General features: G+C 49.2%; 2 protein-coding genes and 1 pseudogene across 2 annotated transcripts; 2 read left to right on the top strand and 1 right to left on the bottom strand.

The window, feature by feature from the left end:
- Positions 1-13,793: 13,793 nt before the first annotated feature.
- Ascl1 (achaete-scute family bHLH transcription factor 1) lies at positions 13,794-14,918 on the bottom strand. Its single transcript, XM_004623849.2, has 2 exons — positions 14,230-14,918; positions 13,794-13,868 (listed from the first exon to the last, which is right to left on the bottom strand). Exon 1 carries the CDS (start codon positions 14,916-14,918, stop codon positions 14,277-14,279), a length of 642 nt encoding a protein of 213 aa, XP_004623906.1. The 3' UTR covers positions 13,794-13,868; positions 14,230-14,276.
- Positions 14,919-35,262: 20,344 nt separating this feature from the next.
- Positions 35,263-36,817, top strand: LOC101591567 (annotated as a pseudogene).
- A 2,135-nt stretch (positions 36,818-38,952) lies between these two features.
- Pah (phenylalanine hydroxylase) lies at positions 38,953-96,031 on the top strand. Its single transcript, XM_004623848.2, has 13 exons — positions 38,953-39,087; positions 44,952-45,059; positions 60,074-60,257; positions 74,244-74,332; positions 80,348-80,415; positions 82,776-82,972; positions 84,630-84,765; positions 85,554-85,623; positions 89,169-89,225; positions 90,947-91,042; positions 91,527-91,660; positions 93,435-93,550; positions 95,546-96,031. The coding sequence occupies exons 1-13, from the start codon at positions 39,028-39,030 to the stop codon at positions 95,587-95,589; spliced, it is 1,359 nt and encodes a 452-aa protein (XP_004623905.1). The 5' UTR covers positions 38,953-39,027; the 3' UTR covers positions 95,590-96,031.
- Positions 96,032-108,752: the final 12,721 nt, after the last annotated feature.

Below are 108,752 nucleotides of genomic sequence, written 5' to 3'. Positions count from 1 at the left end.
AGAAGAAGAAGAAGAAGAAGAAGAAGAAGAAGAAGAAGAAGAAGAAGAAGAAGAAGAAGAAGAAGAAGAAGAAGAAGAAGAAGAAGCTTGTTTCTAGACATTACGAAAACTAAGTGCAGGCCCTCCAGGAAGTGGGAGACCATGCCCACCACCCTACCACCCAGCACAGACGAACACAGAATTCCCATGTGTCAGATGAATGCTGGGAAGAAGGAAGCAGTCCTTGCCATCTAAGAATGACTATACGTGTGTGCACCTGGCGATTCACCATCCAGCCCACTGGACCGCTGCCCTCTTCTTCCAGTCAGCTAAGCCCATATGCTGAAACGCCACGCAACTTGCTGTGTAATTCTGTGAAGGTGGCTGACAAGATGCTTGGAAGATGCTAAGACCCAGACTTTGGTGTGGACTAAGCTCCACTGTGTTACCACCCACGGTGAAATCTCCCCAAAAGATTCGACGATGCTGTAAGTCTGAGGAGACGAGCCAGACTACACACTGACAAAGATAATTCCCATATTAGGAGCCCCTCACCGGGGGACCTAGGTTACCAGGGACAAGGAGGATGCGAGAAGGTGTCTTAGCCATAGGCGCACCAGCAAAGGAAAGGCTACCAGCGCCCCCTGCATCCAGTTCCAGCCAAGCGTCCAAGTACAGTTTGGGCCATGACTTTCTTGTTATCGTTATCCCCATTCTCGAGCAGCGCTTGGCACAGAATGGCTAAAGACTAAACCCTACTGTTGGAAATAAAATTGGCCACACGCATGTGCATAATGCCCCCAGCTGCGCACGGGGGGTGAACTAACGGTCAGTGTGTCACTCCGAGCTGCACTGAGCCAGCGTGGGGCCGGCTGTGGAAGACCCACCTGAGGACTGCTGCTGGCAGAATAAAAGGAGAGCTACAGGGGAAGATGGTGCTGCTGAATCTCCTGGAGAAAATCATGCTGATTTTCTTGATATGAACACAGCTGTTCTGGCCAGAGGTGCTCAGGACGCCATTGTCCTTGAGGGTCTCTACAGTTCTCTTCCGAGGAGCTCTGGCTCTTACCTTGAGTGTCACTTCCTGGCTCCAGGGCAGGTCCCTCCGCCTGCTTGCACAGATCCTTCATCCCGCTGGTGCAGACTTTCTAGCTTTCACCACTGAGTGCCCTTTGGGCCTTCCCAGCACAGATCCTTGGTGCAGACTTGCATGAGACACTCATGGGCTCTAGGTCTCCAGCTGGATTTGTGCAGGACACTGTCGTGGGCTCCAGGCCCTCAGCTGGGCTCTTTGGGTCTCTAGTGACTTGGACTTTTTGGGCGAATGTTATAAAATAATCCTGTAAATTATGTGTCCCGCATTAAGTCTAATCCCTCCCAAGCCCTGACGACACCACTGCTCTTGCACTGTAATTGCAGAAATGAAGAACTGAGCATCTGCCTAAAAGGTAGACGCATTTCCTAAGTCACTCTTAAGAGACAGGTTTGCAGACCTCTGATCTAACAGAGGTCAGGGCTGGGAAGATGGCTCAGTAGAACATGCACTTACCTGGCAAGTGCAGGGTCCTGAGTTCAATCCCTGGTACAGCAAAAAAAAAAAAAAAAAAGCATAAAAGATATTTGTCTTTCTTCTTTCCCTCCTTCTTCCTCCTCTTCCTTCTCTTCTTTTCCTTCCTCTCCTTCTTCTCTCTTTCCTCCTCCTCTCCTACTGGGCACTAAACCTAGGGGCTTCACATTGAACTACATCCCTGGCCCTTATTAAATTTTTTGTCAAGAGAAGGTAAAAATTGGCTTCCTAAGTCACTAAATCACACAAGCTGGAGTCAAACTTGTGACGCTCCTGCCTCAGCCTCCCACACTGGTCATCTTCTGTTGCTTTGTTTTGTTTTTAGCTGTCAAGCTTCTGGGTTCACTTCCTTGTGAGACTGTTAAGTGTCTGGGTGGAGACTTTCTAGCTTTCACCACTGAGGTGGAAGCAGAAAGCTGACAACAGCCTCTCTGAGGATCAAAGCAGACAACAGCCCGGTTCCCCTACACCTCTGCTCTTGATGCCTCAACCATTCCCAAGCTCCCACCACGGACATGGTGACAAGCAACACAAAGCAACAGAGACAGTGGCGAATCCACTGCGGTCCTAATGGCAGCTGGGCCAGTCCCAGACGGAGACACTGTAGCATCTGCAGGACCTCCAGTGCCCTGTTCTGCAGGCAGGCCTGGAGGAGGTCACCACTGTGTCCAGCGACGCTGGGGGATGTTTGGGCTGCTTCTCAGCCTCATTTATGTCACCTCACTTTCTGACCCAGGGATGAGTCTTTCCAGTAATTCTACATACTACCCAGTCCTCTTCCTGTCTCTTTTTATCGAAATTGCCAGATTTTATTTCATTCTCTTGTATCTGATAAAAATCTGCTTTCCCACCTTTACCTCAGTTAGCAGTTCACAGGTCACCTTCACACAGCCTCCTGTTCTTCTGTCAGCTCCTTAGAGCTTGCTTTTATGCCCAGGTAGCAGGTGAAGAGACCAAGGCTAGCTGAGGTTAAACAGTCCCTCGGAGGCAGCACTGGAACCCTTCAGATAAAAACAGGGCTCGTGTTCTACTTTGCCAGGCAGGCAGAAGTCTTTGTAACACTGTGCTTAGTCATTGTACTTATAAATTAAGCAAACTGCCGCCTCCCTTCAAAACCCACAGAAAGTCAAGGGCTCTGCTAATGCTTACCAGCATCTTGTTTTGTTTTGCTGGGTTTTTTGGCCTCTTCTCTTCACATCCAGGTGGCTTTATTTTTCATTTGAAAATGTCATTCGCAATGCACTGTTACCTGAAGAAGCATCCCCGGGCCATATGGCTGAGTTTAATCTACATGGTCATGGTGTAATCCCATTGCAATGGCTTCCCTTTGCAATCAAAACTGAATTTCACACTTTACCAAAATGGGGACAGCTCCTGTCTTCCCGGGAGTAATATAGATCTCCCCAGGCAGCCGCGGCCAATGGAAATGGCTTTCTTCTCCAATCCAGCAGCAGGTGGGGGGCAGGGCTGGGAGAGGTCAACATGAATGGAAAGAGGCTGGGGAGGAGCGGAAGGCACAGGAGCAACACGGGGAATCTGGGTCTGAGATTCACCTCTTCCAGATGGACCACTGGGGATGGCCAGGCCCTGCAACTCTGGAAGAGTGAATTGAAAGCATAAGCCCCATCGGGGATTGGTGATCTAGGGTAGCCACAGTTGTCATTTCTGAAGTTAACTTCCTTGTGTGTCTCCTCCAAGAGCCAAAAATGAATGACCCTTGCCCATACATGGGCATCATGTCAGAGCCGCCAGCTTCACCAGAACTCACCGTCACATAGATCGTGAGCAAGCCGATCCCCACTTATCCTACCTCAGTCCAGTGCTTAAAAATCACTGGAGTCGATATGAAAAAGCAAACAACCGAATGGCACTAGTTAGGTAAGATAAGACAAATAAAAGAATGAGGTACTGCTCTTAAAAGAGATAGAACAACTGGTAACACTGTCTAAAATGAGAATAGTCAGGCTGCGTCAATGAGCGTACATGCACTCTTGCTGATGAAATTAGATCACATACAACCTCCCTGAATTCAGTTCAGAAACATGAATCCAGAAGACCATTAAAAACACATTTGTTGACAAAGCACTTCTAATAGCTCTGTCTCAAGACAAGGATATGTATATAATTTTGTATATACATGTATATAATTATATATATATATATATATATATATATATATATATATATATATAATTTTGCATTCAAGGCTGGTGAAATAGCTCAGCAGACTAAGCACCTGCTTAAGCAAGCACAGGGCCCAGGGTTTGATCCTGGGCACCTGGAGCCGGCAACTGAGTTGGGTCCAGGCATGGTGGTGCATGCCTGCAATCCCAGTGCTGGGGAGGCTGAAAACCGGAGGATCACTATGAGTCCAAGCTGCATAGTGAGACCCTGTACACACACACACACACACACACACACACACTTTTCATTCATTTATTCACAAATAGTAAAAAAATTCACAAGGAAATCCATCTGTGTAAATGTACACAAATCAGTTAAGATGTCATTATTGTACATTTAAGAAAGTATTTAAAATTGTGGAAGAGTAAAGATTCACAGATGCGTCATTACTAGGTTTCCGAGTTTGTGTCTGACCTCATAAACTATGACAGGACATGATAGCCTTCTTACCTATTGTGCCCTGAGGGACCAGCAAAGGACACGGGAAAATAGTTGTTAATTTAGTAAGAGAATTAATACACATGCTTGTTATGAGTAGAAAATTGAAAGATATTAGGGAGGCATACATACATGTCCATATAATTAGATACTGGCTTTCTCTCTGCTTGCCTGCTCACTCTCATTCTCTCTCTCTCTCTCTCTCTCTCTCTCTCTCTCTCTCTCTCTCTTTCTCTCTCTCTCTCCCCCTCTCTCTCTATATATATATATGTATTATCTGACATCACAGATATATTGATATGTTAACAAATATAAATCTGCATTGCCATTTAAAATTCTTCATGATATGCCATTATATTAACTTCAAAAATTATTTGGAACCAATATTCAACATTAAAGTTTCAAGTTGTTTCAGATCTTTTTAAACTTATGAAGAAGGTAATATAACACATGCTTTTGGGTGCTTGGCTTTTGAATTTATCTGGGTTTTTTTTCTTTATTAAAAAATCTAGGATTAACATTAGCAGGTTCGGGAACAAATTAGCTGTTCTTTGAAATATATGTTTTATTCAGATGCCATACAATCAGTGCTCATTTGTATGTCCCAGTGAAGGTGGGTGACGTTCCTGAGAGTGGGGAGGTGGATGGAATCACATGGCTGCCTCAAGAAGAGTTGTCTGGAGATGACATTCTTCCTGTGTACAATGTACTTTCTATGTACAATGTACTTCCTGTGTGTGACATCCCCTTCCACACCTTTCTTCCTCCTTCACAGGAAATGAGACCTTAAGAAAGGTGAGGCTGGACTGATCCATGTGACTCCCCTACCATGGCTAACATAGATGCTCATTCTGTTTTATCACAGATTTATAAGAGCAAAGATCCACCTGGACCACCACTAGCCGCATCGCTGTGGTCCCAGGTCAGCAGTTCTATGTGACATGCCTGTGTGGTGAGGAGAGGCACTGCTCATAAGGGCAGCCTATATTTTTTAAGTACTACAGCATTTGAACACATTCAGCCGATGAGTATTTTCATTTGCTAAAAAAATAGCCTCAATTTAACTTTGTCTCCCCAGCCCTCCATCATCTTGGCTAGCAATCCTATGGCGCAGGACAGGATCTGTCTCTGGACAGTGAAGAAGTTAGTGCAGGGAAGGATGCAAAAGAGCAAATGAAGGAGAAAACAAGGACTTGCTAAAGACCTCTGTGCTCTCCAGAACCCAGGACCGCAAATAAGAATGTGAAAGATGATGACAAGAGCTGATCAGGTTTTGCAGAATTATCAGACACTCCTGACATATACAATAGCAGCTTTCCTTTCTTCCTTTTACTTTTGTTTATTGGTGTTCTGAAGTCACCCGGGGAAGGACCACAGGGGTGGTGATGCCAACCCTGGAGCTTATGGCCGCAAGGCAAACTTGAGCAATCTCACCACTGGAAGGAGGCCCAGTGAGAATAACGGCTGTGCTCAAAATTGCTGCCAGGGATTTCCTCAAGTTTCCTTTCAAGGCTGGTGGGAGAGAGCAAAGTTCTAACACAATGTGGAAGAAGAAGAGGGTGACATCCTAGAAGATAATAAGCAAAGTGGCTGGAGTCTAACTCCCAGTGCTGGCTCTTCCTGGCAAAGTGCTCACTTTGTGGGGTTTAATCTTTCTCTTCCATAAAATGGGCTGACAATTTCTTGCCTAGGCAAAAATAAGTAACAGCCAAGTAATCCTGCTCTTCCCAATGACAGCTGGTTTCTTGGTGGTCCCCAAACTCTCCACACTAGTAGAGAGTCCCTCTAAGGTGCACAAAAACTACCTCCCAGCACTGTGGCAGTGTGGACCCCACAGAACAATGACTTAGCTACCACCCACCATTTCTGCCCCACTTGCCTGCATGGAATACATTTTCTTTACACACAAAACTCAAAGATTAATTCCTCCTTCATTTTCAGTTGTGTTCTCTGGGGCATCTCATATGTGCTGCAAACCACGCTAAGCGCTTTCACATAGTTGTCTTCTTGTACCCTCACTACTAACCTGGCAGGTAGTGATGCTGTTTCCTCTTACGTAGTGGCAGAGACAAAGGTTCAACTCGCCAGCTTGCTTACATGATAGCGCATCCAGAATCTGGATCTTACCTCTAGGCGCGAAATCAAGTGTCTTCCGGAGCAGAATAATCAAAGCAAAGCAAAGGACCTCGTTCGTAAGGAGTTTCGCCCTTCCTGCCTTCAGTCCCTTCATAAGTATATGAATACCAAGTACGTGCCAGATACTGTTCAGAAAGGAACAGTGATCTTGGTGATGCAGTGACTGAAGCAAAGAACGCGCTAACCGAACTGAAATGCACGCTGACGTCATGCTTTATGAAGGAAAGGAGCATGCAGTTGACCTCTAGATCTCACCGGGGAAACTAAGTACTGCGCTGTGTCCGAAAGGGCAGAGAATCAGGAGTCAGGCAAACCTGAGTTCAAATCTTGTCTCTGTCACTACCAAGCTAGGAAGAACCAGAGAAAGAGCCTCAGGGCCCCTTCAGAGTCGAGGGTCACTTTCTTTACCTGAGGTAGATATAACCGCTTACCACCTTAGACAATTGTTCTTATCGCCAGCAAAATCAGACTTTTGGCCCTCGAGCAGGGCTTCCTAACCAGTGTGTAAGGGCAAGTCATTTCTCTCATAGGCAGAGTTCTGCTGCTTTTATACAGGGAGACCCGTCCATCGTCCATCGTTTATCTGCAGGGCCCTCTCTAGAGGACCCACTTCCCCCGCCGGCATCAGAAGTCGAAGTCGGGGCATGACCAAGTATCAGGGCCCTGCAGAGCCTGCGTGGAGGCTGAGGCGGCTCTGTCTCCTTTGCTTGCAGACCCCTGCTCCCTGGCCGGCTCCCTTCATGGGTGGAGGGTCAATTCGCCATGGCCGTCCTATCTGCAGCGGGCCTGACAGGCCGGGAGAGGAAGGCGTTAATGTTTTCTGACAGGCGACCCCTAATTGTGGGAGCTTTTCTTCTGGGCCTCTCTGTGAAATTCTGACTTAGGCAGCAGCATAGCATAACAAAGTGGTTGGGCTTTGAGGGAAGCTCGCCCTACGCGGGCTGGGGGCCTCGGCGGGGAGTGGCTGGCCCGGCATTATTCATGAAGACTTTCAGCTGTTTTCGTCTTTTAACTAACCTTTGAGTTGGATCAGAGGGCCAGCCGGCCTCCCTTTCGCCAAAGGCCCTGCTGGCACCTGCACAATGGAGACAGACTGTTTTCCTAGTAAAGAGGGGTGGCGGGGAGACTAGAGCTGTGCTGCTGGGGGTGGGGCGCGGCCAACTCTGCTAGTCCTGGTCTTCGGGAAGGACCGGGTGACTCTCCCAGCCCAAGTCACCACCCCTGGCTGTGCCTCACTGGCCTCGACACACCTTCGTCCCCAGAGCTGCGCCTGCAGGAAGAGCTCTTCCCCAAGTGCAAATGCTGCTGTCCCACTCTGTTCCTCCTTCTCAGCCACCCTTCTAAGGCCGTGGGCGGGCCAGGGCGCTGACCTGCATGATTTTGCTTTTCTTTCATTTTCTTTCTTTCTTTCTTTCTTTCTTTCTTTCTTTCTTTCTTTCTTTCTTTCTTTCTTTCCTCCCTCCCTTCCTTCTTTCCTGTTTTCTTCCTTCCTACTTTCTTTTTCACTAAACTTTCGCAATAATAGTGAAAAAAAGGGGGCGAATGAATAAGGAGACGAAAAGAAAAGGAAGATGGAAATTAAAAAAAGACGAGGTAGAAAGGACAGTTCCAGAAGGCGGCAAGGCAGTGGGGTCCATGACTGAGCGGGGCAGGGTCGGGCAGGGAGGGGAGGGGAGGGGAGGAGCCCTGGCTTCGGGCAGGTGCAGAGCTTTGTCCCCAAGTCCACTTCCGGGCCCCACCGCCAGACCCCGGCCGCCCTCGGCATCCCACTCGGCAGAAAGCGCTCCCTGCGCGGAGCGTGGCTTGGCGACTTCCCCGTCTCGTCCCCAAAGGAGCCCCGGCCCGCGTCAAAGGCGGCTTTGTGCGCTGCGCGCGACTCAGAGCCCAGCTTCTCCGCTCTCCCTCCCGCCTCCCTTCGCCTCCCTTCTCGCCTCCCCTCGGTTTCCTCCTCTTTCTCCCCTTCCGCTCTCGCCCCGCCTACCCACCTGGAAGTCCCCGCTCCTCCTCTGCATCCTCCCAGTCCTAGTCCTCCTCCTCCCCTTTCTCTTCTCCCTTCCCCTCCTTCCTTCTCCCTCGCCCCTCTGTCCTGATTCACTCCCTCCCCGCAGCAGCTCTCTTCCTCGCCTCCTACCTGTCGTCCTCAGTCGGGATCCCCTGTTCCCCATCAGGTGGCTGCGGCCTGGGCGCTGCTGACAGCGGACGCGCGCCCGCAGCCAATCAGCGCCCGGAGGCGCCGCAGCCGGTTGAATCATTAAGCCCGACACGCGCTCGGCGCGCCCGCCGCAAGGCGCTCCCTGCCATTAACCTACACACCCTCTTTTGTAACAACCTAATCTTGCATACAAAGGAAAAAGGAATATAACTTCGACCTGACCTGATCTCCAGCCGAGCCTGTTGCTTCGCAGCTGGAAAAGAACGTGAAATGTCTAGGAATCCTCTTCCCTCCCCACCTTGGACTCCGGGTAACCTGGAGTTTCGGGGGAAATCCCAGAAAACCTTTCTTGGGTCAGGCTGGAGAGAAGTGGAGAGTCTTCCCCACTGGGAAATGGAAGGGAAATGGGTTACTGATGTTTACTGCCCCACAGAAGCATCCATAGTGTTTTGTTTTGTTTTTTTAAGTTGCAATAAAACGTTTGTGCTTCTCCGAGAGCGCTCTGCGGAAGGCACACGTCAGGCCAATTAAGCCCTGAAAGTGTAGACAGTCTTTGCAGTAAACATTGCAGTAAACAAAAGGAGATGTGTCCATCCTCCTTTTCATGAGCGTGTAAGTGGCCCAGTGAGTGAGTGGGGCAATGGCCCTCCGCTGACTGCCCATGAGCAGCGCATCTTCGTTTCTCCCATCACAGAAGTTCAGGAGAAGCCCTGGTACACAGTCCACCCACCGACAGGCCGCAGCCCTTTTCTTCTGTTGAGGAGGTGATCTGGGCAAGAAAGCTCTTACTGGCCTCTTTTCCCAGAAGAGGAAACTGAGAGTCACTTCTTTTGCAGACTTGCCTGTACAATGCAAAGCGACACGGTGAGACTCTGGTATTAGATGTCCCATGGTTGGGTTCACCCCTACCCTAGGAATGTTGTACCCAGAGCCCTGGGAGTCTTTAGAAATCTCACTCAGGACTAGTGTGACCCTAAAGGGGGGGGGCGTGGCTGAAGACCAGGAAGCAAGGGGACTTAGTGAAAGGGTAAATAAAAGGAAGTCACGGAAAGAGATGCGGGTGAGACTGAGGCCACCAATTTGTGGCTGCACGAGAGCTAAAACTGGGGACTCTGGGCTGGAAGCAGGGAGGGAGGAAGCTGTCCCTGGATCTCAGTAACAACTGTTTATATGGGATGGAAGTATCTTCAGAGCTGTGATTCGCAGATCAGGGGGGAGCCACTGCCAAAGCCACTGAGTCAAGAGGTAGTAGAGATTTGCCAGCCTCCCCCCCGCCCCCCACCTTGCCAGCTCCTGAGGGTGCCACCCGCTGGCAGAACCCTGCAGGAAGCCAGAGAGCCTGGAGCCATAGCAAGGGAAGCCAAGAAGATCCGCAGCCTGGGGGGGGGGGGACGGCAGGAAGGGTAGAGAGCAGACGTGGAGGGGAAAGGAAGGATCATGACACAGGCCATCCATGCCCCAGAGCAAGGGAGCTAGGTCAGTTCCTCCAAACACTGTCTTTCAGACAGATGGCATGGAGCCGTGAGCAAGACAAGGTCCCTGGCCTCGAGGAGTTCGCCGTATCCTGTCAACAATTATATATCTTTTTAAAGCAAAGACACAGAATGTTTCAGTGAACACCAGGAAGGACAATCAGGATACAGACAGGATGGGGTTTGGGCCGGTGGTGGAGGGTTGCCGTTTTGGGTAGGACAGGGCAGGTAGGGTTAGGCAAAGCTTGCCTGGAGGTAGGCATTTAGGAAGGCAGCTAGACTTCACCTCCATTCTCCCTCTGCTCTGGGACTGCTGCCTGATGGGTTAGAATCCAGCGTGGACAGTGACTTAGCTGTATCAAGCAGTCCTCACGGAAAATGAGAGACAGGACTGGCAGAAGGGACCCCAACATGCACCAACATCTGCACACATCTGGTAATTTCCTCCGTAAGGGCATTTGTAAACCTTTGCTCTTTCTCATCTAGCTGCCTGCAGGAGCCTGGAGGAGCAGGCTCTTCAGTTTGTGTGTTAACACTCCTGCAAGATCAACAGCGTGGAAAGTCAGGTTCTAGCCTCCCTCCCTCGTCTCAGCCCTCCTCTTGCTATCGGCCAAAGACTCCAAGCCAACAGCAGAATGTTTTTTTCTCTTCCTTGGTGGAGCTATCTGCTGTGACCATCCAATGGACTTTTTTCTCTCCATCTATTCCCTCTTACTCTCGCTTTTAAAAGAAAATATTAAGCACCAAAAAGAAAAAGGAAGAAGAAATCTGTGCCAGGGAAGTGAAACTTGCTCAGTAGTTCTAGCCCGGGCTCTTTATGATAATGCATTCAACAGCCTGTGGCCAGGCTGGGGTTTCTTTTTGCCCCTCTTTTTCCTTGTTCCTTCTCGTCCGTTTCAGGCTAGCCTACAGTCTACACTTGGTGGTCTCCGGGCCATTTTTGAATAGGCAAGATATCTCAGTCAATAAAGTCAACTGCAGGAGTTTTCTTTCCCTGCCCACAGAGAATGCGGTTGGGGCCAGGCAGAGGCTGCGGTCGCGGGCCGAGGGGGCGGGGCGGACCCTTCGCTTGCGCTGACAGCCCCGGGCCCGAGCCTGCCGCGCAGCCAATGGGCAGCGGTGATTTATGGCGCTGGCTACCGCCGGCTGAATGCAGCTTGTCAGCCTCACAGTGAAGGGCTTCCCTTCCCGCACAAGCCCCGGCTTTGTGTTGCTTAGCGATTAGAGCAGATGTAATGAGATTTTGCCCAATCCTGGCATTGTCCTTTCCTAGCTTCAGAAAAATTGCGTGTGTGTGTGTGTGTGTGTGTGCGCGCGCGCGCGCTCACGTTTCTGTGAATTTTTTTGAGTTTGCCTTTGCACTGTGGCAAACAACGGCTAACTTTGCCTCGAGTTTAAGGAGATTGGATGTTTTCCAACGACAAGTGTGTAAAGGAACACCTGTCCTGACCGAGAGAAGGAGAAAAAAATCCCCTTTGCAGGAATGAAACTTTATCCCAATGTCAGATTCAAAACCCTAAGCCACCAGTCACACTTTCTTTGCACACCTTATTTGGAAGCTTGCAAAGGGAGTTAAATTAAATAAAAGAGAAATGGGAGGCAGTTTTGGTCCTCCAAATAAGATTTTTTTAAAAATGCCTCGCAAAAGCGTTACTCAAGTAAGGTCTAAATTGGCCCACTGCTGGCAGAAAGTCCGATTATTTATGGCGATGAGGAATTTACTGATTTTTTTTCTCCCCTTAATTACGCTCATCTCTTTGAAAGGAACTAAAGCCCCAACATGCATTCTATAGCGGGTCATTTAGCAAAATGACATCAGGCTCTGTGTCGTGCTCAGCGCATTTGGGGCTTTAAAAAATGATTATTCCGTGCCACTAAATGGTATAGATGTACCAACACAGACTAGATTTTTAACTCTGGAAGACGTGCTGGCTCCTTGCTCTTTGTTGGGTTTTGTAAGATGCGTTTTTGCGCTCGGCTTTCCGCTTGGCTGGAGACACGCACGCTGAATCGCCAAGTGATGCCGGCGGCCAGCGAGGAGCCGCGGAGGCCCAGTAGGATTCTGATCACGTCCTTGCTAACTGACAAGAAGCAAGCCAGCCAAAAACCCACCAATTTCTTTTTGAATCTTGGTAATTGGGTACTTTTACACACAGCTCACGCCATTCGGATAGAGTCCACAGGCTCACATAGCCAGTGTCTCAAAAAGACCACACATTTCTAACGCTTATATTTATTTAAATCTAACTCCTTCTGCAAGGAGGAATCCACACCTTTTACTTAAAAGCAATATGACAAGTGTGTGTATTGGGGAAAGGGACGGAAGATGTATGCTGGGAGTGGAAGAAAAATGCACCCTACTCAAGCCTGCCCTAGAGGGGGACCTGCACAGTCACCAACCTTCAGCTTCTGCCCTTTGCCTGTCCTCTACTTCACCAGGTCTTCTGCTTTCCCTAGGTTCATGCTGAGGAGCTTGGGATGGGGGTGCGGGTCCAAAGTGGGGCGCAGCATCTTCTCAAGAGTTCACAGTTTGGAGATTTTTCAACTGTAATTTATTGAACAAAGATGCAACCACTAACCACCACTTACTCTCCTGGGTGTGTGCACACATTTGCAGAAAAAAGAGAGAAGAAAGTAAAATGCCATACTCTTTTCCCCTTCATCACATAGTGCCACTGGGGCAGGCCTGGAAAAGCACTCTGTCATTTCTCCCACTCTGTGTGTTTTGAATCAGCTTCTCTCTCTGACCCACCCCTTCCCCTGATGACAACTTTGCCAGGGGCATCCTTGGTTGTCAAAGAAAGCTTAGAAGCAGCTGATTATTTTCACTTTTTAAAAAAGGAAAAAAGTTTTATTATGAAACTAGTTTGTATAAAACAGGGTTATACACATTTTTGTAAGTTTGTAATAAAACAGTAAGGAAAAAAAAGGCAGTGATAGAAATTTCCAAAAGGCAACCTATCAAAGCCATCTGGCTGCCACTTTTCGTTTGGACAGTAGCTGAATAAACTTTGTTCTTCATGAACAGGATTTAATAACATCATTAATACATTAACAACGTTGCTCTAAAGTAAGACACATCGGTGCTGAAGGACATCCGGCGCTTTTAGAACTCACCTGTGAGGAGAGTTCTTTACAAAACCACATAGGGGAAATGGCAGTTGTCAGGTAAACTACACAGCTAAAGTACGAAGAGGTCAGAGCATTACATGTTAAAGTATCAAGATATACACATTTTAAACCATTTGTACAAAACTTCTATAAATTTTTTCTCTCTCTTTCTCTCTTATGTACAAAAATATCTTAATATATCCCCAAACTGGTTAGGATAGATACAAATAGATTTTTCTTATAATAAAAAAAAAATTCACAAAAGATTGGAAGCATTCTATGATGAAAACAGTAGAAAAGACGGTGGGAGAGGCGGGGAGGGGGGTTCGGGGCACTGAGTAGCGCATAGTTTCACTGCAGACCTGTGTCCAGGGCTGGACCCAGCCGCTTACAGAGATGAAAAGACGCAGCAGGTTGGCAGAGGGCAGAGAGCTGCGCTCCCTCAGAGAGAGGCCGCGAGGTGAAGGCACCAGGCTGGCGGGCCCAGCCCTGCCTAGGGGCGGTGGGTGGGAGTTCTGAGGAGCTAGGGCAGCTCCTGTCGCAGAGACCACCGCTTCACCAGCGAGGCACCTCTGGCGCACACGCAGGTAGCAGTGGCTGCTTCTGATTCCAGTGAACGCTTGAACTGCAAGACAGGATTTTGAGCGCATCCTTGTTTTCTGAGGGCCTGCCTCTCAGGCGTGTGTGGATGAGTGGGCGCTGGGGTTGGTTGCCTGTTTTTGCTTTTGTGTATGTGTGTTTTCTTCCTTGATTGATTGATTGCTTGATTTGCTCCCTCCCAAGGTCGCCGACAAGAAGAGCACTAGAGACGCAGGTTGTGCGGTTCACCCTGTAAAAGAAACAGAAGCGAGAAGTTTAGCGTGAATGTGAACTTGGAAGGCCAAGGTAGAGGAGAGGACGTCCCAAGGAGAGCACCCTCCTTGACTGGTCCCGCATTAGGCAGGGAGCACCTCGGCCGCTCGCCCCTACGCTGCCCTCCTTGGAGACCTGGGCAAAGCCACTTTCAGATGCCAGAGGAACACTGGCTTTGGAATTGGCAGATCTTAACAAATTCTTTAAATTAAAAAAGAAAGAAAAATCCTCCATCTCCGTGAAGATGGCTCGCTTCCCTGTCTGGGTCGCTCAAAGGGAGGTAAAAGCAAGGAGACGAGAAGACCTCCCTTCCCCCGCGCACCCTGAGGGCCACCTACCTGCTTCCAAGATCCATTTGCCCCAGGCCCCGAGCAGGCCGAGCCCCTCAGAACCAGTTGGTGAAATCCAGCAGCTCTTGCTCCTCTGGGCTGAGTGGATCGTAGGAGCCCTCGTCAGACGAGTAGGACGAGACCGGGGAGCCGGCCATGGAGTTCATGTCGTTGGAGTAGCTGGGGGAGATGGTGGGCGACAGGACCCCCGCCTGGAAGGCGGCGCTTACGGCGTCGTGCTCGTCCAGTAGCTGCTGCAGCGCACGGATATACTCGACCGCCGAGCGCAGCGTCTCCACCTTGCTCATCTTCTTGTTGGCCGCGCCGTTGGGGACGTGCTCCCGCAGCGTGGCGAAGCCCAGGTTCACCAGCTTGACGCGGTTGCGCTCGCGCTCGTTGCGGCGCGCCACGGCGGCCGGCTGCTGCTGCGGCAGGCTGTAGCCGAAGCCGCTGAAGTTGAGCCGGCGTTTGCAGCGCATCAGCTCGGGCGAGGACGAGCGCTGCCGCTTGACTTGCTTGGGCGCCGACTTGTGACCGCCCCCTGAGGGCTGGCCGTCGGCCGCGGGGCTCAGCGGCGGGGGCTGCGCGCTCTGGGCGGCGGCGGCCGAGGCGAAGAAGCAGGCTGCGGGCGGCAGGAAAGGCTGCGGCTGGGGCTGCGCGCCGGCGCCGCCGCTCTCCATCTGAGCCGAGCTCTCCATGCGCGCACAGGAGCGGGGCGCGTGCGGGGAGACGCGGGCAGGGCTCGGGGGCGCGATCGCAGGGGCAAGGACGGGGAGAGGTGCACAGGGCGCCTCGGGAGAAGTTTTCAGAAAATGCCAAATCCCCGGGAGAGTCCGCTGAGCGGAGCGGAGCAGGTGCCAGCGCGCGTCCTCCTCCCTCCGCGCCGCCTCCTCCCGCCCCTCCGCCCTCCGCGGCTGGCTTCCGAGCCTCGCGTGGCGCTCGCGTGTGAGGCCGCAGCTCGCGCCTTCTTGGAATTAAAAAAAAAAAAAAAAAAAAGCGGAAGAAGCCGCGAAAGTAAGCGGAGAGCGCGCCCTGTGGAGTCTCTAGGCCCCGGCCCTCGCTCAGCTGCGCCCGGATCTCCGGCAGCGGCCCGGGCTGTGTTTATTATTTTGTGAACCCCCTTTCCTTCTCAGTTCTCCTCGCTCTCGCCCTCCCCGCCTGGCTCCCTGTCGGGGCACCTTCTGCGTTCCTGGGCCAGAAGTGCGAGTGTGGGGCGCCGGAGCGCGGCCGCCTTTTCAACGGGACACCCAGCCCCACGCGCAGCCCTGGCCCCGCCTCGCCTCGCTCCCCGCGGCTGCAGCGTGCGGCGGCCGCCGCTCCCCTCCTCCTGCCGCCTCCGCCCCCCGAGTCCCCTCCGCCCCTCCCTCCCGCGGTCCCCGCGCCGGGCCGTGCAAACTCCATTCAGCTGGGTTTGTTGTCGCAGTGCGTGCGCCTGGCGCGTGCCGGGCTCCCGGCTGAATAAACAGGCGGTGCGCTCGGGGCGGGCTGCGGCCGGGGGTTGGTTAGGGAAGGGGGGGTGGTTGGCCTCTCAGGAGGGGTGGACGGCCCTAAGGATTGGGGTGTGTGGGTGGAAGTTTGGGGGGGGGGCAAGCGCTCTCCGAGTCCCCTAAGAACTTAGAGCAAAGTGCAGGGGAGGTTTGGACAGAAACAGTAGCCTCCCCCCATGGGGGGCCCACCGGGAGCTGAGGAAGAAGGGGGCTGGGCTCTACTTTTGTTATTGCTGTTGTTTTTTTCTGCCCGCTTTTATTCTTTTGGGGTTCTGCAGAGGTGAATCTAATTTGTAGCTGGAGTTTAGGAAGACGAGATGACTCTCGTCTCCCTGTTTCCGGAGAGTGGAAAAAGCGTGGTCTGTGTGTCTACTTGAGTTCTAGTCCTGGTCTGGGCTCTAGGCACCCCTGAGGCTCGAGGCCATGGTTAGCTTCTCTGTGCCTCCGTTTCCCCTTCTGTGCCCACGTTCAGTTGCATTAAATGTCCTCTGCTGTGCCACCCAGCTCTAAAAATTAGGCTGTGTGCCGCACCTCCGAGCAAGGGCCTGGAGGGATGGATGTGATCCACGCGGTAGAGTGCACTAGCCCTCCGGGGTGACCTCGGGTTCCCCCCTGTGCCGCCTCCACATCCCTGGGCAATTTCCGGACTGCCTGGAGCAGCCACGCTCTGAACCCCCCTCCCCCCCAGCCTGGGAGAAGAAAGCTGCGGCTGCGAGGAGCGCGCTGCAAGCTTCCTGGGTTGGTCCTCCCGCGGCCTGGCCGCCTTGGCGCAGCCTCCATCCCGCCCCAGGCGTGTGCCCGGCGGGCCGGTGGCAGGCGACTGGGAGCCGAGCCCGGGGCGGCCGTGTGCTGGCGGCGCCAGGGAGGGGGAGGCGCCCTCGCTGGGCCCGGGGCCTTGGCGCACTCCAGCCAGACCCGGTCCAGCTCCGGATCGCCTGGGGACACGGTGCTGAGGGCAACGCGCCTGAATCAGCGCCCCCAGTGAGCAGATTTGCCCAGGAGGAAACTTTCGGTGTGGTCAGAGATCCAGAGCTGGGACGAGCGTGGTGAATTATGCAGATAATTGCTTCTAATTGAACTTAGCCTGGTGGAAATGGGTCTTCCTGAAGGGTCCAGGAAGCTCGCTGCCTGTTTGAAGCGGTCTCAAAGACACGGTGGTCCTGGAGAACAGTGAGAACGTCTGACCCCGTGCGTAAGAGAATACAGTTCCTCTCTGCCTCAGTTTCCTTTGTAGAGGATGAAGTGTGGGAGGCACAGGATCTCTTTTGCTAGAAGAAGTCAGTTCTGCCCACCTCTGGACCCGAAGCCCCCTTGGGCCCTGCAGGGGCTTTGAATTTACAGGAAAGACAAGCCCACTCTAGCGAAGGAAGGAACCAAGGGGTCTCCCAAGTCACGTCCTCTTCTCAGCAGTCAGCAGGGTGACCACACCTGTAGAGTCACACCCCTGCAACCTCCCACCTGAGGAAACAGCTTATTCAGGAACTGCCACCCCCTCCTGCCACATGTGTGTGCCCAGGAAAGCCTCAGGTGCTCTTGAGGAGTCAATGTTTCAGTGGGGTGGGAGCGTGGTTAATGTTCATCCCTTTGAATCCCCTGTTCCTTCATATGGAGCTGGACCATGCAAAAGCCCTAAGCACTCTTCCAGCTTCAGGTCCATTGTTCTACCTTCAGAGACTGCCCAGGGTCCCTTGTTGTGAACTGTGACCGTCATTAAGCCCTCTTCCTCCACCTACCTCAGTTTCCTCCTCCTCACAGGAAGGGCCTACATAAACTAATTTCAAAAACCATACCTCAAAGTGCACAACATTCCTTGCTGGCCAACATTCATAGCCTCTGGACCCCCACCAGAGCCCTGATGACTGGGAATGCACCGGTAGGCCACGTATGAGCTCTGCGTGGAAGCCCCTGATCCAGTCAGGCTGGTTCTGCAGTGCACTTGTACTTAGGCTCAGACCTGGAGAAATGACAGCAGGAATAAGGATCTTCCCAAACAGCCAGTAGAAGGTCTGCCCCTGAATTCTGTCCCACCCACTCCTGCCCTGCTGTCTTCATCTTCACTAAGTCTGCTTCTTCAGAGGTTCTGCAAAGCTTTCAGAGCTGTTCCTCTTCCAGAGGCCCAGAGGGCAAGTCCTCACTCTGTCCTCCCTGCCTTCTAAGGCAGAGATGTCTGCCTTGCCTTAGGACTTTGTGTCTCTGCCCTTGGGAGTCGTGTCCTTCCAAGGGGTGGTGCCAGGTGTTTCTCCTTTCAGCCTGGTCCACCCTGCCCCTCCACCCCACACCCCATACTTCTGGGAAGAGAAGCCAAAGGTGATTTCAGTTTGGAGCAAAGGACAGTGGCTCAAGAACCAAGATCTGAATCCTGTCTCCGACCCTGTGGCCTAGATTGTGATCCAGGGATGCCCTTCCTGAGAGACTGGCTTGGTGCTACCCAAGGTACGGGGAAGTCCAGACTGTGGGACTTCAAGCATGATGCATATTGTGCATATCGTACTGTGGGAGTGTGTTTCCCTGCCTGCCACAGGCCACAGGTGCAGAATGTGGCTGCCAGTTTGTGAGCCCACTCCCATGGGGTGTGTGCAAGGCACTCTGGCCTGGTCAGGAAGTCACAGGCAAAGCCCACCTGGGAAAGGTTTTGTGGGAGGGTATGTTGGGCTGCTGCTGTTGCTGCTACTAAATACCTGAGGTAATCTGTTTATTAAAAAGTTCATTTGGGCTTACAATTTTGGAAGTTTCAATCCATAATCCATTGGCTCTGTGGTTTGAGACCTGTGGTGAAGGCACCCATCATGGTGGAAGTCCGTGGTAGAAGTCCATGGTGGAAGGGCATGGCAGAGCAGAATCATGCATCTTAGGGTCCCAAAGTAAAAGAGCAAGAGGAAGGGACTGGGCTTCCATAGTTGCTTCCTGTGCATGTCCCCAGTGAACTAGGGACCTCCCACTAGCATTACCTGGGGAAAGAGACTACAACACCTGAGCCCTTGGAACACATCCAAGATCTGAATTATAGTGAAAGGGGCAACTCAACTCTTGGATTCCTGAAACCGCACCGCAACACTCGTTCCACCCAGTGGGAATCCAGGGCTAGCCTGGCTTCCTCTCTGGGCACCCAAAGGTAAAGATCCCCTTTGTTTTTGAAGAATGGCAGTGATCCTGGTAAATCAAGGTGGTGGAGGTAAGAAGCACATTTCTGTCCCACAAACAGCAGGACAAGATGGAATATAGAAATGCCCTGTGGACGCTCACGTGGGAAGCAGCTGAAACAGCCACGGGCCCTGGCTTCCAGGTCAGCTCTCTGAGGCTGCCTGTGCCCTGTGTTCTGGGCCTGAAGCAAGTCTGGCCTGGACCCTTGAACATGGTCTCACTGATCTGGATATGATGAAGAAAAGAGTTCAGGAAAGAAGAGTTCAATACCATCACCCAAAAATGGGACAGTGGCCCGCCATCTGCTCATCTGTGAAGTCAGGTGCTGTTGGCCTGGCTTTGAGTTGCTTTGCCACACTCTCCCTGAAGGCCAGCAACCAGCTTTCCATCCTTTGGACTTGCAGCAGGGCCTTGGTGCTGTCTTGTGTCTGTTGGAGAAAGGTCAGACACTGCTTTCAGTGTCACTCAGAATAGAGCAATTCCAGGAAAGGGGGACCTGTTTTCTTTCTCTTGCAGTACAAGAAAGGACCTCATATCTGTGCGACTGGCCACTGCTGGAACTTCAGGAGCCCTGGCCGGACTTGTGCCCTTTTCTGCATTGAGCACCAAGATCTACTGGGAAGATGGCCTCCCAGGTGGTCCATCGGGGTCTTCCACCCCACGGATTCGAGGCCCTGGCTCCCTGCCTCTGTCTTGCCATGCTAATTGCCCCTCACAGCCCAAGGCCAGATTGGCACCCTCCTCAGGGGCACGCCATCTCCTAGCTCCCAAAGTATGTGACTTCCCTTTGTGGCAGTGAAGTAGTTTTCAGCTCTCTCACCCTCATGCTTTTTATGTGGGGAGCGGGGTGGACGGTAGTGATGAAGCCGGATGCCCTACAATAAGAGTCACTCCATGCAGTTCTATTCTTACTGGATGGCTGTCAGAGAACGTGAAGGCTCCTTGGATTCTGGATTCAGAATTCACAAGGCTTTGGGTATGATCCACAGTTGAGGTTGGCCTGAGTCACAGAAACTTTGGATGCTTTGAAGAGACTGAATAAGCTTAGAGTTATTACAAATGTCACAGGCTCTTCTGGTGGCCTCAACACAGGGCTTCTGTCCAGCAGGGTGTGCTGCTAGAGACCATTCTAGGGCACCTATGACAGCCTGGGGTGCTGTCTCCTATCCCTAGCATTCCCTTCCCTTCTGGGGTGCCCTCAGGAGAGACTGCTGCCTGGTGAGTTGGGTCTCCTCAGCTCTGGGAGGAGGGCACAGTGCCATCACCCCCAGTGCCTGTGGCTTGCCCAGCCGGCACACTCGGGCACCGCAGCCAGGCCTGCACCTGCATTGTGGAATCCAGACTCCTAGGGGCTCCATTCACTTTTTCAATATGCCTTGAAAAGCAAAAAAAAAAAAAAAGTTAGCAAAACGAAACAAAAACAGCACGAACTATATTTTATTGTGGCTTTTTGGTTAGGGAGGAAAGGTTGGGGGAGGAGGGAGGAATCTGTAGCCACCCTCCCAAGACCTTTTGAAGTTCTCCAAATAAGGAGCAGTAACGCTAAGTCTTTCTTTTTTTCAAAAGCCCCATTTACATTATGATAAAATACCTTCCTTGGATAAGCATAAAGAAAGTCGTTAATCTATATAACTCTCCAAAGAATCAATACATTCTGAACTTTTGTAGGATTTGTTACACTCTGTTTTGTTACAGTAGGCCAGCTCCGCCGTCTAGGCACACGGCTGTCCTTGTTGCCTGCGCTCCACCTCCTCCGAGAATGAAAATAAAGTAAAGGTCTTTCATGGTAAACAAAACCAGCTGATTCTTCACAGAGAACCCTGAATAGCTGGAGAAGAAAAAAAAAAACTTACAATAAATGATGCATTTTTTTCTCTGCTGGGTATAGTATTCAAGGATCAGGGCAGTATTCAAACAGAGGTCCTTTTTTTTTTCTCAGCAAGAGAGTTTAGAAAAGAAGCGTGGGGTCCATTCATGGCGTCCCCCTCTTTACAATCACACAGCTCTATGAAACCTATCTTCCATGCCCTGTCAGAGTGTTTCTGGAGACCAATTAGTGCTTTGTTGCTGGGCTTCTTTGCTGAATCTTTCAGCAGCAAGAAAAAGCACTCTTGAGTCTCTCCTTATTTTGACCATTTCAGTCATTACTCAGTGTAATAATTAATATGACAACTGGACGCTGGAGTTTGTATAGAAACACCTCAGCAACAGGAGCGCGCTTAGCGTGGGTGGCAAGGATCCCCACACGGACCCCAGAAGCCACACACAAAAAGGCATGAATGGCGATGGAGAAAGAGAAGGAATAAAGATAAAATAGTTGACACAACGCAGAGGGACATAAAACAGCTTCCAGTGGGGCCAGGGAAGGGGGAGGGGACAATTAGGCAAGAGGAGAAAGCAGCCCACAGAAGTTAACTTACTTGGAAACTGTTTGGTGAATAGAGCCACAGCTGGGAGTGGCCACATTTGGTTCATCCCGTTTCCTCCCCATTTGTGGATCCCCTTGGACTCAGGTGCAGGGTTCATTGGGGAGGGGGCTTAAGCAGCAACCTTCCGATTTGGCCCCCAGTTTCTCCTAAAAGATGCACTCTTGGTGTCCCCCAGCCCAAGTTCCAGTCCCAGTCCCTAGTTGTGTGCTGTGCTTGCTTCGGTCCTCGCCAACAGCTCCGACCTCAGTCTGGTCTTTCGAGCTGGCCACGGAGAAGCACACTCCAGTGCAGGTGTCAGGGAGTGTTGTGCTACCTCAAGGGTGATTTTGGAGAAAAGATATTCCAGAGATGCCACTGTGGCAGCCGCACCAACCAGGCGACTTCCTCCTAGACTAACCACTCTGAGCCCAGGGGTCCAGGTCCCTCCAATGCTCCCTGGGGTTGCTGCCCGCTCAGGGCAAGGGCATGATAAGTAATTAGAAGGCTTAAGCTCCTTAGCTGAGTCTCATGCTAATGAGCCAGATGAGGGCTTCGAGAAAACCTGAAGTGACAGTTTGCAGACCAGCAGGAAGGAGAAAAGCCCAGTGGCTTTCCTTCTCCAAATGCGCTGGTCCTCAGCCATGGGTCCTCAGCCATGGGTCCTCGCATGCACCCTTCCCTTCCTCCTCCTGATCTCCCCCTCTCCTCAGTGTCCCCCTTCAGCTGCACACTCCTTCTGGACCTTTCTGGGGTTCACAGGCGATTGACCTTGGTGGAAATCTCAGCCCAGGTGCTCCCTGGCAGCCTCAGCCCTAGCAGTGCAGGACTGCAGCAGGGACCTCTGCGCTCTCCCCTGCACCTCTGGGTGCTCTGCAGCCCCGCAGGATGAGGGTGAGGGCACCCTGGGTTGGAGCCCTGGAATCCCTCAGATGCCTGGATGCCTCCTGAAAGCAGGAGCAGTTTACCCAAGGAACTGAGGTCAGTCGTGTGTCCCCATTGTGTGGCCACGTGTCCCGTGTCCATCATCATCTCCCCAAAATCCTGGCTCAGCCCGCCTCCTTGTGGTTTGACCCGGGAGTGCTTGCACCTAACCCCCAGGGGCCGCTGCACCTCAGAACCTGGACTGGGGTGCTCTTGGGGCCCAGGCTATGCAGGAAACCCTAATCCCTGCAGTTAACTCTTTCTTCCCTCCCACCGCTCTCCCAGGCCTACTCTACAGTCCAAGCAGGAAAGGTAACTGGTCTGGTTTTTCAGTCTTTCTGAGAGGAAGGAGGAGGAAGAGTATCTCACATGCGCTGCTTAGTGAAGTAAACCAGAAAGAAGCAGAGACAAAGACCAGCGGAGCTGCATCTGTAAATGCCGAGAGCATTTGATTTACCAGAAAAATATGACCTGGACCATAACCAGCGGTGAGACACTGTCATTCCTTCAAAGCCGGGGACTGAGGCACACGCCTGTTACCCCAGCACTCTGGGAGGCTGAGGCAGGAAGATCACCTGGCCTGGCCCAGCAATTAGTGACTTAAAGGACCCTGTCTCAAGATAAAATAGGGAGTGTAGTAGATAGAAAATGGAGGCCTGAAAGGAAGAAAACCCACTAAGGCCCACAGCGAACCCACGTAACCATGGAGACGACGCATGCCTCCTCCACCCTCTCTGTCATTGGCTTCCACCCTCACCCATCTGCCTGCGTAAACGTAAAATCTAGGTAAAAGTCACGGATCACAGATGCACTGTAAAATACCTGGGCTCTCCCTTCAGCAGGACGGCTGCCGAGCGCCCCGGCAGGCACACAGCGACACACACTCTCAGGCCACTTTAACACCAGGCAGTGTGCGATGCCCAGAAGGGGAGTCTCCGGAAGACTCTGGGAGGTTCTGGAAATTTCTAGGCTGGAAAGGCCGGCAGGTTGCTCACCCTCTCATGAGCTGTTCTCCAGCTACGATGCGTGAGCACTGACTACTGCGCCTGCCACCTGGGCAGCCCGTACAGGCGCTGCCCGCACTCCGGAGCCAGCCACATCGCCCTTGCTGCTCTTTTCCAGCCCAAACCTAGGGGTCAGGGTGTGTGTGGTCTTGGCCCCAGGATGCCAGGCGCTGCTGCTTCCGGCAGTTCAGGCTCCTGGCTTCTGGCAGCCAGAGGACAGAGACGTGGAATCTGTCCACGTCTGGGTAACAGGGCAACAACTCTGCTTGGGAAGCAGGATGCCCCTGGAGGCTTCTCATCGTGGATTTGGGGACCTGGGAAGAGTAAATCCTCCCTTGAGGGTTGTGTGGGTCGCTTGCCACCTGCCGGCCATTTGTCGAACTGCAGCGAGAACTGTGAAAACGAATTTGGAGCCATGCAGCGCACAAAATCTGTTCCACAAAATTCAGTCCATCCGTAGAACACCATGACGCCCTTGTCGTGTTCCAGACGATGCTATTGTGAGAAGCACGCTGAGGTGCTTTGAAAATTGAGGTCCGGAAGCTTTGCTCTAGACTCACCGAATCAGACTGCAGAACCGTTTTCTTTACCAAGCTCCACAGTAGTCTTCCGCGTTGTCGTGGTGCCCGAGCCTGGGGCCAGCATCCTAAGCTGTGAGACACTTTCCGGACCAGCACGGAGGAGTGCATCCCTGCTGATAACCAGGCTGCACTTGTCCTAGAAGGACGTGGTGAGGAGGGGAACGAATGGGGTATTGCGGCGGTGGCCCTGAGAATCAGCAACTAGCGGAGGGGAGAAAGCGGCCTCGTGAACACCTATCTTGCAAGAAGGGTCTTTTGCTTTCTTTCTTCTTCTTCTTCTTCTTCTTCTTCTTCTTCTTCTTCTTCTTCTTCTTCTTCTTCTTCTTCTTCTTCTTCTTCTTCTTCTTCTTCTTTTTTAAAAAATGCATTTAGTACGGGGTCTACAGGGTCTCACCACACAGATCATCCTCCTGTTTGCAGCCTTTGTCTGCCGAGCTATCTGGGCCGCCCTTCTTGTGCTTTCCTGGGTCTCTCGATGCTAGGCCTTGATCTTCATTCCAGAGCCCCACCAGGCAGCGCAGGCTGACGTCCGTTCCCAGAAGCCCTCCCGCCTCAGCCTGGACCCCTCACCCTGGCCTCTACTCTGCCTCTCTGAACCTCCTCTGTTTCTTCTCAGTCTAGTTTCTCCCCAGCTCAGTGCAGAAGCTTCGTTTGATGAACTGACAACCCATAATACGTAAAATATCTGTGCATCTTTTTAGAAAGGCAACCTTGAACTTATAAGTGCCTGCAGCTTCTCCCTGCCCGCTGGCAGTCGCTGCCTGAGATTCCCGGCATCTCCCAGCCCTCTGGAGCCCACTCCTCCACTGAGTCCTCAGGGGCTGGTTAAGGCCCGGATCATCTTGCCTGGGGCTCAGAGCACTCAGATATGCGGTTACTTTACCTGTGCGTGTCTCTGAAGACGTTTCTGGCTAAGACCGAAGCTTGACTCTGTGCGGGGCAGAGCAGGTGGCCTTTCTCTCTGTGGGTGGACAACGTCACCCGCTCTGTTTTAGGACTGCACACAACAAAAGAGGTTGAGTGAGGAAGAACTGTTACCGCTTGGCTTGACCGGCTTCCTGCTGGAGCACCAGGAGTCCCTCCCTGGGACTCAGACTTGGCCTCGACACACACCCAGGCAAGGTCACCTTTCCACCCAGTTCCTCCAGGCCAAAGCTTCCCCAGAGCCTCCCTGGCCTTTGGGTGAGCACCCTGTGCCTTGCGAGCTCTGTAGTGAGGACTCTGCTTTCGTACACCCAGTACGCCACAGGGTGTCTGGGGCAAGGTAAGTGCTCAGTTAATGCTTGTGGAATGAATTAATCCCGAAGTGTGTAAAACTCTGGGACTTTCTTTAGGAAAGGGAGTAAAATGTACTTAAATGGGAAATCAAGAAGAAAAATTGAACGTGTCTCTGAAATAGAAATCTGAGGAAATTATCCATTATTAAAGTATGACAAGATATCTCAAATTCCAGATGAAGGACCACAGCACAGTCAGGCCTTGGATTGGGGGTAACCCACTCTGCAAGGGCTCCACAAGGTGAGCCAACATCCCTAATACACTTCACCTCGACCAATGAGCGATGTCTTGCAATGCAAATGGCATGTGAAGCCCAAAGTCATGTGATCACACCTGAGCCGGTGGCTCTTTTCTTTCACCTCAGAATTTCATCTCCTAATAACAAGAGATTATAGAGAAGATCTAATCAGCAGAGGAGGACAAGACAGAGGCGGAGGAGCCCCTCACTTTGAATGAGATTGGGGAGACTGTGAAATGGGGGACATAGTGAAAAATTTTGTAGAAATGTGCCACCCGAATAAGGCTGTCACGGTGCAATGGATGGATGTGTTCAAGGACAATGCAACGTCACGTTCTTTAAGAAAAGTGTCAAGAAGGCAAAAGCAAGCGTTCCTGGATAGGTCCCTTGCTAACACCGCAATGATTCCCGCCTAGGCATCCCTCGGCAGCCCGCCCATGCGGTCGCCGGGGGAAGCTTTTGGCTGAATTTAGGGTGTATGCAGCTGGGATCAAGACTACGATGCTGGCGTTGGTTCGCGATGCGATGCTGGGGGCTGGGTTGCCCCACCCTGAGTGTGAGGACTCCTGACCAAGGGTGGGAGCCCAGAGAGGATGTGCAGGACTGACCGAGGCTCTTTTGTGCTTACCCTGCCACGGACTGCTTCCCCTCTGTAATGCCCCTCGGCCACGCCACCCTTCAAGCCAGCCAGTTATGAATCCTCTACAAACTGTCAGCTCAATAAATCTTTCCTCCTTTAACTTTGGGTGTTGGGTATTTTGTCTCACTAAGGAGAACAGGAAGTAAGATGACATAGCTGCATGATTCTGCTAAACCCACAGGCAGTAGTGACACCGCTGATACAAATCAGCTCTTCCACCAGCCCCAAAGCTGTTTAAAGGTGAGGGCAGGTTCATTCATTTATTTGTCTTTATATTTTCTTTCTTTGTATTTTTCTTTTAATTTTATGCATTTGGTACAGGGTCTCACTACGCAGCTCAGACTCATGTGGTCCCCCTGTCTCAGCCTCCCCAGCGCTGGTATAACAGGTGTGCATCACCACACCCAATCTCAGTGGCCAGCTCGGTGCACCCAGGGTCCAGGAGCCTGCATGGCAAATGGTACCGGAGATTGAACCCTGGTCCTTGTGCTTGCCAGGCAGGCACTTAGACTGCCAATCTATCTCCCAGGCAACTGTACTTTCTTAATTATTTTTTATTGTATTACAATATCTTAATCATTTTTATATGAATATTTTTAGGTTGTGGAATGCATCATTTGAGCTTCCGTTATTTCTTATGAAAAAATTTTGTTTTGATGTGCAAATATCTTGGCTAACAAGCATGTTTAAGGAAAAAGAATGCCTGCAAACTGAGGTCTCACCATGTTTGTGTTAGTATGTTCTCTCATGAACTACTGGAACCTCTTCTATATTTTTAGTGTCTACTCTTTGGTCATCTTATAACTGCAACTTGTACTATCTGTAGACAATGAAGATGTAATGCCTCCTTTCTGTAAGGTAAGACTGAAATTTATTTTTATTATTGAGGGTGTGGGTGCCTTTGAAGCATCATTTGCCCCCAGATATGTTGGTGATTAGTAGAAGAGCTATGGATTGGTGCCCTGCAAATCTGGGATTTCTGATAAACTGATTTCGCACAAGCTTCAGCACAAAAGGAAAAAAAAAAAAACAGTGCGTTTCTGCTTTGTTGTGGTTTCTCATCAAGTGCAGTCCTGACGCGGGAAGGGCATGGGGCAAGGTCTGAGGACAGCAGACCTGTCCACCGTGCCCTTCAGACTTCTCTAGGTGGCATAGCGACGACCCCGTGGGCCCTACAGTGTCTAACATCTAGATGACCAGTGGCCATTACACTGCCCCCAAAAGTGTCTTAAGAGACAGAGTCCCATCCATGACATGCACATAAGATGCAGCCTCATCCTCCTTTTCCTGGGTCTTGACGTTGTCTGTGGCCCATCGGTTGTGAGATGTAAGATGAAATGCTGGTGTTACCCGGCTGCAGCTCGCCCGCCTGACTTCGGCAACTGTTGCAAGACAGATGGCGAGCCACAAGCAGGTCATCCCTTTCCACAAGCAGGTCATCCCTTTCCACAAGCAGGTCATCCCTTTCCACAAGCAGGTCACCCCTTTCCACAAGCAGGTCATCCCTTCCCACAAGCAGGTCACCCCTTTCCACAAGCAGGTCATCCCTTTCCGGGCCCCTCTGAGCCTTGGAGCCTTGGCACTCAGGTGTCTGGCCCTGAAGGGTTAGCTTCATTTGCTCCTCTGTGATGGATCTGCCTCTGCTGCCAGTGAGTAGGCCACAAACAAATACCAGTGAGTGAACGGACAAATGAATGACAGGAACAAAGTAAAGAGACGGCTGGATTTAAATGAAGATGGCCTGTGTGACTTTCGGTAAATGGCTTCTCTCTCAAGAGGGTAAGTCCTCATTTTCAGAATAAGAATATTCATCTCTATCTTAGAGATGATGCATGTAAAAATACTCGACAAATCCAAATGTTACATATTAATAGCAAATCATTTTAGAAATGCAGCGTATAAAGGAAGGTCTGTGTTCACTTCTTTAACTTCCTCGTCCTGGTGAGGTGGAGGTCCAGAGGCGCCTCCCCGTGGCTGGCCCCGGGACTGCTCCAGTCCTCCAGAGCTGCGATGGCGCTCTCTCCCGGGTGCCATTGTCTCTCCCTACTGAGGAGCCTAGGAAGCATCTTCGGCCTGTTTCCTAAGCTTGCCCACTATATCTAAGTTGACTTTTTTTTCAGTCTCTAAAATTTTTCTGCATCTCTGTTTTCTTCATCTCCACTATCAGCACCAGTTTCGTCGGGATGACATGGCCGTTTCCCACCTGGGGAGCTCGAGTCCCTCATAAGTACTCTTGCTGTCCCTCCACTCTCCCTACTCTAGTCACTGTGGTCTTGCCTAAGTGCAGCTTCCCCACAGCCACCCTTTGATTACATACTTTGGTGGTTACCAGCTCTTCCAGGATAAAAGCAGATCCCCTCACAAGGGTCTGCAAAGCCCCGCGTAGTCTTGCATTTTCAGTCAGGTTCTCCATTGTTTCTACCATATGAGATTTGCTCATGCTTTTTTTCTGCCTGGAAGTTTCCAGAAAGTTCCAGATTCTTCCTTTCCTGTTTCAACCAAATATTTGCTACTTTATACCATAAGATGGAGAACACTTCCAGGAAGACTTACTGTAGCTTCATATATATTTCCTTTGTGGCCCTTGTTACAAGTGTCCATTTAAATGTATTCCTGTGATTCAGTTACTGTTCATTTCCTCAACAGAACATGAACTCAGGGAAGCACTTGCATCCGTGGAATCTAGGACAATGCCTGTTTGCCACAAGGACGGAATAAGTTTTAGATTAGATAGATGCATCTCAATTTTATTCCCTCGACTATCTCCTGAATTTTGGACTCCAACCTGCTTCTTCCTCTAATGAGAACGACACAGAAGCATTAGGGGGAGAACCCATACCCAGGCTCAAGTCTGTGTCTTCCCAAGGGACTGACAGCCCACGGTCTGGACAGCTGCGCTCCCGTGTGCTCTCCCAGAGCTCTAGCTAGCGGGGGATCACTGCAGCCACCAAGATCCAGGCTCCTGAAAGGTCCAACCTGATGTCTCATGGGAGCAGGGTCATCTGAGTGGACTGGGACCTTCATGTCACCTTCCCTTTCTACTGGGCACTTTGATTTCCTTCAAGGGCCAAAGGGAAAGGATAATGGAGATGTTCCCTGGCCCTAACGTCTTTGTGCTGGCTCATTTGCTGTTTGTCTCACAAGACCACAATAGCTCCGATGGTTCATTCATATAAGAGGAAACCTAAAAATGCGTCTCACTGAATATGTAAAGAATTAAGAACATGTGTGGGGCCAGAGACATAGCTCAGCAGCACAGCACCTGCCTGGCAAGAGCAAGGTCCTCAGTTTGATTCCTGGTATCAAAAAGAAAAAAGAAAAGAAAAGAAAAGAAAAGAAAAGAAAAGAAAAGAAAAGAAAAGAAAAGAAGGGAAAGAAGGAAAGGAAAGGAAAGGAAAGAAGGAAAGAAGGAAGGAAGGAAGGAAGGAAGGAAAGAAGAAAGAAAGAAAGAAAGAAAGAAAGAAAGAAAGAAAGAAAGAAAGAAAGAAAGAAAGAAAGAGGAAAGTGTATAGTATGGCTAGCATAGAATACATATCTAAGTGCTAGATAAATGTTGGTTTCTTTCTCTTTCCAGCAGGAATGCAATAGAAACAATAAAGCTGCAGGATATATTATTTATCTCCAACTAAAAATTCAATGTGTCATTGGCAAATTCTCTAAAATAATTTTTTCATTGCCACTTTCTTTCATATTTTAAGTGACAAAGTATGAATACAGCAAATATCACTCTTACTCTCACAATTTAGAAAGAATTTATCTTCCTAGCTTCATTTTATTCTGTGGGTATGTACTCCTTGACACATCCACCTAATGGCGAATACAAGGCTTTATATCTTTTGTCAGCAGATGCTCCACTTTGTGTATTTTAAGGACTTATCCTCCTGTGATCTTAAAAAAAAGGTTTCTGCATTTAGAATGTGAATGAACTACAATGAATGTAATGATTCTCCTCTTGCTCAGGATTTCATTTCATTTCATTCCTTAATTTGGAATGGTCTTTCTTTCCTTGAACATTGCTGTTCACATTGTGCTACATTTCTGATTACATTACTGAGACTCAAGCACTTCGTAGTTATCCGGCACTGTGCTTAGTCTTGGGAATTTGGAAATAGTAATAATTGTCCAGTTAGAGAGCTGATAATTTGGGAGAGGACACAGAAGGGTGAAAACAAGTCCAGTTGTGAGCCCGTGAGTTTACAGAGGACATTTCTGGGCGCGGTCTGGGCCAAGGGGAAGGGGCTGTTTTAGATGCGGTGCTATGAGTCAGAGGAAGCTTCTTAGAGGAGAGGGCGGGTGGGTTGGCCACTTGAGTAGCATGTGAGTCAGGTTTTCTTCACTGTGGCAAAGTCTCTGAAATAATCCAGTTAAAAAGAGGAAAGTTTCATTTGGGCTCATGGTCTTAGAGGTTTCAGTTCATGGTTGGTTCTTCCCATTATTTTTGGACCTTTTCGGAGGCAACACAGCATAGCAGGGGAACACAGCAGAGGATATGGCTGACCTTGTGGTGGCCCAGGTCGGATGAGAGGAAAAGGAGAAGGAGGCTCAGGAACCTATATCCCCCTCACGTCTCCAATGACCCACTTTCCTTCGCCTGGCTCCACTCCCTGAAGATTCTGCCACCTTGCCATAGCACTGCAGATTGGGGATCAAGGCTTCAACCCACGAGCTTTTGGGGGAACGCTGATCCAAATTATCCCAAGCACCACCCCTTGCTCTCCAGCCTCGCCATTATGCACAGCAGCATCTCCTAGCTTGTACTGAAGCTCCCTTGAAACAACACTTAGCCTGCTCTGCTTGTCGTTAGTGCCCCTGCCCTGCTAGTTGGTGGCTGAGCCCGCTGTGTCCCTAAGGATCTTTGGTTGCTGAACGATATTGTTCTCCTGCCCACTGAGGAATCTGAGTACCCTGCTTGTGGTAACCCTGCTTGTGGCAGCCCTGCTTGTGACTTGGATACCGCCGTTTATAAGCAGGAGGCTGGGGGCAAATATTCAGCCACCTGCCCACTCTGCTCCATCAAAGCAAACAGACACTCCTGACTTAACAGTGTGTGCCAATGGGCACAGGATGCACACTCCCGTTCCCACTGTCACGACGTCAAGCGGCCCGTAAGAAGCCGCTGAAGCCACAGCTGGAAAGAGCTTGCTGCAGTGCGCTGTTCTGTGATCTTTCTACCATTTAATTCAGTGAATGTAAATAACTGTAAGAGCACAGGTAGTAAGAGAATGCAGTACAATGACTAGGAGGTAATGGGTTTTTTTGAGTATTTGTTACATTTGTTTTTAATATAATTTATTCAATAGCAAGTTTACATAGTTAAGCTTAACCATGCTATGTTTAGTGGTAAGTCTACAAAAATTCTTTTTTTTTTCTTTCTTTTTTCAGTACTGGGGATCAAACTTGGTACCTTGAGCATGCCAGGCAAGAGCTAATGCAGCTGAGCTGTCTTCCTAGCCCCACAAAAATTCTTTAAAAAATCAGCTCTTGAGAGTGCATCAACTGCCTTTATAGAGAATGGGATTCGCAAACTCGCCTTGCTCATTTCTCCAAATGCAGCTTGCAGTTCTCTGCCATCCGCGAGGCACCACCAGCCCAGCCTGACACTTACTTTCATGTTAGCTATCTTGTACAGGTGACCCGTCTCTGGAGATCTACTTTCCCCAGATCTTTGCATCTGAAGCTCTCTCAAAATTCAGTTCTCAGTTCAAGCGTTACCTTGTCCTCAAAGGGGAAGAGGATTGAGAGATGGAGAGAGCGAAGGGATGAGAGATGAAAGAAAGAAATTGGGGCGTGTCCAATACACGCACCAACTCCTCACAAGGAATGTAAATATCATACACGGTAAGCATGTACAAAGAAAGGAAGAGGGTGAGGGGGAGGAGGTAGGGAGGGGGAAGGGCTGAACCAGGGGAACTGGGGTATGCTACGAGCTTCTCGCCAGAATGTAAACTTGGGGTGCTGCACCATGAGCTAACGAACTGAACACCATTACCATGTTGATCAGGCCTCCCCTCCATCCAACTGACACCAGCTTCCTGCCTCGTGAAACCTTTATTTCTTCTCGGCTGTTATCAATGTTTTAATTTTGCAGCTGTTTTGTTTTGGTCACTGTGTTTACAGCTGCTGTTTCCTAATAGGTTGTGGAATCAGTGGCAGGAGTGGCCTTGACTTCCTTGGTCACAGAGGTCCAGGTCAGTGCCTGGAAAACAGAAAGGCAACAAGTACTTGTTGAATGAATACAGTCATGGAGGACAGGGCTCGGTGATCTCATGCTGATGCTGCCAAGAAGAGATGCTACGCAATAATTCCAGGAGGTTCAGATCATACATGCATATCATTTTCATTTAATAAAGCTTAGATCAAATGCACTCAATTTACTAATTGATTTTATTATGAGTCAATGTAATGCTAAGTTCCACTAAGAATTCCTGGAATAGGCAGCCCTAAATCTTATTTTCTAATAACCATGACTTCATACCTTAATTCCATTTGCTTTGCATGGGCTCTGGTAGATAGGAGTCTTCAGATTTCTGGATCATCTGTCTAGGAAAGAAAACTAAAAAGAAGATGCAGTGGAAAGGAGGTTCCGAAGAAGTTCACGGGCAAGGTTGGTCTTGCATAAGGGGCATTTCCTGGGGTTCTGCAGCAAGACATTGTACTGTCCTCTAAATTTTAACAAGAGTGGTTTTCAGACAGATAATATCAGTTGTCATTCATTTGTACCTTATAGCGATATGGTTATATTTGTCTGTGAGTGACAGAAACTTCAAAGTCACAGGTGTAAGCAAAATAACAGTCCATTTCTCTTTTATTTCAAAGCCCAAGTCAGCAGCCCAAGGTGACTGGAGGGAAGCTCCACCATGTCAGGAACCCTAGTCTTTCAATCTTGAACTTTTCCTCTCTTTGCTCTGCAAGGTGTGACTTCTGTTCCTAAATTTCTCAGCATCCAATATGGCTTCCCATGCACCAACCAATATTTCTGCATTCCAACCTGCTGGAAGGATAAAATGGAAGAAGTGTATGCCTCTCCTACGGCTTATATCTGGATGTCCCCCAAAAGCCTCACCCAGTCAGAGCCAGGTACTATATACTGGATCCAGACACTAGAGCTGATTAGTTGTTAGGAAGTGGAGCCTGGTCAGAAGAGGTAAGTTACGGTGATGTGACCTGAAGGAGCACATCTCCCGCCCTGGTCCCACCTCTCGCTCTGGCTTCCTAACTGCCATGAGGTGGCAGGTATTCCATGGTCTTTCCTCTCTCCATGCTGCTTCTTCTCTGGAGCTGGCAGATCATGGCCTAAAATATGAGGTCAAGTCAACCTCTCCCCCTTAAATTGCAGGCTTCTGCTACTGCGTTCCCGCACCCAGGAACGTGACTAGGACAAGGTTGGTGCCAGAGGACTGAGGCTGCAACTGTCACCTGAGCATGCAGCTCAGAAGATTTCAGAAGTAGTTCACAGAAGGAGCTTGGAAAGATTTGGAGATGATGGCTGGGGAGGCCCCGGAATGCTGTAAGCCACGTTTGGTGGAAGATTCTGATCAGAGCTTAGAGCACCAGGATGCTGACAGAAATGCAGACAATAAAGGCCAGGCACAGGAGATTTCAGTTGGAAACAAACACACCATTGCCAATTAAATTCCAGGCCATGTGTGGTATGCTTCCTTAACTAGTTTAAATCCTAAGTATTTAATTCTTCTTGGTTCTATTGTGAATGGTCTTTCCCCCATGATTTATTAGTTCCTTACTTGTGCACAAGAACACCACTGACTTTTGCAGTTGACTGTGTATTTTGCTACATTGTGGAATATGGTACTTAATTCTATGGGTCTTTTGGCAGATTTTTGAGTCTTCTGTGTAAAGGATCATGTCATCTGCAAGAAAAGATAGTTTGACTTCTTCCTTTCTGCACGCATCTTTTCTTTATTTTTTTCTTGCTTAACTGCTTTTACTAGTTTGTGTGTGTGTCTGTGTATATGTGTGTGTGTGTGTGTCTAGTGTGTTCAATAGTGCAAGTAGTCATCCTTCTATTTTCCTGATTTTATTTTATTTTATTTTATTTTTTTAATTAATTAATTAATTTATTTATTTAGTGTGTATGTGTGTGTGGCCAGCTCAGCCCACCAGGGGGCGGGGCTGGCTGGCATGTGGTGCTGGGGATTGAACTGCGGTCGCTGCGTTTTTGCTTAGCTTGTTCTAAGTAGGTGCTTTAGACCACTGAGCCATCTCACCAGCCCCTATTTTCCTGATTTTAAAGGGCAAGCTGTCAAATTTTCCCACCTTAACATGATGTTGGCAGTATGTTTGTCACAAATGACTTTAATCAAGTTGAGAAAAGGTCCTTCTAGACCTATTTTATTCATTGTCTTGATCATGACAGGATTTAGATTTTGTCAAAAGCTTTCTCTGCATATTCGATTTCATTGTTTATTATTCAGAGTTTTATACCTTCTTGGTTCAGTTTTGAAATTATGCATCTAGGAATCCATCCATTTTTCCTGAATTTTCCATTTTATTGGTATACAGGTTTGCAAGGGAGTTATTAAAAATCTTTTTATTTCAGCATGACATTGTGATTCGACCTTTCTATTTTTTATCTTTCCTTTTTTAACTTTTAAAGGCCCTTGTTTTCTAAGAGTCTCTTGCTGTCTACAGAGAGACACCTGCAGACAAAGTTTGATTCTTCATGGAGGCAGTTAATCCTCATTGCCCTTCCTTGTCCTCTTCCACAGCTAAACAAACAGCTGCCCCCTCTGAGGTGGCTGCAGTCCTGTGGGCCAGGGGACCAGCACAGGCTGGGGGCTTCTGGCCCTGAGTCAGTCAGTCGTCCTCCCCCTCTGACTCTGGTTCTTCCGAAGACTCGGGTGCGCTCTCTGGCATGTCATCTTCTCCCATCTGCTGGAAGCTTCCTGACTGGGCATCCCGTGCATACTGGATGGTCACCTTGAATTTTTTTTCTAGGACCTTGAGGTGCATCATTAGACTTTTTTTAACTGGGTCATGCTTCATTTCTGTGATGTTAGCACTAATAACCAGAATCTTGTCCCTTAGGACTGCTTTTATTGTGTCCTGGTATATTTTACTGGCACTAGTGTTTACTTCTAGAAACTCTTATTTCTTCTGCAACCCACTGTTTATTTAACGACGCACTGTTTTGTTTGCCTGCCTTTGCATAATTTGTTTTATTTTTGTTGTTGTTCTTGTTTTCTAGTTTCATTGTATTATGACCTGACAATATGCATTGAACAAATTCAGTTATTTTTCATTTACTTATGCTTGCTTTATTGGCTAATATGTGGTCTATTTTGAAGAAAGTGTCACGTGCTAGAAGAATATGAATTCTGAGAAGAATGAGTGTATCTTTGTTGTTTGATAGAGCAGCCCGTAGACGTGTACGAAGTCAACCTACTCGAGGCCTGACTTGCGCCGCCGCCAAGGAGCTATGGCAGTATTCCCATGGGGAGAAGGCGCGGCTCATGGGCGTAACTGCTGAAGAGACGCTCACTAAGAAGTTCACACTCCAGGACCAGATCAGTTCTGCCAACACACTTGGGCCGTGCACAGTAGTACATGGAGGTCAGTGGGGACCTGAGGGATCGGTCTGATGACCAGGATGGGCTACGAAAGGGGGAGCTCAGTGCTACCTCAGGATCCAATGAACTTGCTGAATTCTGTAACAGACTCAAACAAATAAAGGAATTCTACCAGAAGTGCCCAAATGAGATTCGTGTGTTAACGTCAGTGGCGTTTGAGGAGCCCCTGAAAGCGCGAGAGAACTCAAGTGCGGAGGCACAGGACTTGGTGGAGCTAACAGATGAACAGGGATATGGCCGTTCCCTTGATCTCCATGACTGTTACTTCAAGTCCACTAACCTGAAGGCATCAGAGAACCTACCTGTCAATCTTCGACCAGTAGTTTGACATTCCTAAAGACAGGAAGGATGCACAGTACAAGCGATACCTTCCTATGCTGCTCAAGCGTCTTCAGGATTGCACGGACAGAGGGAAGCCCCTTCAAGATCAGAATGAGCTCTTGGAGAAGGTACAGACCAAATTTCAGAAGAAATAGGAGAACGGCACCTTTCCTGGATGGCCGAAAGAGACAAGCAGTGCCCTGGCCCACGCTGGAGCCCATCTCAACCTGTCTGCATTTTCCTCCTGGGAGGAGCTGGCCTCTGGGGTCTAGACAGATTGAAGTCTACCCTCTTTGCTTTGGGACTGAAATGCGGTGGCACCTGAAGAGCCAAGAGCGAGCGCAGAGGCTATTTAGCCCCAAAGGGAGGTCCTTGGGATCACTGGACAGCTCCCTCTTTGCCACAGGCCCCAAATCAAAGGGCACCGAGCAAGACACTGAGAGGAACAAAGACACTGCTTTCCTAGGAGCCCAGATGTACGAATCCGTCGAGATTCTTGGGGAACGGCGGCAGCTCGCTCATGAAAATGAACAAGGCAAGCGAGCCAGGACAGGAGAAGAGCGAGCAGAGGACGAGGCGTAGATCAGTGAGAGCCAAAGTAAAGATGAGGAGAACAAGATTGTTTACAACCCCCAAACCCGCCCCTGGACTGGGATGGCAAACCTGTCCCCTGCTGGCTATATAAGCCACACGGCCTACATATCAGCTACAACGGTGAGATCTGTGAAAACTGCACCTACCGAGGGGTCATGCTCCGCCCGCTCATGGCCTGAGGTAGCTGGGCATACCAAATACTGCTCACCTTGGTCATGTAACCCAGATTGAAGATGCTGCCCCCTTGTGGGCCACGCTGAAACTGCAGGAGGCTTCAGGGCAATCGCGGTCTGAGAAGGCAGAAGAAGAGCAGGAAGACTCTAGGGGGAATGTTGTAAATAAGAAAACATACGAGGATCTGAAAAGACGAGGACTGCTGCAGCGCTCGTGGATGTAACTCAACTTCGGGACTTGCCCGGTCTTCCCGGGATCTGCTTCTTCTATTTCTCCCAAACAAATGCTCTTTAAGAGTCTTTGCTATGCAGTCCTGTAGTCTGGCCTGCATCTTGTAGAAACAAGGCATGCTGGCGGATCGCAGGGTTGAAATGTGTTTTCTCTTTGTTTTATATTAAGAAGGATTCTGTGGGAAATTTTTTAAAAACTCTATTTGTTAGAAGTTGTGAAACAACTCTGATCTTTGTGGATTTTTCATTTAGTCTATCTACTTGTGAGAGTGAGGTACCGACGTCCCCCCATAATTGTGTTTATGTCTACCTATCTGTTATGTCCAGTTGCTTGCATGACTTAAGCCTCCCGGGCTTCCATTTCTTCATCTATGCCAAGGATTCAGATAGCATTTCTACAACTGCAGCATCCCTTTATGCCTTGCTCACCGGGGGTGTCAGGAGAGGACATCTCGCACGTGGAAAGCCTGCGGCCACGTCCAACACAGTGAGCACTCAGGTGGCGGTCACTGCCTGCTGTCACTTGCTGCACCCCTGCTCTGTGCCAGGTGTGCTTACAGTCGAGGCCTGGGGCTTCCTCAGTCAGCAGCCTTGAAGTCTGTGGTGACATGGGGAACACTGGCCGGACACCCACGTGTGTCTGGGGACGGACGCTGAGCTTTCTGCATCTGCATTCCTGGCAGCCAGTAGAAAGCCTGGTGCACAAAGCCCCATCCTAGACAGCAAGGCAGACTTGAGCCAAGATGCAGCTCTGCGGTGGTAAGGCCGGGGCTGAACCCACTTGTTTTTAATCCAAAGCTTGAGGCTTTATTTTTTCTGTTTTCGGCAGATGTTTGGATTTTAGGTCAAAGAATTGTGGGAGGGGCGGGGATGGGCTTCCAGCGGCCTCTGTAATTGGCCTGCTGTCTCACAGCCCATTTACCCCACCTGGGTAAATATTAAGCAGGTGCTGGACGCCAAGGGCATGTTGCATCGCTCCTAAAAGTAACTTTCCAGCGTTCTTAGTGTATTTCATTTCTCCGGCTGGTGACGAGTGTCAGAGCCATTCCATAGCTGAGAAACGTGGCGTTGGCCTGGCTCCCTGAGAGCACTCTGGAGGAGGCCTCCTCTGGCTGCCTCCCTGCTCCCAGCCCAGCCTGCTTCACTTGCTGCAGGAGCCTGAGCCCTGCTGTTTGTCTGCCTGGCAGCACTTAAACGAGGCAGGGGAGGCTGCTGGCACCCTGTCTCCCGTGTGTACTCACCGAGGCTGGAAGGCCAGCCGGCACGTGGCAGGAAGGCCAGCCGGCACGTGGCACGGTCCTGTTTGTTATCAAGTTTCCAAGCCTCACTGAGTGCTGGTCTCTCTGGGGAGCAGAGCTGGATGTCAACGCATCGCCTGGTCTCTCACCCAGCGCAGCCAGGTGGCTCTGCTGGCCTCCTCTGAGTGGCCCCAGGGCTCTGTAAGTGACTGTGAAATCTGTGATTGACTTCAACCCAGGCGACCCCTACCTTTGCTTTTTAGCTGTGGCACTCAGTGACCATGACATCATCAATGCATAGATTTCCCTAGACAAAGCACAGCAAGGGTCAATAAAAGGGACTGGGGGCTGGTGAGATGGCTCAGTGGTCTAAAGCACCTACTTAGAACAAGCTAAGCTAAGCAGAGCACAGGGACCGCGGTTCAATCCCCCAGCACCACATGCCAGCCAGCCCCGCCCCCTGGTGGGCTGAGCTGGCCACACACACATAAATAAATAAATAAATAAATAAATTTAAAAAAATAAAAAAAAATAAAAGGGACTGAACAAAAATCTAAGTTAGGATCTTGGCTGCATTTGTACAAGGAATGAGGAGGGAATTTGTTCGCATGATTATTAGCACCGGGCTGATGTAGGTTCATCCGGGTGCCGGCAGCCTGTGGTCCAGGAGCCTGAGAATACGTTTCGTGACAAACTGTCTGATTGCTGGGCAAAGCTGACCCTGGGGTCTCTGGCCTCTGCCTCTGTCCAGGCCAGGCTTCCAAGTGCCCTGCCAACTTGCTGGGCCCTCCCGGCCCCTCCTCTCACCCTGTTGCGTCAGGACAACTCCCACCAGGACTGTGACCCTGCAGGTGACACAGCACGACACGCCCTTAGCCAGGTTTTAAAATGCTCAACCTCACTCTGGTTGCAGACCTGCTGGGACTGACTCCTGGTGCTAGAGAGCAAGCTCACCAGCAGCTAGCATGTCAGCTACGGTCCTGGAGAACAGAGGCTTGGGCCGAAAATTCTCCGACTTTGGACAGGTGAGCCAGGGGAGCCTCAGCTGCTCGGGGGCTGGGGGGAGGTTTGGCTACCTGGAGAGAAAGCAGTCTTAGCTGAGTGTGGTGGTACACACCTGTAATCCCAGCATTCTGGGAGGTTGAGGCAGGAGGGTCCCGAGTTCAAGTCTAGTCCAGGCAAGTGTGTGACTTCAAGACCTTGTTTCAAAATAAAAATTGAAAAGTTGGAAAAATAACTCAGTGTTTAGTCTCCCATACAAGTTGTGCATTTGTGGGGGAGAGGTCTGAGAAGTAAAATACTGGTTTCCTGCTTTCATGAGTTCACCAAGAAGTCTCACTTCATTTGCAGAGGATGAGAATGGCCAGGAAGTCATCAGATAGGACTGCCCCTAATGACTGTCCCCAAGGGGAAGGGCCTCTGTGCCTGTGGTTTTCAGGGATGAAGAGCACTGTGCTGGGAGTTGGGGTTCTCATGTCCAGAGCTGTGTGTCCTCGGACAAATCACTGCCACTCTCTGCTTCTGTTTTCTCTCTCTCTCAATGGCAAAGGTCAGATCCTTCTAGGTCTCTTCCAGGGGGGAAAATTGTGGGAAACCACACCTTTCCTTAGCCTGGGGAGAAGAGAAAGCACAAAGAAGATTTGGAACTTACTCTGACTTGGGAACGAGGGTCCCAGCAGAGAGGACGCTGTGCAGCTCCCTCACCCAGGCGTAGAGTGTCTCAGAGTGACTTGGGGACAATGACAGGGTGGGATTCACTCCCCAGGTTGGTTGTCAGTCTCTTGAGGTGTACAGTCACAGAGTTCACTTTGACACGTGACTTCCGTACATCCTCACCCCAGGCAGGAAGTCACTCTGGACTCTGAGGTACAGATTACAGCCAGCATCTGGGCCCAAAGGGTCAGGAAGGACCAGCGGAGGGGGAGGGGAAAGCAGGGTCCGCTCCAAAAGGAGCCTCACTGGGCAGACTGTGGAGATTCACACCAGCTCCTTGGGCATCCCGGGAGAGAGGCCTCCGCACGACCACCGGAAGGGTTAGGGCCACCATCAGGCCAGGGAACCAGAGGGGCTTAAAATCTTATTTCTATAGCACTTAAATATCACGAGCCTATAGGTGGTCACTGCCAACGACAGGGCCGTAGTATGGAGGCGGGAGTGGAGCAGGCCCGATTTAACCTCGGCATTGACATGTGTATTTGGTTTTGCAGAGCTTCAGATTTGTTTATTTGAAAATTAAAAATAAAAATAGCCATGTCTTAGGGCCAGTATGAGAATTAAATGAAATAAGGCCTGGAAATCTTTTGCACATTTCCTGGAGCACAGGACAGTGCTGCCGGGTGTCTGATCTGAACCGACGGGTTTGTTCCACACAATGTCCTGAGCTCCAGCGTGGAGGGCAGGAGAGGAGTCAGGCGCTGGGGCCTGGTAGCCCCATCCTGGGAGAGGTGCTGGGGTACAGTCGGGAGTCCTGGGTGCACCTGGGGCCACTGAGGCTGTGTACTGGGAAAGCCACATGTTTGGAGTAAGGAGGCTCAGGGTGCTATCTGGACGGCCCGGCAGACAGTCTCTAGGATGCCTTCCAGCTCCGAATCTACAGAGAGATGATGGGAGGCCCCGAGGGGCTGCAGGCCTGGGGTCTGTCCAAACTCTATTCAGGTGACAAGTCCCGCTGTCCTGCAGAGTGACTCAGCTCCTTTGTGCACGCATGCAAGACTTCCTGAGCTCTTGAGTACGCCAGGTGGAGCAGGTTCCGCCCTGGAGAAACTTACCCTCATGCAAGTGGCAAGTGATTAAAAAATTAGTGAAAGAGCCATGTGATACGATTTTGTGTAGGGATAAAGGCCATGAAGAACAGAGTATTGGGATTGGAGGCCAGCAGCTCAGAAATCGTATTGGGAAGTGAAGCTGGCGTTTGAATCTTGAGCTAAATCCAGCAGCTTTGTACGCTTCTTTACCTAAGGCCTGCCCGGCAGGAAGAAGCTGGGATGCAGAGGCCTACGGGGAGTTAGTACTTTGCTGCAGAAAGGTGAACCAAGGCAGGAGATCTGCAGCTTGCTTTTAGTCATCTTACAGTGTGTATAGTGTGTGTGTGTGTGTGTGTGTGTGTGTGTGTGTGTGTGCGTGATCACACTGGCAAATACATCCCTCCCCATAACCCTGAAAAGACCAAGACTGAAAGTTAACCCTTCTGGCATATCCTTACTAAAATGTGTGGCTTATAAATTTGAAATCTGTTCTTTTCTTTCTTTTTTCTTTTCTTTTTGGCAGAACCAGGGATTGAACTCGGGTCCTTGCGCTTGCTAGGGAAGCGCTTATTCTAATGAGCCATCTCCCCGGCCCTTGAAATCTGTTCTTTTCTAAAGATAACAGAATGCATATTTTATATATAACCAAAAGAATATCCTGTGTTTCTATGATGTGTTCATTTTTCCATCAATGAAATTCTTTGATTTTTGGTTCCTAACAAAACTCTTTCCTCCTGCCCTATTTCTTCTATTGTGTTTCTGTGTTACTTTTCTCTACCTCATATGTCTCCTCAATATACAGTATGTGTGCATGTTACCTCACAAATCGGTTGGAAATAAGCTAGGTACAGTTTAGGAAACGATGGAAAAAATGCTTTGGAAGAGCTTTGCTGAAGGCCCAGGCTTGCCTGGTCAGCCCAGCAGGGTCAGCTTCCTGAATCCAAACCCACGAGGGGCCAGCCCATCTGAGAAACTTCCATAAGCTTCGTTTCCTTTCAAGTCCTCCATGCTGTGACAAGGAGAATCTGCCACCAGGGGCAGGTTCAGAGCGCTGTTGTTGTGGGGCCTGGGTTCGAGTCCCGCTCTGCTGCTCACTAGCCAGGGGCTCTTGGACAAGCCCCGGAGACTTGGGGATTCAAAGGTCTGCCCTTGATTCCCAAAGGAAGGGCGCCAACCTGGTCGGACCGGTGCATGTCCCACGCAAACCCTCCAGGAAGAGCTGGTTGGTGCAAGAGATGACGCCCGTTAACTGCTGAAGTGCTCAGCGCGGCTCCTGGCAGCAGGATGTCCCCAGTCTGCGGCAGTAGTGGCATCAGGGACCATGCTATGCTGTAGTGCCTCAGCACCGGGTAAATGTAAACGTGCTCACACGCCTGAGGAAAACCATACTTTTTGCACAGTCTGTGTGTTCATCAGTGATTTTGAAATTTTCTACAATTAAAACCGTCCAGAGTGGTTTAGCACGCGTACGAAGAATCACGCCACAGCGCTATCCGTGCAGCCATGTCTACAGCAGCGCGACTTGTCATAGCTAAATCTTGGAAGCCACCCAGATGCCCAGCAACTGAGGGATGGAAAAAGAAGATGTGGTATTTTAACACAATGGAGTATTTTTCAATTATAAAAAAGTTAAATTTGAGACTTTTGTAGATAAATGGATGTAGCTAGACTGTACAGTTAGGTGGAATGAAACAGACCCACATGTGCAAACATCGTGTTTTCTCAATAGTGTGCAAGCCTGAAAGAATAATTAAAATCTAAAAGGTACAACAGATACTGGGAAAAGGAAAGAAGCTGTTCAGTAGGAAGGGAAAGCTGGGATGAGGAGAAGGACGAAGGAAAGGAGAAAGAAAGATATGTTCATGTATATATGCAGGATAGTTTGGATAATTGTGTTGCTGATTTCGGCTGGTCATTTTTTTTAAAAAATTTTGTCTTATTTTGAATTTCTTATAACTTCTTTATTATTGTTTTGTTTTCTTTAAACGAATCTTACCTGTTTATATCTGGCAATCTTAACAACTAATTTGAAGATAGCATCATGTAATACAGCAACCATTGTTGAATTTTACTACTTTGTTTAATGAAAACTTGTATCATTTATGCTTTTTTTTCTATTGCTATTTTGTATTTAAAAAATAAATAAATAAAGTGCAGGAGGACAGGCCATAGTTGTTTTCAGTTGGGGTCCATGTAGACCCCCAAGCTGGTTCGCACAATGGCAATGGAAACAAAGAAAAGGCTGGGACATGAAGAGTCATTTCTGGAGAAGGGGGAGCTGGGCTTGGTGACCGGCTGGACGTGTGCAAGAGTGGGGTGGGGGCTTCGGGGACGGGTTCGGTGCTCATTGGCGCGTGTGTATCCAGCTGCCCCCGCTGGCACCTGTTGATCAAGGTGGGGCATTAGCTTCCTTTCCCTGTAGGTGTGCTGGAGAAAGGAAAGAGGCCAAGTGAAGCAGAGGCAGAGAAGTCCTTGCCTTTTTGAGGCAAGCAGGAAGCACTAGGGATTCAGAGCTCTGTGGCAGGAGGAGGAGGCCAAGGTCAGAGACTCCTGCGCAGCTGAGGGAGCCAGGCTCCAATTCGGGCGCAGGAGGCAGGCATCCAAGACTCTGCTTCTGCCCTGTGACCCTCAAGGCCACTTGCCCGAACTCTCTGAGTCTTACTCCTGTCATCATCAAAAAGGCCGAGCTGGATGACAGCACCTGCCTTTTAGACTGTCTTCAAAGTGAAGTGAGGCAACCCAGCTCAAGTGCCTGTTTTAACATTAGCCTGGGACACGATCGGCTCCTGTTAGCTGGTACATTCGGTTGCTTTTACAAAGATAGAATCATGCTCTAAATAGGGATTTATTAGTTTGTTGGGCCTTCTTATTTATTTATGTATTTATTTATTTATTCATACTGGGGATTGAACTCAGGACCTTGTGCTTGCGAAGCATGCACTTATGCCTCTGAGCTACCTGCCCAGTCCGGGTCTTCTAATCTGTTTGAAGCACAGCCTGACTCCACTGCTGATACACTGGGTTTGTCTGCACATTCCTGCTTCACATGAGGGTCTACGAAAATCTGAATTTTCAGAATTAGAAAAGAAAAACGCTTTCCCGAGGGGCCTCAGCACAGATGCGGCATTTATTATCCCAGTCACTAATAGGAATCTGCCCCTACGGCACCCTCCTTTGAGGTGATGTCACATCCACTCTGTTAATTCATTAACTTGCTTACAAAAGGGTGATTGTCACGCACATTTTTCCTTCCTAGTTTTTAGGAACATTGTGTACGTTGGTGGCACCCACATCCTTTTTGGAAAAAGACTTTATGTTTAACATGCGGGCAAGTGCTTTGCCAACTTCGGCGCATGAGCGGCTGTCACCCGCGCGCAGGGTGAGGTGATGCTGGGCATTCTTGGCTGTGTGCTTACAGGCACCAGCTTCTGACAGGTCGTTGGTGACCTCCAAGTGACTCACGGCTCCTTTTCAGCAAATGGCTGTCTTACATTCTTCCATATTCTTTCGAAACTTTTTTCTTTTTCATCACCTGAATTTGTTTTGATAAAAGTTATGATCAGTGTGATTTTATATCCAAGGGGCCAGGAAGGCTGGAAGATTTGCCCTTTCCTGGGGAACTAGAAGAGAAAAGGTTCCTGCTCAAGTCTCGGGATTCCAAAGCCTGTAAATGTGCTACGTGCCTTCCACACACACTTCCGGTGTTTTCTGGGGCCCTCTCAGGGCTACACTATGTTGGCTCAACGTGTGTTTGGGTTCACTGCAAATGCGTCCATGAAGTTAGGATTTTAGCTCCTGCAGGGTAGGAGCGTTGCCTTGTCCACCTTTGCATCTCTCAAAGGGACAGAGTGAATAGTGCCTGACACTTAGTAAGTGCTCATTAAGAGTATTAAGTTCCTGGGTTTGGCTGGGGACATCTGTAAATAATCAAAGCCTTCTAAATTGAGAGTGGATGCAAGAGTACCACTGAGCGTTCCCTCTCCTTGACTCCCTTCTCTTCTACACATTATATACTTTCACGTAGAATACACGGAGTTTACTGAATTCCAAGGCTTTGCTAGGAAAAAGTCCTGTTTGCTGCTTCCTTGGAGGTTTCGTGGGAAGAATTTTGAAAAGGTTTTAATCAAGTGCATCTAATTCTACAGGAAACAAGCTATATCGAGGACAACTCCAGCCCAAACAGCGCCATCTCGCTGATCTTCTCCCTCAAAGAAGAAGTGGGTGCGTTGGCCAAAGTCTTGCGCTTATTCGAGGTGAGTGCTTTGTCCCACCTGTCTTGGATGCCACCTGGCCAGATGGTGAAAGCAGCAGAGAACCTAGACTTGGTGCCTCGGCTTTCCCTCTGCCCCTTGGTGAGCCCACTGTGTGAATTTAGTAATCCTGGTCTCTTAAAGCTCTACCACACTCCGGTGCTGTTATTTCCCGCCTGCTTAACTTCAACAGGGACCCTATGACAAATCATGTTTGTGAATTGCCAGGTACGTGCAGCCCAGGGTCGCAGCGGAAGCCTGCACGAAATGAAGTGACAGAAGCATTAATTGTTTGTTTGCTAAATTGAGATTATCTTCTATGTCTAGGCATAAGACAATAAATAAGATACCATCCCTTCCTTCCAGCAGATTAACCCCAAACTATGCTCCAGGGAGCAGCTAATATTTTTCAAGGTACCGATAGGTATAATTAAAGAGATTCTATGGCCGATATGTACAGGAAGCTTGGGGCTGTGGACTCAGTTTTAAGTACATTTACTGAGATCTGGGAACAGAATTCAGCGAACGCGGGCTTGGGCTCCAGGTAGGCGCGGTTTCCTAGCATATAGGTAGGCACGGTTTCCTAGTGTAGACTTCTCCCAAGTGCTTTGCCATTGCTTCCGCTGGGCCTTTCCTACACTACCTTGGTTTGCTTTCGAACATTTCTAGCGCTTTCTCCAGCTGAGGGGCAGGCTGGGTGTCGGGACGCTGCGCATCGGTACGCGTCTGCTCGTGTCAGAGCTCTACACGCGGTGCTCAGTAGGCATCTGCTCCTGCCCACCCACCCCTTCTAAGACCCGGCAGAATGTGATGAGGTCGCTGTGGAAACCTCGACATTCTCGGTCCTTGGCGGAAGTTGGGGGGACACAGACAGGGTAAGGAGGAGGCGCTGTCTCGAGGAGCCATGGAACAGAGGTGAGAGGGGCAGTCTCTCCCTGAAGGCAGCTTTAAGGACACCCTTCTCACTCATAAAAGTAGCCTGAGGCAGGGGCTTCTGGTCCCTATTTTTCAGGGAAGGAATCAAAAGGTTGGAGAGGTTCATTAAGGTGCCCGAGGGTGCCCAGCTGTAAACGCTGGAGATTTTGTTGGAATGCAGGCATTCAACTCAAGAGTCCGACCTCGGTACTGCTACTCAGCCCTGCCCTGGACAAGACTGGCTTTATAATTTTCAGGGCTCACTGCACCACGAAAATGCACACCAAAAACACAACAAAACAGTAGAAAGCAAGTGCTTTCGAGACAATAAAACCAAAAAGCCAGTTTCACCCACAGCCTCTTCCTCCTCTTGGCATTCTGTGTGTTTGTCTCCCTAACCCTGGAGCTGGAGCTCACAGCCTGTGCACTGGTTTCCAGCCTGAGCCCGTCCCCCTTAGGATTTTCTTTTGAGAGGGTCTTACTCCATTGCTAACTCGCACTGGCCACCGTGACCCTTTTGCCTTAGCCGTCCAGAGGCCTCGGTTTATCAGAGCTGTGGGCCACCAGGCTTCCTTGGTATGGTGTCTTTGATTGGCTGTTTTGTTGTCCCCTCCTTTCTTGGTCACTGTGGGCCCCTTTGCTGGTGACTAACAGCCACGTGTCTGCTGGCAGTGAGCAAGTCCATCTCCCCTGCCCCCAGCTTCTGCACCACCCCACGGTGACCTGTGAGCCCGCAGGCAGTTACAGTCCCAGAGCAGGAGTCAAGGAAAGGCCCAAGCACCTTAAGGTGGAGAAAACATACAGAACAGGAGCCTCCCCGCCAGCACCATGCCACTGGGCACCTCCTTGGGCAGAGGGAGCCCAGCTGGCAGGGTGAGATCAGGGCATCCATGGTGCCAGACAGCTGGGAGGCCGGGAAGGCATCGCAGGGCAGGGGAGGTCGATGCCATGTGACCGAGGCAGCAGGTGTGTGGCAGTGCCCTGTTGCCCGCTGGGACTTTGCTCACCAAACACAAACCCAGGTACATTGCTGAGAATTTCCGAGGGCTGTAGAGAGCTTCAGTGCCCAGGGCAAGCTCTGCAGGGCTGCCCGTGTTGCCCACTTAGCCCTGGCCTGGTCAGTCCCTTCCTCCCTGGTGTCCCTGGGTTGGGTCACACCCTTCTGTGTGTGTGTCCCCAAAGCAGGCTCCCTTTCCCTTACATGATGAACTCGTGGTGCTCCGTGTACTCCTTCCTGTCGAGCCCGAGCATGGTTTCTCCAGGCAGGGGACTTTTATCTCTGCCTTCTTTATATCCTTAGTAGAATTTTATATACACTAATTGTTCGAGTGAGAATGAAATTACACTTAAATATGAGCAAAGGAAAGTAGAATTCTTTCCCTCTTTGCCACAGATTCGAAAAGAAATCTTTCACCTTGCATTCTTTAATAAGGTCCAGTCTAGGGATGAATATCTAAGTGGGTGGAGAATCAACAGAAGAAACCCAAGTAATTTAAGTAGATACTACATCTGCAAGCGAGGAGAACGCAGCTCCTGCTCCTACGGGGCAGGCTTCACTTGGAGTTCCTTCCAAAGACTCCGGTGGGGAAGGGGACAAAGGAATCACTTTTCTGTGAAGGAAAAAAGTAAAAGAAAAGTTTTTGAAAATAATTGAACCTGGCTTTCCAAAGCCACAGGGTGGGTGAGTGCCTGACTGGAAGTGAGCAGCATGCTTAAGGCAGACAGAGGACTGGCTGGCTGGCAAAGTATTGCATTGTTAAGCAGCTAGTCACATTTTCTTCTATAGATGAAATAGGGGCCAGAGAGTTGGCTCAGTAGAATAAGTGTTTGCCTGGTAAGCGCAAGGGCCTGAGTTCAATCCCCAGTTCCACCAAAAATAAAAAATAATAGTAAATGGACCAGATGTTTGCTATCTAATAAATAAACAATCAGTACTGTAACTCAGTCTCTAGAACTGGATGAAATGCCCCTAAGAGGTGTGTGGGTGTGCACATGGGCACATGCATGTGTGTGTGTGTGTGTGTGTGTGTGTGTGTGTGTGTGTGTGGCATTCGGTGAATTCCTTGGAGCATCACCTAAGACCTCACCTGCCCGAGTCACTGAAGTGACCCTGTACCCACTCTATGGAGGAGAAAGCAGAGCGCTGTCCTGGCTGGTTAACAAAACATGGTTTTTAGTGTGTATAGATTTTTCCCCAGATGCATTTCAAGAGTTGCTTGTGAAGTTGCACAGGCCTGCAGATCTCTTACACACTGATTAACATCCTGGTAAAACTAGGAGTTAAAATATAAGCAGTAGAAGTGCTGAGTTCAGGGAGAGAACCAGATTCCAGCATTTGTGGAACCGTGCTACATGGTAAGTCACGCACACAATATTCAGTTTATCAAGAATCTTGATTCTTTTCCGCATTTTTTTTTTATGAGCACAAAATGACCATACAGACTGAGGGTTTCCTTTTGGTGGATTTGTTGAGCCTCGTTGAACTGGAGGGTCTCATTTCCTGGATGAGAAACGTCAAGTTCTAGGCGGCTGGATGACTGCGTAAGGCGGCACAGCTCACGTGCAGCGGGGATGCATTTGAAGCCCGGATCTCGGATTCCAGGGCCCACCCTGTGTACTCGTGCCCAACACAGTGGCCCCAGTCTTCCATCTGTGTGTGTGTGTGTGTGTGTGTGTGTGCGTGTGTGTATCTCCAGGTATTCTTTTTCTTTCTCTTTCATTCCCTGTATGTATAGATTAAAAAATGACACATTAACATGTTGTTTCTTAAGATAAAAAAAAAGAACACTGTAGCTAAAGCTGGAGTTTTTTCTGATCTCCTCCAGCCCCAGGTGTCTGCCAACTCTCTGGCTCTGGCCACCCTATGACAAGCTCAGCATAGCTCCCTCTGTTCCCTTAGGACACTGCGATGACAAGCATCCTACCCTGCACATCCTCTGGTGGCCCGTGCCTCACTCAAGATCACAGACTCAGGGAAGCCAGGACTTGGCTTCGACCTCTCAGTGTTCCAGAGAAGTAAAATGGGAATAAAATAGTGTCTGCTCCACAGAGAAGTTCAAGGGGATTAAACACTCAATCCACATTGAAAGAAACAACTCTGAACAGTTACTTATTAGCTACTTGGTAGGAATTGCTATATGTTTTTATGAATGCAGTATTTTGAGATAAATGCATGCAGATAAGTATAGGGCAAGTGTGTAACTCTTAACTTCAAAAGTATAGGTCTCAATATGAGTGTTTCATATTTTATTGTCCGCCCCATTATTTGGGATATCTAGGGGCATTCCTGTGTTGTGAAGTCACAGATAATTCTACAGTATTTTTCTGCTGTTTTTCAGTGTGTCATATGCAAATGTTTTCCTGGGTTATTTATCAGGGAATAGAATTGTTGAAGCTAAGGTGTAGAGATTTTTAGTTTTAATAGAAATTTCCATGTTTCTTTAAATATCATCTAACAATTTATAATGCCAGTAGTTCAGTATAGGAATACTCATTCGTTTGTACTTTTAAGAACATGTATCATTAATTTTAATCTTGAACAATCTATTGGGTTAGATGTGATTTGTTTTAATTTTTAACTTTCTTATTAGGGCTTCACATCACATTTCATGGCATTAGATTTTTTTCTTTCATAAACTGTGAATTTTTCACATATTATCATTTTTGCAAATTTATATTTTGACATTCTGTATAATCTGCATTCTATTATGTATATGGAGCTTTATTTTTTCTTGAATTTTTCAATAATGTTCTTGGCTGAGTGTGGCAGAGCACGCCTATAATTCCAGCGCTTGGGAGGCTGAGGCAGGAGGATCGCTGCAAGTATGAGGCCAGCCTGGACTGGGCTACATGATGAGTTTAAAGCCAGCCTGGTCTACAGTGTGAGAGCCCATCTTAACTAGATAAACTAATGCTCTGCTGGTGTCTCTGGTGTCCCATCAAGAATGAGAACCGCTGTGCCGGGCTCGTGCCGACACAGGTCTGCTCTCTGATCGAGGACTCTGCTCAGCAGTCTGCTGAGCCACGCACGGCGAGCTGTGAAGGTTGTAGGCAATGCCACCCTGCTTGGACGGGGAAGCTGAAGCCCAGCACGTTCAGAAGCCTGGGCAGGATACACAATCACTGTGCGAGGACCGCAGAAGTGGACCTGGGTGTGTGGTTTTCAAACTCCCAGGCTGATTATTTTTATCTGAAAAAAAAAGTCAGTTGCCTTTGAGAAAGAGAACCACACAGCAAGTGCTGTGTGTGCGTCATTGTGCAGGGGCGATCCTCATGCTGGATGTGTGGGAACAAGGCGCTGGGACCCGTCAGGGGTCTGTGAGTGTGTACAGACGTGAACGACGTCAGAGGCAAAGGACATTCAGGGTCTCGCTTTGAAGCACGTCCCCCCGGTGTTTGTGAACACATAGTACTGGCAGATGCAGAGACTGGGAGTCGAGTGGAGCCACCAGCCCCAGCCAAACCCCTGGAGGCCACGACACTCTGGTGTGGTCACGTCCCTCATTGTAGCTCCCAGAGTCACCTGAGAATGCACTGGGCAAAAATGACAAAACCTTTCAATAGTGGGACTTCATTTGGTTTTCTTTCTGCAGCACTAAGCCTGGAGTCTTTATGCTCCGTAGCATCCCAATGCTTTGTCTAGTTTTTACATTTTGAGACCAGGTCTTGTTAGGTCACTAAACTGCACAGCTTAGGCTCAGTCTCTCCTCCTGCCTCAGCCTCCTGGTAAGTTATGTGACAGACACTAAATTTCTGGTCCTTATACAATGAAATTAGGGAAATTAATGACAAAATGACAAATTCAAACTACTCTTTAGGGCAATGTTTCCTAAGCAATATTTAACCAACTGTATATTGTTTGGATGTGTGTTATCTGAAAAGAATTCCAAGAGTGAACTCCATATGGAGAGAGTCAAAATCCCATGAACATATCCCAGAAATCCTGCAGGGAAGAAACTCAAATGCCTCGACCACGAAGCGTCAGGAAGGACCCTAGCACCTCCACGCGTCTCTGTCCCATTACACTTCCATTGGCTTAGAGTTATGAACCCCAAACGACCAGTTATGGCCTCTCTTTGGCAAAGAACATTCCTGAGCTTGAGAATTTACTGTTTAGAACCAAACCTCTGGACCCAAACTCCAGTTGCTCCACCTAGTAGCTGGATGCCCCTAGGAAAGCTGTCTCACATCCTAGTGGCCTGGTTTCATTTTTTTTAAAGTAAGGGTAATATGAAGCCCATATTTAATGTTACTGTGAATATTAAATGAGTTCATTCACAAAAAATAGTTAATCAAGGCAGTGTTTGGTACACAGTTAGGACCCAATACATGTTTGTGCTGGCTCCTTCTGTGTACTGGATCGCAGAAGGTCACAGGGAAAGAGAGATTCTTTAAATTGGCCATATGGAGTTGGGGGCTCAGATATGCTGGTGTTTCAAGGTCAGTGATTAAGAATATGCCCAAGCCCCAACCTGCGAGGCTATAAGCAGATTATTCTCTCTATTGTATTTCATTTTGTTTCTCTTCGTTTTCCATTCTAGGGATTGAACCCAGGGGTATTTTACCACAGGGCTGCATCCCTAGCCTTTGTTTGGTTTTAAAATTTATTATTATTATTATTATTTTGCAGTACCAGGTATTGAACTCAGGCCCTTGCACTTGCCAGGCAAGCACTTATTCTACTGAGCTATCTCCCCAGCCCCTGGTTTTTAAATGTTGAGACATGGTCTCAGTAAATGTCTCAGACTGGCCTTGAACTTGCAATCTTCCTGCCTCAGCCTCCTGAATAGCTGTGATTGGAGATGTGAGCCACAGTACCTGACCAGACTCAATTTCTATGGATTTATTTAAATATCTTCTGTAGCTCCTTCTATTGTTTTAGTCTCCACTAGCTCATGCCTCATGCCTTCTTAGGAAAATCATATCCTGAGAGTTCTGGAAGCATGCAGCCTAGTCATGACCTATAAAATTAGAAGCGGCTCCTGAAGGAAGACACTGGGAGGATGTCCTCCCCCCTCTGCAGCGCTCCACCAATTATCTGCGCCTGCGTCCTCCATGGGAGGGAACAAGCAAGGAGGTAGCCCTCCGAGCTCTGGGCTCCGAGTCCATCTCAGGTGTGCGGGCGCCCTCAATAGCGTGACAGATGCAGAACTTCGGGTTAAGCAAGCCGCCCAGGGCTGGACGGGTACAGCTCAAAATCCCTCCAGAGTCTGCCCCCCATTTTTACACAAGAATGGTCTCTTAGAAAAGAACAGAAAAGCCACAATCCTTAGTAGCAAAGTCTACTTCCAGTGTCCTTTTCTTGCCCTTGTCAGATCCTATGTAGGAGAGGGAGGCGGTGGAGAGAGATAGACAGCCACCCCCTGCCCCGGCCAACTTTACATTAAAGGGCGGTTACAATGAGTATTACAAGGGCGTAAAGCTGCCCTGTCCAACTTTACATTAAAGGGTGGTTACAATGAGTATTTGTGAACAACTGCTAAGAGGATCCCGGAGTCCTCTGAGCATCCTTAACCTGGACCTGTGGTGCTGGAGGTCGGGGGAAGTTTCTTGGACACGTAACCCCTCAGCTGAAAGCTGCAGGGGTGAGCAGTGGGAGACACAGAAAGCCCGCTCTAGAGTAGATTAGGGCAGGAGAGAATAAACAGGCATCAGATTAGAAATCCCTGGCTCTTCGGCTTTGCTGGGGGCAGAGGGGTCATCCAGGCAGATACACAGCATGTGCAACAGCAAGGCTTGGACCTGGGGGACCCACCTGTGACCCAGAACTTGGCAGGCAGGACTGGACAGAGATTCAGTCATGAGGACTGCTTCCGTCCCCTGGTCTCAGGTCCTGAACAGCCACAAGCGGGAAGCTATTTACCAAGAACCTGTCTTCTGGGAACAACAGTGTTTTCTAACCTGAATAGAATTTTCATTTTATTTAAACACCAGCATTAAATGCCATGATATAAAGAACACCATGTAACTTACTTGCTTAAAAAATCACCCATCACAGAGCAGACTAAAGTCCCTGGGTCCCCACCGGCAGCTGCGGATCTGGATTGGATCGATGTTGCTCTCCTCTGTCCACTTATACTTTTCTTTTATAGCCATATCCATCACTGTTACAAAGCCAGAGATTGCAACCTCTTAATCTTCGTCATGCTAGAGTCCTAGAGCAGCCCTTCTGGAGGCTTTGGTTGTTCTGGAGATTTCTCTGTACTACTTGAGGGCTCTCTGTCCCCTCCTCCCGCTCTGCTGCTCTGTGTGGTCCTCCATTTCCGGTTGGTGGACACTGAGGTTGCTTCTGTTGTTTGTCTGCACAAGCAGTGCTGTGCTGATCGCTTCGCAGGAGGCCGATGACCTCTTCAGGAGCAGGAGCTGCTCCGGGGAAGCTAGCGCAGCTTTCAGCTGCTGACGCGTTCACACCCAGGTACTGGGAGCTCGCAGAACCTGCAGCTTTCCCTTGAAAATGTGGTCCCAGGTTGCCGCAGAGAGGCCTGCAGCCACAGAGCATGTGGGCAGACCGGGAGCACGCTGGGTGGGCCCGTTCCTTGGAGCCCAGCCCAGAACAGTCCTTAGCAAGGCCCTGGTGATCCTCCATGTGTTGTGACTGTGCTGGCAAGAAAAGTCATAGAAGGAGGAGCCGAGGAAATCGAAGCTCTTGTGTGCCGGGCTTCGAGCACAACCTGGAGATGAGCTGCTGCCCCGGCTGTCCCGAGGACAGGGTCTTGGCTGAGCTGGAGGGGATCCAACCACCCGAAAGAGAGGCTGGGGAACAGCGATCCGAGGCAGAGGGGAAGAGAGAGCGAAGACCCCGGCCAAGGGGTGTGGGGTGAGCAAAGGCCGAGAAGGCAGCTGCAGTCTCCAGTGGCTCCTCCTCCAGCGTAGAGGGAGCCTCTGGGGGTCCCTGTAGAACTTAACTGTGCTACTCAGGCCCACTCTTTAATTCCGACTAAGCTGCCATAGTGTTAGCCTTATTTTAAACAAAGAAAAGCAAAAGCCCAGAACGGCTAAAGAATCCTGGGAAAGGAGCGCAGGATCGCTCCCCTGGAGGTCAGCGCAACGGAAGAGGTGACTGTCCTTAATAATGTGGTGACTATCGAGTCCGCCGCACGTAGGCGTACCGGCTCTCATGGGGCCGCACAAGTGTGCCCCGCGCTTGTGGAGCAGCCCCGAGACCGACGGGGGAATCCGGGCAGACACGCCCATGGTCCACGGGGTAAATGCTATAATTTCACCCACGTGTTCCAATCCCTCTTTAACAAGATTTTTCTCGCGGGTGGGAAGAAGAGAGAAGATTCATCCTCAGTGAAATAAATGAATCCTCTCGCCTGGCTCCACCTTTACTGCTCCAGGGTCCTGATTTAACAAGGTTTTACACTGATTATTTTCTGTATCTGTCAACTTTAGACAAACCATGAAATCGTTTTTTTTGACAAAGCTTACCCCTTACCTTACCTTAACTCTAAATCTTTCCTGACTTTTCTCCGATGTCCCCTGGAAGTAATATAAAAAATTATCTTTTTGTTATTTGTCATCAAAGACGTGGAAGTGGGTCTAGGTAGCCTTGCAAATCTGCACCCAGGTCTTGTTTGCAATGTAAATTCATTATTACAACCCTGGTTCCAACCAGGCTTAGAAACTAACTCGTAAAGCTTCTCTTAGCACTAAGTGACTGGCATTTAAGGATCTACACAATAAGCTGGAAAACCTTTAATAAGGAAATTGCATGTCATATTTGAGGGTTAATGACTGACAAACTGAGTCAAACAGGAAAAAAGTAAAGAATCCTGCCAATCATTTAGTGCATAATTTACCAAAAACTTCTGTCATGTAAGTAAGAGTTTCATCAAGTAAGTGGTCGTTTTGTATGTTCTTATCATAACCCATCTTGATGCATTTAACCATAGTCCTTTTGAGGGGGAGGGAGTTCTGGACATAACTTTTAAACTTGTTTTGATTATCACATACCTATATCTATCATATTTTATCAAGTGGACACCATTATAGACATTTAAAAGATAAAGTCAAATGTTCATAAGAATAGATGCTGTTAGGAAAGGTGAACCCTGATGTAAAAAGAGAAAGGAAACAAAATCACCGCCCGTTGGTCATCCAGACGCTGCCCTAGCTAGCGTGCCCTGGAAGCCATGCTAGCGGGGATTTTGCGTGGCGTGCTGCCACTTGGTTGCTAATGGTCACATAATCTTCCACGAAAATTACACTGCAGTTCACTCGAACCTTCCCCTACTGTGGGGGTCGAGCCAGTGAGAAGCTGTGGTGGGCAGCTTCGTGAGCTTTTCTCTGTAATGTACATGTCTAGCATGAGAGAAACAGGGCCACAGCGCACAGCTCGTTCACGGCAGTCCCCAAAGCGTGGCTCTTCCTGGGAAGCGGCTGCCTCCAGGGGTGGAGCGCGCGCAGCCAGCGCTCCGGACCTATGATCGGCCTGCCAGCGCCCCTCCCGCCACAGCCCACCTCCTGCCCTCCCCGGCACCTGTTCACCTCCTCAAGTTGGCACAAATAAACAAGGGTGCCAGAGGTGTGGCCAACCCAGGTCTTCATTTTGCTGTGGTCTCTGCTCTGCCCACAGCAGGGATTGGTTGTCTCTTCCTCTGAGATTTCAACACAGGCAAACAGTGGGCACAGCGTGCCCACACTCCCTCAGCAAGAGCCAAGGAGGATGACGCTGCTGTGTGCTTGCTCAGAGCATAACCGCTGTTCACAGAGAACACTTCAAAGCAGCCGCCGTCTCCCCAGCCTCCCCTGCTCCGGCTCCTCTCCCTCCCCCCGGGGTGCTGCAGCTTGAGCTTGTGTGAAGTTAAGTCTCCTTGTTTGTCCTCTATCCTGTGCCTAGGAATTTTTATTTCCTGTGTTTGACATGATATTAATAGCAAAGATCAAAGTGGACCTTTGTGAAATGCTCACTGTGGCATAAGATGACAAAAAGGTTGACGTCAGAAAAATGCGCCTTGGCCACAGAGATAGCTCAGTGGACTGAGTGCCTGCAAGGACCCAGGTTCGATCCCCAGTATTGCTTGCCGTGCTGGCCCTGCCCTAAGCACACTGTGCCGACCACCAAGACCAGGTGGGGTGGTGCACACCTGTAATCCCTGTGCTGGGGAGGCCGAGACAGGAAGATCACTATGAGCTGTGTAGTGAGATCCTGTACCAAATACATGCAATTTTTAAAAGAGAAGAAAGATATACCTTCTTCCTCTGACCTCTTATAGCAGAGCTTCTTCTTACATCGTCTTTAACCTCCTCAATATATTATGGGATGGCCACAGTTAATCAAAACTAGAAAGGGCCACATGCATGCCAAAGGCATTGTCACAGTCCTCACACATTGTCCTCCATCACCCTGTTCACAACCAAGGCGAAAGGTCCACTTCTTCAACGGAAAGGTCAATGCATTTCATTCTTTATCACTTTAGAAAATTTCAGGTAATCCGTCTTCAGGGAATTGTCTGTTCATTTCAATGTTGGAGCAACCCTGATCACGTATTTTAATACCATGTAGGTGGCCCTGCTTGGGCTTCCCCAGAATGAATGGAATTGCTAGAAAATCAATGACTTTCTGAATAAGAAGCAGAGAATTAGCCAAGCATTTAGATTTGAGAAGCAAGCCACATCCATTACATTTGTTTAGTAAAAGCCATAAGAGTTCAAATAGTAACACAAAGACAGGAGAGCAGAGAATCGGCAGCAAATGACCCCTCTCCCTGCCTTGCGTGGCAGTTAGCAAAGCGGCTCCAAATCTCCGCGAGGGCAGCGGCCTGAGGGTTGCGATGCTCCAGGCGAGCCTCCCCCCAGGGAGCCTCTTAAGACTGCGGACTGAGCTTGCGACACTGGGGCTTCTGCACTGTTTCCCAAGATCCCCCCGAATTATTCTACATGGCAACATTTGTTTTCTGGTCCTTTTCTGTTTGTGAACCAACTTCAAGTGTCCAGATCTTGCAAGAAAGCCTTGACATCCCGGTATTAGAAATCAGTCCCAGACTCCATCCCCTTCTTATTCTCAGACAGACAACCCACAGGTCGAGAGACACTTCTGAACCACCTAGTGACACTGTCACTCTCAGGAGTAATATTTTAGGGAATGCATTTGGGTAAACTATTATGCAACCGGCCTTGAGCTTGCTGCCCACTTTCTGGTGACTTTGTACCTTGCGCTCAGCAGATTCGCAAACAGTGAGGTCAGAGGACCTTGTTTCTAAAATCAAGAAACTTCTTGGCCTTGCTGGGAAAGATCAGTTGCTCAGGAAGTAATGAAGAAAAGTTACCTTTTCCTGGGAATGCACTGCAGGTGCATGCCTTAAAAAGCATGAGACTATTTATGCTAGTTATTTTCCTACAGTTTTTGAGAGTGTTTCAAAAAATTTGTGTAGGAAAGAAATTGTGAAATTATTTAAAATAGCCAAGAGTAACATTAGCTTAAGAAAAAATGTACACAATAGCATTAACATCAACATATAAACAATGATCACAAAATAGTCAAAATAGGTTTGTAATTGGAGCAGAGATAGATCAGTGGTCTAAGCGCCTGCTTGGCAAGCTCAAAGACCCAAGTTCGGGGGCCTGCCCCTTAGTTCAGTTCTTTAAGTGGCTGCTTCAACAAAGCAGTCAGGCTCAGGTTGCTGTGGTTCGATCCCCACAACTCAAGACAGCCAAACCTGCCCTGAAGGCATTAGGAGTAAAAAAAAAAAAAAAATCCTTATTCCATTTTGACAGCCAGAGAGATAGCTCAGTAGAATAAGTGCCTGCCTTGCAAGCGAAGGGTCCTGAGTTCAATCCCTGGTACCGTAAATAAATAAATAAATAAATAAAGATAATCAAGTATCTATGACTAAATAAATGAACAAAATGAGTTATGTACATATAATATAATATTCAACCATAAAAAAAAGAATGAGTTCTGACCAAAGTTCGATCCCTGATACGACATACCATGCTGGCCCTGTGGCAGGGCAAAACCTTGTACCAAATAAATAAATATGTAATTGGAGAAGCCACCTGAATCAATAATTCACAAAGGAAGAAATACAGAGAGCAAAGAACCACAGCAAAAATGTTTAGCCTCATCAACAATTACACAACAAACTAAGTAATCAGTTAGGGACTTTTTACACCTATCAAAGAATATTGAAAATTCCTGAAAAATGAGAAGGCTGAGTAGTTTGAAGAAAGGTAGGAATAGATGTGCACAGAATTTCTGGAGGAAAATGGGGACATACGTAAAAGAACCCTTAAAAGGTAAATATATTTCAGACCTCAGACATTTATCCTGGGGAGCACTGGGAGGTCAGTTAGGCAGGAAGAGGTGAATGTGTGTGTGTGTGTGTGTGTGTGTGTGTGTGTGTGTGTGTGGAGAGAGACAGACAGACAGACAGACAGACAGACAGACAGACAGAAACAGAGACTGAGACTGAGACTGAGAGTCTGTGTATGTATATATGATGAATGATGCTAGCTTATTCAGTGGCAAAAATACAAAACAACACATATGCCCGTCACTAGGACATCTGTGAAGTAATTCAGACAGAGCCAGACAATGGGCCATCAAGCAACCATTAAGAAATGGTTTGACTGAGTGAAGGGTAGCTCGTGCCAAGTTGGGCACGTCCTGCACGTGTTTGCATTCTGTACACCTAGCTCAATCTAGTACACGCGATTTGAGACTCTCCTGGGAGATAGGAGGGTTTGATTGGTTTCTCCACCTTTCCCCAGGGTTCCTGAACTCCCCCTCTCTTGGGCACAGGATGAATCACCTGAGGCGTGGTTAAAGCTGAGGTTGCTATGAAGCATGATGGGCCTTTTCCCATTGCTTTACCCACAGATTTTTCTTAGGTTTCTGGGTAATCTTGGTCCCTTCATAAAAGAGCTCTCCGTACCCTCTGTGTCCTTACCCCACGTAGGTCCCGCTTCCTTACTTCCCGATGTGTGTGGCTGTGGCTGTCAGCTCTCCAAAGCCCATTCCCCGTGTGGAAGTCAGGCTAATCCATTTGAGGCTGGGCGATCACCGCATTTCTCTGCTCTAAACCTTATGAAAATCCCAATTTCCTTCAAAATAAAATTCCCACTCTGAGATAACCTGTGTGCCTGGCCTGCTCCGGTATGATGACTCTGATTGCACCCATGGCTTCCTCCCCTACCGCTCTGCTCTGGTCATGCTGGCCACACAGTGTCCCCTCCACCCTCTCTGAGGTCGTCTGTGTCACTCCTGACGAACATGGAATTACAGTGTCATCCCACCTCAGGACCTTGCGTCTCCTTAGCCACCTCAGAACTGCGTGACCCCTTTGCCCTGGGCACCTCTGTGTTCCTTCATCATTACGAAAGAATGCACATGTGACTTGTCTGTGTGTTTGTTCCTTGTGCTCCTCAGTTTGCACATCAAGTTTATAGACCAAAGAGCATTTTTGTCTTTTTGTTCACTTCCAGGCCCCAAGCAACTTGAAAGCCAATTGGCCCCTGCTGGGTCTTCTGTGGTTGGATAACTAGCGTGAAAAGTGACTAATAAACATATGAATAGTAGTCGTAGTGCTTTTGCTGAGCGCTGCCCAGGTGGCCAACACCTCCATCAGTGTCCCTGGGGAAGTCATGAAGACACCCAGTTTCAGAAGGGGACACCAAGGTTCAGAAACCCAGGAGTAGATGAAGCCCAACAGCCAATGTTACTCAAAAGCTAGGAGTGAAGCCAGTAAGTCTGAGTGCTGAGGACTATCTTCAAGTGAAAAAATGTTGCTTCTATATTACTTATATATTGACATCGTGTTGGATTTAATTTGGAAAAGAGCTTTTCTGATATCAGTGTTCTCCGAAACTACTCTCCTGGATATTTGAACTAAATCCAAGTTTTGTTGTGGTAGTTCTAGCCTGTTGGCAGATTTCCATGGGTTATTATTTTGAAATCTGAATTATTCCACCTTTGACCAGTTGATCCTTGGCTTTGCTAAATGTAAAATAAGCACTTTTAGAAAATTTCGGGAGCTTCTTCTACTCTATTGGAGAATAAAATTCTGCCCTTGGATTGTCCAAGTTCTTGTGCTTGTGGTTTTCTCTGCCTTTGTGTCTTCAGCCTATCTCAACCTATGGCCTGTGCTTCTCTGTCCCAGGAAAATGACATCAACCTGACGCACATCGAATCCAGACCGTCTCGCGTAAACAAAGATGAGTACGAGTTCTTCACTCACCTGGACAAGCGCAGTGTGCCCGCCTTGGCCAGCATTATCCAGATCCTGAGGCATGACATTGGTGCCACCGTCCATGAGCTCTCTCGTGATAAGAAGAAGGATACTGGTAAGAAGGAGTGGCATCCTGGAACGTGGGTGCCTGACACTGTCTTTGTAAAGCATGACATTGGTGACATGAACCCTGGACTATTGCTCGAAGATGAAGAGGGAAGATGTAGGTCAGGGACCTAGACAAGACCTCAGGGTGTTGTGTCTGTCATAGGCGTAGTAAATTAGTGCTTTTTCCGCTTCCTCCAGAGAGGTGTTTCTTATCTTAGCAGTTTTATTCTGTTGTTGAAATGCCTAGGTATCCTTTGAGGCCTGTGTTAGCATCTTGTAAATCTTCTATGTCCAGAGGGGTGATGTCCAAGTGCTTTCTCCTTAGCTGCCAATTCAGGGAAGCTGCCTAGTTATCTCCATTCCAAGCCCAGGGCTGGCCACAAGCATTTCTTGTCCGGTGCCAGGGCTGTAGCCAGACCACCTGGTTCCTTGACCTGAGACTTCCATCGCCACGATCTCTGTAGCTGCCTCTTCCACTGAACTGCAGGCTTCCTGTGCGTGGGGGGCTGCTCATGTATCCCTATAGCCTCAGAGTTCAGCATGGTCTCGGTACACAGCAACTATCTGTGGGTGAAGGACTAAACGTAGGCGTTGTCAAGACTGGCAGTGTTTGGTTACTACAGCGCTGCCTGCTGCTGTCCGTATGGAGGGGAGGACTCGTAAGCCTGGCCTTGCGTTGCACAGACGTGGGTTCAGGTCCTCCTTCCACTGCTTAGTGCCTCGCAGTCCCCAGCTGAGCCCCTTAATTGAGTTAGTCCCAGAGCTTTTGTGAGGATTAACTGAGGCCTCATATAAACGGCCCTTGCAGCAGCACCTGGCCTGTCCCACAGCTGCCTGAAGGACAGTATGGCGTTCTTACAGTTAGGATCAGCCCCAAGAGGCTAGAGAGAAACAGGCGACTGCTTTTAAGGCCCAGAGCATGTTCAGGTGGACAAGGTTGAGTAGACTATTTTTAGAACAGCATTAGCTCTCAGGAAATTTGCCCAGAAAGTGCAGAGAAACCCTGTATCCTTTTCTCTTCAGCAGTCATTTTTCCTAGTAACAACTTCAGTGAGTGCCAAGCACTTTTATAGGTGGTGAGCCAACATTGAATGACATAAGCTTGTGATGCACCTGTAGGGTCATGCTTTGTGCCATACGTGGTCCCTGTAGGTGCATCACAGGTTTATTTAGGGTGCATGAGGTCACACGTCTGCATCACAGCCTCTGAGGGTGTTTTCATTATCTCTAAGTATCCTGCCGCCTACTCAGTTATCCCACCTTTGGGCAACTGTTGAGTTTTTACTGTATTTGTAGTTTCTCCTCTTCCAGAAAGTCATGAAGTTGGAATTACACTGCATGCGATCTCAGCGTAGGCACTCGTATGTAGTATACAAGTCTACAGCTCTAAGACTGGCTCCTTTCGCTTAGCGACACACACATCCTCCCTCTCCCTGGTAGCTCATGTCTTTCTGTTGCTGGGTAGTATCCCATAGTACGGACTTCAGTACAGTCCTCCACCTATCTGAGGAGCATCTTGGTTCCTTCTAACTTGGGCTCTCTATGAAGGAAACTACCCTAAACTTTCATGGCTAGGTTCTGGTGTGGACATAAGCTCACTGGGATAAATGTCTAAAAGTGTGGTTACTGAGCTTTCTTTTTAATTAAAAGTTTCCCTGCTGTAAAATCAAAACTTTCTGGCCCAAATACTGAAAACCTTAAGTCAAGAGAATTTCAGCCATCGTGGCTGAGTTGGTTAATGGACAGTAAGTCATCGGCTGACATGAGGAGTAAGTCCTGGAGTTCTGTCGCCTAGCAGGGTGATAATGATGTGGTACCGTAGTTTCGAGGCAAGAAAAGTGTTTCACTATTTCCACCACGAGAAAGCGATTGATGCTGAAGAAGACAGAGATGCTTACTTTTATTCGAACACTGCAGAATTTATATGTGTACGGAAACACTGCAGTAGACCCTATGAGCACATGTTTTCTTTCCTCTTGCTTCTTTTCTCTTTCCTTTTCCTTTTGTTCTTTTCATTCATTCACTACTTTATGCATTCTTTCTTTCCTCTTTGGAAAACCAGGACCTTGAGCATGCTAAGAATATGTCTAGCACTCACATACCAGTTTACAAAATAATCTAAAAATGGCATTTTAATAGAAATGTTTTAAGATGATCCAAACCCACTTTGTAGCACAGAGCACTGAGATATCTCCTGGAAAGCCTCCCTGGGAAACCACTTCTGCCCTGGCTGTCCTGAGGGCTGACTCCCACTGGAACCTGCAGCATGCTTTGACCCAGAGACAGCGTAGTTGCAGATGGGCACAGGTCACAGGATTTCCCTTCTCCCTTTAGCCTCCCCAGTGGCCTCCTTGATGATCACCCTCTCTTCTTTTTCCGGCCACCTGCTCCCCACGGGACCTGCAGGGTCTCCAGACAAAGGGCTGCCAGATCCTGGGGCAACTCTGCCTCTGGTTGGAGCAGGTGGAGGCTGGGCCAGCTGGGGCTCTGGGGTCAGAAATCAAAGCAATTGACAGGCAGGCAGGCGCCCCTGGAGCCAGGAAGATGTACGTGGGACCAGCTGGAGGGCTGCAGCCTGGACTGGACACTTGGAAGGAGGAGCTTCATGGGGATGTGGCAGGATAGTTAGGGGCCAGGCTCCAGGGCCAAGGTGTGCCATGCTTAGGGTGATGGGGAGAGGATTCTTCATCCACTGTTTGCAGGGAAGTGAGCATCATGCTGGCCCTGCGGGTTCACGAACTCACACTGTGGGCCCCTGGGAACATGCACTTAGGGGGTCAGGAGATGTCTGCTGTCCTTGTCACCACCTTCGCTGTCGCTGCAAATAATCAGAGGACTGTGGGGGTCACAGAAGCCAGGCTGGACACAGTGCTTCTTCAGCGACTGCCAGTACTGGAACTGACTCAGGGATCGCAGAGCCTGAGCACCTCCGCCAGCCTTCAGTGTAAGAACAGAGGCTGTGACGTGTGCCTCGGGGCATAGAGCGAATTCCTCCTCCTGTCCCTAAGGGGACGTGACACCCAGGGCTACGCAGGACACAGGGCCGATGCACTTGGCTCCTTCTCCACAGGGCACCATGAGCGCCCAGCGCTGTGAAAGCACATGGGGGCTCCTGTTTTCAGAGAGCCTTGGGGTGGGAGGCACACACGCAAAGCACCCTCTGCTCCTCACTCACTGTGCAGCAGATAGGGCCTGGAGCCAGAGCTGGGGGCAAAGAACATGTCACCTGGTGAAGGCAAAGCCCGCTAAGACCAAGCCTTCAAGGCACATGCACTTTCTGCCACTTGCTTTTAGAATGCCAGGCCAACCATCCCATAATAGCTGTCCCCACCCAACCGACCTTAACCTGCTGCTGCTGGCCCCGAGGTGGGGAGCCCCATGGGTGTAAGTGTTTTGTGAGCCGGCTTTGGGCTCAAAACAGAGCTTTATATGGGAAACATCCGCCCATTTGCGCAGTCCCTCTTTCTGCAGGCTGAGGGGGAAGACGGTGACAGGAAGAACAGCTGGAGTAGGGCAGAACTTTTGAATCTTTCTCCAAACAAAATGGCCTTTTTAATGAAGGGCTCAGATCTTAGGGAGGCTGACAGCAGGTTCGAGCAGGAGACATGAACCCCTCAAATCAATTACACTAAACCACTTTTCACTCTAGATTTCAGACCATTCAAAAAGCCATGTGGGTGACAGAAAATGAAAGTTTTTCAGTTGCTTAATTGCTAAAGTTCCCCACCCAAAACAGCTTAAAGGAAGGTTAATTATGGTGACATGTTAAAGAAACCCCAACCTTCTCAATTGCCTCCTGGAGAAGCTGGTGGGAGTTTAATAGGATTTTAATCCAGAGAGGCTTTTGAATCCTTGAAATCTCTTCTCCAGCTCCCCCCTCTCTTGGGGACCTCAAATCCTTCTTCAACCCAACATGAAAGAGCATTAATATTGGCCATCGATCGATCTGCTAATCCTTTTACCTTTCCCTTTGAGTCTTCTGCATGACATTGCATTTCAGGGGGCAGCAAATGCCTACACGGAGACAGGCTGCAGCCAAGGGAGGCAGCCCGAGGGAACGTCTGCGCGACATGAGGTCTGGGGCGTCACTTGTTGAGGAATGTATCTCTGCGAGGTTATTTTACAAGGCCAGAAGGGAGCCTTAGTACATTTGTTCACATTGTGGTTCAAATCTGAGAGTCCTGCTACAGAGGCAAAGTGAGTCCAGGTTTCTGGTACAACTGTATTCTATGCAGAGAGAGGGGCTTCCTGGATGTCTATTTATCATTTGTCCTGTCCATCCATTCATCCATTCATCTATTCATGCGTCTGTCTGTCTGTCTGTCTGTCTGTCTGTCTGTCTGTCTGTCTGTCTATCTATCTATCTATCTATCTATCTATCTATCTATCTATCTGCCTGCTTATGTATGCATACAGGAATGTGTCTATCTATTCTCTGTATAGCTTGTCTGTCCATCCATCCATCCATCTGTCCATCCATCTGTCCATCGGTCCATCTGTCTGTCCATCCCTCTGTCTGTCTATGCATCTATCTGCCTGCTTCTGTCTGTCCGTCCATCCATGCATCCACACATGCACCCATCTTGCAAGCACTGATTATTATTGATGGGATGACAAAGCAACGAGCTCGTACCGCCTCCTCTCTGCACACCTCTCCCCCCCACCCCTCAAGTTTTCTCTTTTCTGCTTTAATATTGCCTTCCTGAACACCTGTGCTGTGAAAGATGGACTTTTCAGGTCACTTTGGATTGGGGAAGGGAAGAATAGCTTCCTGGAAGGGTTCTGAGACTCCCCTGAGATTGTGGGCAAAACGCACACATGTGTGGGCCAGAATAGGCTCACAGAGAGACTTTTCTCCCACAAGGCCGCAGGCCTTTCGAAAGGAAGCTGCTTAGGGCTGGAGGGCAGGATCGGGGGCTCTACCCCTCCTCTCCTATGCTTTGCTTTGCCCACACAGGGTCAGGGCAGAGCTGCATGTGGACTGAGGTCAGCAGGAGACCACTATCTGCATGTTTGTAAAATCACAGGAGATGGACAGCCTTCTTCAGTCTTTATCTGGAGACGAGCAGGACTTGTTGATGTTCCCCCGAGTCCTGCCAGCTGGGAAGGACTCCTGCACTCCGACCCCCAGAGACAAGCAGCTCTGTAGGAGAGAAGATGCAGCCCAGGGAAGGAGGACCAGAGGCTCTTCTGTGGCTGGCATCTACTTGTGTCCATGCTGAGCTCTGTCCCCCAGTGAGGGAAACACTGCAGTTTCTACAGCCTCATCCAGGTCATAGGCTTCCAGTGGTGTGGACGCTAGGGAGAGTTTCTCCCTTCTATGCCGAATCCAGCTCCTACAGTTCTTCCTTATTCCTTGTCCCACTTCAGTTGTACAGCAATACACTCACGAGGAGCAAAAAGCACTGTTCTTGGCCTTACCAACAGGAAACAGATGAAGGAGTCTAGCTGAGAGCAGCGGGAGTTGCTGGCCCTCCTCACGGCTTCACCAGGCCCAGGCTGCACCTGTCTGGCCAGGGCTTGCTCCCCTTCTGTCTCCCCCTCCTCACTGGAAAGTGAAGAGAGCTGGCATGATCACATGACTGAGTTTGCGTGGAGTCCCTGGCACACAGGACCCACTGAGTCAGTAATTCATCCCAAGCCTTTTGTCACTCTGCACACTGCACCTTAGGGTGGAGCAGAGTTGGAATCCCAATTCTTCTGACCTTTTGATTGGCTACTGGGGCCAGCCCACTGACTGTAAACGTCAGGGGGAAGCAGGCAGAGCACCTTCCCCCAGCGTGGTGGGATCAGTGACCTGTGACCTCACCCAGGAGGACGCCACCTGTCACCTCCAGTTCCAGGGCTGTGGTGCTAACCATGCTCAGGCAGCTACCAGGAGGCCTCCCGGGCCCAGCAGCCAGGGTGGCAGGGTCTCCGCATGCTTTTGCCCTAAGCGCCCAGGGCTGGGCCTTCCCTCCCGTGCCTGGCACCAGTCCCTGGCTGTGGGTTCTACAGGCCGTGGGAAACCAGCTTCTCCGTGTCTCCCTCTCTTGCTTCTCTCTTCATTCTCTCCTTCAGTCTCCTCCTCCTCCCTATCCTCCCATCCTGGCAACGCCCCTGACCAAAACAAGTCTTTCTTGTTTCACTTCATCTTCCTTTACATTTCTGTAGCATTGGACATCACTCTCCCTTGTCCCTTAGTGTGTTATAAATTATGTGGCTGCTACTTTTTAAAATCCTGCCTACTGACCATTAGAGAATGTAAATCAGAACAGCATTGCGATTCCACCCTTCAGCAGGGAGAATGGCTATCCCTAGAACAGCAAAACAGAGCAGAACAAACAACAAATGCTGGTGAGGCGGTGGGGTAAAAGGAGCCCTTCCATATTGTGGGTGGGAATGTAAATGAGGACAGCCCATAGTATGCAAATCAGCGTGGTGATTCCTCAAAAAATTCAAACTACAAATCCCATTTGGCCCAGCCTAGGTATTTTTTCTGAAGAGTTAAAGACATTGTATGGCAGGGATCCAAGTACACCCATATTTGTAGCACTACGGGAGTGGACAGAAGGCCCCTGAGCTGAGGAATAGATAAACAAAGGCATCTCCATGCCACGGAGCACTCCTCTGCCATAGAGAAGGGTAGATTGGAGTCATTTGTAGGCCAATCGCTGGATCTTGCGGCCATGACGCTAAATGGAAAGAAGACAGAGAAGGGTCCGTGTGGCATGGTGTCTCTCAGATGAGAAGCCCAACGTTAGATAATTTAAGGAGTAAAATGAAAGAGCACTGGTGGGTAGCAGGGGGTCAGGCAGAGGGGACGGGAAGGGGACCTGTGGAGTGGAGAAGGGGACAGGCCAGGAGGAGGGGGGACAGAGATGATCAGGATGCTGCTGTCTGTGTACTAACTCCCCAAGCAATTGCGATTATTGTGTGTAGACTAAAACGCGTGCTAAAACTAACCCAGCCCCGCCCAGTGGAAGCACCTTCCTGCCCCACTCCCTTTCTGATATCCAGAGACCACCGTGCCACCTCTTTTCTCTTTGGCCCACACTGATGCCCTGAGCCAGTTCCTGCTCTGATGACTCCTCCTCCTCCTCTGTGTGATCCCTGGGGAGAAACCACACTAGGGCCTGTGCTCCGTGAGCCGTGGTCCTCAGCACACTGCGCGGCTGCCCTGGGGGGACAGCTGGGGCCCCAAGCCTGGTCTTGGGTGCAGGGGGCCAGGCGTGGTAAGACAACCACATGTGCTGAAGAGGTTGGTTCACGCATGGGCAGTTAGACCCAGGGTTCGCAACTCCAGCCGCAGGAGCCATTGCCAGGACAGAATTTGGGGAAGGAGTGGGCACCCTGCCAGTAGGCACCTTTATGCATTGTTATGTCTTGGAGGGTGTCCTGGAAAGGTGGTTCCACATTGGGCAGCAGCCAGAGCGGACAGCCCTGCAGCTCCTCTTGCTGTCTATTCACTACCCTCGAATGTGCCCCAGCTAGCTCCCTTGCTGCCCTCTGCCCCTTGGTCAGTCTCACTTTAACTTGGGAACACAGTGCAGGAGCTTGGTCTGAATCTGCCCTCCAGGTGGGCAGCTGCTCTGTCCAGTGTGCAGAGGACAACGCTGGTCCCTGGTTACCCTTAGCCATCCTGCTAGATCTCCTGGGAAGTTTTACATCCCTGCAGAGAAAGGATAAGGAAGACGGCCGGCCCCTCCCTTAGCGGGGGCTGTGCAAGAGGTCACAGCTCAGCCTCCGTCCCCCACTGGGCTGGTGGCCCCCAGCCGAGACACCCGGGAGCCTGGGTGGCGGGCTGAGAGCGCCCTTCTATTCTGGGCCCGAGCCCGGCAGGATTTATTGCTTTCTCCCAGACGGCCGGAGGCAGGCAGGGTGCCTTACTGGCTGCACCCTGGGGCTGGCGCGAGGGCGGAGGTGCTGCCGTCCTTTCAGGCCCTGCGTTGACCCCAGCCAGGAAGCAGCTCCGGCCCCAACACTCCTGAGCCCACCGCCCCTTGGCGTCCGAGATGAGCGGTTGACCCTGACTTAATGGGACCACGATGTGGGTGTCCAGGGCCGGCTCTCCAGTGGGCTGCTTCCTTTGGGGCCCAATCAATATTTATTAATGATCTGGTCCCCGGGAGGCTGGCTGTACAGAGGACCTCTGTTGCGCCAGCCGGCCCGGTCATTCATTAACCCAGCCCAGCCGCCTGCCCACCTCGAGGTATTTGGCAAGGTCATTAATGAGCTAATCTGATTTAACTTTTCCAAACAGAGGCCTGGGTCATGGGGGTCAGACTCTCCAGCTCTGTGAGACCCAGCAGGGGCTGCGGTGGGAGGACCCGCAGCCTTCACTCCAGAAGAGAGGAGAAAGCAGGTGCTTTCCAGTTGCCACCCCTGTACCTGGGAGGCTGGGTGAAGGGCAGAGTCATCCTTGCAAGTCCCTCTTGGGTCCTGCTGTCTCCTTCCGGGAGTCCAAGACCAGCCTACCCCGGGGTGCCCCGCAGGGTGTAGAGTTCTATTCTCAGCCCCACCTCCATGGCGGTCTGGAGTCAATCCTTTCGACTTCTTGCCTCATTTTACCCATCAGTGAACCCAAATCATGGAGCCCACCTGCTAGGAGCTTTGAGCTTAAAAAAAAGAGACAACGGAAGGAAAGAATTCAGCTCTGTCTGTTGTAGAGTAAGCTTAAGACCCTTAATTCGATCCTGGGTACCAAAAACAAAACAAAACAACAACCCCCTCCCCAACACACACACACACACACACACACACACACACACACACACACACACAACATTAAAAGAAAAATGCTGACTTTGGTTCTGGTGTCCTTGGCCTGTTCATCCTCCACATAGCCAGGAAGGAAGCTGCCACCAACCTCAGAGCTCTACTTTGACCTCTCGGGCGTGGCTGTCCTGTCCTTGGCCTGTTACTCCAAGGTGACAGCTGGTCTTTCTGCATAGTGGCCCCGACAGCCTCAACCTTGAGGCCTCCTGGGAGGGCAGAGGCCGTGCTCTGCCTGGCGGTGTCCCAGTCCTGTCACCCTTCACGATGACAGAACAACAACGGGAGTAACAACAGCGCCAAGTTCTCACCAAGCGCCGGCCAGGTGCCGGGCAGAGTTCTCAGCAGCCCTGCGTTCTGGCAGCGAGCTCCCTTCAGTCTTCACCGACATCCATGACAGCTTTGGGCACACTGTCACTTGGCAAAGGGGGAAAGAAAGCAGGGAGCAGCGGTCATTCGGCACCAGGCCCCGGGGTCAGCTGGGCACCAGCATGGAGTACCCCGGAGGGTCGTGGGCTGGAAGGCCACCAGAGGCCCCCCGGCGCTCGGCACCACAGCCTTCAGGGCAGCTCGGACCTTCCCTTCTAATCGCCCTTCTGGCTGCTTTTCCCGAGAGGTCGCTGCGAAGCCCTGCAGCCAAGTCCTCCGGCGCCCTCTGCCGTTCACATCGGAGATGGCCACGTGAGCTGCTCAGTCTGGCGGAGCAAATAGGCTTCAGCCAGACTGGGGAGCAAAGGGGCCCAGGGGGACCCTGTGAGCCCCGCACTCTGGGAGGCCGAGTCAGCAGGACAGAGAGAAGTGGCGGGGCGCTGCGGGGGGCGGGGCCGGGTGCAGAGCGAATGCAGTCGCGGGAAGGAAGCCCACTGGCGACGCTGGTGGCTCTGGGGGCACTCGGCTGGCTTCGCAGGACTCCACGGGTGTCGGCAAAGTGAATCCAACACGTGTGCGGAGCGGGGAGACCGAGGCCAGTCAGGAGCTTGTCCTTGCTGCAGCGACGTGGAGAACCAGCTCCCAGCCCAGCTCCGCTCTCTCCTCCCTCCGCGTTCCTCTTCCTCCTTTGCCACTCTTAGCTCCCTGGGGACCCGTTGACCATTTCCAGGGCGGCGGTCACCGTACTACCATGGGTCCCCTCCGCTATGGCGCTCGTTTTCCCCGGTGACAGGAAAGAGCATCTCGAGGCGCGCTGTGGCCCCAGACACGAGCGCTCACGACGTGACGTGCTTTCTGGTGTGCAAAAACCTTCTGCTATCTTCTCTATGTGACAGTGAGCTCAGCCAGGAGAAGGTACCCTGTCTATGTATGAAAATATGCGCAGTTATTTGCTGTACAATGGGCTTGTGTCAGTGATGGCCAGCTACACGACAGGACCGGATAGGTGGCTGTTACTCAGCCATCTCGGTTCGTGTGTTGTGCTCTGTGACGCTCTTACCGGACACAACTGCCTGTCTTTCCAGGACACAGGGTTGTCTAGCAATGGCGCCTGTGTAGGTGCAGAGGTACAATACCTGCAGTAGCTTATGGCTCAATGATGACATTACTATGTGCCTAAACTGTCCTCGGCATAGTTAATGTCACAGCCATTAACTCCTCAGCCTCTTGTGGTTCTTACAGTTTAGTGCTCTGTGATACTGTTGTCACCATTTTATAGACAGAAAGGCTGACCCCCAATAACTTGTCTTCCTTCCACAGACAGGAAGGGCAGAGACAGGATGGAAGCCTGGCCTGGCTGGCCCTGTGGCCGGGCTCTTTATCAGTGCAATCTCTGAGATAAGGGGGAAATGCGCGCTGGACTCGGGACCCAGCCTGGCTGCCCCAGAGAAGCCTGAGCCATGACTATTTGGGTCAAGCTTAGAGACACAAAATATCTTTTAAAATAGCATCCCTGTACTGAAATAAAACAGAAGAAAAAAACCAGTGAGCATGGAGGGAAGGGAAGCCTCCGACCAGTTACCAAAGATGCAAATTGGCAAAGCCATGAAGGAAAACAGTACAGGGCTTCCTCTTAAAGAGCTACTCTGTAGTCTGGCTGCCCTACTTCCGGGAATAGTAAAATCCGCATTTCAGGAAATACCTGGATTCCCAAATCTATTGCTGCATTAATCTCAGTAGCCAGGATAGAGAAACAATTTAGGGCTCTGTACTGATGGGTAAAGAAAATGTGGCATATAATGGCCAAGTTATTATTTATTCATCAAGAGGAAGGAAGTCCTGCGGGCTGGGACAGTAGCAATGAACGATGGGGGCCTTTTACTAAGTAAGCGGAGTAAGTGGAATACAGAAAGACACATACTTTATGATCTCGCTCAGGTCTGGAGTTTACAAGTCAAATTCATAGAAGCAGAGGATAGAGCAGGGGTTGCCTGGCGCTGGGGGAAGACAGAAATGGGGAGGTGTTGATCCAAGCGTGGTCAGATGAACGATTTCCAGGGTCTGATGCACAGCACTGTGTCGGGGACAATTGACAATAACCTATTTTATGCTTGAAACTGTGAACGCGGCTCTGAGGTGTCCTCACCACGCACACGCGGGAGGGGGTGCGCACGACGTAAGGACTGTGCTCGTGAATGTCACTGGGGGCCACCCCACATTGCATGGCAAGCCACTGCACGGTGCACCTTGAGCAGATGCACTTTTTAGCTGTCAATTGTACAACAGTGGGAGAGAAGTAAGGGAAGTGACAAGCAACATCGACGCCACTTTCACCTCCTTAGCCCGCCCTCCTCTTCTGGGCTCTCCACACTGCCGAATCTGCACTCTCACTTAGCTCCTGTCGCCCTCCAGCTCCTGGCCCACGGGAGGTCTCAGTACCCACTTGGGGCCCCCTTGTGAGCTCAGGGTCCCAGGCCAGAGGACTGTGCAGCCTAGGGGGTGCAGGACTGCATGCAGGAGGGGCCTTGGGGTTTATCAGCGAGGCGTCGCAGGGAGGAGGGGAGCGGCCCCCTGTCCTGATGGTGCCACCCTGAAAGGCTCCCAGGAGGTGCTTTCCTGAGGGCTCTGCTGAGGGCTTCTAACTCATCTCCTGGGCTGAGAGTGCTCGCTGTGCAGGGCAGATGACAGAATCACTGCGAAAGGAGGGCCAGAGACACATTAGTCACCAAAAGAAGGGAAGCTAGGTTCTGGGCCACATGGGCAGGCATGGGGCTGAGCCCTCGGGACAGCAGCAGCATCTAGGCAGTGGGAAGCAAGGCAGTCCAGCCAGAGCCCCCAGTCTGTGCTGAGTACCCTCTCTGAGGATGGGCCATCATCACTCCTACTTTGCTGCCCTCTTCTGAGGACAGGAGGGACAGTGCTGAGGCCTGTCACTGAGCCAGGAGGATCCAGCTGTCATTCTTACTGTGACAGTGGACTGTGTCACTGTGGGCAGGCTCCAAGCTAGCCCTCCTAACCAGGTGGCTGTGTTACCTCCCCCTAAGTGGCAGGATGGATTTGGGGTCCAGGCCAGAGCCTGTGGAGTCAGCTAAACCCACATTTGAACCCTGACTGGACCAGCTGACCCACAGGTGTGTGTGAGAGTTGTTACTTCAACCTAAGCTCCAGGGCTGAGGACCTGGGAAGTGAGGGGCTACTGGGACCGCGGCGCTGTCCCAGCCAAGTCTGGGTAGGACAGCAGCGGAGCAGGCCAGGTGCTGGGAAAATGTCCCACAGGTCGAGAAGCCTGGCTGCCGTCCGGAAGAAGGACCACAGTCCCTCGCACTGAAGCTATCTTGGCTTTAGATGAGAGAGTGCAGATTTTAGGAAGCAGAGGGGCCTCTGGGACAGGAGGATAGTCCCCTAAGGCAGGTGACCCCTAAGCTGGCTGCAAGCTGAATGAATACTGTGGCACTAGGTTAACACAGGTGTGTGGGTGGGAGGGTGGTGCTGGAATTGAACTCAGGACGTTCACACTGACCGACATTGCTGGCTTTAAAAAAAAAAAAAAAAAAAAACATTTTTTTGAAACAAGTTCTCACTGGATCACTGAGTTACCCAAGGTGGGCTTGAGCTTGCAATTGTCCTGCCTCAGCCTGGGAGGGCAAGGGTCACACATGTAGACCACCACGCCCAGCTCAGAACAGATTTGCCTTAGGTTTTAACGTATATTCCTGAATCTGACACAGTGTTTTTGCAGCATATAGCTTGTTCTCCACGAGTCTCCTCCTATCTTCCTCCCTTCTTCCACACTTTAGTTCCTAAGTCTGGGCCATCTCAGGACTTGCCCTTTTCAGACCCTTGTCTCTCTAGCCTCGCCTGTCGTATGGGGCAGCAGGAGCTCCCCTCATAGCCAAGCCTTCAGAACGGGATTCGGAAGTGTCTACTACTGGCCGGGGCAGGAGAGACCTTGCACAGGCTGTAAATAGACTCTACGGTGGAGACAAGCTCACCCCCTTGTTTCCCAGAGCTAGGCAGGTTTCCTGTGGGCTCCTGGGCGGCACTTCCCGGCCTGACCACGAGGGGGCAGGCACGCACTTTTCTGGCCACCGTGAGGGCGGAGCCGGAAACCTTTCTGGACCTGCCCCGGAGCAGGCCTGGACCTTACCTAGGATTCCAGGAAATGCTCGTCCGTCCGGAGTGCTGTGCACAGTGCCCGGAGTGCTGTGCACAGTGCCCAGAGTGCTGTGCACAGTCCCCGGAGCGTGGCAGGCTGCAGAACACAGCTTTAAAAAAAAAAAAAAAAATTTTTTTTAAATGAGTGAAAGACCTGAGGCACAGGGAGGGACGCTGTAGAAGGCTTGGGCTGATGGACAGGCCTGGTGGTGCCAGGGCCCATGCCAGCCTGCTGGGCCTCTGGGCTCCTCCTGGATCCACCGCCACCTCAAGGCCTCCCTCCCTTCCCTCCTTCCTTCTTCCCTTCCCTTCCCTTCATAACCAAGTCTTCCTCCAGGCCTCAGGCTGCCCAACCGTGCTTTGGCTGGACCTTTGTGCCTGGCTTGGGGATCAGAGGCCCTGGCTGGGCTGGGCTTCAGCAGAGAGCCGCGATGGGCGATGGGGTCTCAGGAGTCCACCGGGTTCTGGAGGGATCAGCTCTGGGTGTCCCTGTGCTACGTGAAATATTCTGGGCGGAGCAGAACCGCTGAAGGCCCGAGGGGCTGAAGGACTGAGTCTGAGATGCGGTGTACAGTGTAGGTTGCTTTCGGAGGAGGGCCACAGCGTCGCACTCGCAGGCGCTCGGGGCTCCAGGCTGAGCGTGCTGCTTCCAGGCCCGGTCTGTGGGCTGAGCTGCGGCCCTGCGCTCAGCACAGCTCCTGCCGTCTTGTTGCAGTTCCCTGGTTCCCGAGGACCATCCAGGAGCTGGACAAATTTGCCAACCAGATTCTCAGCTACGGGGCGGAGCTAGACGCAGACCACCCGGTGAGTGTGGGCGGGGTGGCACGGGGATGCGGGCTTCGTTACCTAGGCTGTTGCTGCTGTCGGAGCAGATGTGACCCGCGTGTCTGGAACCCGCATCATCTCTGTCCCACACACGCGCACACGTACTCTCAGCGGTTCTGTCCATGTTTGCCTCCGTCCACATGAAGGACTCACAGGGGTGCCTGGGCAGGAGCCAGGCTATGCCTGGTTGGGCAGGGAAGCTGTGCTGGTGCTCCCTGAGCCAGGGCTCCACAGGGTGGCCCGCTGCCACCCCACAAGCCTCAAGCACCAGGCTGTGGCGCAGAGCACAGGACGGGCGGGGCTTCCCAGTCCCTGTTCCACCAGGCGTCTGTCCTGTCCTGTGGTCCCTTGGTGACAGGAAGCTTGCTCCTGCCCTCGGAGGTGTGCCGGGCACAGACAGGTGCGTGGAGGCCCAGGGAGGACAGACAGACACACAGATGCCGCCTTAGGATCCTGCCAGCTCGGGCTCCTGGGACTCTTTCCCTCTGCCCCGAGCTGGAAACCGAACTTGGGGCCTCACTATCTGCTTTCCTGGGACTCAGGGACCTGGAGGACAGAAGTGTGGGGGGAGCCCCCGGGGCCAGGTGACCTTTTACAGGGTAAACAGTGGACAGTGGATGCTTTTCCCGACTCAAATAGGAAAAGCCCTTGCAGCGTTCATAGAAGTGCAGAAATTGTGCAGAAGGAAGCGAAGTCCTTTAACCTCATTTATTTCTATTTCTGTTTTTGTGCCAGTCTGCAAGTTTGTTTAAATAGTGAGAAAGTATTTACTAACAGAAATGCAGTGACTTTCCTCCTATCCCCCAGACTTCAAAACAGAAAAAAAGAATACCTGTTATCACACTCTTCTAAAATAATCATGCTTGTGGACCCCTCTGTCTGCCTCTGGCTCCATCTCTGTCTCTGTCTCAGTCTCCCTGTCTCTATCTCTGTCCTGGGAAGTGAACCCAGGGCCTGCACGCAGAGCTTCCTCCGCAGCCCTTTTCAATCTTTTTATTTGGAGGCAGGATAGCTCTAAGTCACTGGGGTGCCCATGCTGGTCTCAGATCTGGAACCTGAGTGTCACACCTACTAAGGGGCCCCAACAGCAAGCACAGGGGTGGCTCCTGGTCCCCACTCCTAGGATGATCTTGGGAGTGGCTTCCTTGAATCTTAGCCATAAAATTACCCTGTACTAAGGGTTGATGCTATATTTAAAACTCCAGACACATATTGTATAACTCTGATCTCCCCCAAACCAACAATGGGGGACTTTGATTCTCTATCCATCTCCCTGTGCCAACCTCTGGACACTCCAGGCGGTCTTCTGGTGTCCCTGCAGCCAGCTGTCAACACCCCTTCAGTCTCGGTCTCCTTCCCTGGGAAAGCTGGCTCTTGACACTGCCTGGACCATGGGCCTGAGCCCCAGGACATTCCTTCCCTTGCACCCCATCTTCCTGGGCTGACCCCATCCTCCTTCCTGCTGCTGGCCTGGCAAGAGCAGGGACATTTGCTTCCCATCAGAGCTACATGGGCTGGGCCTCAGACCCTCTGGAACTCATTTCTCTTGCTCAACCCAGGCTCCTTGGCCTGCCTCGCTGTGAGCTTTATCGTAAAAACGCAACTTGTCAGGTACACAGCTGCCCAAGAGCAGCGCCAGGCTCCCCGTGTTCCGTGCTCCTCCTCAGCTCCAGACGGGGCCAAGCATGATGAAGTGGGCCCTCAGAACGGGACGCGACGGACGCAGGGGCGTTCCTCCCAGCAGGACCCTGTGTTCTGCTTTGTCACCTCAGCTCCAGACAGGGCCAAGCATGAAGTGGGCCCTCAGAACGGGACGCGACGGACGCAGGGGCGTTCCTCCCAGCAGGACCCTGTGTTCTGCTTTGTCACCTCCAGCAGCACAACCCTGTCCTCCCTGAGCCTGTCCTTGGCATGCCGTGCTGAGTTTCGTAAACATCTCACATCGGATCTCCAGAGCAGCCGCTGCGAGGAATGAGGGGAAGGAAGGGCGGGGCCCAGATCCAGCAGGTGGAGGGCGTGGCAGTGGGAAGGACAGGGCTGGTGACAGCGACCAGCGCTCCTGCCTTGCTGCTTAGTCGGGTCTCTCCCGGCCTCCTTCCTTCCTCCATCACCGTCAGCGGCGCTGCTTCTTTTTTTTATTTATTAATTTTGTTGAGAAACAAATAGCAATGAGACAGTTTCGAAACAGGTTAGTAGGACAGTTACAATAATTAATACATTGCTTATTGTTGTCTTTGTAGTGGTTATTCATAGTACAAGATGCAGACGTGATATCCTGTCCAAACGTTATTACTACAAATCTTTCTTCTCATTCAATTAAGAGAAAGTAGCTGTCTATCTATCTTAACTATTTTGTATATACAGATACAGAATGCTCCTTCATTTATATCCACTTTTTTGTTCAGTTTTGTCAGAGAAGGGTATTCCATTGCCATTTAAATATTGTAGGTACTTGAATTCAGCAAAATAATCCAATATAGTCCATCGGTCTATAATAGTAGTGAGCTATCCTTAGGCACTGCTTCTTAATTGAAGTGCTAATCACCCACGTGGAGGAAGAGGAAGCCCAGTCAGGAGGCTGCATGGCCTCTGGCACGCTGAGCCACTTCAGCCCACCTAGAAGGGACAGCGTTGCAGCCCCGAGCTTTGCAGGCTGGGTGCAAGCGGCGGCCTTTCAATTCCCATTTTCCGCTCTGAGCATGCCTTGCCCTTTCCCTCACGATGCTTTTACTCTGCACTGCACCTGTTCTGTCCCCGACGCTGCCTCAGTCCACCCCGGCCCAGGTCCAGGGTCCTGCTGGTCTGCAGCCTTCCTGCCTGCGGTCTATATCTGAGGCCGTGGAGGAGCCGTGTGCCTGCCTTGGGGTGCTCACAACCTTGGGGCGCCCACCCCTCAGCACAGAGCCCTGGGTGGCTCCTGGGGGCCACAGAGGCACTTGCAAGTGAAAACATCTGGAGCGTGTTTCCCTAGAGGTAGCCTAGAGAAAAGAGCCAGCATCAGGGAGAAATCTCCCTACTCAGGAGCCCCGAAGAAGCCCCTGAGGTCGCTTGTCTCTTCAGAGACTTCATGACAACCTGAAAAATTAAAACCCACTTTTTTTTTTTTTTTTGCATTAAACTTAGGCCCTTGGGCTTGCCAGGGAAGCACTTGTTCTATTGAGCCATCTCCCCAGCCCAAAACCCACTTCTTTGAGCCCCCCCATACTTACTCACTCAGCAAAGCCCCTTTTTGTGGAATATTTGGCCACATTATCTTGAATGCCAGTGTCCCCAGAGCACAGTGCAGGTAATAATTTGAACAGGGAGTCCATAACATGCTATGTCACGCCAGGTATAAGAAGTCAGCTTGTGCTGAGCGCTGTGCTCAAGTGGCTGGCTGGCTAGAGAGGACTTCTGGAGGAGGGGGTCGGAGTCGGGCCCGCTCGCAGCAGCAGCAAGCAGATTGTGTCAGCAGCCGCCCACCGGCAGAGCCCAGATTGGTGGCGATCACCTGGCAGCGTGGTTCTGAGGGATCCTGCTCCACAGAGCACTCCTGGGCATCTCCTCTCCAGAGGGGCAGCTGCCACCCACATCCTGCCACTCAGATTCCAAGTAGGCCTCAGCTCCGTGGTCACCGGGACAAGTACTTTTGCAATGCACTTGGAACAGAAGAGGCAGGACAGAGCCACAATTTCTGTCCCCAGACCCCCACCCCCAGCTCACCTGCTGCTGTGCTTCAGCAGAGGGTGAAGGTCTACACTCCGGGGGCCGCTTCATGGGGAGCACACGCAACACTGCTGCCTGCCTGTCTGTGTGTGTTTCCACCCCTGGATCTAAGTCTCTTCAGATTAAAAACTAAAGGCACACTAAAGGCACACTTGCCTAACCCTTTTCTAACCCTTCCAAGTGTGGGTATGGACTTTCTCTGCGCATAAGCAAAGTCCCCACGAACAGAGCCGCCACCTGGAGCACTGCTGCCCCTGGTCCTGAGACTGGCTGGGCTCAGCTGCTTAACGAAGCAGGATCCTGGGCTGGGTTGAGAGGAGACGGGATGAAGAGCCAGCGCTCCACGCCGTGGCTGGGATCGAGCCTTGAGGCAGAGCTGTGATTCCCTGGGGCTGGGACTATTGCACATCGGAGCTGAAGCACTGACCCCAGACATTAGATTGCACCCCACTCGTGTAGTGCAGGTTTGTTATGGTTTGTGTCTAGTTGTCCCCCCAAAGCCTCATGCAGTCATGGGGTGAGGACTTTAGAGTTTGTGTTAACTCATGATCCCCTGGGATTATGTGTGATCCAAGGCTGAGATTATGGGTCTTAGTACTGCTGGGATTACCTATAGGTGGGTAAGTACTGGGAAGTACCCATAGGTGTGAGTACTTCCTCTACCCTGGGGCAGGTAATCTGCATTACAATGTAAGGTGGGAAGAGAAGCTAGCTGCTTGAGCTGCTGCTACCCCTCCCTTGCACTCTTGTTCTTTGCCACCGCCATGAAAGGTTGCTTTCTGCCCTGTGCTGCTCTGCCTTGGACCCAGATGAGTATGGACTGAAACCTCCAGTAACTGTGAGCTAAATAAACTTTTCCTTCCTTCATTTTGAGTGTCGGGTATTTGTCCCAGCAATGAGAGAAGAGTAACTAAGACAAGGTTACTCTCTGCAGACCCTTTTCTCTGCACATTGTGAAGGGGAATGCAGGCCTCCTATGCAGCCCAGCTCTCGGCACTCATGGCCTTCCCGCCAGTCTGTCACTGTTCCTCGAGCCAGTCCTTTCCTCATGAAGGAGTAAAACCCGGTTTGGCCTGGGTCAAAGCCTTTGTTCCAGCCAGTCTTCCTCACAGCTGCACTTAGGATCCCTTGGCTCCCCACAACCACAAGTGTGCCTAGGGAGCAGCAGGTGGGGGTTCCAAGGGAAACACACGTGCTGTCTTCAAAGACTACCCCAGCACCTCAGCTGGACCCATATTCGTTGCTTAGAGTAAGCCGAAGGATAAGGAAAACTCTTAGCCAGCCCTGCACACCTCAGTACAGGAAAAATGGAGCCAACTGCTCCTCCTTCAAGCACCGTTGCCCAGGTGGTCTTCCACACACCCTGGCTCAAATACTGAAAGGCACACGTCGCCCCTTTCCCTAAGTGTGCTGCTTGGGAACAGCTGGGACAACCACTGTCACCCTTTCCATGCCTGGAGATGGGTCACTGTGGTAGCTGAGCCCCTGCCGGGTTGCAAAGATTGACAGTTACTGAAGAGGAGTGGGGGGACCAGAGAACTGGGCGATCCCAACCCTGGCCTCTCCTTCGCACCCGCTCCAGTTCTCTGAGCCAGTGTTCAGAAGAAACTAAACCCATCTGGCAAGGTGTGAGAACTGTAGATCAAAATAAAGAATGTCATTATGTATGTTAGAAATTAAAATAAATTATTTAGAAATAAATGAGTGTGAATTAATTAGAAATGGAAATACTTTCCTAGCGTGTGTGGGTGGGCTAGCTTATAGTAGGTGCTCAATAAATGATACTTTGGAAAAAATTGCCGTAGCTGTAAGCATGTACACATTTGTCTGTCAGGAAGTTAGGAGGCAGGCCCTGACCAGAAAGTAAGTGGATGTTGTGTATCTTCACTGTAGCTATCCAGTGTACTAGTCCTGCCCAACTGACCAGGTGTGGAGTCAGAAATGCTGCGTATCTAGTCTCTCCAACCAGGGCACAGTGGGGACACTTGGTGTCACGTGGAAGGTGTTGCTCAGGATGGGTTGCTCCGTGCCAAGTGGGGGTGCATCTCACGTTTAACTGAGGCTTTTATTGTATATTTTAAAAATCTGCTGCCATACCTCCTCAGTCTGTGTGTCAGGGCTCAGCCTACGTTGCATGGAGGTTTTATTTTTATTTTAATAGAGACTTCCTCCCTAACCAAGAGGAGACAGAGTCATAACCCAGAAGCCTCCACCCGAGGCGCTGGTAGAGGAGCCAGACCTCTCCCTCCAAGGCTTTCTATGACCGACTGAGCGCCTGCTCTCTTCTAGGGCTTCAAGGATCCCGTGTACCGAGCGAGACGGAAGTACTTTGCTGACATCGCCTACAACTACCACCAGTGAGTCTTGCCTAGCAGGGAAAGGAGACAAGAGAGAAACTCCAAAGTGCCTGGCCCTTGCTCCAGGATGGAAGACACCAGTGTGCAAAATCCTGCCTTTCCTCTGAAGGGGGGATGAAGGGAGGGGGAGGGAGAGAAAGGAGGGAGTGAAAGGAATTCAAGCCATCCCTTTAACGATATATGTTTTTAAAAATGCTGCTAGTGCTGGGGAGCTAGATCGGCAGTCTAAGCACCTGCCTGCTAAGCGCAAGGACTCAGGTTTGATCGTGGGTACTAGATGCTGTGCTGGCCCTGGAACCCCAAGCGCACCCTGCTGGCCCCCAAACCTTCTCTCTCTTTGGGACCTTATGCTCCTCCCCCACCCTATTTCAGCCAGAAGAAAATGGAAGTATCAAATACACTGTTTGGGAAGAGACTGGCTTGGTGGTTTTGGGTTTTCCGGATGTGCGCAGGAAGGGACTAAAGGACAACTTCTCTCCTCCCCTCAACCCCTTCAGGAGCTCCTCTTCAGCATGTCAGTAGTAACGAGTCATGTTCATCCCCTGCATGCTGTGTGTCTGGGCTTTGCTAAATGTTCTGCACTGATTATTTAGTTTAGGCTTAATAGTAACTCATCACTTTTCACATCAAGAAGCTAGTGCCGGGGGCCTGGCCCTAGCTCAGTCCTTTAAGTGGCTGCTTCCACAAAGCTGTCAGCCTCAGGTTGCTGGAGTTCGAACCTCACAACTCTCCTGCTGGCCAAAAGTGCCCTGAAGGCATTCGAGGAACAAAAAAAAAAAAAAAAAAAGAAGCTAGTGCCTAGGAAGGTTAAATAGCTTTACAAAGTTGTACACCAACTAGGTGATGTCATTAGGTTCCAACCTTATCTTCAGAGTCATTGTCACCACTTATGTGGCTGTTGGGTGACTGTAGACCAGGCAGGCCCAGGACTCCACATCCTCTCTGCTCAGTGTCCTCTGCCCAGGCCTTCTTGCCAGGCAGTGGTCATCTGTCTTGGGGATGGACCCAGCATCTCTAGGCTGATACTCCAGCTCAGTTACAAGTTTTGTGTCTTTCCAATGAGGTCAACCAGAGCTTCGTAACTGAGACTCACTGGCTTGCCTACCATGTAGGCCATCTCTCAGCCAATCCCAGTGGCCAGGTGAATGAGACTCTCTGATTGGGCAAATCTGATTGCATGACCACTTCTGGTGCTGAGGATGGAGCTTCCTGGTGTCCATACCTCACAATCTGAGAGGAAAGGACAAAGCTGTATTAGAAGAATAGGGAAGAGTTGTTGGGTCCTTGGAACAACAGATGACAACCATAGAACATCTTGGTGCCTAAGATGCTACCATTCCTTGAAATCAGTTACAAAGCTAACAGGTGTCTCTCTTTTTAAACAATAGTCAGTTACAATGATAGTGGTCAGTTATCCAGTGGTTATTATTTGTCAGTAGAAACCATGGTAGGTACTTTACACATAGTAGCTCCCTTGGTCTTGTCCAAAGAGGGTGCCTTAAGATGGACCCATGTTACAGCTAGTAGACGGATGTTCAGAGAGGTTTGCCAAGTCGTCTGAGGCCACAGGGCTGGGGCCACAGGGCCAGGAAACGCTGGGCTGGAGTGTTGAAGCAGCCACTATTTCCAAATCCTCTTTTTCCTCCTTCATTATTCCACTTAGTCCTGAAATACTGGTGCATGAGCAGGCAGGAACTTTCTCTTTCACTAACACTCTTTCACGATCTCCACTGGCCACCAGAAGATGCTGTGAATTATCCTGCTTTCAATTCCTAAACAAAAATTCATCCTTTCCCCTGATCCCTACTTGCCTTTTTGTGGAAAATAACGGTGACTTTGCTTTCAAGGCCTCAGCTGAGCCCTAACTTGGAAAGGACGGGAGGGGCCTTGCTGGGAGCAGGATCTGTCCTTCTGAGACACACAGTCCTCCTTGGATCCAGATGCTGTGTCCTCCGAGTCAGCACAAGGCGTGCACTCCGGGAAGTCACTGTCCCTGGAGGCCAGGCTGCGTTCGGTCTTTATGTGTTCTTCCTGCTCATAACTCGGCTCAGGACCTTTTAAAAGAATGGCTTACCACACAGTTGCTACTTTCCACCTGGAGGTCACCTGCGGGGCCCTGAAGGGAGATGGATGGGCACCCCCACCCCGGGGAGATCCTCGGGGAGTTAGCAGAGTGGAAAGGCCAGGGGACTTCTCAGAGGGAGAGCAAATCCACAGAGCACCCGGTGAGCTAGAGCTTGTATCCACATTTAGTCAAGTTACTCTTGCACAAGGGGAGCCGAGAGGACATTTCCTGGCTCCAGAAGTGGAGCTTTTCTCTTCCAAATGACCCACAAACACTCGCTTGTGCTGTGTTCCAGTGGGCAGCCCATCCCCCGGGTGGAGTACACAGAGGAAGAGAAGAAAACGTGGGGGACAGTGTTCAGGACCCTGAAGTCCCTGTATAAAACCCACGCATGCCATGAGCACAACCACATCTTCCCGCTTCTGGAGAAGTACTGCGGCTTCCGCGAGGACAACATCCCCCAGCTGGAAGATGTTTCCCAGTTCCTGCAGAGTGAGTCAGGGGCACAGAGCCTGCAGGCAGGAGCCCAAGGGGGCGCATGTGAGCTGTGCGCTTGTGGACTTGCGTGGGTGTGGGTCAGCCCTGGATGAGTGCTCCCACCCTGGGGAGAGTCTTCCCAGCCAAGCTCACTGTGCTGCTTGTTCTCAGTGTTCCTCCTCTATACCCAAGCCCGGCTGTGGCCATGGTGTGGCCACTCCGTGGCCTCCCGGGGTCCTGAGCCCTAGGGCACAGGGCTTGTGTGAGAAATGGGCTCAAAGTGGGGCCCTGAGCTCTGAGCTGAGTCTGTATCTGTGAGGAATCCTGCCTCTGACCTGCTCTGGGTAGCCTGACTGACTGTTGTCACCTGCCATGTGCCACATGGAGACAGTGGCCTGTGGCTCCTCACAGGGACATTGTGGGAAGGACAGAGATGCTGCGTCTGAAAGCAACCAGCTCTGCACCATCACTGTGGCCACCTGGCCACCAGCGTGCGTGGCGGGGCAGGATGGGTGGTCTCAGGGCAGGACCCCACACAGCACTGCTGGGGGTACAGGGGTGATCAAAACTATGGTGAATGTTTAGCTGGAGTTTTTAAGTTATGGTAAAGGACACATCTCCATTAAACCTCTGAAAATACTCCGTCCTCACTTTAAACACACTTATTCCATCGTTTCTGCCGATGTGTTCCTCATGCACGTGGTTTCATTTCTTCACTTCTTTTTTGATCTCCAGTCATAGGTGTTCTACTGTCTAGAAGGTATTAGCTCAGCAAAATACAAGCGATCAGCTGGCGGGTGCTGGCCGCACCCTAACTCGTGGGGAGATGGGCCAGAGGGCTACAGAAATGAAGGGCTCTGTGCGTCACATGTGCTGAGCCGGGCAGCACTGGGCCGAGCTGCCGGGGAGACTAGAAGCAGAGGTGGGAGATCGGAGTGGGGTGGATGTGGCCCCCACAGGGCCACAGCCACGGGAGGAGCGTGCTCGAAGCGAGGCGGGGTATGTTTAAACTTGTCACTGTACACATTCACCTTATGTTCTGATCACATCTTTTGGGAATTAAGATGTGATGTTTTTAAAATGTCAGCTTTTAAAAGAGCTATGTGATAGAGCCCTACTGTCGAAAAAGGGGTTTCCCCCGTTGACTTGGGCATCCCACTGCACCTCGCAGGGCGTGGCTCACAGCGCAGCGCAGAGCAGAAGGCCTCCTGGGTGCGGGGTGAGAGACCATTCACCCCAGAGCACCTGCCTCCCTTCACAAGGCGGATGCGCTGGGGCCCAGGAGAGGAGCCTCGGCTGATCTTTCCACAGGGCTCCTCTCCTCCCTGAGGTCCCCCCAGCCCCCAGCCAGGCGCTTAGTGCTGACCACCAGGGAGCAGGGCTCAGCGCGTCCCCGGCCATGTCCGATGCTGGCTCTGGGCTGCGCTGCTCACCCTCACTGCTCTGTCCATCTTGGGCTGCTCCAAAGCCAGAGGAGAAAACCGAAGCTCAGAAATGGGCTTTGAGCTCAGTCAGCCACCCAGAAGCTAGTGTGGCAGAGGCTGCGGCCAAATCCGCCCGGAGCCAAAGCCGGGCTTCCGAGGCAGCCGCGGGGTCTGCTCCCTGCGTGGGACCCTGCGGCAGCTGGGGCTCCGCGGGCCGGGCTCTGAGCTCTGCTCTTTTTGTCTCCCAGCTTGCACCGGCTTCCGCCTCCGGCCTGTAGCTGGCCTGCTGTCGTCTCGAGACTTCTTGGGCGGCCTGGCCTTCAGGGTCTTCCACTGCACACAGTACATCAGGCACGGGTCCAAGCCCATGTACACGCCTGAGCCGTGAGTACCGCCCTCCGTCCGGCTGCCGTGGCGGCTGTGGTCCCCTCCTGCTCCGGGAACGAGGTTTGGGCTCATGGCAGGTTGGTCCACAAGTCTCTGCCGGACTATTGGACGTAAGCAGTGGGAGACGAACTCAACTATTCCTGGGGATTGCTCTGTCCAGATAGGCCAGATTTGGACCCAGAGACATGAGCATCCTGGGAATGAATGTTTGAAGCTCCCGAAGCAGTGGAAACAAGGGTGTCATTCACCTCTGAAAGTCAGAGCTTTGAGGTGGGGGTGGGGACGGGACAAGCACAGCCGCTGTCTGAGCCCCTCTGAAGTGCTCAGGAGGGGATTCCGGAGGCGCTTTGCTTACACCTGGTCTTGGCTAGAGGAGACAGTGGTTGGCCACCGTGCTTCCTGCTTTGGAGTTTAACTATTCTCTTATTCTGATACAAATTTATATTTTTAAAAAATGCACTAGCTTGCCCCAAATCCATAGCTACAGACCACTGTTGCCTGTTCCTAATGGCTGTGACACTTAGCATGTCACATAAGGCAGGGGCCTTTCTTTCCTGGCTGCTGATCTCTATCCAGACTAAGAGAAGAGCGGCATTGCCTTTGAGATCCCATACAGAATACCTGAGAGTATTTTATGTCCCTAGTTAAGTCTTGATGAAGGAGGAGAGTTGGGGTGGGAGGTGCCCGTGTCCCTCAGCTCAGCCAGGAGCTTGGCAGGACGCTCAGAACAACAGTGCTCTTCTCTCTGAGCCCCGAATGCTGCAGCTCTGCACATTCTCTTTCAGGGACATCTGCCACGAGCTGCTGGGCCATGTGCCCTTGTTCTCAGATCGCAGCTTTGCCCAATTTTCCCAGGTAAGGAATGGGTTTTCTTAGCCTCCTGGTGGTTATAGAGACGGATGGCTCCAGGGAGCTGAGCCCATGGAAGGGCCCTCACTTGCCCTGCAAAAGTGGGGGCCAGGTGCAGCTCTATGATTCCATCTGAGAAAAATGTGTATTTGTGTGCAGATGGCTGAGTACCCACTCCAGGGACACTGGCTTGTGATAATCCTTTCCAATCGCTGTGCAGAAATCATTTTACCTAACTCCACATCCTCCTAGCACTTGCCTCCCCAACCTTTCTCAGGGACTTTCCCACTTTTACTTTTTCAGACAGTCATTTGTGTATGTACGTACAAGGAAGGGTCAGAGACTACGTGAGCATCTTTACTACGTGTGACCAAAACTATGGCAGATGTTGCTATTGACTACCCTCAATGGAAAGGCAGGCCCAAGTTTTAAATACATCATGGTGTCTCCTCATCCACCTTATTCACCACATCTGGCACTAAGTGACTTCTGGCTCCTCCCCAAAAGCAAAAGGACCATCAAAAGTAAATGTTTTGGATCAATTCCCGACACCAGGCAGCCAAAAGAGCACTGCTAAAGACACACAGGAAAAAAAAAAGACACACAGGGAAGAGCACTTCCGGAAGTGCTTCCCAAAGTGACAAGAAGGCTGGCATCAGTGCGCTCAAAACAAGAGCTAACATTGGAGAGAATTTGTAGCAATATGCCTTTTACTGTGCCTAAAACACTTTTAAAACTTTTAAAAATTCACAGTATTTTTAGCACATCTGGTGTATGAAGGGAACAGCATGACCTTTGCTGAGAACCCAACCAGCAATCTTACTTAGAGTTGACAAAGTGAAGAAGTATGTAGATAAGTAAAGAGCTAAAGTGCTCACCCCACTGTCCAAGGGGCAGCCTCGACCTTGCTTCACCCTCCTCGGCAGCGAGCAAGCTGAAGACAATGCCTCAGGAAGAGGAAAATGTCCTGTCATGTGTCTTTAGCTCTGAGAAGCAGCCTCAAGCCATGCTTAGGTGCTGGGGTCTCAAGAAAGTTAGAGGATGACTGGGACACACACAGGGCCAGGGGCAAGTTGGCATGTTCCCCTGTGATTCCCCCATGACTCAGTTTCCACAGAAGCAGAAGTGAAAGCCTTTCCTGCCTGTTCTGTTACTCACAGAGGAGGATGGGGATCAAGTGGAAGGATTATAAATAAGTACACGTGGGGCCCAGGGTGAATTCCAGAGCAGAGATGATGCCATCACGCGTGACCCCTACAAGCATTTCCTGTCAGCTCTCTGCTGCTGCACGAAGAGGTTACTGCTTTATAGTTGACACAAACTAAGAAAAAGGCTGAACTTATTGCTTGGGAGTAAAGGAGAGATGTATTTGTAAGACACAAATTCTCTAAACAACGCTGTTGCTTCTCTGTGAAATTTGGGAAACTGTGGAGCTCAGCATTGGTGGTGTATTGAGAAGTTGTTGTGTTCAAGGATTGGTTGAGCTTTGCTCGTGGAAAATCATCACGGACAGTGTAGTGACGGCCGCCATGATGGTGTCCCTTAGTCAGGACAGATTGCAAATCTATAACATAGATCTGGGTAATCTATGAAGCCCGGGGTTCACTTGACATTTCCTTGATAATGTTTCTTTTGCATCTAATGACAAGGGATTTCTTCCCAAAACAGGCCCTTATAGGGTTGATATGGAACACAGGAAAATATTGAGAGCCCTTGTTTTAGGCAAGCTCTGAGATTAGAAAGAATGGTGGCTAAGAGAATAGAGTACCATTTTGGTCTTGGAATTATTGGTGGAGTTTTGTTAGATGCAGGACTGTGGCCCACCTGGGCAGGTGGTTGGAATGGAGATAGGGCAGAGTGGAGAGGACAGGAGAGCCAGGCTAAAGTAGGCAGTGTCTGGATTTGGTTCACTCTACTTTGGACAGCATTTTCTGAGCTCAGTAAGGGTCAGTCTGTGGGCTTGGTTCAGGGCAAGACCCAGAGATGCAGGAAGTGTAGCCTCTTGCTCCAAAATAGGCCCAGTAGTTAGTCCTGAACCACTCCTTTGGGGAGGTTCCTCCACCTCAGGGTGGACAATGCCCTGTAGCTGTGATCATAAACAGTGTGGGCTCAGGCTTGAACCCTCCAGCCAGGCAGACACATCCAACTTCCTGCTCAACATCTTCCTTTACTGTCCTGTCCAGAAGACAATTGTGAGATCCCCTCCTCTAACCTGAAGACAAATCCAGATCACTCCATGGCTCCTCCACCCTTTGAGTTGCTGAAAGTGAAAGAGGTTGAGGACATTTTCTCGCCCTTTCTCTGTTATCCCACAACTGTTCTGTCAGAATATGCCAAGCTTCTACCTTCAGTATATGCATAGAATCTATTTCCCATTGCAACCACGGCTACCATCTTGGTCTCAGCCTCTATTATTTCTTCCCGTTGACTACAGTAGCCAACTCACTGGTGTCCTTAATCCCCTACAGAGTCTTTGATGACACAGATCAGATCATGTGTACCTCTATTTTCAGGACCCTAAAACAACTTCCTATTGCACTAAAAGGAAAATTCCAAGTCCTAAAAATGGTCTCACAACCCAGCTCTGGATCGCTCCCTCACATCACAGTAACCACCCTGGTCCCTCTCTGATCCTTGAGCTAACCACACTTTCCTTCCTTGGGGAGCTTTTGCACTGGCAGCAGATCTGGGTTATGGTGCATTTCCCTCAGATGCCCATAGAATCAACAGTCTCCCTTAAGTCTTTGCCCAAACAGCACCTTCTCAGGGATACTTAACCTTGACGTCCACACAGTCCCTGGGACTCCTAACCCCCTTGTTCCTTTCTCCATGTGTTTTTTCTCTCTGAAGAATGTATCCCTTTTCACACATCTATGTAGACTCTTGTTATTTATTGTCTGCACTACAAACTGCAAGGTCAAGGATCTCTACTTTGTATGTTGCTTGGTGCATAGAAGGCACTGGATAAATACTTTTAGAATGAATGAATTGTATAGTTGGGAACACACACACACACACACACACACACACACACACACACACACAGCAAGAGCTGTAGAAGAGTCAGACCACTGGAGAAGTTTTGCAGTCCGAGCTATGGCGGGAAGGGATTCCGGATCCCTGATATTTCGGACTGCAGCAGTGCAAACACCTGCGAGGACACTTGTCACTTATCCACAGTTCCCCTGTGCTGTCATCAAGGTCCCTGTTTAAGACTCAGTGTTCTAGGAACATTCCGTTTGGGCTGTAGGGAATCCTCACTGGGCTGGAATCAGCCAGATGTGTGACCATAAGCAGGTCACCTCCTCTTGGTGTGCCTCAGTTTCCTCATCTGTCAACTGTAACAAAGGCAATAAGTGAAGGTGAAGGATGTCTCTTGCTCTGGGGATCTGTGGTTCTGAGGGGTGTGGCCCAGGAAGACACAGTGTCTCTCAGGGCTCTTTCAAAGGTGTCTGGCCATGTGTCACTTCCTGGGGTCACATATGGGTTGGGAGCCGGGGTGGCATTTGGAGACGGGCTGTCCCAGTGACTCTGGTTTTCCTCAACTGCAGGAAATCGGCCTTGCCTCTCTGGGGGCGCCCGACGAGTACATCGAGAAGCTGGCCACCGTGAGTCTCTTCGCTCCCTCGGGGTGGGGTGCAGGAGGCTACAGCCCAGGCTCTTTGGAGAGCCGCTCTTTGTTTGGAAGTCAGGCCATTTAGGGGGAAATCAGAACATGCAGGTGACAAGTAAAATTTCCATTTAGATATTTTCTTTAATGAACTTATTTTTCAATCTGCTGCATGCAGATGTTTATGCATCACTTTAAATGGTGTTCTGGGAAATACGCACAAGCTGTAGCAATAGCCCTTGAGATTCCCTTGCCCTCTCAATATAAAGGCTTCAAGTTTATCATTCTTTATAGCTGAGTAGTACTCCATTATATAAAAATACCACATCTTTTTCATCCATTCCTCAGGTGATGGGCATCTTGGTTGTTTCCAAGATTTTGTTATCACAAATTGTGCTGCTATAAACATAGGTAGACATATATCACTATGATATGATGCTCATTCTTGCTAAGTTCCTTCCTCTCACATGCAAAAATAAGGACTGGAGTCAAGGAAACCTTGACTCAGTGGCCTACGAGGTGTTTTCTTCCTTTTGCTCCTCTCCGGTTTTATAAAATTCCTCCCCTGACACTGACCCACATTTCTCACTAAGTGCCCAGGCAGGAAATTGGAAAAATAAAAGTTTATGTTGGAGTTAACAATTGCAAATAAATGTAAGCCTACCATTAAGGTGAACTGCCTTAGCAGATTTTGTGAATTCAGCTCATCAGAAAGGTTGAAAACATCCAGTATGTCTCTCTCCATGTTCTGAGCCCCTGGGCGCATCAGCGTATGTCTTGCCTGCCTCAGAGGTCTGTCATGGGCATCAAGTCTGTGTAAGCCCCAACTTTAAAATGAGCTGCTACAGAGATCCAAGAAGCGGCTGGATATGTTTGTCAGTCAGAATCAAAACACCAGCTCAAGACTCAGAACATGGTGTTGGCTACCATAACAATGACAGTCCCACTGTCAACCTAACATCTCAGAAAAATTAAGCTATTGATACACTGGGCGGGGAGCTGTCCTGGCTTCTTTCTCTGCCCTTAATAAGCTCCCTTCTTTCCCTGGGCTGCAAACCTCTCTCCTGCATGGGAGGAGCTCAGGGCTACCGAGCTTTCATGTCCTCCCTGGGTTCAGCCTTCTCTAGTCACACAAACCAACTCAACTGGCAACTGAGCACTGGTTCTCCATGACTCCGCCTGTCTCCAGCAGCTAACTGGCCCTGGGTTCTTCTTGGCTCCAGGGCCCTAGGACTTTTTTCCTCAGGCCAGGCATCTAGGATGCATTAGAAAGAAAACAACTTGGTTATCTGAGGGGATAAATACAATAGTTCACTTCAGCAATGCCCAGGTTTTTAGCATGAACATGAAATTCTCCCTGATTCTTTTATCTCTGAATTCCCTGCAACAGCTCTGCCTGGTAAGATTCCCTGATCATCACTATTAATTTAAGAGCATTGTAGGAACATATCACTCTAGTAAAGGAGTTCCATTGTAGAGAGAGCAGTACTTGGGATATATTTGGGGGGGCTTCTCAATGCCTTCCAGAGTTTCGCATCATATCTTGGGGTCAGCCAAGTCTTTGCTCAACAGGAGATGGGATAGGGTGAGACATGGGACCGGAGAAGTAGCCACACTGGGTTAGAGAACAGGCCCACCTGGAGGGGCCAGCTGTGGTCCTAGGCTGTCTTCTGCCTTCCTCTTCCTCAAGAGTGTGCCCGGCCTGGCCTTCTCTCCTAGATCTACTGGTTTACTGTGGAGTTTGGGCTCTGCAAGCAAGGAGACTCCATCAGGGCCTATGGTGCTGGGCTCCTGTCATCCTTTGGTGAATTACAGGTACGACCCTACCAGGGAGCAAAGATGGATTTGAAAGTATTGGGTGAGAGAGGCAGTTCTCTTGGGACATTTGGAGCCTCATTTGCATCCATGGCGAGATGCAGGTTCGGAAGTCACCCTTTATTGGTACCCTAGCAGCTATAGCTTGGGGGAACTTCATCTGCAAGTACAGAGCCTTTGGGGAAGAGGCACCTCCTGGCCCCAAGCTTGACTGGAGTGTACAGCCGTGAATGTATGCAGGCACAGGCCAAGCAGGTATGGCTCTGGCAGTGTCCATCCATCCCCTCAGCTGAAAGTGGTCAGGATGAATTTTCCACTTTCTGTCCTGGTGTCAGTTTTAGAAGAGCTCTTCAGGGTTGGATCCTGAATGTACAACACAGCTCACTGTATTTGGGCTGCAGCCTGGAAGGAACTGGAGTGAGGACAGGGAGCTCAGGGATCCTGGTCTGGATTTAACTGAGAGCTTTTCCCCTGGTGCCTGCAGCACTGCTTGTCCGACAAGCCGAAGCTCCTGCCCCTGGAGCTGGAGAAGATGGCGGTCCAGCCATACACCATCACTGAGTTCCAGCCTCTCTACTATGTGGCTGAGAGTTTCAGTGATGCCAAGGAGAAAGTGAGGTGAGGAACACCCCACGGGGCCCTTCGCTCCCCAGGTCTCCCCACTCAGGCTGCTGTTGATTCTGGGGGTCTTGGCCAGGACCCCAGGCCCTGGACTCCAGGCCCTGCACAGCCTTGTGCAGCAGCTGGAGCTCACCGGCGCTGTCCCAACCTCTGCGGGTGGTTGGATGTGCCAGCTGCAGACAGCCCTGCCACCTGATCGCTCTTGGTGTGGACACCACCTCAGCCCTGCCTCCACGTGGGCACAGCGTGGCCACCACAGTGCCCTGCCAGATCAGTCAGGGAAGTTTCCTAACCCAAAAGCGCCCCCTTCACTTTATACCTCCAGACCTGGCCTTCTTACCTCCTTTCCATCTTCCCCCCAAGATCTCCTTGTCCTTGTCCAGACAATTTACCACCATGGCTGGCCCTCCTGGGATGTGTCCAAGGATCACTGCAGGAGGCAGCCCAGCCTTATGCTAATTCCAGGGCACATGCATCCGCAGTGCAGGTGCATAGCTCGGGGCACATGGAGGCACTGCACAGAGGGTGCGGCCCAGCATCAGAGTAAATCAAGAGCCCCCAAACTCTCACAGTGCTTGCCACCCCTCTCTGGGGTGAGACAGCCATCGCTGGATCTTTGAGAGGAGGGAGAAGAGGCACCTGCAGAGCAGGCAATGTTGCCCAGGGACACGGGCCATGATTGGCAGAGGCAGAATCTGAGCTCGTGCAGCCTGATGCAGGCCCTGGGGTGCCCCCACTGCTTGGGGGCCCTTCCTGCCTCCATTCCTATTGTCTTTGGCTCAGCAGCTCTCACTCTGACCAGGGGAAGTCTTAAAAATAGTATTTGTGATGTGTGTGGAATTTCTTGTTAATTATACTGCTGATGCCCCTCACAGAGGTGCTTTGGTAGGATTTCTCTCCAAGCCAGGAATAATTCCTGGGAAGGTGAGAAAGTGAGGAAGACCAACTGGAATCGCTTGGGTTCCTTCCCAGGCATGCAGCTTACTGACCGCAGTGGCCCAGGTCATTAGGTGTCCAAGCCTCAGTTTCCTGATCTGAAAAATGAGAATATAATAGTACTTCTCGAGGTTTCTGTGAAGGTTAAGTTAGGAATGATATTTACAAAAGAGTTTCGAGAAGCTGGAATTCAGTATGGCTCTCAAGATACAGAAGATTGGGCTTTGTGGTTTCTTGGCTGGTTTTGTAGGGGGTGAGTCTGGGACTGACCTTGATGCAAAGCTCCACCCCCTTTTGTGCCAGGATCTCACTGGGCTGGGAGAGCTCACTAAGGAGTGGTGAGGATCTCGGGCCAGCTCTTCTGCCTCTGCCTCCTGAGTCACCGGGCTTACTCCATGTGTGCTGCTAGCTTAGAGTTTTATTCAGCTCCTGAGAGCTGTATTTCCTTCTTTACAATGTGTACCAATATCTCAGAGCTTTCTGTTTTTCTCTCTGCATAGCACTCTTTGGCTAGGTTCTCTTTACTCTCTTGATCTTATTTAATAATAAGAGCTCATGGCTTTATTGTATTGCATGCCTGTACTGTAAGCTGGCTCTGTGTTCTTGGCATGAGGCGACTCAATTTGTGTGCAGATGAGTCTGCACACATGGTGACACACGCGAAGCCTCCCCAAGAGGCCCTGAGAGAGCGCCACTCCCCCTCCCAGCCCTAGCTCTGGCACCCTCGGCTTCAGTGAGCTCTCAGCGTTTCCAGAAGAGGGTAACGTCCCTAGAACGCTTAGAGTGACGTCCACACAACAGCGCCCTTCACTCAGGCATGTGCTTGTGCCTTCAGGAACTTCGCTGCCACAATCCCTCGGCCCTTCTCAGTGCACTACAACCCCTACACCCAGAGGATCGAGGTCTTGGACAACACCCAGCAGCTGAAGATTTTGGCAGACTCCATCAATAGTGAGTTGGTACACCTCACGGGGCCACATTGTCCTCCTGGAAGTAGAGGGCTCGGACTTCTTACCTTGAGAACAGCAGAAGTGGTGAGACTTCAAATTAAGGAGAAAGTGTCTCTGCAGAGGCCGCAGGGTTGCTGAGGGAGAATTGGTGCAGAGGTCTGACTACCTCAGGCATCTCACTCTTGACCCCTGGGGTTCTGTCCTGTCCTAGGCACAACCTTTCCACACCTGGCGGTCACCCTAGCTTCCTTTCACCCCTTGCTTTTCCATCCCTGTCCTCTAAGGATCTGACAGACACCACATTGCCTGCAGTCCCATCCCCTAAGTGTCACTTCCTATTTGCTTTGTTAGCGACACAGGAGCTCAGCTCCGGCCTTTCGCTCTCCCTCACTGACAGACCTCGTACAGCTGCTCCAGGGACTTTGAGCATACCCCATTCTGCCTCTGGCCTTTCCAATTATTCTCTCGCAACACTGATTGAATTCTAGTTCCCTTGCTGTCTCCTATCTCCAGGCCTTTTCCCGCACCACTCTTTCTGTTTAAAATATCCTTTCTCTATCCATTGGAGAGTCGTAGGGCCATCTCATCTTCTGAGCCTTGCGTAGATTTTCTTCTTTTAAGAAAACTAGGTTGGATGCCCTTCCTATGTCTTTCCTGCCTATGCCACTTGCAAATTATTATATTAGTATTGTTATGTAATTGCTGACTTGCCTGTCTCCCAGACTGGACTGGAGCAGAGAGTCACACTGGGTTCACGTCAAATCCCTGTATCTATTCTTTAAAAATTATAGTGGGTCACGGAGCCATTGCATGAAGAGATGAAATACAGCGGGTGTGGGGTGCTGTAAGGGAGGAACTGCAGGCCAAGTTGGGGTCCCCGCCTGGTGCAGTGCGAGCCACGTCAAGAGGGCAGGCAGCCTTGAAGTTTCCCCATGACATGACCTGTGCCACCTCTGATGCACAGAACTGGCCCTGGCCACCGTGGTCATGGCACCTTAGGCATGGCTACCTGTGACCCCCCCCCCCACTCTGAGAAAGCCCCAGGCTGGTACCTCCCCACCCCACCACACTCACTCTGTCTCAGAAACTCTTTGGGAGTGATGCCTTAACTGAGGAAGCAAGCCAGGCACTCCAGAGGCTGGCGTGTAAGACAGAGGGGCGAGGCCACGGCTGGTTTTGCACTCTTTCTCATGTTCCATGGAAAGGCAAGGACAGCTCCACTGTTTACAAGGTAGTTTCTAGGATCACAGAGAAACACGTTAGAAACTAAGGGGTTCCTCGAGCTATGTGACCTTGTGTAAGTCCTCATCACCTCTCCGTCCTTTGTGTCTTCAAGACTGAGGAGGGAGCGGGGCTTGCCAACCTCCAGGGTCTCTGCACCTCTGCGAAGAGTCTGTATCCCTGGGGACCAGGGCATAAATGGAATTGACTGCATGGTGCTTCTGTCCAGGGGTCTGACAATCTAGGCTGAGTTCTCTGCTTAGACTACATTTCCTTAGAGTTTCGTGTGTGTCAGCATCACAGGGAGAACCGGCTAAAGCTTAGCAGTCCTTGTAAGTCCAGAATAAAATTACCAAATTTGAGCTAAGTCTTGGGAATTTTTCCTGGTAAGAAGACATCAGGTAACCCCAAGGGAGGAGATTTGTGTAACCACAATTTCAGATTTAGTAACTTAGCTCCTTGAAGCATTTGTAGCTGTCACATAAAAAGGGGACAGAGAAGCTCTTAATTTGCCTCTGCAGAAACCCACTTTGTCCCTCCTGAGAAACAGTCAGTGGGAGAGAGCACATTCTGTACAGTAGCGGCCCAAGCACTTCCGAGCGCATCCCACACTCCCTGTTCCCACCTCCCCACAGTGCTGCAAACTGAGGAAATTTGGAGGACGCGTAGCTCATCTACGAACATCAGGGCCCTCAGGGCTTCACCCATGGTGGACACCAGAGGGTTGTTTGGTCCTTTCGTGAGTGGCCCATCTGAATGGTGTTCTTCTTTGTAGGTGACGTTGGAATCCTTTGCAGTGCTCTGCAGAAAATAAAGTGACGCTATGGGCAGAACTCTGTGTCAGCTGAGAATCTGCTGGTGGAAATCCTTCTGTCTCTTTCATCCAAAAACGCTGAAAAGAAAGCCTTAATTTGAAATAACAGCTTTAAGTTTCTTCTGGAACAAAATAGAGGATCAACAAATAAGGAGACTAATCTGAAATAATAGTACATTAACACCTCTGTCAAAAATAATGATGGATCTTTTGGAATCCTCTTTGATTTAGTGTTGATAATCTTATCCTTTCCAGTTAGCTACAATGGAAGTCTGTTGCATTTCATCAAGGTTAATTAAAATTTGGGAGTTTCCACTTTCAGGTTTCCATTGTTATTTGCCACAGTGAGCCCCTAAAATACACTCCTAAGGGAGTGAACTCTTAAAATATAAAGCTTTCATTGGAATTGAGTTATTTCATTTAATAAATCTTAATCTACAAAGTTCACTTTCTATTTTCATTAATTCTAATTCTGGCTATGGCTTTGTTATCATGCTTATGTAAATTTCCTATAACTTGAGAACCCATTAAATAGTTATAAGCATTAAAGTTTTATAGCGTTACATTTTTGTAGGTTTTATTATAACGATAAGTACTGCGTGTAAGGCATTAGGACTTTCCACCTGATACCCACAATTTCCAGTGTCGTTTTCTGATTATTTGTGAAATTACCTTGAGGACTATAGACACAATTGCTGGATATGCAGTAAATAGCTTTGACTGAATAAGCGAATATATTATTAAATAGAAAATCCATTAGATGAGTGAGAATTTGTGTGCTGGGAAAAAAATCAGTAGTTATAAAATTTTACAGTTTCCAATGCTGCTTGGAGTGAAACAATTCTCTCATTACCTTAGAAATCTATTAGCTGGGAAGGCTTGTGAGAGGAAGAAAAGTCAGAGGTTCAGGGTCTGCCAGGGGCCCCCGTGATGGTCAACATCACATGCTTTTGTGAATTGTGCAAATTCCACAAACACTTAAAGACTTGAGATACAGTGGGAGAGAATATCAGTGTTTTTAAGGCTATGATTTGAAATTCCATTGCTACTTTATATCTTGCTTTGCAAACAGTCAATTCTTGAGAGATTTACATAGGACTTCTTCAAGTGTAGTTCTGCAGTGGCATTATGCACAGTAAATCCTGGGCATGGCCCCAGCTCTGCCATTAAAATTCTTTACATTTTAATGCATCCCAGATCATTCCTTTTAAATTCACAACCAAATGTGCTGGGCACATTGAGGAAATGTGACTTTGGTGTTCAGCCTGCCTCTTGCTGGTGAAGTCCCCTTGGGTAAGACACTTGCCTTCACTGGATCCCGGCCTCATTCTAACAAGGAGAGAATGAAACTGCAAACAAAGGTCTTTATTGGCCTTGCAGTGTCTCACCTGCCTGCATATTTGAAAATAGCGGTCACTAATCGGCTACTGGAGGGGGAAATACCTGCCTAAGTGGCCCAGCTGGAAGGAAGGAATGATAACTTAGCCTGAGTGTGGCTGAGGTTCCCTCATTTTGAAGCAGGGACTTTTGTATCCTTGTATATTTTCTAATGCCTTTATAGAACCCAGTGATATTACAAGCAGAAGTGTAATCCTTCGCCTGGTGTCTGCGAGAGAATTCACTCAATCCTCCTTTACTTCACACTGGAAGTTCATTGTTGACTCTGGAACTTAAGAATTAAAAAGTATTTTAGACTGAATAGTGAGTAGTGATTTTTAGTTCCCAGGGAAATTGTTTTAATGATTTTTGAAGTTCAAGTTTAGGGTTAGGTAATTTTCATAGAACAATGATGTACTGAGTGGAAGATAAACTTTGAACAGGAGGAATAAGTCTAGAGATTTGTTGTGCAGTATGATGGTTATAAATAACAGTGCATTGTATACTTGCAAATTGCCAGAAGTGTAGATTAATGTCATCACTACAAAAGGAATAAATGGGAGGGGATTCCTTGCTATGTTAATTAGCTTGATTTAATTATTTAACAAAGTATGCAAATATCAAACTACCACATGTGTGACCACAAATGTATGAAGATTTTCTTAGTCAATTAAAACTTGAAAAATGTGCTTCTCTGAGAAATGATTTTCTTAAGTTTCCCAAAAGATAAAATATTACTGAAGGAGCACATCATCTGCTTATTTTCCAATTGGCTGTATAAGTAAAAGATGGCAGCAGTTAACTTGCAGCCTTTATTCTTCCTTAGCTTATTCTTAGGAAGTATGTGATGTCCAGAGAAAGGGAGTGAGTTGGCTTCCTTCACTGAGGTGATTAAAGTTGGCACGGACTTTGCATGCCTATTGTTTGTTCTTCCCAGAAGAAATAAATGAAGAAGCATTTAATAAAGAAGGAATACACTTATTCCTTTCTGAGCTCATTTTGTTTCTATCTCAATAAAAAATTTACCTGGAACCTTTGCTTTTCTTCAATTAGCTTGCAAATGGAGAGGGTGGTGTCAGGTCTGGAGTTCAGATTAGGAAAGGAAGAATCAGAGGTGCATTTTTCTTTGTGTCTTTCAATCTTCCCCTCTTTCCTCTCTTTTCTAAGATATGGCTCTTAGGTTTCTTTGAGAAAACTCTGTCAGTGTGACCTTCATGTCCTTGACCTCTCAGAGGCTACAAGAAAGGGCTCAGTTCCAGACTCCATCAGCAAAGGCACCGATCTGCTTGTCCTTTCCCTGAGCTCCCAGTCCTCTGGGTGCTGGGGAGAACACATCCTACATTTGTTCCTGAGTATTGCAAGATGGCAGCATCTCCACTGGCATACACTCTTTCTGGAACCGCCGCTGTGCTTACAACTGTTGGCCTAAGAAGCCTTCTGAGCTGGGGCAGCACTTAAACACCACGCTCCCTGTGACTGCCGGTTCTGAATCCCTTGTATGGGAAGAGCCCCATTTTCTAACAAAATAAATCAAATTTCAGAGTGAAGGAGAGAGCCGAGACTTTCCCAAGTTTTCCACTCCCAGAAAAGTCCTTGGGAAAGCTAATGGGTGAGGAGGTGTTTTGCAAAGTCAAGCTTGCAAAAAGAAATGAATCAATAAATAAACCAATCTCTCAGTGAAAGAGCAGTCTGAAATTAAAAATAGAGATTTTATGACTGTGAAGCGTCTCCAGAAACAAGGCATTTGGCGCTGGGTGAACGGAAGGACAATGTAACAGGGCCACTCAGAAAGAGAGACTCAGCACCGCGGACAGCGCCCTCGCGAGGTGCTCAGAAGGGGATGGCATGCTCTAACCCTTACCCCGCCTTTCCTTTTGCAATGCTGGAGCTAGAAGAGGTCTTGCACATGCAGGTCAAATGCTGTGGCACTAATCAATACCTCAAGCCTCTCTTTTTATGAAGCAAGAGGCACAGTAGGAACCTGTATATAGTTAGTATAACCAGGAAACAAGACTTTAAGGCTGCTCTTGCCCTCTGCAGATTTTACATTTTGTCTGCATAAAGAACAGAAAAAATGGGAAAATATTACATTCATTTCCTGATGACACTGTCTTATGTCTTGTGAGGTGAAAACTAGGTGTCACATTATTATTTTTAGCTGTGCATCCCACATGTATTACAAGGTATGGTCTCTTTCAATAGGCTGCCCTGAGACACCAGCTTAGATGCCAGTTCCCCCATCAAGCTGAACCAACATGGACAGACGCTGAGTCTCCCCAAGTTTCAGCTTCCTCATTTGTCAGATTAGGAAAACACCTACTTCATAACAATGTCAGCAACCAAGTAATATTATATGTACTGCATTATCTCACAGTGTCAGATGCCTTGTTCTGATGTAGGACAAAACAGAGTCCCACAGCCATTGGCCATTATTATTCTGGTTCTGCCCGGACTGGCAACATGATCCCAACTGGCTTCTCTTTCTAAAGAGATAAGAAACAAGACATTTGATGCTGGGTGAATGGAAAGACATGAAGATATCTCACTTAAGGCCTCTCTGGGGCCAGCCAGGTAGCTCAGCTGATGAAACACCTGCTTAGGCAGATGCAGGGGTCGGGTTCAATCACCCAGCTTGGCACGCTGGCTCTGTCCCCGGGGCATGCTGAGACAGTGACTGAGACTGGGCATGGTGATGTGCACCTGTAATCCCAGGGCTTGGGAAGCTGAAAACAGGAGAATCACTACAGGTCCGATCCATGTAATGAAACCCTGTAGACCCTGTACTAAATACATTTATAAAAGCTTCTCTGGCTTCTATTTGAGAAAATATTTGTTTTTTTTCTTTTTAAAATGTTTCCTTTAAAACGTTTAAGGAAGCATGCTACTTGCCTAATGCAGAATATAAACCTTTCGGTCTAGAGTGTATATACTAATGTATATGGTACATATTGTACATAGTACCTATATATGAGATTATTGTTCATAAAATAATAAAGCTAATTGTACTACTAATTACTGTTAATTCAGTGAAAGGAACAGTTAGTGTTTATTTTGTTTAACTCTTAGTTTTCTATATCTGGTAATTTGATCAATTATTGTAAAGATAACAATATGCAATATAATGATCATTGTTGAGGAGAGAGACGCCACCCACCACCCCTCTCATTGAGGGAATCTTGAAGAGCTGTGCCAAGTCACACAGGAGGGGCAATATCCTTCTCACCACTCCTCTGCAATCTCCACAGCCTCTGTCCAGAGGAACTCAAATGCCTGGCCCATTACCCTAAACCATAGGATGGGCATCCAGAACAGCAATGTCCTAGGTCATGGCAACAAGCTCTTCCAGAAGAACTCCGAGTAAATCAACTGAAACAAGGGTAAACATGCAAACTCCTAATTTATGATTAGTTCTGTTCTATAGCTATAGACTTTGCTCCTATGCTCTAAAGTATAAAATTAATAGTTACCACAGTTTGTTAATTTCTAAATTGTGCTTGATGCTGTCATTATTGCTAATTGTACTACTGTAGGTAGATGTCACATCTGTTGTAATCAGTTGTTGGCACTTGTGTAACAATATTGGAAAGATCTGGGGTAATAAAGTCACCATATCCTACAGGAAAAACTGGGAACAGAGAACATCAGAAACCAAAATCTCACTCTCAACTAATTGGAGAGATAGGATTTTGGGACAGACACAAACCAAGAATCTCCTAGACAAAAATGATATCCCCAAGGAAAAGACTTTTCCTAGAGAGGTCTTGATGCTAATAATGTAGCTACCTACTACCAAAACTCATAAGCATCATCACAGAAAACAAAATAAAAAATTTTTGAAACACAAAATGACAAAATGAAGGAGAAAAATGCAATCTCAAACCTCTGTCCCACCAAGAACTAGTCCAGGAAGATTGGCATATATGTCAATAGAATAAATTAGAAATGACACACCTGATATTTCTGAAATGATAGTAACTGAAGTTAAAAAATAACTGCAGAAGAATATAGAGAAAATCATATCAGAAATAATCTCTTAGCTAAAAAGAAGTAAAAACCATAATGAAAGAATTGCTCAGTGTATGTAAAGAAGATATGGACAAAAAATAGAGGAGCATAGGAAAATGATGGAAATTTTGAGTGAACTATATAGGAGAGAATTAGAATGTATGAACCATATATAAAGAGATATCCATGAAATCAAAAATTACATTGAAAGCTGGCAAAACCTTTTGAAAGAATAAAGCTAGACTTTCAGACCTTGAAGACAGCATTGCAACTAGTGAACATGAGAGGAATGATCTCTTAAAAATAACAAGGAAGTGGAAAAAATAACAAACAACACCAACAAGATGATGCAAAGAAAAACAGTATAAGACTTATAAGTGTCAGTTAAAAATCAGGAGTAAACACAAATGACATAAAAAGACTATTTGCAGAAGTAATAGAAAATTTTGAAAACTTGGGAAAAGAATCTGACATATAGTTAAGTGAGGCATATAGAACTCCAATTAGCCATAACTGAAATAAATTACACCCAGACATACCATAATAAAGATCCCAGAAGTTCAACATGATAATGAAACTATTAAAGGCTCTTAGAAGGTTGGCCAGATAGCTCAGCAGACTAAAGAGCCTACTCAGCTACAGCGCAGTAGCTGGGGTTTGAACCCTGGCCTGCCATGCTGGCCCTGTCCCCAGGGCATGCTGAGACAGTGATTGAGACTGGGCATGGTGGCACTTACCTGTAATTCCAGTGCTTTGGAGGCTGAACACAGGAGAATCACTACTAGTCCAATCTACATACTGAGATCCTGTAGATCCTGTAGATCCTGTACTAAAAACACATTTTAAAAAAGCTGTTAGAGAAAAGCAATAGATCACCTGTAAAGGAAAGCCCATCAGAATCATGGCAGACTTCTTAACACAAACCATGAGTCAAGAAGAATTTGGAATGAAGTACTTGAAGTTCTAAAAGAAAACAATTCCCAACACAGACTGATGTACCCTGCAAAACTATCTTTCAAAATTAAAACTGAACCAAGCTTGTGAACAAATGGACTTAGTAGACCTTTTACAGAATGTTCTACCCAACATCAGAATATATATTCTTCTTATCTGCACACAGGACATTCTCTAAAGTGACCATATAGTACTGCATACGACATGCTTAAAGACAAAAAAATTGAATTATCCCATACACAGTATCTGATTATAACGACAAAAATCACATGATCATCTTAATGGATGCAGAAATAGCTTTTGATGAATTCAAACATTCATTCATGATAAAAAAACTCTACATAAAATCAGAATAGATGTTCTTTATCTCAATCTGATAAAAAGCTATCTATGAAAAATCAACTGCCAATATCATATTAAATGGGCAAAATTGAAACTTTTCACTCTAAAATCAGGAACAAGAAAAGGATGTCTGCTATCACCACTCATATTCAATATAGTTCTGGAAACATTAGCCAAAGCAATATAAAAGAGAAAGAAATGAAAGGAATAAGGATAGGAAAGGCAGTAGTGGAATTATCATTATTTGCAGATGACATGATACTCTATGTAGAAGACCCCACAAACTCCACCAAAACATTCCTAGATTTAATAAGCAAATTCAGTAGCATAGCAGGATGAAAAGTTAACACTCAAAACTTTATAGCATTCATTAGCATACCTCAAAGATCTTGAGAAAGCATTCCTAAAACTCATCTGGAGCTAGAAGACACTTCAAATAACAAAGACAATATTGGGCAACGAAAGCAAGACAGGAGGCATCATAATCCCTGGCTTGAGATTATACTACAAAGCTACTGTGATAAAATCAGTATGGTACTAGCAAAAAATAAATCTGGGGATCAATGGAACAAACTAGAAGATACAGACACAACTACAAACACACTCAGCAACCCTATTTTTAACAACATGTTCCCTGTAAGAAAGTTAGCCTTTTTAATAAGTGGTGCTGAAAAACTCGTTTTCCACATACTTAAGAATAAAACTAGACCCGTGTCTATCACTATGCACTAAACTAAAATTCAAATGGATCAAAGATCTAAATACTAAAATAGAAACACTACATCTACTGGAGGAAAATGTAGGTAGAAGTCTCAAAGACAGAAGTGTAGGCAGAGAGTCTTGAAAAAACACCAAACTGTGTGGGAAACACTTCAAAGAATCAACAACTAGGATCTCATCTTATTAAAAACATTTGCCCATCAAAATAAATCACCAACATACTGAAAAGAAATTCCACAGCTGGAAAAAATTTTAACTGTCCCTCAAAGACTTCTATCTAGAATACATAAATAATTTTGAAAACTCACACCCAAAAATTCAAAGACTGAATCAAAAAATGGGCATCTGAGATGAATATATACTTTTCAGTTGAAGAAATAAATGAGTATAATCTTTATTTTATTTTTTTGGCGGAACTGGGGATTGAACTCAGGGCCTTGTGCTTGCTAGGCAAGCGCTTATTCTAATGAGCTATCCCCCCGGTCCCTGAAGAAATATAAATGATAAATACATGAAAAAATGTTAATTATCGGTCACCTGAAAAATGCAAAGTAAAATAACACTGAGATTTCATCTCACCCCAGAAATAATAGCTGTCATTAGGAAAGCAACCAATAACAAATGCTGGTGAGGTTGTGAGGAAAAAGAAACCCTTCTCCATTGTTGATAGGAGTGTAGATTGGTACAACCACTGTGGAAATCAGTGTGGAGCTTCCTCATAAAAGTAGGATTAGAGGCCCCATTTGACCCAGCTGTTCCCCTTCTGGGTATCTTTCCAAAAGAATTAAAAACATCATATCACAGTGTCTCAGTTATTCTTCTCTCATTTCTGGGACAAATACCTGACACTCAAAATGAAGGAAGGAACTGTTTATTTAGCTCACAGTTACTGAAGGTTTCAGTCCAGACTCAGCTGGCTCCAAGGCAGAGTGGCACGTGGCAGAGGGAAACAGTTCATTACAGTGGCAAAAAGCTTGAGAGCAAAGGGAGGAGTAGCAGCAGCTCAAGTGGCTAGCTTCTCTTCCTTCGTTACACTGTAATGCAGATTACCTGCCCCAGGGCAGGTGTAGCACTCACACCCATAATCCAAGTGGATCCCTCATGAGTTAATCACAAACTCTAGAAGTCTGCCCCATGACTGCATGAGGCTTTGGGGGAACAACTAGACACAAACTATAACACACAGCAATATATGTGCACCCATGTTTATAGAAGCACAATTTGTAATAGCTAAATATTGGAAACAACCCAAATGCCCATCAGTGGAGGATGGATAAAAAAGAGGTGGTAATTTTTGTACAATTGAGTATTACTCAGCTATAAGGAAAGATAAATTAGAGGTCTTTATAGATAAATGGGAGCAACTAGAGACCATACTTAAAAGTGAAATAAATCAGATACATATGTGTGAATATCATATTGTCTCCCTAGTATAAGAAACTGAATGAGTAAATAAAATACAAAAGGTACAATAGATATTGTGATAGGAAAAGAAACTGCTCAAAAGGAAAGCACAACTGGGATGCATGAAAGGAATTAGTTTATTGAAAGGAATAGTGTTTATATTGCTTGATCTATCTTACGTGCCTATATCTTTTAATCTGAGCAACTACTTTGAAGATAACAATATATAATATAATAATAAACATTTTCAATTTTCTTTTATATTGTTTTGACATTCTTTATTTTTGCTTCTTATTATCTGTAGAAGAAAAAAGGAAAAAAAAAACCAATAACCATTGTAAATTTCCTACCATCTTGTTTTTAAATTCTGTACCATTTTTATTACTTCTTTTTAAAAAATAATTTTATTGAGAAACAAATAACAACGAGACAGTTTCAAAACCTATTACTAGCACAGTTTCAATAAATAATAACACTGCATTTTGTTGTCTTAGTGGTTATTCATTGTACAAGATAAATACATGATATCCTATCCACAAACACTATTAGAATAAATCTCTCGATTCATTGAATTAAGAGAATGCAGCTGTATATCTATCCTATTTTGAGTTCATTTATATCCCCCCTTTTTTTTAGTTTTGTCATTGTCATTTAAATATTGGAATGGAATACCAATATTTCAATGGAAGGGTATTCCATTGTCATTTAAATATTGTAGGTGCGTGAATTCAGCAAAATATTCCAATATAGTCCAGTAGTCCATAATAGTATTGGGTTTTCTGTAAGACTGGCAATGTCAGAAGTTGTTGACTTGAGCCTTTTACAGCTCAGAATATTAATATGGCTTTACTTTTTATACCTCATGGCTATACTTTACTGCTGGATGGTTAAGACCAAGATAAAGCAAGACCTATATAACAAGAAATGTAACTTTCATATCTGATAAGGTCAATCAAATCCCCTCAGGATTTACCCTGAAACCCTGTACCACAGTTTGTAAATCCTTTGTCAGTGTCAGTCATGTGGATGAGTCATGGCCATTGCTTGACCAATTTGCTCTCTGTGAAAGCCTGAGAGAATGTTTTCTCTCCATGTGCATTATTTCGATTGATTGATTGATTGATTGATTGCAGAACCAGAGACTGAACTCAGGCCCTTGAATTTGCCAGGGAAGTGCTTATTCTACTGAGCTATCTCCCTGGCCTCTCTTTTTATTTTCTTTAATGTAGAAAAGGTAAAGTTGTTTGTTTTGTATTTTAGGGAAGGGTCTGCAGGGTGTTCAGGGTCTCACTACTAGATTGGACTTGTAGTGATCTGTCTGTTCACAGCCTCCCAAGAGCTGGGATTACAGGCAAGCACAAAAACACCTAGCCTCAATTGCCATCTCAGTGTGCCCTGGGAGCAGGGCTGGCATGGATTGAACCCCTGGCCCCTGTGCCTGCTTGCAGGTGCTTTAATCCACTGAACTATTTGGCCAGCCCTCAAAAAGGTAACTTTGAAGATTGAAATTTAAAGTCCTATTTGAAAGTGCAGTGGAATTTTCCTTTCCTACTCCACCTTCATTTCTGACCTCCCCACATCACTTTGCATGTTCTGTTCCCTCCTGGGGCTGTAGTATTGTCCTCCATGTCCTAGATCATAGTTTCTAAGAATCCCCTGCTGCCACCACATCTGCGACATCCTTTTCTCTTCACTACCCAGGAACACTCAGCCCCAAAAGGAACCTCCCACACATCCATCCTGGCTCAGAATCAGCTTAGATGGCCCATGGACGTGCTGTGGATTTAGAGAGTTCCAGACCTCACTGTTCCAAAGCTCCTGCTACTATTTGGTAACCTCCAAGTCCCCTCCTCTTGACACACTGACCAGGGCAGCGAGTGTTGGTCCTATCCCAATTTGGCCTGCCCTGGCATTGAGGAGAGCAGCCTGGCTGCCTGGAGATCATGAACAGGGCTGGAAGTAAATGCCTCACCTTGTGATATGGGAGGCAGGGAAGGGTGCTGGGAGGGTAACAAGTGCCAGAAGGAGGGACAAGAAGAGAGAGATCAAAATAGTCTTTTAATTTCTCAAAGGAGGTTGGCACTGAGTGGGAACATAAAGGGCATGTGGCTCTCAGGCTCGCCTGCAGCAGGGTTGAGGAAAGCAGTCCTGGCTTAGCAGGAGCGCTCGCGCTACCTTGGGCCTTAATTCCTGGGGGCCTCTGGCCAGGACCGCGGACAGCTCCCGCCCTATGGGCCTTGGCTTCTTGCTGCTCTGGGCGCTGCTCAGGGAGTGTGGTGCTGCGGACTGGTGGGCCGCGCCCTCCCTACTACTGCTATGGGACTGTGGAGTCCAGCCTCCAACCAAGTCAGAGCCCCAGACCTGAGACGGCAGCTCTCCAGCAAGACCAAGGGTTGCAGTTCTCTGGGAGCTGGGCTCACTGGCCAGAGCAGTAACACCTTGGACATGATTCCAGGTTGAGGTGGCTGCAGCTCCAGGAATGACAGGAGGAAGGTGCCTTTGCTTGTTCCGAGGGGCGCAGCAGGAGGACTTGCTGGAGGCAGGCCAAGCCATTGAAGTGCAGAGCGCTCACCTCAGAGTCAGTCTTTACTTCCAACAGAGAGCCAGGAAGGACTAGCAAGATAGTTCAGCAACTAAGTGCCTGCTTAGCAAGCACAGAGACCAGGGTTTGATCCCTGGTACATGCCACACCAGCCCCACCCCCAGGTGCACTGAGCTGTGGACGAGTCTGGGCGTGGTGGCGCACGCCTGTAATCCCAGCACTCGGGAGGCTGAAAACAGGAGGATCACTATGAGTCTGAGCTGTGTAGTGAGACCCTGTACCAAATACATTCAGAGAGAGACAGAAGGAGAAAGAGAGAGAGAGAGAGAGAGAGAGAGAGAGAGAGAGAGAGAGACAGAGAGAGACAGAGAGAGACAGAGAGAGACAGAGAGAGAAACGGAGATGGAGATGGAGATGGAGAGAGAAACCTAGAGAGCCAGGCACAAAGACGTGTCAGAGTGCGACTGAGATTTTCAGGCATTTCCGGCATAATCAGCACAGCCCTTTGGCTTTCTCCTTGCTGTCCCGGCTCATCACCCTTTCTCACCCAGATCCTCATGCGCCAAGGGCTTTCTAGGTGAGGGGCCTTGGTAATGGTCCTTCTCAGCCACAAGGAGGTCTCTCCACCCTTCACTTCCTCACTTCCAAACTTGCTGGTCTCCATCCACATGGCAAGAGCTGAGAGGAAAGCTGAGCCCAGGTCCCAGATGGGGTTGGGGCCTCAGGGTCTGCCCTTCTCTTAGGAGGTGAGGAGGGAGAGCTTTCTGTTTCACTTCAGGCCTTTCTGCTGTTTTCCTTTCCTAGTGTAGGGCAGAGCTCCAAGGGCTTCCTGTTCCTCCAAGACCATAGAAGCTTGCTACGTGAACAATGAACGTGGAATTGGAACCTTCTCTTGGTGGGGGCTGTGGGTGGCAGCATATTTCAAGTCATCTGAGCAATAGCTTTTAGGTATCTGGATGCTGGGAACCCAGGCTAGATTCAGGGCTGGTCGTGACAGTGGTCAGGGTGACAAGCTGGATGTCAGGGAGCTAGAAGCAGGAAGAAGGGGGAAATGTCCTGTGGATTTTTTTTCTCAGTTGTGTGTTACTGTGGGAATGTCCTCAAGACATCAAAATCCAAGACAGAGCTGGCCAGATAGCTCAGAGGACTAAAGCTGCCTGCTTAGGCAGGCGCATGACCAGGGTTCAATCCCCAGCATGCCTGGGGTGCGCTGAGACAGTGACAGACTGGGCGTGGTGGTGCACGCCTGTAATCCCAGCACTCGGGAGGACGAAGACAGGAGAATCACTACGAGTCTGATCTGTGTAGTGAGACCCTGTAGACCCCGTACTAAATACATTTAAAAAAATCCAAGACGTTGCTATTCATGTGGCTGTCTAAACTAGAATCAGAAGTAGGAACTATTTGTGGAAGGAAGTCTGGGAGTCTGAAAATGAAATACTTAGCTGCCTCACTGCTCTGCCCGAGAGGAGAACACCAACTGCCTGCCACCTCCAGGTTAACCGCTAGCTGCTCTAGAACGATTCCAGCTGGTGAACATGAACGACACTGCGCTACAACCACTCAGCGGCTTCCGTGTTAGCAAGTGTTTTGTAGTCATTCAACGTTTTCTTCATTGAACAAAAGGTAAAATAAAAAAAATTTCCTGTGTTTTATGCATGGTCAATACTACATGCTGACGCAGTATATTTGCCCAAATCCCTCAGCTTTTATTTTCCATTTTAGATAACTACAACTTTTACCACTGCTTAGATCTCTCTCACATGCACTCGCTTGCTCGCTCATTCTTGCTCTCGCTCTTTCATTCTCTTTCTCTCCTTGTCT

The sequence above is a fragment of the Octodon degus genome, unplaced genomic scaffold, assembly GCF_000260255.1.
Source record: "Octodon degus isolate 3935 unplaced genomic scaffold, OctDeg1.0 scaffold00004, whole genome shotgun sequence".
Taxonomy (NCBI): domain Eukaryota; kingdom Metazoa; phylum Chordata; class Mammalia; order Rodentia; family Octodontidae; genus Octodon; species Octodon degus.
This window is presented reverse-complemented; position numbering and strand designations above follow the sequence as displayed.

Excerpts from the sequence above, each read along its gene's own strand:
- Ascl1 (XM_004623849.2), bottom strand. The coding sequence starts at position 14,918 with ATGGAGAGCTCGGCTCAGATGGAGAGCGGCGGCGCCGGCGCGCAGCCC.
- Pah (XM_004623848.2), top strand. The coding sequence starts at position 39,028 with ATGTCAGCTACGGTCCTGGAGAACAGAGGCTTGGGCCGAAAATTCTCC. Across the intron at positions 85,624-89,168 it reads GCTTTGCCCAATTTTCCCAG|GAAATCGGCCTTGCCTCTCT; the intron begins GTAAGGAATGGG and ends CCTCAACTGCAG. Across the intron at positions 89,226-90,946 it reads ACATCGAGAAGCTGGCCACC|ATCTACTGGTTTACTGTGGA; the intron begins GTGAGTCTCTTC and ends CTTCTCTCCTAG.